Source organism: Tenrec ecaudatus, chromosome 14 (assembly GCF_050624435.1).
Source record: "Tenrec ecaudatus isolate mTenEca1 chromosome 14, mTenEca1.hap1, whole genome shotgun sequence".
Classification (NCBI taxonomy): Eukaryota; Metazoa; Chordata; class Mammalia; order Afrosoricida; family Tenrecidae; genus Tenrec; species Tenrec ecaudatus.
In genome coordinates this window covers 33,908,619-34,052,797 of record NC_134543.1, presented here as the reverse complement: position 1 = coordinate 34,052,797, position 144,179 = coordinate 33,908,619, and the positions used below count along the sequence as shown (strand labels likewise).

At 42.4% G+C, this 144,179-nt stretch overlaps 2 protein-coding genes, 2 non-coding genes and 2 pseudogenes across 4 annotated transcripts; 2 read left to right on the top strand and 4 right to left on the bottom strand.

The window, feature by feature from the left end:
- Window positions 1–3,519: 3,519 nt before the first annotated feature.
- On the bottom strand, window positions 3,520–4,633 carry LOC142425913 (mitochondrial fission regulator 1 pseudogene; annotated as a pseudogene).
- Window positions 4,634–39,968: 35,335 nt separating this feature from the next.
- LOC142427035 (U6 spliceosomal RNA) lies at window positions 39,969–40,070 on the bottom strand. Its single transcript, XR_012779874.1, has one exon. It is a non-coding gene; the product is annotated as a U6 spliceosomal RNA (small nuclear RNA).
- A 9,232-nt stretch (window positions 40,071–49,302) lies between these two features.
- LOC142426550 (disintegrin and metalloproteinase domain-containing protein 20-like) lies at window positions 49,303–89,762 on the top strand. Its single transcript, XM_075532190.1, has 4 exons — window positions 49,303–49,546; window positions 50,358–50,517; window positions 87,662–88,059; window positions 88,678–89,762. Exons 1-4 carry the CDS (start codon window positions 49,303–49,305, stop codon window positions 89,760–89,762), a joined length of 1,887 nt encoding a protein of 628 aa, XP_075388305.1.
- On the bottom strand, window positions 57,248–57,349 carry LOC142427034 (U6 spliceosomal RNA). Its single transcript, XR_012779873.1, has one exon. It is a non-coding gene; the product is annotated as a U6 spliceosomal RNA (small nuclear RNA).
- Window positions 89,763–99,442: 9,680 nt separating the features above from the next.
- LOC142425826 (mitochondrial fission regulator 1 pseudogene) lies at window positions 99,443–100,490 on the top strand (annotated as a pseudogene).
- Window positions 100,491–116,949: 16,459 nt separating this feature from the next.
- Window positions 116,950–124,354, bottom strand: ADAM21 (ADAM metallopeptidase domain 21). Its single transcript, XM_075532189.1, has 2 exons — window positions 124,303–124,354; window positions 116,950–119,225 (listed from the first exon to the last, which is right to left on the bottom strand). Exons 1-2 carry the CDS (start codon window positions 124,352–124,354, stop codon window positions 116,950–116,952), a joined length of 2,328 nt encoding a protein of 775 aa, XP_075388304.1.
- Window positions 124,355–144,179: the final 19,825 nt, after the last annotated feature.

Sequence of the window (144,179 nt, the reverse complement as noted above, 5' to 3'; positions counted from 1 at the left end):
CTTATTCGATTAGGCTCTGTGGACAACTATGTATGGGGATAGGTGACAGGAAGGGCCCCTCCTCAATCCATTCTTCCAAGTGCAGACCTGGGCTCAACTGATCACAACCTGTTGTGTCACTGCAACGTCCCTTTCCATCAGACACTCGCGAGGCCGGCGGGTCTCCAAAAGTCCAGTGACTGCCACTTGCACATTCCTTGGATGGCCACTCTTTCCATGCTCTCCCATCCAAGTACCCCAGCTCCCAGTACCAAGGTTCTTGCAGCTTCAAAGTGGGGTTCAGTTCATTCAGCAGGGCCTTTCTGCTGTAGTGCCTGCATTATGCCACACTGCCTGCCAGGTCAGCTTCCATGATCATCATGGTACTGAGACCACGGTGTGGTTCACCGAAAGCTGGGTAGAAACAAATCCATAGTGTTTACCCAGGAACCTAAAGTCTGGCCCATTTCCCCCCATAGGATCCCTACACTCATTAATTAGCATCCCTTCCAGCTATGTGATTAGAGCTCCCTGGTCACCTACCATACTCACCAACTGAACTACCAGCGGTTCCTCCACAATGTAGATGGTCCCCTCTCCCGGTCTTGGCTTGAATTTCCAGAAAGCTTCTTCCATTTCTTGTGGGGGTCCATTGGTTTTCCCCAGAGTTGTTTTGATATTGTATTGCCTCAAGTGGATGATCATTTCCCAATTCCCCCCTACAGAAGGAGTGGCCCAAGGCCCTGTAGGGTCTTGTCCATCACATCAGCTCTTGTGAAGCGCACAAAAGGGAAATGACGTATGGTTCATGGCCAGTGATAAATTTTTCTTAGTAAATTAAATTACATATGACAGAATGTGTTTCATCTTTAGATAAAGTTCTTTTAAATTAGTAGTTTTAGAATGCAAAGAAAAATGATTTTGAGAAGAGAAACATGAATTAAAGAGATGTCATTTTTTAAAAGATGAACAGAAAGTAGTTTTGTCGTACATGGAATGTCTGATTATGTCGGGGTGCAAAAGTTAATAAAAGGTAAACCTAGATGTATACTGTCAGCTGTTGAATGTCAGGGTACAGCTGAATAGGAGCCTACACTAATACACAGATAAAAAAGAATGTATGTTTGCATTTGGCTCTAGAGTGAATGTGCTCATGGATTTTATATTTTTATGAAGGATCATACTGTGAAATATATATAACACAAAGACAAGAACATTGGAAAGTTTTTTAAAGGTTTTTGCTTTGATGAGATCGAGGTTCTTTTATTTTTACTAAATTCTTAATATGTTAGTTTGTAGAAATCAATAACAGTGTCGATTTAAAATAGAAGGCAAACACAAGACAGGAGGTTCTTGCTGTTATTGTACAAAAAAGATTTCCTTGGTTACGGAGTTAAAGAGTTAATTTTACTCATGCGCAATCTGTCTGGAAGCCACGAGCTCAGACAAAATAATTACAAGGGGATAAAATTAATTCAAGAGTATAATCATCTCCTGAAATTTTGGAACTTCATGGAAAGAGAAAAAATGATTCTGTGTATAAATTATTTGTTAAGATCTTTTTAAAATGGAGACTGAGGACTGATTCTGTTGTGTTGAAAGATTCTTTTGTTCCCTAATACTGGTGTTTGTCCATTTGTGTACTGTGTTGGCTTGGGTGTTGCTGTGATGTTTAAATCTGTGTCACTGGTATTTCAAATACCAAGAGGGTCGTTCAAAGCTAGAGTTTTGAACACAACTTCAGATTTTTAAAAGACACAGAAGAGTAATAGGCCTGGAGCTTCATAGGAATTAGCCAGTAGATACCCTATGGAGAGCGTCTACAAATTGCCAGACACTGAAAACCTGATAGATAGATAGACGCAGAACATGACACGTAATTGTGCCCCATGAAGGTGATGGCCCTGAAGGTACTCAAATTCCGACTGAGGAAGAGCTGCCTTCTCCAAGAAGAGTCAGCCATGATGACACAGGTGGAGGGAACCCTGCAAGAGTAATGCCTTCGGGATCTTCATTTGTTGAAAAAACATGGAATCAAATGAGAAGAAACAGCTGTGATTATAAATTAATCATTGGAACTTGGCATGTACAAAGTGTGCATTGGGGGAACCAGAAATGGTTAAAGATGAAATGGAATGCACAGAGATTTTCACAAATTTTTATCTCCTGGAAAATAAGAGTTCACTTTATTTTAAAACAGTAACTTCCTTATATTGAAGAACTGGCTAAAATCCAATACTGATACAAACACAAACTTTAGAAAGTCAACATGTGCATGTCAGGTGAATTGTCTGAACGTTTCTTAAAGGCAGAAAATGTACATCGTATCCAACAAAAAAGACACAACGCACATGACCTACATGGGTAAAATACACCGATTCAAAGTTAAGCAAAATAACCAGAGCATGTGAATTACCCGGACTAATTTTTGTTAAACTTAAAAGAGAACATTGCACATATTTTCAGTAACTTAATTCCCCCAAGAGCAATATTTTTCTCTAGACTTAAATAATAAATACAAATATCTACCCATGGTAGGAGATTCTGGCATGAACTATAGCTGAATTCATTGGAAACAGAAAACCCTGACGACTGATCCAGCATTTACAAACAATCCAGAATTAACCCTTGGGCGTCTCCAACGAGAGAGGCAGTGGCCCGCTCCCCAGCAATATCTGCAGTTGATGCCGCGCGGGCAATCCGATGGAACTACATCCTGACCAAGGATCAATGATCTGCGGGGAATTACTTTGCCTATATGATAATGTTTCATTATAAACCGAATATTCTGGCCAATATTTAAAATGTAAACTGCATTATGCTGACATTTCTAGAAGTTATTAACTTAGAACAAGTTATTATGCCATTTATTGAACCCAAAGAAAAGATGGTACATTCTGGTTTTTCATTTAACAAGGGATTTAGTCCACTAAATTGATTCGTCACTATTCAACAACTTCATTTAATTCCCCGGCACAAAGGCATGGATGGACACGCGGCTCACATGGTTCTCCATCTCCCTTTATGAAAAAGCACTACGGAACTTTAGCAGCCAACATCATCTGGCTCCTCCTGAAACCCCTAGCTCTGAGAAAATGAGAGAATCTGAGATATCGAGCTCTGCTCAAGGCAAGGGATTCCCATCTCAAATTAAATATTTCATGGCAACAACTACAGTCACCCCAGCTGTTCCATCATTGTATGATAAATCACCACTGAAAACACGGGAAGACCACAGCGGCACCCTCTCAATGCCATTACTGCTCTTCACCTAAGATGCTTCGTATCCAAATATATGCATATAAAACATCAAAAAAGATAAATTAGTGTTTGCGAATTAAAAACCTCACAGTAACATCCAGAAATGTCCTATGGTCTGAACCCCTTAAGTTGGTTTCAAGATGAGTAACCTGAACATGGTGACATGTCTGAATACACCTAGATGATGGATAGTTCCAGAATTGACCATCTTATGAAAAGCAAACAAAAACCCAGTGCGCTTTTGTTACTACTCAGTCCTGTATTTAAATTTGGAAGGAGATCACTGAATGCCAAGGTCAGATATTTACTAGTGTTGATTTATACCACCAATTTAGCCCGAATACACCAACAGCGGAGCCCCAAGAGTCTTTCTCAGCTCACTGTCTATTAAGAACTGGAAACATTTTCAATTAAAGCCTTCATTTTTCCTGTAGACTTCAACATGTGTGGCCCGAACACCACGGTTTCTGAGGTGGTCTCTGATTCAGACTTTGGAATTATTGTGTCAACCTCGGTTTGATATCGACATGCAGATTTCTTTTTCAGAGCCTCAGCAAAGAGGGCAGCGGGGTCAGTCATGTCCACGGGCTTGGGCTTGACGTCTTGCTCTGACCTCTTCACGGAATGAAGTTTGACATTGTTCATATCTTTAAGAACTTCTAGCATGTTCGGCATGTCAGGTTTCTTTGGACAGTTGCTAACCAGAGTCTTCCCAGCACCGATCTTTTGCCCCCTTCGTTCTTTGATCAGATCGATGGCAGATCTACTTTGGTGGAGGCCTGCTACAGGGAGCGGGGGCAGGAGGTGGCGGCGGCCTTGGTGATGGTGGGACCATGGATGGTGCTGTGGTAACGGATGTGACAGCATCTAAGTCACCTGCACTGAGCGCCTGTTGCTCCTGCAGGGTCACGATATTGGCAGTCTGGGCCCGGAGGGCAGCAAGCTCACTCTCCAGAGCACAGATCTTCTGCATGGCTTCCTCGTTCGCCTGGGCCACAGTCGTCAGTGGAGGCTCTTCTTGAGGCAGGGGTGTTGAGGTCACCTGCCTGCTGGAGGGTTTCTCAAAGACAGGAAGGTCATTGTGAAGAGGAGGCCTTGACCTGACTTCGGTCCTTAGCCTTGTTGAACACTCTCCTTCTTCTTTGGCTACCCATCCAACATCAGCAAAAGACGCCACTGCATCCTCTCTTGGATGGTTGGGACTCCATTCTGTTTCATTGTTGGTAAGCTGAAACTGAACTCTTGGACACTGAATCAGAGATAAATTAGTACCAATTTTCCTTACGATACTTCTAGATGAACCATACGGCTTCCCAGACCAAAGTAGCGATTGCATGTTTACTCCAACTTGCTGAAGCACCATTCTAACTAGGCGCTTAATCAAGCCAAGCATTCAGATGGCTCAGTCTGTCCAAATTTGCATTTCAAACACTGAAGGCATGCATAGCAGCACATGGTCCACAGAGCACAGGGTAACCCGCGCCTTCCAGTGCCACTCGGGCCCCACTTTGTGAGTCCCGGTACGTGATTTTCATAATTTAAAGACATTTCAAGATCTTGCTTGAAGTAACAGTGCTCTCTGTGATAGGATAATGCCTGTCTGCATAGAAGGAAATACAATCAATACAACTTTTCAAATTTAAGCACCAACCACTAAAGCTAGTGACAAAGAATTGAAGTCTTCTACCAATGAGTTCACTTGCCAATTGATCAAACATGCAATCAAGATGCACTGATAATTTTTGGAGAAAGATTTCACAAGTTGGAGAGGGAAAAAGAAGAAACAGTATTTGGAATACATATTCTTGGTGATAGAAACGAAGCTGGAGATCGCATGGTAGCATTTTGCAAGACCAACTGCTTCATCACATATACCTTTTTTAAAACCACATTAAAGGCAAATATGTACATAGACTTCTCTGGATGGAAAAGCACAGAAATCCAATTGACTACATCTGTGGGAAGAGATGACAAAGAAGATCAATATCCGCAGTTAAAACCAGGCCGGAGCCAACTGTGCAACAGACCGTCAATTGCTCATATGTAAGCCAGGTCGAAGGTGAACAAAATTAAAACAATCGCAAGTTACAACGTTGAGGATATCGCACCCGAGTTTGAGATCATCTCAAGAACACATTGGGTGCATTAAACACCTCTGAGAGAAGACTTGATGAGCTATGGGATGACATCAAGAACATCATCTAAAACGGGAGGGAGCAGACAGTTATGTAAGTGGTGGCATGGAGAGATTCTGAACTTTGCTCTTAAATGTAGAGTAGCTAAGGAAAATTGAATAAAGTATGAAGTAAGAGAGCTGACCAGAATTTTTCAAGGGGCATTTGAGAAGAAAAAGTAAAATATTCGTAAGCAATCTGCAAACAGAGACTTATCAAACCAAAAAGCAGGATACGCTCAGCATATCTTAAACTGAAAGAACTCGAGCATTTTTTTCAAGCCTCAAGTCGCAACATTGAGAGAGTCTACCAGCAAAAGACAGAATCATTCAAGGATACAAAGATGGAAAGAATAAACAGTCACTGTACCCAAGAGAGCTAGTCCACATTCTACCATTTGAAGAGGAAGGGGAAGATCAAGAACCGATGGTACTGAAGGAAGAAGTCCAAGCTTCAATGAAAACATCGGACACAAACAAGCCAACTAGAATTGATGGAATACAAGTGAAATGTTTCAACAAGCTGATGAACCTCTGGAAGCAGTTACGCTTCTTTTTTTTTTTTTTTTTTTTAGCAGTTACGCTTCTAATGCGCTTCCTAGCGTGAAAATTTGGAACACAGCTACTTGGCCAACTGACAGGAAGGTGACCCAACAGAATGCCCAAACTATAGAACACAATCATTTTTATCACGTGCAAGTATGATTCTGCGAAGTGTCATCCAACAATGGTTGCAGGAGTCTATTGACAGTGTATTCCGGCAGTATGCAAAGAGGATGTAGAAGAAAGGGAATCATAGCTGATGTCAGAGGGATGTATGCTCAGAACAGAGACTATCAGGAAGGTGTTTGTGCTTCACTGACTATGCAAAAGCATTAGACAGTGTGGACCATAAAAAACAAAAACAAAACCCAAACTATGGATAACCTTGATAAGTGAGGACTCGGGTGCTCCTGGCACCAGCCATGGTATTTTCAATTGCCGGGTATGCATGTGAACGTTGTACATTGAGGTAAGAAGACTGAAGTGAAATAGATGCATTTGAACTATGATGTTGGTGAAGAACACTGAAAGTACCACTGTGTTAGGCCAGGTTGTCTAGAGAAAGAAATCCAGTGAGACTCATCTATGTGTAAGAAAGAGCTTTATATCAAGAAGCAATTGTAAAATCAAGAGGCAGCTCAGCCCAATCCAACTCAAGTCCATAAACCAGGACTAGTCCATCAATTGCTCTTCAGAACATTCAGGGACGTGGAATGCCGGAAGCCCCTGGCTGCTGGGTACGGAGTCGTGTGGATCCAAGGCCAGTTGAAACATGGCAGGGCAACGGCACCTCTCAGGGTCAGTGACACAGTGCCAGCAAGCTGGAAGGCAAAAGGCCAGAAAGAGAGAGGTTCCCAGTTTCCCCTGGTTCTAAGAAGGCCACGCACCCAAGGAGGCATCATCAGGCTGTCACCTGCTCGACAGCTTGGAATCCACCCTTATACTTTCACACATCTTGAAGTTGGCGTAAAACCATCTAACGTGGACTGCCAAAAGAACAAACAGATCGGTCTTGGAAGAGGTATGGCCAGAATGCTCCTTGGAGGAAAGGGTGGTGGGACTTCATCTCATGTAATTTGGACCTGCTATCGGGAGAGACCAGTCCTAGAACAGGACAGCATGTTTGGTAAGGTGGGAGAGCAGGGACAAAAAGAGGAAAGCCCTTGCGGAGCTGGATTTACAGTGTGACTGCCACAATGAACTTAAAAATCTACACAGTTGTGAGGATGGCACCAGACTGTGTGGCGTTGTTTTTTTATTCTCTTTCCAAAATGTTGATATGAATCAGAACCAACTTGATGACCCCTAACAACACCAACAATATTGACAAACAGGCACAAGGTATTATGAATGGTAACTTTTGGTTGCCGAAACGGGTCACTCACCCGCTTTTGTCAGTCTGTTGCACTGTGGTGGCTTGCATTTTGCTGTGATGCTATGTCACTGGTATTTCACTTGGCAGCTGGGTCACCGAGACGATCGTGTTTCAGCAGTGCTTCCAGGTTAAGAGCAGACTACAAAGAAGGAATCATGTGCCACTTCTGAGGTATTAGCTGATGAAAACCTTGTCAGTAGCAGCTGAGCACTGTCAGCGATAGTGAGGGGAGGGGAGCCCCTCAGGTTGAAAGGCACTCTAACTGTGTCTGAGAAAGAGTTGATCTCTCAAAAGATAATTGATCATAATTATGTGGATTTAGATGAAATGGACTCGCATTCCCCATTTAGAACCAGACAGTCTTATGGTCTACTCTGCTATGAAGGACAATTTTAAGGAGAATGGATTTGAATTCATTATGAAAAAGGACTTTTAAGATTTATCTTGAAATACAATGTTGTCTCAGATAGGATACCATCTACATGCATACGGGAAAATCCAACCAAGACAAGTACTAACCTTTTTTTTTTTAAATCATTTTATTTGTGGCTCCTACAATTCTTATCACAATCTATGTATCCATCCATTGTGTCTAGCACATCTGTGCATTTGTTGCCATCATTCGCAAAACATTTCCTTTCCACTTTAGCCCCTAATATTAGCTCCTCATTTCCCCCTCTCCCCTAGCTCCCCCTCCTTCATGAACCTGCCATAATCCATACATTATCATTTTTTCATATCTTACACTGTCCAACTTCTCCCTTCACCCACTTTTCTGTTGTCTATCCCTAATTGTTGCATCGAGCGCGAAAGCTAGTGAGGGAGAGATACAAAAATTCCACAAACCTCTTCCATGTGAAATTGATCAAACACATCCTCAAGATGCATTGATGATTATTGATGATCAGACTGCAAAAATTGGAAACCAAGAAGGGATAGTATTTGGAAATCATGGTGTTGGGGACAGAAATGGAGGTGGAGATCTCATCATAAAATTTTGCAAGACCAAAGACTTCTTCACTGCAAATATTTTTTTTCAACAATATGAAAGGTGGGCATCCACGTGGACTTCTTCAGATGACATAGTCAGAAATCAAAAAAACTATATCTGTGGAAGAGCTGATGGAGAAGCTCGGTATCAGCAGTCAAAAGGACATCAGGAGCTGATTGTGGAACCCAAGATCAGTTGCTCTTATGTAACATCACCTGAAGCTAAAGACAATGAAAACAGGGCCAGGCGAGCCAGAATACAAGCTGTGTATATGCCACATGAATTTTAAAACATCTCAAGAGTAAATTTGACTCAACGAACACCGGTAAGAGAAGATCTGATGAGCTGTGGGGTGACGTCAAGAACATCATACAAGAGGAAAGCAAAGGGTGATTGCGAAGACAGGAAAAAAAGGAAAGATCAAAGTGGATGTCAGAAGACAACCTGAAACTTGCTCTTAGAGGCAAATGGAAGAAATAATGAAATGAAAAATCTGAAAAGAACATTTCAAAGGGCAGCCAGAGAGGGGAAAAGGTTATACTGAAATGTGCAAAGACCTAAGGTTAGCCAATCAAAAGGGAAGAACACGCTCACCATATCTTAGGTGGAAAGAACGGAAGGAGAAAAATTCAAGACTTGAACTGCAATATTGAAAAACCTCTATTGGCAAAATCTTGAGCTATGCAGAGTGAAATCTTGAAAGTGGCATGAAGCATCAAAAGGGCACTCACTGAGGAATACAGAAAATCAACGTACTGAAAAGAATTAGTCAACATCGAGTGATTTCAGAAGTAGCGTATGATCAAGAACCAATGTTTCCTCTCTGGCTGCTTGAGTGTCTGACGAAGGAGGAATCATGAATGATGAATGACAAGTAACTATCCGGACCATAGGGAAACAAAGGCTGCAAACTTTGCTCTTCATCAGCAAGTGCTTCAAGTCCTTAGGGAAGAACGAACAATCCATGCTCATGGCAACAGCACTCAAGAAATCCAATGTTGCGTTGCATTGGGTAACTCTCCTTCACAGGGCCTCTTTAAAGTATCCAAGAGTAAGGATGTCTTCTTTAGGGCTCAGGCACATATGACCCAAGACATAGGATTTTAAGTCGCCTCATATGCATGTTAAGTTGGATAGTGAATAAGGAAGACCAAAATATGGATGCATTTGAATTAAGGTGTGGGTGAGGACTGTCAAATAGGTTATCGACTGCTGGAAGAACGCTTAAGTCTGTGGTCATATGCCCCTTGAGAGCAAGGATGATAAAATGTCACCTCACCTATGTCGGGTGTTATCAGGAGAGACCAGTCCTCAGGAAAGATAACATGTTTCATAAGGTAGGAGGGCGGTGGGGACAAGGACTAAGGTCAACAAGATGGACTGCCACAGTGGCTGCCACAGTGAACTAGAACATAACTACAGTAGAGCAGGACCAGGCGATGTTGTGTTCTGTTGGGCACAGTACTCAGAGCTGACTGCACAGCACCAAACAGCAACAACAACTACATGGGATCATTCACTGTCACATATAACGAAGATGTCCAAATAGCAGAAGGCAAAATAGGTGATTGAGGCCACTCAGTTGCATCACAACATTACATAAGAAGAGAAACACGCAATAGCGGGGTGTGGGGTGGCGGTGGTGATTGGCAGTGACTTAAAAGACTTGGGAATAAACTCTAAAATGAACAGAAATCTTGAACACTTCAACAATAACAAAACAAATAGTTTAATTAAAAGTTGGGCAGAGGACACTTGACTCATTACTAGGTAAATATTCCCACCAATTGTCTGTCAGTCTGTGGCGGCTTGTGTGTTGTTGAGATGCTGGAAGCTCTGTAACTGGTATTTCAAATGCCATCAAGGTCAACCTAAGTGACACTGGTTTCACAGAGCTTCCAGACTAAGAACAGCCAACAAAGTAGGGCTCGGATACCCAGTTCAGAGGACGGAGCCTCCACAAACCTTGTACATGGCTTTGAAGCATGGACACATACTGAAGTTTGAATGGATATACGCGTAGCATTCTCAGAGAATGCTGGAGGATGGGTCCCTCGGGTCAGAGGTGACTCAGTGTGCCAGAGGAGACATGATTTCTCAGAGTGGCATCGATTATGGTGAAATGAATTGGGTAAAGCCTGTGGGAGTGTAGCCCTCCGGATCTTCATTTGCGGATGAATCACGACTTGAGCTAAGGAGAAAAAGCTACAAAAATCTACTAAAGACTGGAACTTGGAATGTGCAAAAGTATGAACCTAGGAAAATTTGAAGTGATCAAAAGTAAATCAAAAGCACAGATGGAATGTATACAAATCAACACGCGGGTAATCAGTGGGCTGAAATGGACTTGTATTGGCCATTTTGAATCAGAAAATCATTTGACTCACTGTGGTAGTTCCTTAATCTCGTGTCAACTTTAGGATATTAAGAGTGGAATGGTGGAGACTAGTCTGTCAGTCAGATTACAGCCCGATGATGCCTCCCTGTGGCCTTCTCATGAGGATTCTGGCAACACCCTCTCTCTCGATTCTGCCATCCAAAGGAGCTGGGCTTGCTCTCAGTCTGCTTTCACCCTCCTTTGCCAAAGACATGCTGCAGGGACCTGGGAACCGAGCCCAGAGATGCTTCCGCTGCCATTGGATCCACAAGACTTTTCACCAACCAGCCTGTGTTCTTCCTGCATTCGGCATCATTGCGAGTAGGAATGTGAGTCCGAAGAGGAATGTATGGACTAGTTTCATACGCATGGTACTTTGGGAGTTGGGTACTAGAGAAATAAATCATAAAGAGGGAAAATTGGATGCTTGTTTGACGTCTGCCTCAGGGTAGTTTTTCTTCTTTGTCTAGTTGGGGGTCCTTTATGCCCATATCATTCTACTGGTTTATTTTCTCAACAGGACATGGGAAATTAAAAGTTTTTATTCATTTTCTTAGTCATTGCCCTTGGTCCATCCTGTTTGAATTGGCAAAAATGAACGCGGCAAATGTACATTTTGAGCTAAGGAGAGGAAATCGCCCCTGAAGTTTTCCTCTGCAACCATGATACTTGGGGGAATGGCTTACAGGAAGTCAAAATGGCTTACAAAAAGCCCGGCCCCGGCTTGGCACGGTGAGAGGGCTAATGCCATACTTCGTATCAATGGAATAGTTTAGGTAAGGATTAAGATGAGATAAATAAGGACTGAATTTGGTTGCTTTGAGAATTGAGTACAGCATCTGACTGGACTAGGTTTATACTGATTTCTTCAGCCTATTATTATTGATATTATGTGCAATAGAAATGATTATTGGGAAGTAGAGGGTTTGTAAGCTTACTTGCTTTCAGCCATTAAAATGGATCTTTAAATGGGTGTCAGACATGCCTGCAAAGAATGCTCTGAAGAGACTGCCCCCACCCAGTATCTTGAGTGCTTGGAACATGCATATTTGGGGACTCTTGTCTAGTGGTTCTGCTGACAGACTCAAAGAAGGAAATGGCAACTCTTTGACTTTTTGAATTTCAATGAGTAATTTTTAGCGAAAGCTGGGAAAAAAAATTGGAACCATGAAGGAACTCTCCTTTCTATTACTGAATTTTACTGGGAGTCTGTGTATAGACTGAAATGCTTATAGGCGACCAACTGGATCCACTTGTTGGGTGGAAGAGGGAGAAATGCAGCAATAAAGAGACAGGTTGAGCCTGGCCACTGACATCTGTGGACCTGGTTGTCATGGGGACCACAGAAGAAGATGAGAGTGAGTTGGCTGTCTGGAGTTCATGACCTAGCCCAAGGGGGTTACGGTTGTTGAGAATTTGAGACAGGCACAAAAGCGATTTCCCTATCAGTTTGGTAAAACATGGTGTATGGCTAAAGAGTCATATGAAAGTGTCAAGGCGACAAGGGGTAGTCTGTGGTAGTTACATAGTGTCCTGTCAACCTGAGGATATTAAGAGCGAAGGGGCGGAAACACAGCCTGATGATGCCTCCTTGTGAGCGTGCATGGTGCAACATCAGGAAAAGTGTGTGTCAGGGTTGTGCCCTATCACCATATTTATTCAAACTGTATGCTGAGCAAAGAAGCAGAGGAACTGGATTAATGGTAGCAGGGTCGGAGGAGGCTCATCATCAACCTGTGGTATGCAGGTGACATAATCTTGATTACCTAAGTGAGGGAGACTTGGGAGTACTTGCTGATGAAGTTCAATGATTACAAACTGCAATATGGATCACAATTCAAAGAAGACCCAAATCCTCACATCTGGACCAAAGCTAACGTAATGATAAACGGAGAGAAGGTTGCAGGGGTAAAGGATTTTGTTTTGCTTGGAACCACACACAAGTGTCTCAGAAGCAGGAATATTGAATTAGAATGCTAAATGTAAATATATTACTCAAGATTTAAATATATTATTTATTTATATAACTCGTTAACAGTCAACTCCAACTCAAGACAAAGTTGTGTGTATCAGAAGAGCACTCTCTTCCATACAGATTTCAATGCTGCCATTCCATTCTCCAGAGTTACATGTGGGCAAAACTCAAGCTTGCAGCCTCTCAGTTCTTTTTCACAGAATCTATGATTTTCTGCTGTCACCCATTTGAGTATAAAATATATGCTCAAATGGAAAATCAACTATATTTCAGCACACAAACACTCTGTGGTTGGCCACATCATTTTATTTAGGATAAAATTCTCAGAGTAGCCAGAGGATGATGGGATTGTCCCAGTGGTTTTAGGCCATTTTCATAATAATGCTGATGTTATTTTATCTAACTGCTTCTGTTACAAAGTTGCAGGATTTCACTGTTCTTGTGCTGTAGATTTTTCTTTGAGTCTTTTTTTTTCTATCAGTTTCTTTATTTGGAAAAGTCCACCAATGAGGATTGATAAAAGAAAAAGTATTGCACGACTGGACAGTACCACCAGCCACTGGTTTACATTCACAAGGATTCTGGCTCGCAATGCAGGATCCTTGTCAGGAGGAGGGCCACTATCGATGCTACCACCGGCTCCTTTCTCTAGACATGTGGGTGGTTTCCAACCTCGGAGACAGTGACAGTTTCTTTTATTGTTACACACACCTCTGTAATTGCAAGTTGACACGTTGCAGGTAAAATTCAGGTCTTCGAAATATGTACATGTCTGGTTACGACAGAATTTTCCTGGCCCACATGAGGCACCGTCAACTACAAGTCCCATGTATGGCTTCTCTGTCCCAAAGTGAGCATCATATCCAAAGCATGTTTCTTCTTTAATATCTTTAACGATTATTTGGCGAAATGTAGAGTGCTCCCCTCCACCAAAGATTTTTGTGACACCCTTGCAGTGTAGCATTCCACAGAGAACATTATCTGTATCACATTTAACAGATTTTCCGCCTCCTTTTGTCACCTGCACCCCACAGTTTCCTACTCGGTCACCCACTTTGTTTAATTTGCTATAGCATAATGGCGAACCATCTTTCGTTTGATAGCCAAAAAGGGCTTGGCATTGCATATCACGGTCACTACAATTTCCTGTCATACAAACAGCTTTTACCGAGCAAGGTGTTCCGTCCTGGACATAAGCGTCAGGTGGGCATTCAGCTGTATTACCGTCACAGTATTCTGGTAGATCACAAATACCAAGTATGTCTCTGCAAAGACTTCCAGGAGGAAGATATTTACATTTATGGCAGCAACTTCCTACATCACACAAACTACCAAGGATCAGGTCACAATTGGTCCCACAACACTTATCATGAGCACATTCTTTCAGGGAGCCACAGTCACATTCTTCCCTCTGATTTACAATCTTGTCTCCACAGCGAGGAGCTACATAAGGCATATTGTCGTATGAAGGCCGTCTTTCACTCAGACAAGTGTCCCAGTGGGTAAAGCGACGGTGGAATGTTACATATGAACAATTACTCATCATGTCTAAAAGGCCAGGCAAAGGAGCCATGACACAGTGTGTTCTTCGAAAACAGTAGCAACCTGACGTATCATGGGAAACCCCTATGCCATGAGCTACTGCGTGTGCTGCAATACATGCAGACAGAAACAGGTGGTTATCTCTTATATATACATATCCCGCTCCCCAGTTAGGATTGCATAGTGAATTGGGGAAGCAAAAATAGGTGATTGTTCCAACACGTTCTGCTGTAAGAAGCAATGACATAGAATGATGTCCAATTGGTTTAGTTATTAAGTTTTCCTTCCACAAGCCATACTTTTCAACTACTTGTGAAGCAGGCCCAGCACTATAATAGCTTGTATCCCTATCAGGCCATATGCAAAGGATCTGTACATAGGAACATAGATGCATAGTTCCATAAATGGTATCAATTATGCTGTTCATAATCATGATTGATTCTACTACACGCGTAGAATTTTTGTCATTTTTTTCATATAAACTTCTTGTCACTGAGATGTGAAAACCTAAATATCTCCTGTGGCCAACCCACAGATACACAGGCCCTGCTCTAGGAGTTTCAACAAGTTCCTGCTCTTCCAGTGCTTGCTTCATACGTTCTTCTTCAATCGTACACCTTTCAACCCTTTGCGATGCTTCCTCTAAAACAAGGTTGGAAACCACATGTTCAAATGTGGAGGAAGCCTCCAGCGGTTTGATTTCATAAGTGAGGTCATCCACCTGCAGCATACCTCGCAGGCCCCCATTGCAGGTGTCCAGTGTGGCCATGGATCCAGGAACGCCTTCGAGGTAGCTGAAGTAGTAACAGTCTCGCGGGACATAGGGGTGATCTTCCTGCATGGCGCCTTGGTCGTTGTTGGTAACAACCAGAAAATGTCTTGGCAGCAAGGTCCTTTTAACCTTCATATGAATCACATGCCTTCGGCCCTGGAAACGTATACTATAGGAGAGTTGGTCTCTCCTGTCAGCTCCACTCACCTTATGGTGCACCTTTCTGGGAATCACAATTTCAGAAGAAGTGAAGCGCCATCCTAGTGGGCCACGGGAGCTGTACACAGAGGATAGGCATGTCCAAAGTACCATCAGCAAGAGAGGACGTCTCCAGAGGACCAGGGCCCAGGCACACTCCATGAGGGAGGAACACTGGAACCACTGGAAATCGATCAAGTAGTATGCCAGCTAAACTGTCCCTGAGTAGGAAATGTCCCAGCAAAGCAGTGCTATGGAGAGAAGTGAGACTTGGGATACTGCCCTCTGAGAGAAGGGTGAGGGGCATGTTTATGACATAACAGTGAATACATGCCCATTAAAGGGCACTGGGATTATTGAGCTAGGCATTTGGGGAGAAGGTCCTAGAAATGGAAGAAGTAAGAAAATTGTGGAATATTGAATATGTATGTGAGCCAAAGGTCCCTCATGCTCTAGCTGATGTCACAAGGGAATAATAAATGTGTTTGTCATGACTTTAGAACAGATCAATCTGTTTTTCTCACAAACTATGCTGACTAGAGTTTACATCCTTTGGACATGTTGTCTGGAGAGATCAGCCCCTGGAGCAGCACAGCATGCTTGGAACTGAGAAGGACACAGAAAATGAGAACGGCCCTCGACAGGCTGGTCTGACACAATGGCATCAGTGATGGGCTGGGCCATGGGAACAGTCGGTGGATGGCTCAGGACTGGGCGGTATTTCATTCCGGTGGACATAGGTCATCACGGCTCGCATCCGCCTTGATGGCACCTGACAACAACGTGGTGTGTAAGTCCTCGTTCTACTCACCTGCTCTGATTTTTATGATACTGTGGAGGTGGCATGCTTTCATTTCCTCTAACAAACGGAAGTCCGGGGTTTCCTTTAGTACAGCAGTTTTTAAACTGTGGGTAGCGGTCCCTTTGCGGGTCAAATGACCCTTTCACAGTGGTTCACCTGATTCATAACATTAGCAAAATTACAGTTATGAAGTAGCAACAAAAATAATGTTACGGTTGGGGGGTCACTGCAACATGAGGAACTGTGTGAAAGGGTTGCAGCAATAGGAACATTGAGAGCCACTCATTTAGTGGGACTTCGTATGACATCAGACTTGGTCCATTCTCAAAAGGTACAAGAAATACATCCTCCTTTCTTCCCTTGATTTCTATCACTTTGTGAAATTCTTTATGTGTTCCCACCAATGGTCATCTCTACCCCACCGAGCTACAGGGTCAGCTACACTGTGAAATGCTAGTAATATCCATCCTGTTTGCACCTGTTCAGGAAATACAATCTGGAAACGCAGTGGCCCTGTAAGCCGCTTAGAGGGATGCCACAAACAATACACAAAGAAGCAAAGAAAGAATCTTGAGTCCCTTACACCAACCAGGTCAAAGACGAGATAGGTGGGGGGGGGGGTGAATCATCACATTCTAACCTTTCTAACCTTTTGAAAACAATTTCATTTTCTTAAATAAATTTTTATTTGCTTAGTTGGGGCCTTACATTTCAGATAACCTATTTGGTATTCAACACTTTTAACTATGTATCAACACCCCTCTCCCACACCTCTCTGGAAAAAAAAAGTAATAACTTACCCTACCCTCTTCCTGTGGTTTCTCGTCTCTCTCTTGTGGAGTACTAAGTTAATACCTGTCAACCCTCTAGCTGATTGCTTCACATTTCCTCCCCATTTCCCTCCTCTCCTTTGGTAACCATCGAAGTCCTTCTCTGGTAAGAAAATCTTTTTCTGTTTTTTTTTTAAATGTGTGTATATGTTTTTTTAAAAAAACATTTTATTAGAGGCTCATACAACTCTTATCACAATTCATACATATACATACATACATCAATTTTATAAAGCACATCCACACCTTCCCTGCCTCAATCATTCTCAAAGCATTTGCTATCCACTTAAGCCCTTTGCATCAGGTCATCTTTTTTTTCCCCTCCCTCCCTGCTTCCCCCTCCCTCATGTGCCCTTGGTACTTTATACATTGTTATTTTGTCATATCTTACCCTGTCTGGAATCTCCCTTCCCCTGTTTCTCTGCCTTCCATCTACCAGGGAGGAGGTCACATGTGGATCCTTGCAATCAGTTCCCCCTTTCGAACCCACTCACCCTCCATTCTCCCAGCATCGCCCCTCACTCCCTTGGTCCTGAAGGTATCATCCACCCTGAATTCCTTGTGCCTCCAGCCCCCATATGCACCAGTGTACAACCTCTGCCCTATCCAGTCCTACAAGGTAGAATTCAGATCATGGTAGTTGGGGGGAGGAAGCATCCAGGATCTAGGGGAAAGCTGTGTTCTTCATCGGTACTACCTCGCACGCTGACTGACCCATCTCCTCTCCTAAACCTCTCTATGAGGGGATCTTCAGTGGCCGACACTTGGGCCTTGGGTCTCCACTCTGCACTTCCCCCTTCATTCAATATGGTATATATTTATATATGTATACATACATATATACATACATATATACATATGCATATATAGATACATATATCTTTTTTTTTTTTTGCATGATGCCTTATACCTGGTCCCTTTGGCACCTCATGATCGCACTGGCTGGTGTGCTTCTTCCATGTGGGCTTTTTTTGCTTCTGAGCTAGATGGCCGCTTGTTCACCTTCAAGCCTTTAAGACCCCAGACACTATCTCTTTTGATAGCCGGGCACCATCAGCTTTCTTCGCCACATTTGCTTATGCACCCATTTGTCTTCAGCGATCCTATCATGGAGGTGTGCCCCAATGATATGATTTTTTGTTCTTTGATGCCTGATAACCGATCCCTTCGGGACCACTCGATCACACAGACTGGTGTGTTCTTCCATGTGGGCTTTGTTGCTTCTGAGCTAGATGGCTGCTTGTTTATCTTCAAGCCTTTAAGACCCCAGTCACTATCTCTTTTGATAGCCAGGCACCATCAGCTTTCTTCACCACATTTACTTGTTCACCCACTTTGGCTTTAGCAGTTGTGTCGGGAGAGTGAGCATCATAGAGTTCCAATTTAATAAAAGAAAGTATTCATGCACTGAGGGAGTGTTTGAGTAGAGGCCAAAGGTCCTTCCGCCACCTTAATACTTAACCTATAAATATAGACACATAGATCTATTTCCCCATAATATATATATATTTGCATGTACATGTCTTTGTCTAGACCTCCAGCAATGCCCTTTGACTCCTAGCTCTTTCCTCCATCTCCCTTGACTTTCCTCCTGCCCTACTACCACATCCGTCCCCACCTGGGCTACAGCTATACCTCTTCTCTACGCAACCTTACCCTTGATTATTCCCCACCAGGCCTGCCACTCCCCCCTCTCTACCATTTTGGGTCCCATGTTGTTCCCTTGTCCCTGTGTTTGTTGACACCCCTTCTTTACCCCCTTACCCCACCCCCACCCCAAATCCCGCCCGGAACTGTCAGTCCCATTGTTTTTCCTCCAGATAGTTCATCCAGCCTATCCTATTCAGACAGACCTGTGGAGACACTAACATGCACGAAAACAAGACAGAGGAAAACAAAGCAATATTATACAACCAGACAACAACAAAAATAAACCACTGACAAAGAATAAAACAAAACACTTCACAAAAGAAAAGCTTGTAGTTAGTTCAGTGATTGTTTGCTGGCTCTTAGGAGCGTTTTCCAGTCCAGTTTGTAGGGGCACTACGCCCTGGCCCCAAAGTCTACTTTCAGCATTCCCTAGGGACCTTGCCACTCCATTCCCTTGCTGTTCCGCTGCACTCCCCCAGTGCTTTGCCTCGGTGTGGTGGGATCAGGTCAGGTGCAATTCCCACACTGTGTCTCCGGTGCTGTCCCCTGTATCGCCCTTAGTCACTGAGGGGCATCATTTCTCATAGTGGGGCCAGCCATGTTGTTCTCTCTGTGGACTGGCTGCTCTACTCAGGAACATCATCCTCACAGCCTGCTTGGCCAGGCTGTGTTCCCCTCTCCTCCTGCCCCTTCATCTGCTCCCGTGTGCTCTGATCAGATATGTCCATCTCCCAGAGCTGCAGAGTCAATGTTGTCCTTTGGAACAAATTCTTTTCAGGGGAGGAGCAGGAATCCACTTAATTTATGGTGCTGGTGCCAGCCTCCCAGACCTCTCCACTGGTTCCCTACTCCACGCCAGGATATTGCATTCACACCTTGCGACACTGGGTCGAAGTCTGGTCCCACTTTCCCTGTGGAGATATAAACAATACCCTCCCCTTGGGTGGATTAGTGCCCCATGCCCCCACTCCCCTTTTCTTCCTTATATTCATCCTTTTGTTTTCCTTCCCCCCCCTCCTCCACCATTCTCTACCATGTGCATCCTTGCTTTTGGTCTGGTCTCTGCCATACTACACAGTCTTCACCCCAAAAATGTTTGTATACAGTAGCTTTTTCCCCTATGCTTTTTTTTTTTTTAATTCTTACCTCAGCGGGCTCGTGTTGTACTTGTCCTTTTGTGCCTGACTTACTTCGCTTAGCATGATTTCCTCCAGTTCTTCCCATGCCGCTATGTGCCTCATACGTTCATCACTGCTTTTTAGTGATGCGTATTACTCCGCTGTATGTATATACCACAGTTTTTTAATCCACTCATCAGTTGATGGAAATTTGGGTTGCTTCCAACTCCTTGCAATTGTGAACTGTGCCGCAATGAACATTGGAGCACAGATGTGTGGTCTTTTTTGTTTCTTGCCTCTTCTGGGTATATGCCCAGTAGGGGGATTGCTGGGTCATATGGTAACTCTATTTCCATCTGTTTTAGGTATCGCCAGATTGATTTCCATAGTGGCTGTACATACTTACAGGCCCACCAGCAGTGGATGAGAGTTCCTGTCTCCCCACAGCCCCTCCAACACTTGTTGCTTTCTGATTTTTTGAATTGGGCTACCTTTGAGGGTTTCAGGTGGTACCTCATTGTTGTTTTAATTTGCATTTCTCTTATGGCTAAAGATCGGGAACATTTTCTCATATGTTTGTTGGCCATTCGGATTTCTGTCGCTGTGAAATTTCTGTTCAAGTCCTTTGCCCACCTTTCAAGTGGGCTCTTGGTTTTTTTCTTTTTGGAAGCTAGCAGAGTATTGTAGATTTTAGTAATGAGGCCTTTGTCTGATGTGTCATTGCTAAAGGTGTTTTCCCAGTCTGTGGATTCTCTTATTACTCTCTTGGTGAATTCTTTAGATGTACACAAGTGTTTTATCTTCAGTATATCCCATTTGTCAATTTGTGCCTCCTCTATGTTTGTGTCCTTCCCTATTTCTGATAGCCTGTGCATTCCCTGTGCCAAAGTTCTCAAATTGGTCCCAATTCCCTCATTGATGGCCCTAATAGTTTGGTGTTTAACTTCAAGGTCTGTGATCCACCTTGAGTTTATTCTTGTGCATGGAGTGAGATAAGGGTCTTGCTTCATTTTTCTGCATGTTGATATCCATTTTTTCTAGCACCACTTGTTAAAGAGGGCATTGGCTTCCCATTTGATATATTTGGGGCCCTTATCAAAGATCAGCTGTGTGTATGCTGATGCTTTTATTTCTGGGTTTTCAGTTCTTTTCCATTGGTCTGAGTATCTGTCATTGTACCAATACCATGCAGTTTTGAGAACTGTGGCTGCATAGTATGTGCCAAAGTCAGGAAAAGCAAACCCTCCCACGGTGTCCTTCTTCTTGAGGAGTTCTCTGCTAATTCTGGGTTTCTTCCCTCTCCATATGAAGTTGGTAATCAGTTTTTCCATTTCTTTGAAGAAAGATTATGGTAATTGTATCAGATGGCATTAAACTTATATAGTGCTTTTGGCAGAGCTGACAACTATATTAAGTCTCCCAATCCAAGAACATGGAATATTCTTACATTTGTTGAGGTCACTCTTGGTTTCTTGTAATAGTGTTCTATAGTTTTCCTTACATAGATCTTTTGTTTTTTCAGTCAGGTGTATCCCTAGATATTTCAATTTGTGTTTGGCTATTGTGAAGGGTATCACCTTTTTGATCTCTTCTTCTGTGGTCTTATCTGATGTGTATAACAGTCCGATGGACTTCTGTTTGTTGATCTTGTATCCTGCCACTCTGCCAAACTCCTCTATTGCTTCCAGTACTCCCCTTGTGGAACTTTTGGGATTTTCCATATATAAAATCATATCATCTGCAGTTAACGATAATTTCACCTCTTCCTTCCCCAGATGAATACCTTTGATGTCACTCCTTTGCCTAATGCTGTTAGCTAAAACCTCCAGCATGATATTAAATAGGAGTGGGGACAAGGGGCATCCTTGTCTGGTCCCCTTTTTCAGTGGGATTGTGTTAGTCATTTCTCCATTGACTACCACTTTGGCTGTTGGTTTTTCATATATAGCTTGTATTGTCTTGAGGAACTTTCCTTCCATTCCTATCTTCGCTAGTGTCTTAAACAGGAATTGGTGTTGGATGTTGTTGAATGCTTTTTCTGCATCTATTAATATTATCATGTGATTCTTATACTTTTTCATGTCAATGTGACGAATAATACTAATGGTCTTTCGTATGTTGAACCATCCCTGCATCCCTGGGTGAATCCCACTTGGTCATGGTGAATTATTTGTTTTATATACTTTTGTATTCTGTTGGCTAGTATTTTGTTAAGGATTTTTGCATCAATGTTCATTAGGGATATTGGTCTGTAGTTCTCGATTCTTGTGGGATCCTTGCCCGGTTTGGGTATCAGAGTTAAACTAGCTTCATAGAAGGAGTTTGGGAGTTTGCCATCTTTTTCTATGTTCTGGAAAAGTTTGTGTAGGATTGGTATTAGTTCTTCCCTGAGTGCTTGGTAGAATTCTCCAGTGTAGCCATCTGGTCCAGGGGATTTTTTTATTGGTAATCCCTTGATAACCTTTTCTATTTCTTCTATTGCTATGGGTCTGTTGAGATTCTTGATGTCCACTGAGGATAGTCTAGGGAGGGATTGTTTTTCCAGGAATTTGTCCATGTCTTCCAAATTGTTGAATTCATTGGAGTACAATCCTTCATAGTACTGTGTAACTATCCTTTTGATTTCATTAGGGTCTGTTGTAATGACCCCTCTTTCATCCCTTATTCTTGCTATTGAGATTTGTTCCCTCCTTTCTTTGGTTAGGTTTGCCAATGGTCTATCGATCCTGTTTATCCTTTCAAAGAACCAACTTTTAGCGATATTAATTTTTTCCATAGTTTTTTTTATTTTCCCTCTCCTGAATCTCAGCCCTGATTTTTATCATTTCTTTTCTTTTGCTATTAGTAGGGTTGTCCTGCTGACTCTGCTCTAGTTTTTGTAAATTTTGTGTCAGCGTATCCGTCATGAGTCTCTCTTCCTTTCTTAGGTGTGCTTGTATTGCTATGAACCTTCCTCTGATGACTGCCTTTGCTGTGTCCCATAAGTTTTGGTATGTCGTGTGCTCATTTTCGTTGGTTTCTAGAAATTTCCTGATTTCATCTCTGATCTGCACCAGTATGCACTCCTTTTGCAGTAGAGAGTTATTCATTCTCCAATTATTTGCTCTTATTTTCTTTGTCTTCTTTTTGTTGATTTCCAGTCTTATGGCACAGTGGTCAGAGAGAGAGGTCTGTATTATTTCAATGTGCTTAAATTTATGTAGATTTGCCTTATGCCCCAGCATGTGGTCTATCTTCAAATACGTGCCATGGGGACTTGAAAAGAATGTGAAAATTTTTTATATTTGGATGAAAAGCTCTGTAAATATCTATTAGGTCAAATTGTCTAATTGTGGAGATTAGCTCCCTAGTCTCCTCGTTGAGTTTCTTTCCCTGTGATATATCTTTCTCAGTGAGTGGTGTGTTGAAGCCGCCCACTATAATTGTCGAGTCTGTGATTTCTTTCTTAATCTTTTGGAGTGTTTGGTTGACGTATTGAGCTGGTCTCTCATTTGGGGAATATATGTTTACAATGCTTAGTGGTTCATTGTCTATGATTCCCTTGAGCATTATATAGTGTCCCTCCTTATCTCTTTTTATGGTTTGCACTTTGAGGTCAATTTTATCCGAGATAAGGATTGCAACCCCTGCTTTTTTTGTATTGCTGTTTGCTTGGTAGGTCCTTCTCTAGCCTTTGATTCTCAGCCTATTTTTGTCTGTAGCCTTGAGATGTGTCTCCTGTAGGCAGCAAATTGATGGGTTGTGTTTTCTAAGCCATTCTGCTAGTCTCAGTCTTTTAATGCCTGAGTTCAGGCCATTGATATTCAGGGTTATTATCTCAATGTGCGGACTCTGTGATGCCATTTTATACCTTTTGTGTTGGGAGTTTTCCTACTTTCCTTTATCATTAGTATGTGTTTTGTGTGTGTTTCATTCTTGACTTCTTTCCATCCTTAAGCCATTGCTATCTTGGGGCCTGTTTTCTCTTTGTTGTGGTCTGGGTGAAGTTGTTCTATGTGTTGGTCTCTTTATGCTTGGTGAGTGTTGTTCTTCTGCCCATACTGAGTCAGCGAGGATCTTTTGTAAGGCTGGGTTTGTTGTAACGTATTTTTTGAGTTTTTCCTTGTCTGGCAAGACTTTTACTTCTCCATCGATCTTGATCGATAATTTGGCTGGGTAGAGTATTCTTGGATTTGCGTTGTTTTCCTTCAACTTTTGGAATATGTTACTCCACTCTCTCCTTTTTTTCATAGTTTCTGCTGATAGGTCTGAACATATCCTTATGTGGTGACCTTTATATGTGATTGCTTTTTTTGCCCTAGCTGCTCTCATGATTTTCAACTTTTCCTCAAAGTTGGATAGTTTAACTATTATGTGCCTTGGTGATTTCTTCTTGGAGTCCCGTCGTGCTGGTGTTCTTTCAGCCTCCTGGATGGTTGCTTGGTTTTCATTCATTAGGCTGGGGAAGTTTTCCTCCAAGAATTCTCTCGCTACTGTTGCAGATGGCTTCTTTGTTGTGTCTTCCTCCGGTAGGCCAATAATTCTAATGTTGTTCCTCTTCATAGCATCAGACATAGCTCTTAGGTTTTCTTCGGCTTCTCTGATGCTCTTATTAGATTTTTGTTCACGTTTATTAAAGTCTGCTTGGTTGTCCTCCAAGACACTGATGCGGTTCTCTGATTCCTCTAGTCAATTCTCAAGGAACATGATTTTGCTATTGTTTTTCGTTATTTCCTCCCTAAGCTCCTGTATTTCCCTTTGGTGTATAGCTTTTATCTCCTCTATCGTTTCATCCTTTTTCTGTATTGTTTCCTTCATATCCTGCATGACTCCAAGCAGCGTTCTGATAGTTTTTTTGTATGGCTTCTCAATGTCTGCTTCTTCTATATATGTTGCTATGTTCAGCACATCTTCTGCCTTTGTCTTTTGTTTCTCCTGTTTTTTTCATTGAGGTTGTTGGGGCTGATGGCTGTTTGCATTGAATTGTTTTTGAGGGACCAGGTGCCATTTTCTAGTCTCTCTCTGGGAGACTTATAGGATTGCTTCTTTGAATTGCCTACAGCTGATTTTGCTAGGTTATCAACCTACCACTTTATCTTCCTGTGGCTTCCCTATCAGGGGAGTGCCCCAGATGGCAGGTCGGCTGCCTGCCCCAGTGTTACAGGGGCTGGGCTGAAGTTCCTGCTATTGGTTTGAATATTGATAAGTGTTGGCTGAGCTGCCTTATGTCCCCAGGTACACAGGCAGGAACTCCCTGGTGAGGAGTCAGAGGAGTATCCCCTGGAGAGCAAGCAGGCCTTTCCCTAGCCTTGGGCTATCTATGCAGGGTGGAGCTCACCTAGCTGGGTGTGGCCCAGGCGCAAATGCCCTAGGGCAATGGGAGTGTCCCGTAAGTCTGCAATGGAGTGTGAGAGAGCAGTTCAGAAACAAGAGGGGGAGCAAAATTAAACAGTGAGACCGGACTGTGCTGGGGTACAGGGAAGCGAGGGAAGGAAAAGCAACTATGCAGCTGAGTCCCACTCCCTGCCTGTGGACCTGCAAGGGCCCACTCCCTGCCCCAAGCCCCAGCGGCAATCCGCAGCTGAGCCCCAAGAAGAGTCACAAGAAAGCTGCTGAGCAGCCCCCAGAGAAGTGGGGGTACAAAGAGCAGAGATGTTAACCAGCACCGCAGTGTAGCTGAAGCTTGATCCCTGCCTATGGAGCTGTGGGGGTTTGGGTTCAGTCCCTGCTCAGCCCACATGGCGTGGCAAGCTGTGGGTGTGCCCCGAAAAAGCCCCTGCGCAGCCCTCCAAGGCTGCGTGGGAATATAGAGCAGAGAAGCAAACAGAAGCAACAATGCAGCTGAACACCAATCTTTGCCGGTGGAGTCTCAAGGGCCCTGTCCCTGCCCTGAGGCAGGCAGGGGAAAACTGTGGCTGTGCCGAGGCCAAGCCCTGCTACAGGCTCCAAATGGTCCCAGCTTGGGCAGACACAGCGGCTAGGCTAGGGTCGAGCCCCAGCTGGCTTCCACTGAGGTAAGCCAAAAGCCCCCAGCCCCTCAAAACCCCGTGGATCTGAGCCTACTTATCTTTATGATGCGCCTCCTGCGATCCAGTGGCGTTGAATTTCCCTCTGAGCAACTCTACTGGGCTGGATTCTGCGGAGTCCCTCTGGTGTGTGTTACTCCGTCGCCATCTTCCCGGAAGTCGCTCATACAATTCTTTTCACAATCAATAACATCCATTGTGTCAAGCGCATTTGTACATGTTGTCTTGATAGTTCTTTTGGGCCTTTGCTTTTCGATGTTTTTTGGTACGTGAAAGCCAGGAATGGAGAATCTATAGAAAAAGTAACGGGATTAATGGTTCCTTGGGAGTATGGCAGGGTACTGGAGGGAAATATGGGGAGCCTAATAACATGGAGTACAAGGAGGAATAAAATGTTTTAAATGGATTATGATTATACAAGCTTTTTAATATAATTGCACTATTGAGTTTATGATGTATGGAGTATGTACCAAAAGAACTACATGTTGGGGTTTTTTAAATCATAGATAAAACACTTTGGTAAATAAAACACACACACACACGCACAATTGAATATTATGGGTTGTTGAAAACAAGGATGAAACCACAAAGCAGTGTAAGACACTCATGGACCTGGACAGCTTTATGCTGAGTGAAATTAATCAATCCCAAACAGACAAATATTGTATGAGACCAGTGTTATAAAACACACACAGAGACATATACACACATGAAAAAAAAAACAGAAAAAGATTTTCTTACCAGAGAAGGACTTTGATGGTTACCAAATCAGAGGAGGGCAATGGGAGGAAATGTGAAGCAATCAGCTAGAGGGTTGACAGGTATTAACTTAGTACTCCACAAGAGAGGGAAGAGAAACCACAGGAAGTGTGTAGGGTAAGTTACTACTTTTTCTTCAGAGAGGTGTGGATACATAGTTATAAGTGTTGAATACCAAATAGGTTATCTGAAATGAAAGCCCCCAACTAAGCCAATAAAAATTTAAGAAAGTGGAATTGTTTTCAACAGGTTAGAAAGGTAGGAATAAGATGATTTCTCCCCCTGCCTATCTCGTCTTTGACCTGGTTGGTGTAAGGTACTCAAGATTCTCTCTTTGCTTCTTTATGTATTGTTTGTGGCATCCCTCTAAGCGGCGTATTACAGGACCACTGCGTTTCCAGATTGTATTTCCTGAACGGGTGCAAATAGGATGGATATTACTAGCATTTCACAGTGTAGATGATCCTGTAGCTCAGTGGGGTACAGATGACCATTGGTTGGAACACATAAAGAATTTCACGTAGGGATAGAAATTAAGGGAAGAAACGAGGGTGGTTTTCCTGTACCTTTTGAGAATTGACCAAGTCTGATGTCATACGAAGTCCTACTGTTCCTCATGTTGCAGTAACCCCCCAACCGTAACATTATTTTTGTTGCTACTTCATAACTGTAATTTTGCTAATGTTATGAATCAGGTGAAGCACTGTGAGAGGGTCATTTGAACCTCAAAGTGACCACACCCACAGGTTAAGAACTGCTGCACTAAAGGAAACCCCAGACTTCCGTTTGTTAGAGGAAATGAAAGCATGCCACCTCCACAGTATGATAAAAATCAGAGCAGGTGAGTAGAACAAGGGCTTACACACCATGTTGTTGTCAGGTGCCATCAAGGCGGATGCGAGCCGTGATGACCTATGTCTATCGGAATGAAATACCGCCCAGTCCTGAGCCATCCACCGACTGTTCCCATGGCCCAGCCCATCACTGATGCCATTGTGTCAGACCAGCCTGTCGAGGGCCGTTCTCATTTTCTGTGTCCTTCTCAGTTCCAAGCATGCTGTGCTGCTCCAGGGGCTGATCTCTCCAGACAACATGTCCAAAGGATGTAAACTCTAGTCAGCATAGTTTGTGAGAAAAACAGATTGATCTGTTCTAAAGTCATGACAAACACATTTATTATTCCCTTGTGACATCAGCTAGAGCATGAGGGACCTTTGGCTCACATACATATTCAATATTCCACAATTTTCTTACTTCTTCCATTTCTAGGACCTTCTCCCCAAATGCCTAGCTCAATAATCCCAGTGCCCTTTAATGGGCATGTATTCACTGTTATGTCATAAACATGCCCCTCACCCTTCTCTCAGAGGGCAGTATCCCAAGTCTCACTTCTCTCCATAGCACTGCTTTGCTGGGACATTTCCTACTCAGGGACAGTTTAGCTGGCATACTACTTGATCGATTTCCAGTGGTTCCAGTGTTCCTCCCTCATGGAGTGTGCCTGGGCCCTGGTCCTCTGGAGACGTCCTCTCTTGCTGATGGTACTTTGGGCATGCCTATCCTCTGTGTACAGCTCCCGTGGCCCACTAGGATGGCGCTTCACTTCTTCTGAAATTGTGATTCCCAGAAAGGTGCACCATAAGGTGAGTGGAGCTGACAGGAGAGACCAACTCTCCTATAGTATACGTTTCCAGGGCCGAAGGCATGTGATTCATATGAAGGTTAAAAGGACCTTGCTGCCAAGACATTTTCTGGTTGTTACCAACAACGACCAAGGTGCCATGCAGGAAGATCACCCCTATGTCCCGCGAGACTGTTACTACTTCAGCTACCTCGAAGGCGTTCCTGGATCCATGGCCACACTGGACACCTGCAATGGGGGCCTGCGAGGTATGCTGCAGGTGGATGACCTCACTTATGAAATCAAACCGCTGGAGGCTTCCTCCACATTTGAACATGTGGTTTCCAACCTTGTTTTAGAGGAAGCATCGCAAAGGGTTGAAAGGTGTACGATTGAAGAAGAACGTATGAAGCAAGCACTGGAAGAGCAGGAACTTGTTGAAACTCCTAGAGCAGGGCCTGTGTATCTGTGGGTTGGCCACAGGAGATATTTAGGTTTTCACATCTCAGTGACAAGAAGTTTATATGAAAAAAATGACGAAAATTCAACGCGTGTAGTAGAATCAATCATGATTATGAACAGCATAATTGATACCATTTATGGAACTATGCATCTATGTTCCTATGTACAGATCCTTTGCATATGGAATAATAAGAATGCAGCCTACTTCAGTGGTGGGCATATTTCAAGTGTGCTTGAACAATATGGCTTGTGGAAGGACAAATCAATAAGTAAAATAATTGGAGACCATTCTATATCATTGCTTCTTACAGGAGAACCTGTTGGAGGCATCACCTATTATTGCTTCCAAAATTCACTATGCAATCCCAACTGGGGAGCGGGATATGTATATATAAGTGATAAACACCTGTTTCTGTCTGCATGCATTGCAGCACACGCAGTAGCTCATGGCGTAGGGGTTTCCCATGATACGTCAGGTTGCTACTGTTTTCGAAGAACACACTGTGTCATGGCTCCTTTGCCTGGCCTTCTAGACACGATGAGTAATTGTTCATATGTAGCATTCCACCACCGCTTTACCAACTGGGACACTTGTCTGAGTGATAGACGGCCTTCATACAACAATATGCCTTATGTAGCTCCTCGCTGTGGAGACAAGATTGTAAATCAGAGGGAAGAATGTGACTGTGGCTCCCTGAAAGAATGTGCTCAAGATAAGTGTTGTGGGACCAATTGCATCATGACCCTGGGCAGTTTGTGTGATGTAGGAAGTTGCTGCCATAAATGTAAATATCTTCCTCCTGGAAGTGTTTGCAGAGATATACTTGGTATTTGCGATCTACCAGAATACTGTGACGGGCATACACCTGAATGCCCACCTGACACTTATGTCCAGGACGGAACACCTTGCTCGGTAAAAGCTGTTTGTATGACAGGAAATTGTAGTGACCGTGATATGCAATGCCAAGCCCTTTTTGGCTATCAAACGCAAGATGGTTCGCCATTATGCTATAGCACATTAAACAAAGTGGGTGACCGAGTAGGAAACTGTGGGGTGCAGGTGACCAAAGGCGGCGGAAAACCTGTTAAATGTGAAGCAGATGATGTTTTCTGTGGAATGCTGCACTGCCAGGGTATCACCGAAATCTTTGGTGGAGGGGAGCACTCTACCTTTCGCCAAATAATCGTTAAAGATATCAAAGAAGAAACATGCTTTGGATATGATGCTCACTTTGGGACAGAGAAGCCATACATGGGACTTGTAGTTGACGGTGCCTCATGTGGGCCAGGAAGATTCTGTCATAACCAGACATGTACCTATTTCCAAGACCTGAATTTTACCTGCAACGTGTCAACTTGCAATTACAGAGGTGTGTGTAACAATAAAAGAAACTGTCACTGTCTCCGAGGTTGGAAACCACCCACATGTCTAGAGAAAGGAGGCGGTGGTAGCATCGATAGTGGCCCTCCTCCTGACAAGGATCCTGCATTGCGAGCCAGAATCCTTGTGAATGTAAACCAGTGGCTGGTGGTACTGTCCAGTCGTGCAATACTTTTGCTCTTATCAATCCTCTTTGGAGGACTTTCCCAGATCAAGAGAGTGATAGAAAAGAAGAGAGTCAAACAATAAGCTACAGCACAATAGCAGGGAAATCCTGCTAATTTGTAACAGAAGAACTGTTAGATAAAATAACATCAGCATTATTATGAAATTGGCCTCAAACCACTGGGACAATCCCATCATCCTCTGGCTACTCTGAGAATTTTATCCTAAATAAAATGATGTGGCCAACCACAGAGTGTTTGTGTGCTGAAATATAATTAATTTTCCGTTTGGGCATATATTTTATACTCATATTGGTGACAGCAGAAAATCATAGATTCTGTGAAAGAGAACTGAGAGGCTGCAAGCTTGAGTTTTGCCCACATGTAAATCTGAAGAATGGGATCCAGCATTGAAATCTCTATGGAAGACAGTGCTTTTCTGATACACACAACTTTGTCTTGATTCGGAATTGACTGTTAAGTGAGTTATATAAATAAAATATTTAAATAATGAATAATATATTGACATCTAGTATTCTAATTCAAGATTCCTACTTCTGAGACACTTGTGTGTGGTTCCAAGCAAAACAAAATCCTTTACCCCTGCAACCTTCTCTCCATTTATCATTACTTTAGCTTTTGTCCAGATGTGATGATTTGAGTCATATTTCAATTGTGAACCATATTGCAGTTTGCAACCATTGAACTTCATCAGCAAGTACTCCAAGTCTTCTTCACTTAGGAAGCAAGATTGTGACCTGCATACCACAGGTTGGTGATGAGCTTCCTAAGACCCTGCTACAACATAATCCACTCTCTCTGCTTCTTTGCTCAGCATACAGTTTGAATAAATATGGTGACAGGGTAGACCCGTGATACACTCTTTTCCTGATGTTACACCATGCACGCACACAAGGAGGCATCATCAGGCTGTGTATTCACCCCTTCGCTCTTAATATTCTCAGGTTGAAGGACACTATATAACTACCAGAGGCTACCCCTTGTTGCCTTGACACTCTCAGAATACTCTTTAACCATACACCATTTTTACCCAAACGACAGTAAGATCACATTTGTGCCTGTCTCAAATTCTCAACAACCCTAACCCCTTTGGGCTATGTCATGAACTCAGACAGCCAACTCACTCTCATCTTCTTCTGAGGTCCCCATGAACCAGGTCCACAGATGTCAGTGACCAGGCTCAACCTGTCTCTTTATTGCTGCATTTCTCCCTCTTCCACCCAACAAGTGACTCCAGCTAGTCGCCTAGCAAGCACTTCAGTCTACCCACAGGTTCCCAGTAATATTCAGTAATAGAAAGGAGAGTTCCTTCACGGTTCCAATTTACTTTCTAGCTTCAGCTAAAAATTACTCATTAAAATTCAAAAAGTCAAAGGGTTCCCTTTTCCTTCTTGAGTCTGTCAGCAGAACCCCTACGAATGTTCCAAGCGCTCAAGACACTGGGTGGGGGCAGTCTCCTCAGAACATTCTTTGCAGGCATGGCTGACACCCATTTAAAGATCCATTTGAATGGCTGAAAGCAAGTGAGCTTATAAACCCTCTACTTCCCAATAATCATTCCTATTACACATAATATCAATAATAATAGCAGAAGAATTCAGTATAAACCTAGTCCAGTCAGATGTTGTACTCAATTCTTAAAGCAGCCAAATTCAGTCCTTATTTATCTCATCTTAATCCTTACCTAAATTATTCCATTGATACGAAGTATGACCTTAGCCCTCTCACCGTGCCAAGCTCGGACCGGGCTTTGGTAAGCATTTTCACCTCCTGTAAGCCATTCTCACAAGTACCATGGTTGCAGAGGAAAATTTCAGGGGCGATTTCTCCTCCTTAGCTCATTTTTCGTGTTAATTTTTGCCATTTCAAACAGGATGGACCAAGGACAATGACCAAGGAAATGAATAAAAACTTTTAACTTACCATGTCCTTTTGAGAAAATAACGCAGTAGAATGATATGGGCAGTATTTCCTTCTGGTGGACATAGGTCATCACGGCTCGCATCCGCCTTGATGGCACCTGACAACAACATGGTGTGTAAGTCCTCGTTCTACTCACCTGCTCTGATTTTTATCATACTGTGGAGGTGGCATGCTTTCATTTCCTCTAACAAACCGAAGTCCGGGGTTTCCTTTAGTGCAGCAGTTCTTAACCTGTGGGTAGCGGTCCCTTTGCGGGTCAAATGACCCTTTCAAGTGCTTCACCTGATTCATAACAGTAGCAAAATTACAGTTATGAAGTAGCCACAAAATAATATTACTGTTGGGGGTGGGGGTGTCACTGCAACATGAGGAACTGTATGAAAGGGTCGCGGCAATAGTAACGTTGAGAACCACTCATTTAGTGGGACTTCGTATGACATCAGACTTGGTCAATTCTCAAAAGGTACAAGAAATACATCCTCCTTTCTTCCCTTGATTTCTATCACTATGTGAAATTCTTTATGTGTTCCAACCAATGGTCATCTCTACCCCACCAAGCTACAGGATCATCTACACTGTGAAATGCTAGTAATATCCATCCTATTTGCACCCGTTCAGGAAATACAATCTGGAAACGCAGTGGCCCTGTAAGCCGCTTAGAGGGATGCCACAAACAATACACAAAGAAGCAAAGAAAGAATCTTGAGTCCCTTACACCAACCAGGTCAAAGACGAGATAGGTGGGGGGGGGGGGGTGAATCATCACATTCTAACCTTTCTAACCTTTTGAAAACAATTTCACTTTCTTAAATAAATTTTTATTTGCTTAGTTGGGGCCTTACATTTCAGATAACCTATTTGGTATTCAACACTTTTAACTATGTATCAACACCCCTCTCCCACACCTCTCTGGAAAAAAAAAGTAATAACTTACCCTATCCTCTTCCTGTGGTTTCTCGTCTCTCTCTTGTGGAGTACTAAGTTAATACCTGTCAACCCTCTAGCTGATTGCTTCACATTTCCTCCCCTTGCCCTCCTCTGCTTTGGTAACCATCAAAGCCCTTCTCTGATAAGAAAATCTTTTTCTGTTTTTTTTTAAAGTGTGTATATGTCTGTGTGTGTGTTTTATAACACTGGTCTCATACAATATTTGTCCTTTTGTGATTGATTAATTTCACTCGGCATAAAGATCTCCAGGTCCATGAGTCCTATCCACTGCTTAGAAGTTTTATCCTTTTTTAAATAACAATTAATATTCAAGTGTGATGTGTTTTATTTACCAAAGTGTTTAATCCATGCTTTAAAATAAACCCCAACATCTAGTTCTTTTGATACATACTCCATACATCATAAGCTCAATGGTGCAATTATATCAAGAAGACTTGCATATTCATAATCCATTTAAAACATTTTATTCCTCCTTGTACTCTCTGTTATTAGTCCCCACCCACCCATTTCCACCCACGTTCCCTGCCATACTCCCAAGGAACCATTAATCCAGTTGCTTTTTCTATAGATTCTCCATACCTGGCTTTCATATACCAAAAAACATCCAAAAGCAAAGATTGAAAGAGCTAAAAAATAATAATAATAAAATAAAAGAGAAATACTTAAATCGAAAAGGAATTTTACATTCACTCAGATTTGAAGATAACCCTGAGAAACAGTTGTTGATCATGAACAAGCAAACAGAACATAAGGTTATTTAAGCCTTAGGCCAATCTCTGGGAGTCTCTTTTGACTACTAGATAGCAGAACCTAACCTGTTGGTCACTAAAAGTCAGCCAAATAAAAGAAGACTCTCAAATGTATCTGGTCCTTCCTGGTTACATCAGTATCCAACCACTATAAAAACTTCATGGGGACTACATTAAGTAAAATCACTTAGGCTAACTTCATTAAGTAAAATAACTTGTGCTACAGTCGTATTTTCTTTGAAAGTCTTAACGTGCCTGCACCTCCCTGATAAATTCATCCTTCTCATTATTGAAGAGTCAGGAAGAGTTCAGAAGATAATCATACAAAAATCACTAGGATTCCTGTATACCAATAAAGAGAGCTCGGAAATCAAAATCACAACACAATACCACTTACACTACCCACACAAAAGATGAAATAGTTAAGAATACAGCTAACCAGGGAAGCAAAACTCTTAAAGAGAACTCTAAAGCACCACTATAAGAAACTAAATGGGACCTACTTAAATGGAAGTGTATTTCATGTTCATAGATCTGAAGTCTTACAGTGTGAAAATATCAGCAGACCCGGCAAAACACCCGCTGCCATCAAGTCAATTATGACTCGCTGAACCTTGGGAAAACCTCGTCTTTATCATAAAGCAATCTATAAATACACCACAATGGTAATGTGTATCTTAGCTTTGACTTCAGAGAAGTAGACAAATGAATTACTAACTTGATATAGAGACAGAGAAACCCAGGGTAAGTGAAGAACTCCTTAAGTAGAACAAAGGAGGAGGCCTCTAATTTATCCACGCCAGATCCTCCTACACAGCTATAGCAGTTAAAATGTTCTGGAACTCGTACAATGATACATACATACACTAATGAAACAGAGAACCAGAAATAAATCCATCCACCTACACACAAGTAAACCTTTGAAAGAGGGCCCAAACAATTAAATATGAAAGAGGTAATCTCTTTAACAAATGATACTGGCAAAATTGGATCTCCGTTGGCAGAAGAGTCAACGAGGTACCATAATTCACCCCAATATAAAAACAAACTCAAGATGGAGCAGAAATTTAAATGCAATCTTAGAGCTATCAAAATGATCAATGAGAAAACAGAGACCAATGTAAGGCACTGTTTCAGGGCAGAGAACACTATCAAGTACAGCAAAGGAAGCACATGCAGTAGAAGATAAAAAAGATGCGCACAGCTTACCAAAATAAAACAATTGTGTAAGAAAAAGACATCATTACAGAATAAAAAGATAATCTGAAGAATGGGAAGGAAATGTTGTCAATGACTTAAAGGGCAAGGGACTTGTCTCTAAAAGCTGTAGAGAACTGTAATTCCTCAGTGAGAAAAAGATGAATAACCAAATTCTTAAAAATTCAAAAGACACGAAAAATTCACAAATGATGACTTTGTGATAGTTAAAAAAACGTGATAAAATGGGGGATTCCGGGAAGATGGCAAATGAGTAACCTATCAGAGAGACTCCTGTAGATATCAGCCCAGGAGAGTTACTAACAGGGTAATGCAACACTGCTGGATCACAGGAGGAGCATCATAAAGATAAGTAGGCACAGACCCACAAGGTTTTGAGGGGCTGGGGGCTTTTGGTTTATGGCACTGGAGGTCGGCCAGGGTCTGACTTTAGCCCAGTCATTGTGTTGGAAGGAGCCGGGACCATTTGGATCAAGCACAGGGGCTTTATATCAACACAGTCACTGTTTGCCGCTGCCTCAGAGCAGGGCTTAGGGCTCAGCTATAATGTTACTTTAGTTTCCCTTTCTTCTCTCCATCCCCCCACAGTGTCAGCGGGCTTAGTGTTTTCCCACTTTCCCCCCACTCTTTGTCTCCTCCCTGCTCCCTCACACACCACTGTGGACCTTCAGACCAATTCCACTAGCCTAGGGCATTTACGCCTGCTCTCCACCCACTTAGATGAGCTCCACCCTGTGCATTTTAGCCTGAGACTGGGCAAAGTTCACCCGCCCTCCACCAGCGGATATTCCGCCCAACTTCTTCCTGGGGAATTCCTGCCAGTGTGGCTGGGGGAGCTCCTATTTGTCCTCTGTGGACCCATGTGACTGAGGGAACTTCCTGCGGTCTACCTTAGTGCTTCACATGGCCTAAGGCAGCTCAGCCAACACTTGCCAAAGTTCCACGCTGCTGCAGAAACCTCTGCCCAACCTCTGCAATGAGCTAGCTAATCAGGGAAATTCTGCCTACCATTCACAGTGTTCTACACCAATGCTGGCAACCTACCAGCCTTCTGGGGCCCTCACCTTGAGAGTGAAGCCACAGGAGGGTAAAGTGGTAGGCTAATCCAATAGTGAAATTAGCTGCAGGCTGTTTGAAGAAGCACTCCTATGGGTCTCCCAGAGATAGCCAGTGCTCTTTGACTCCCTGGAAAGTGGCACCTGGCTCCTCTAAAACAATGGAATGCAAACAGCAATGAGCCTCAACGACGTCAACAACAACAACAGGAGAAACAAAAGGCAATGGCAGAAGATGTCCTGAACTTAATGACGAGCATAGAAAAGCAGACATTGATCTGTGACAGAAAGAAATATTCATAATGCTGCTTGGAGTCACACAGGTTATGAGGGAAACGATATAGAAAAAGGATGAAATGATGGAGGAGATAAAGTCCATATACTAAATGGAAATACAAGATCTTACAGAGGAGATAACAAAAACCAATAGCAGACTCATGGACCTCAAGAATCAACAGGAGGAAGCAAAGAACTGCACCAGTGACTTGGAGGACAGCCAAGGCGACTTTAGCAAACACGAACAAAAATCTAATAAGATCATCAGAGAAGCTGAAGAACACGTAAGAGTTATTTTTGATGCTGTGACAGGAACAACATCAGGATAATTTGATTATCAGAGGAAGACACAGCAAAGAAGTCATCTGCAACAATAGTGAGAGAATTCTTGGAGGAAAACTCCCCCAGCTTAATGAAAGAAAACCAGGCAACCATTTGGGAGGCTGAAAGAACGCCAGGTAGTCTGAATCCCAAGAAGAAGTCACCAAGCCATATAAGAGTTAAACTATCCAACTTTGAGGAAAAGGAGAAAATCATGAGAGCAGCTAGGGAAAAAAAAAGCAATCACATATAAAAGTTCCCAAATAAGAATATGCTGAGACCTATCAGCAGAAACTATGAAGAAGAGGAGAGAGTGCAGTAACATACTCCACAAATTGAAGGAAACTAGTGCAAACCCAAGAATCCTCTACCCAACCAAATTATCAATGGAGAAGTAAGAGTCTTCCAAGACAAGGAAAAACTCAGAGAATATGTTAGATGAAACCCAGCGCTACAAAAGATCCCTGCCGACCCCGTATGGGCAGAAGAACAACACTCACCAACGGTAAATAAGAGACCGCCACATAGAACAATCTCACCCAGAGGGCAATAAGGAGAAAACAGACCCCAAGATAACATTGGCTTAGGGGTGGAAAGAAGGCACACGCACGCAAGCACAACACACTAATAAGAAAGGCAGGTAGGAAATCACCCAACACAAAAGATATAAGATGACATCACAGAGTCCACAGATTGAGGTAATGACCCTGAATATCAATGGACTCAACTCAGGCATTAAAAGACTGAGGGGAGAAGACTGGCTTAGAAAACACAACCCATCAATCTACTGCCTGTAGGAGACACATCTCAAGACTACAGACAAAATTATGCCAAGAATCAAAGGATGGAGAAAGGCATACCAAGCAAACAGCAAAAGAGCAGGAGTTGCAATCCTAATCTCAGATAAAAGTGACCTCAAAGTGAAAACGATAGAAAGAGATAAGGAGGAGCAGGGCAGTGGTCATGGAAGTTGGAATCCACTGAAGAGTGTGTAGCAACTCACCTGCTGAATCAACTAGCCCTAAAAATGGATGACGCTGGATCATAGGCCCATGCCCAGCCATCTCCGACACTCAGGCTGTGTGTGAGAGGGAAGGGAGCTAGCCGAACTTTGAAGACGAAAACAGTTAACCCTTTGAAGAAGTGGGAAAAAGATCCGAAAAGAAGTTTGATTAGGCCAATAAACACATGAGAAAATGCTCCCGATCGCTAGCCATCAGAGAAATGCAAATCAAAACACCCATGAGTTACCAGGTAACACCTTTGAGGCTGGCCCAAATCAGAAAATCAGAGAGCAAAAGATGTTGGAGGGGATGTGATGAGATGGGAACTCTCCTACAAGCCTGGTGGTCCTGTAGATATATATGTATGACCGCTATGGAAGAAGCCTGGCAATACTTAAAGAAGATGGAAATTGAGCTACCTTATGACCCAGCTATCCCTCTACTGGGTATGTACCCAGAAGAGGTAAGAAATAAACCAAGAACAGTTGTATGCACTCCAGTGTTTATTGCAGTGCAACTCACAATTGCAAAGATTGGGAAACAATTTAAATTTCCATCGGTAGACAAGTGGATCAGTAAACTGGCACATACACACAATGGAGTACTATGCGTCACTAAAAAGCACTGATGAGCACATGAAGCACGTCTTTTCATGGGAAAAGTTGGAGGTAATTATGCTAAGCAAAGTCAGCAATCATGAAAGAAGTACACATGAGTCCACTGAGGTAAGTGGAATCAGCATGATAGGTATAGAAGAGTAGCCCCTTATATCATAACAATTGGGTTGAGATACAAGGAAGTTGGAGGAGCTTGAACCAAACCCAAGGTGGTACATGTTGTTCCAACACAGTAAAAGGAAAATGATGGAGGGTGGAGGGAGAAGAAGGTGGGGGGGGTGTTGAAAGTGAAATGATAATCGAGGGAGCAGGGCACTAATCCACCCAGGGGGAGAGTACTGGTCTTGTCTCCACAGAACTTGGAAGGGGCATGCAGACCCTACCATGAAGCACCAAACCGTGAGGACAGCATGGTCATAAGGAAGAATGCATGAAAAGAGAGGGCTACAGGGCTGGCCCCAACCAGAAACAAACTGACCCCCTCCATAGAAGTGGTTTTGGCGAACAGCAGGTTGGGGAGAGGGCCCAGCATGCCACACCCGCATGGAGGGAGGCTATCAGGGAGGAAGAGAAAGAGTCAGACTGGGCTCCACGCTGGCACACAATGCTCAGAGGATGAAGTCCCTTCTGGGGGCAAATGGGACAAAGACAGGACTGGGCAAATGACTAAAGCACGTGTCACGCTGTCCCTGTACTGGAGCGGAGTGCGACAGAGGACATCTCTGGAGTCACATGGTGGGGAAGCAGCACAGTCTGAACCCCCCAAAATGGAGTGAATCAAGAAGAGAGCATACCTGGATAAACAGTCTGGAGGAGAAAAGAACCATGCCGAGTGTTTTCAGATTGACAAGGGAGAGGGGGTATGGGGTGGGAGGAAGGAAGTGGTGTTAACAAACTCAAGTACAAGGGAATGAGTGGTCGAAAATCGGTGGCGAGGAGGGTGTAAAAGGTCTGGGAGGGCTTGAGCAAGGGTAGTGTAAGTTGGAGGAAATGCTGAAACCCAAATCAAGGCTAAGCATGATAGTGGTACAAGAAGAAAGTAAAAAGAAATAGAAAAGCATTAGAGGGTAAAGGTTATTTATAAAAGTCTAAATAGAGGCATATACATATGTAAATATATTTATTTATGAGGATGAGGAAACAAATCTATGTGCATATAATTATAAGTTTAATACTAAGCTACCAAATGGACACAGGGCCTCGATTCAAGTACTCCCTCAATGCAAGAACACTTTGTTCTATTAACCTGCATTCCGTGATGCTCACCTTCCTAACGATCGCTCAAGACAAATGGGTGCATAAGCAAATGTGAAGAACGCTGAGGGTGCCCAGCTATTAAAAGATATAGTGTCTGGAGTCTCGAAAGATTGAAGATAAACAATTGGCCATCTAGTTGAGAAGCAACAAAGCACACGCAGAAGATGGAGACCAGCCTGTTTAATCATGAGGTGTCAAAGGGATCAGGTTTCAGGTATCAAAGAAGGAATAATCATATGTGTGCTCAACTTCCCAATATGATTGCTAAGGATTAATGGGGGCATATGCAAGTTTGGTGAAGAAAGCTGATGGTGCCGGCTATCAAAAAATATAGTATCTGGGGTCTTAAAGGTTTGAGGGTAAACAAGCGGCCATCCAACACAGAAGTATTAAAGCCCACATAGAAGAAGCACACCAGCCAGTGTGTTCACGATGTGTCGCAGGGATTAGGTATCAAGCATCAAGAAACAAAAATTACAACATTATGAATGAGGGAGAGTGCAAAGTGGGGACCCAAAAGCCATTTGTGGGCAACTGGACATCCTCTTACAGAAAGGTCTCGGGAAGGAGTCAAGCCAGTCAAGGGCAATGTAGCAACGACTAACATACAACTTTCCTCTAGTTCTTACTTTTCCCACTAGGGGCCATGCTAATCTTCTCTAGACCCTTCCAATTTTAGCATATGTGCCGCCGAAGCAAGCACACTTCTAGTTCTTATATGCTTCCTCCCTCCAACTATCATGATCCCAACTCTCCCTCAGAAATCCAGCTGGACTGGAGGATGTATACTGGTACAGATGGGAACAGTAAACACAGGGAATACAGGACAGATGAACCCTTAAGGTTCAGTGGTTAGAGCAGTGATAGCAGGAGGGTGGAGGGAAGTTGGTGAAATGGGGAACCGAATACATGGATCTAGATATAACCTTCTCTCTTGAGGTCAGTCAACTGAAAAGTGGATGAAGAGAGACTTTGGACAGTGTAAGAAAAGACAAAATAATAATGACTTGTAAATTATCAAGGGTTCATGAGGGAGGGGTCCTCAGGGAGGGAGTGGAAAAATGAGGAGCTGATGCCAGGGGCTCAAGTGGAAAGCAGATGTTTTGAGAGAGATGATGGCAACAAATGTGCAAATGTGCTTGACACAATGGATGGATGGATGGATGGATAGTGGTAACCATTGTTTGAGACCCCAATAAAATGATTTTTTAAAAAGAGAGAGATAAGGTGGGACACTAAATACTACTCAAGGGAATGGTAGACAAAGAACCACTAAGCATTGTAAACATATATTTCCAGAATGAGAGACACGGTGAATATGTCAACCAAACACTCTGAAACATGAAAAAAGAAATCACAGTCTGAACAATTATAATGGGTAACTTCAATACAGGACTCTCTGAGAAAGATAGATCACAGGGAAAGAAATTCAACAGGGAGGCTAGAGATCTGAATACTACAATTAGACAATTTGACCTGATAGATATTTACAGAGCTTTTCATCCAAATACAAAATATTTTCATTCTTTTCAAGCCTGCATGGCCCATATTTGAAGATAGACAACATACTGGGGCATAAGGTGAATCTACATAAATTTAAGCACGTTGGTATCATACAGACCTCTTTGTCCACTGTGACATAAGGCTGGAAATCAACAAAAGGAAGACGAAGAAAACAAGAGCAAATAATCGGAGGATGAATAACTCTCTGATGCAAAAGGAGTGCGAACTGGCAGAGATCAGAGATGAAATCAGGAAATTTCAGAAACCAACGCAAATGAGAACACGATGTACCAAAAATTATGGGACACAGCAAAGACAGTTATCAGAGGAAGTTTTATAGCAATACATGGACACCTGAAAAAGGAAGTAAGACTCATGATTGATATGCTGGCACAAAATTATCAACAACTATAGTAGAGTCAGCAGGACAATCCGACACATATCAAAAGAAAAGAAATACTAAAAAGCAGGGCTGAGATTCAGTAGAGGGAAAATAAGAAAACTATGAATAAAATGAATGCTGCTAAATGTTCATTCCTGGAAAGGATTAACAGAATCGACAGACCGCAGGCAAACCTAACCAAAGAAAGGAGGGAACAACTTTCAATACCAAGAATGAGGGATGAAAGAGTGGACATTACAACAGACCCTAATGAAATCAAAAGGATAATTAAACAGTACTATGAAGGATTGTACTGCAATTAATTCAACAACTTGGAAGACATAGACAAATTCTTGGAAAAACAATCCCTCCCTAGACTATCCCAATGGATGTCAAGAATCTCAACAGAACCATAGCAATAGAAGAAATAGACAAGGTTATCAAGGGATTCCAAACAAAAATCCCCTGGAACAGTTGGCTTCACAAGAGAATTCTACCAAGCATTCAGGAAAGAACTAACACCAATCCTACGCAAAATCTTCCAGAACATAGAAAAAGATGGCAAACTCCTGATCTCCTTCTCTGAAGCTAGTATAACACCGGTACTAAAACCGGCAAGGATACCACAAAAATTGAGAACTACAGACCAGTGTCCCTAAAGAACATCGATGCAAAAATCCTTAACAAAATACTAGCCAATAGAATACAAAAGTATGTAAAACGAATAATTCACCATGACCAAGTGGAATTCATTCCAGAGATGCAGGGATGGTTCAACATATGAAAGCCCATTAGTATCGCTTGCCACATGGACATGAAAAACTATAAGAACCACATGATAATATCGATAGATACGGAGAGAGCATTCAGCAACATCTTACATCAATTCCTGTTTAAGACACTCAAAAAGATAGGAATGGAAGGAAACTTCCGCAAGACAATGCGAGCTATATTTTAAAAAAATCAAGAGTTAGCGTGGTAGTCAATGGAGAAGAGACGAACACAATCCCACTGAAAAGGGGGACCAGACAAGGATGCCCCTTGTCCCCAGTCTTATTTAACATGGTATTGGAGGTTTTAGCTAACAGCATTAGGCAAAGAAAGGACATAAAAGGTATTTGTCTGGGGAAGGAAGAGGTGAAACTCGTTATTTGCAGATGATATGATTTTATATGTGGAAAATCCCAAAAGCTCCACACGGGGAGGACTGGAAGCAATAGAGGAGCTTAGGAGAGTAGCAGGATACAAGATCAACAAACAGAAGACCATCGGACTGCAATACACATGGGATAAGACCACAGAAGAAATTTTAAAAAACAAAAAAAAAGGTGGTACACGTCACAACAACTAAACACAAATAGAAATATCTCGGGATATACCTGATGAAAAAAACCAAAAGAGTTATATGAGGAAAACTACAGAACACTGTTACAAGAAACCAAGAGTGACCTCAACAAATGGAAGACTATCTCATGCTCGTGAATTGGAAGATTCAATATAGTCAAGATGTCAGTTGTATCCAAGGCACTATGCCATATATACTTGTGTATAAGCCGAGTTTATCAGCACAAAAAAAACTGCTGAACAACTGGGGTTTGGCTTATCCACGGGACAGTGGTACCCCAGCGAGGTATAACATCTCACGGAGGACCCTCAGAGGCAAAGGGACGAGCGCCCGTTATCTCGTGGGTGAACCATTGCTCTGCTGTTCATTCAAAGCCCGCTGACGCTGCAGGGCTTTTGAATGTTTGTTTACTCACATCTAATCGATCAGAGCCGTCCTATGACGTGTATCTTTGAATACACGTGTGCGAAGGATGTGGAATGAACGGGTGTCATCTGGTCAAGCCCGACCAACAAAAGGAGGAAATCTCATGAAGCCTGACATAGAGTTAATAGCAAAGTGGGTTTGAGATGCATGGGAAGACATTCCAGAAGACAAGGTGCGACATGCCTTCCACAAATGGAGTATTAGTAATGCTAAGGATGGCAGTGAAGACTGCGCTTTGTATGAAAATGACAGCAGTAATGGTGATGACAGCGATCTCAGTGAGGACAGCGTCTATGATGACCTCACACCACCTGAAGCTCTGCATTGGGATACAGACGATGATGAGGAATCCAGTTTTGAAGGATTTTAACTCTTTACATTTTAGCTTGGTTGCTGATTGAACTCAGGGAATAGTACTCTTAAGATATCATTGTTGATACCTTATTGTTTTTGTTGAACCTATTTTCCACTTACTGTGCTGGTTTACTAATGTTAAATGACTTGTCCTTTTATTTATGTTTTTTATTTAAAATAAATATTTAAATACATTACCCCACTGATGTCTCAATTTTTAGTAACTTTATTTTCATTTGTTTTGATTATTGAAACTCACCATTAGCTTCTGCATTTTCCATCCTAGTATTATACTTGAGTCAGTCAGTTTCTCTGGTTCCTCAGGTAATTAGGTACCTCGGCGTATACTTGGGTCGGCTTATATTCGAGTATATATGGTAAATATAATACAATCCGATACACTTACCTTCGTCTTTCTTCAAAGAAATGGACAAGCTGATGATCAACTTCATATGGAGAGGGAAGTAGCACAGAATTAGCGGAGTACTCCTCAAGGAGAAGGACACAGTGGGAGGGTATGCTTTACCTGACCATAGCACATACTATATAGCCACAGTGGTCAAAATCACATGGTATTGGTATAAAGACAGCTACTCAGACCAATGGAAAAGACCCGAAAACCCAGAAATAAAATCATCAGCATATGAACAGCTGATCTTTGAAAAGGGCCCCCAAAATATCCAATGGGAATCAGATGCCCTCTTCAACAGGTGGTGCTGGAGAAAAAGGATAACTACCTGCATAAAAATGAATTAAAACCCTATCTCACTCCATGCACAAGAATAAACTCCAGGTGGATCTCAGACCTCAAGGTAAAAGCCCAAACTCTTAAGGCCATCAATGAGGAAATTGGGACCAACTTGAGAACTTTTGCACAGGGAATACATAGCTATCAGAAATAGGAAGGGACACAAAAACAAAGGAGGCACAAATTGACAAGTAGGATAAATTGAAGATAGAAAATCTATGTACATTGAAAGAATTCACCTAGAGAGTAACAAGAGAGCGAACGCACTGGGAAAAGAACTTTAGCAATGACACTCATGAGTCTAATACCTTCGGAAAAAAATACTAATTGCCCAAACTGCCTGCAGCTAATTTTACTATTGGATTAGCCTACCACTTTACCCTCCTGTGGCTTCACTCTCAAGGTGAGGGCCCCAGAAGGCTGGTAGGTTGCCTGCATTGGTGTAGAACACTGTGAATGGTAGGCAGAATTTCCCTGATTAGCTAGCTCATTGCAGAGGTTGGGCAGAGGTTTCTGCAGCAGCGTGGAACTTTGGCAAGTGTTGGCTGAGCTGCCTTAGGCCATGTGAAGCACTAAGGTAGACCGCAGGAAGTTCCCTCAGTCACATGGGTCCACAGAGGACAAATAGGAGCTCCCCCAGCCACACTGGCAGGAATTCCCCAGGAAGAAGTTGGGCGGAATATCCGCTGGTGGAGGGCGGGTGAACTTTGCCCAGTCTCAGGCTAAAATGCACAGGGTGGAGCTCATCTAAGTGGGTGGAGAGCAGGCGTAAATGCCCTAGGCTAGTGGAATTGGTCTGAAGGTCCACAGTGGTGTGTGAGGGAGCAGGGAGGAGACAAAGAGTGGGGGGAAAGTGGGAAAACACTAAGCCCGCTGACACTGTGGGGGGATGGAGAGAAGAAAGGGAAACTAAAGTAACATTATAGCTGAGCCCTAAGCCCTGCTCTGAGGCAGCGGCAAACAGTGACTGTGTTGATATAAAGCCCCTGTGCTTGATCCAAATGGTCCCGGCTCCTTCCAACACAATGACTGGGCTAAAGTCAGACCCTGGCCGACCTCCAGTGCCATAAACCAAAAGCCCCCAGCCCCTCAAAACCTTGTGGGTCTGTGCCTACTTATCTTTATGATGCTCCTCCTGTGATCCAGCAGTGTTGCATTACCCTGTTAGTAACTCTCCTGGGCTGATATCTACAGGAGTCTCTCTGATAGGTTACTCATTTGCCATCTTCCCGGAATCCCCCATTTTATCACGTTTTTTAACTATCACAAAGTCATCATTTGTGAATTTTTCGTGTCTTTTGAATTTTTAAGAATTTGGTTATTCATCTTTTTCTCACTGAGGAATTACAGTTCTCTACAGCTTTTAGAGACAAGTCCCTTGCCCTTTAAGTCATTGACAACATTTCCTTCCCATTCTTCAGATTATCTTTTTATTCTGTAATGATGTCTTTTTCTTACACAATTGTTTTATTTTGGTAAGCTGTGCGCATCTTTTTTATCTTCTACTGCATGTGCTTCCTTTGCTGTACTTGATAGTGTTCTCTGCCCTGAAACAGTGCCTTACATTGGTCTCTGTTTTCTCATTGATCATTTTGATAGCTCTAAGATTGCATTTAAATTTCTGCTCCATCTTGAGTTTGTTTTTATATTGGGGTGAATTATGGTACCTCGTTGACTCTTCTGCCAACGGAGATCCAATTTTGCCAGTATCATTTGTTAAAGAGATTACCTCTTTCATATTTAATTGTTTGGGCCCTCTTTCAAAGGTTTACTTGTGTGTAGGTGGATGGATTTATTTCTGGTTCTCTGTTTCATTAGTGTATGTATGTATCATTGTACGAGTTCCAGAACGTTTTAACTGCTATAGCTGTGTAGGAGGATCTGGCGTGGATAAATTAGAGGCCTCCTCCTTTGTTCTACTTAAGGAGTTCTTCACTTACCCTGGGTTTCTCTGTCTCTATATCAAGTTAGTAATTCATTTGTCTACTTCTCTGAAGTCAAAGCTAAGATACACATTACCATTGTGGTGTATTTATAGATTGCTTTATGATAAAGACGAGGTTTTCCCAAGGTTCAGCGAGTCATAATTGACTTGATGGCAGCGGGTGTTTTGCCGGGTCTGCTGATATTTTCACACTGTAAGACTTCAGATCTATGAACATGAAATACACTTCCATTTAAGTAGGTCCCATTTAGTTTCTTATAGTGGTGCTTTAGAGTTCTCTTTAAGAGTTTTGCGTCCCTGGTTAGCTGTACTCTTAACTATTTCATCTTTTGTGTGGGTAGTGTAAGTGGTATTGTGTTGTGATTTCGATTTCCGAGCTCTCTTTATTGGTATACAGGAATCCTAGTGATTTTTGTATGATTATCTTCTGAACTCTTCCTGACTCTTCAATAATGAGAAGGATGAATTTATCAGGGAGGTGCAGGCACGTTAAGACTTTCAAAGAAAATACGACTGTAGCACAAGTTATTTTACTTAATGAAGTTAGCCTAAGTGATTTTACTTAATGTAGTCCCCATGAAGTTTTTATAGTGGTTGGATACTGATGTAACCAGGAAGGACCAGATACATTTGAGAGTCTTCTTTTATTTGGCTGAGTTTTAGTGACCAACAGGTTAGGTTCTGCTATCTAGTAGTCAAAAGAGACTCCCAGAGATTGGCCTAAGGCTTAAATAACCTTATGTTCTGTTTGCTTGTTCATGATCAACAACTGTTTCTCAGGGTTACCTTCAAATCTGAGTGAATGTAAAATTCCTTTTCGATTTAAGTATTTCTCTTTTATTTTATTATTATTATTTTTTAGCTCTTTCAATCTTTGCTTTTGGATGTTTTTTGGTATATGAAAGCCAGGTATGGAGAATCTATAGAAAAAGCAACTGGATTAATGGTTCCTTGGGAGTATGGCAGGGAACGTGGGTGGAAATGGGTGGGTGGGGACTAATAACAGAGAGTACAAGGAGGAATAAAATGTTTTAAATGGATTATGAATATGCAAGTCTTCTTGATATAATTGCACCATTGAGCTTATGATGTATGGAGTATGTATCAAAAGAACTAGATGTTGGGGTTTATTTTAAAGCATGGATTAAACACATTGGTAAATAAAAAAACACATCACACTTGTATATTAATTATTATTTTAAAAAGGATAAAACTTCTAAGCAGTGGATAGGACTCATGGACCTGGAGATCTTTATGCCGAGTGAAATTAATCAATCACAAAAGGACAAATATTGTATGAGACCAGTGTTATAAAACACACAGAGAACATATACACACTTTAAAAAAAAGAAAAAAATTTTCTTACTAGAGAAGGACTTCGATGGTTACCAAAGGAGAGGAGGGAAATGGGGAGGAAATGTGAAGCAATCAGCTATAGGGTTGACAGGTATTAACTTAGTACTCCACAAGAGAGAGACGAGAAACCACAGGAAAAGGATAGGGTAAGTTATTACTTTTTTTTTCCAGAGAGGTGTGGGAGAGGGGTGTTGATACATAGTTAAAAGTGTTGAATACCAAATAGGTTATCTGAAATGTAAGGCCCCAACTAAGCAAATAAAAATTTATTTAAGAAAATGAAATTGTTTTCAACAGGTTAGAAAGGTTAGAATGTGATGATTCACCCCCCCCCCCCCACCTATCTCGTCTTTGACCTGGTTGGTGTAAGGGACTCAAGATTCTCTCTTTGCTTCTTTGTGTATTGTTTGTGGCATCCCTCTAAGCGGCTTACAGGGCCACTGCGTTTCCAGATTGTATTTCCTGAACGGGTGCAAATAGGATGGACATTGCTAGCATTTCACAGTGTAGATGATCCTGTAGCTCGGTGGGGTAGAGATGACCATTGGTGGGAACACATAAAGAATTTCACAAAGTGATAGAAATCAGGGGAAGAAAGGAGGATGTATTTCTTGTACCTTTTGAGAATAGACCAAGTCTGATGTCATACGAAGTCCCACTAAAGCAGTGGCTCTCAACGTTCCTATTGCTGCGACCCTTTCATACAGTCCCTCATGTTGCAGTGACCCCCCAACCGTAACATTATTTTTGTTGCTACTTCATAACTGTAATTTTGCTAATGTTATGAAGCAGGTGAAGCACTATGAAAGGGTCATTTGAACCTCAAAGTGCCACACCCACAGGTTAAGAACTGCTGCACTAAAGGAAACCCCGGACTTCCGTTTGTTAGAGGAAATGAAAGCATGCCACCTCCACAGTATGATAAAAATCAGAGCAGGTGAGTAGAACGAGGACTTACACACCACGTTGTTGTCAGGTGCCATCAAGGCGTTGTGAGCCGTGATGACCTATGTCCACCGGAAGGAAATACTGCCCAGTCCTGAGCCATCCACCGACTGTTCCCATGGCCCAGCCCATCACTGCTGCCACTGTGTCAGTCCAGCCTGTCGAGGGCCTTTCTCATTTTCTGTGTCCTTCTCCGTACCAAGCATGCTGTGCTGCTCCAGGGGCTGATCTCTCCAGATAACATGTCCAAAGGATGTAAACTCTAGTCAGCATAGTTTGTGAGAAAAACAGATTGATCTGTTCTAAAGTCATGACAAACACATTTATTATTCCCTTGTGACATCAGCTAGAGCATGAGGGACCTTTGGCTCACATACATATTCAATATTCCACAATTTTCTTACTTCTTCCATTTCTAGGACCTTCTCCCCAAATGCCTAGCTCAATAATCCCAGTGCCCTTTAATGGGCATGCATTCACTGTTATGTCATAAACATGCCCCTCACCCTTCTCTCAGAGGGCAGTATCCCAAGTCTCACTTCTCTCCATAGCACTGCTTTGCTGGGACATTTCCTACTCAGGGACAGTTTAGCTGGCATACTACTTGATCGATTTCCAGTGGTTCCAGTGTTCCTCCCTCATGGAGTGTGCCTGGGCCCTGGTCCTCTGGAGACGTCCTCTCTTGCTGATGGTACTTTGGGCATGCCTATCCTCTGTGTACAGCTCCCGTGGCCCACTAGGATGGCGCTTCACTTCTTCTGAAATTGTGATTCCCAGAAAGGTGCACCATAAGGTGAGTGGAGCTGACAGGAGAGACCAACTCTCCTATAGTATACGTTTCCAGGGCCGAAGGCATGTGATTCATATGAAGGTTAAAAGGACCTTGCTGCCAAGACATTTTCTGGTTGTTACCAACAACGACCAAGGTGCCATGCAGGAAGATCACCCCTATGTCCCGCGAGACTGTTACTACTTCAGCTACCTCGAAGGCGTTCCTGGATCCATGGCCACACTGGACACCTGCAATGGGGGCCTGCGAGGTATGCTGCAGGTGGATGACCTCACTTATGAAATCAAACCGCTGGAGGCTTCCTCCACATTTGAACATGTGGTTTCCAACCTTGTTTTAGAGGAAGCATCGCAAAGGGTTGAAAGGTGTACGATCGAAGAAGAAGGTATGAAGCAAGCACTGGAAGAGCAGGAACTTGTTGAAACTCCTAGAGCAGGGCCTGTGTATCTGTGGGTTGGCCACAGGAGATATTTAGGTTTTCACATCTCAGTGACAAAAAATTTATATGAAAAAAATGACGAAAATTCAACACGTGTAGTAGAATCAATCATGATTATGAACAGCATAATTGATACCATTTATGGAACTATGCATCTATGTTCTTATGTACAGATCCTTTGCATATGGACTGATAGGGATGCAAACTACTATAGTTATGGGGGTGCTTCAGACGTAGTTGAACAGTATGGCTTGTGGAAGGACACCTCAATAAGTAAAGTAATTGGAGACCATTCTATGTCATTGCTTCTTACAGGAGAACCCATTGGAGGCATCACCTATTTTTGCTTCCCCAATTCACTATGCAATCCCAACTGGGGAGCAGGATATGTATATATAAGAGATAAACACCTGTTTCTGTCTGCATGTATTGCAGCACACGCAGTAGCTCATGGCGTAGGGGTTTCCCATGATACGTCAGGTTGCTACTGTTTTCGAAGAACACACTGTGTCATGGCTCCTTTGCCTGGCCTTCTAGACACGATGAGTAATTGTTCATATGTAGCATTCCACCACCGCTTTACCCACTGGGACACTTGTCTGAGTGATAGACGGCCTTCATACAACAATATGCCTTATGTAGCTCCTCGCTGTGGAGACAAGATTGTAAATCAGAGGGAAGAATGTGACTGTGGCTCCCTGAAAGAATGTGCTCAAGATAAGTGTTGTGGGACCAATTGTGCCATGACCCTGGGCAGTTTGTGTGATGGAGGAAGTTGCTGCCATAAATGTAAATATCTTCCTCCTGGAAGTGTTTGCAGAGATATACTTGGTATTTGCGATCTACCAGAATACTGTGACGGGCATACACCTGAATGCCCACCTGACGCTTATGTCCAGGACGGAACACCTTGCTCGGTAAAAGCTGTTTGTATGGCAGGAAATTGTAGTGACCGTGATATGCAATGCCAAGCCCTTTTTGGCTATCAAACGAAAGATGGTTCGCCATTATGCTATAGCACATTAAACAAAGTGGGTGACCGAGTAGGAAACTGTGGGGTGCAGGTGACCAAAGGCGGCGGAAAACCTGTTAAATGTGAAGCAGATGATGTTTTCTGTGGAATGCTGCACTGCCAGGGTATCACCGAAATCTTTGGTGGAGGGGAGCACTCTACCTTTCGCCAAATAATCGTTAAAGATATTAAAGAAGAAACATGCTTTGGATATGATGCTCACTTTGGGACAGAGAAGCCATACATGGGACTTGTAGTTGACGGTGCCTCATGTGGGCCAGGAAGATTCTGTCATAACCAGACATGTACCTATTTCCAAGACCTGAATTTTACCTGCAACGTGTCAACTTGCAATTACAGAGGTGTGTGTAACAATAAAAGAAACTGTCACTGTCTCCGAGGTTGGAAACCACCCACATGTCTAGATAAAGGAGGCGGTGGTAGCATTGATAGTGGCCCTCCTCCTGACAAGGATCCTGCATTGCAAGTCAAAATCTTTGTGAAAGTAAACCAGTGGCTGGTGATAATGTTCAGTCGTGCAGTACTTTTGCTTTTATCAATTTTCATGGGAGCACTTTCCCAGATCAAGAGACTGATTGAAAAGAAAAGACTCAAACAAAAAGCTACAGCAGAAAAGCAGGGAAATCCTGCTAGTTTGTAACAGAAGGACTGTTAGATAAAATAACATCAGCATTATTATGAAATTGGCCTCAAACCACTGGGACAATCCCATCATCCTCTGGCTACTCTGAGAATTTTGTCCTAAATAAAAAGATGTAGCCAACCACAGAGTGTTTGTGTGCTGAAATATATTTAATTTTCCATTTGAGCACATATTTTATACTCAAATGGGTGACAACAGAAAATCATAGATGCTGTGAAAGAGAACTGAGAGGCTGCAAGCTTCAGTTTTGCCCACATGTAACTCTGGAGAATGGAATGGCAGCATTGAAATCTGTATGGAAGAGAGTGCTCTTCTGATACACACAACTTTGTCTTGAGTTGGAATTGACTGTTAATGAGTTATATAAATAAACAATATATTTAAATCTTGAGTAATATATTTACATTTAGCATTCTAATTCAATATTCCTGCTTCTGAGACACTTGTGTGTGGTTCCAAGCAAAACAAAATCCTTTACCCCTGCAACCTTCTCTCCATTTATCATTACGTTAGCTTTGGTCCAGATGTGAGGATTTGGGTCTTCTTTCTGTTGTGATCCATATTGCATATTGCAATCATTGAACTTCATCGGCAAGTACTCCAAGTCTTCTTCACTTAGGTAAGCAAGATTATGTCACCTGCATACTACTGGTTGATGATGAGCATCCTCAGACCCTGCTATGACATAACCCAGTTTCTCAGCTGCTTTGCTCAGCATACAGTTTGCATAAATATGGTGACAGGGTACAACCCTCACACACTCTTTTCCTGATGTTATACCATGCACGCTCACAAGGAGGCATCATCACCCCTTCACTCTTAACATCCTCAGGTTGCCAGGTCACTATGTAACTACGACAGACTACCCCTTGTTGCCTTGACACTCTCGTAAGACTCTTTAGCCATACACCATTTTTTACCAAAACGACAGTAAGATCACATTTGTGCCTTTCTCACATTCTCAACAACCCTAACTTCCTTGGGCTAGGTAATGAACTTCAGACAGCCAACTCACTCTCATCTTCTTCTCTGGTCTCCATGAACTAGGTCCACAGATGTCAGTGACCAGGCTCAACCTGTCTCTTTATTGCTGCATTTCTCCCTCTTCCACCCAACAAGTGGATCCAGCTTGTTGCCTAGCAAACACTTCAGCGTACCCACAGGTTCCCTGTAATATTCAGTACTAGAAAGGAGAGTTCCTTCACGGTTCCAATTTATTTTCTAGCTTCAGCTAAAAATTACTCATTGAAATTCAAAAAGTCAAAGGGTTCACTTTTCCTTCTTGAGTCTGTCAGCAGACCCCCTAGACAAGCCTCCCCAAATATGCATGTTCTAAGCACTCAAGACACAGGGCGGGGGCAGTCTCTTCAGAGCCTTCTTTACAGGCATGGCTGACACCCATTTAAAGATCCATTTTAATGGCTGAAAATAAGTAAGTTTACAAACCCTCTACTTCCTTATAATCATTTCTATTACACATAATATAAATAATAATAGGCAGAAGAAATCAGTATAAACCTAGTCCAGTCAGATGTTGTACTCAATTCTTAAAGCAGCCAAATTAAGTCCTTATTTATCTCATCTTAATCCTTACCTAAACTATTCCATTGATACGAAGTATGGCCTTAGCCCTCTCACCGTGCCAAGCCATGGCCGGGCTTTTTGTAAGCCATTTTCACCTTCTGTAAGCCATTCTCACAAGTACCATGGTTGCAGAGGAAAACTTCAGGGGCGATTTCTCCTCCTTAGCTCATTTTTCGTGTTCATTTTTGCCATTTCAAACAGGATGGACCAAGGACAATGACCAAGGAAATGAATAAAAACTTTTAACTTGCCATGTCCTTTTGAGAAAATAACGCAGTAGAATGATATGGGCAGTATTTCCTTCTGGTGGACATAGGTCATCACGGCTCGCATCCGCCTTGATGGCACCTGACAACAACATGGTGTGTAAGTCCTCGTTCTACTCACCTGCTCTGATTTTTATCATACTGTGGAGGTGGCATGCTTTCATTTCCTCTAACAAACCGAAGTCCGGGGTTTCCTTTAGTGCAGCAGTTCTTAACCTGTGGGTAGCGGTCCCTTTGCGGGTCAAATGACCCTTTCACAGTGCTTCACCTGCTTCATAACATTAGCAAAATTACAGTTAGGAAGTAGGAACAAAAATAATGTTACGGTTGGGGGTCACTGCAACATGAGGAACTGTATGAAAGGGTCAAGACATTAGGAACGTTGAGAGCCACTGCTTAATGGGACTTCGTATGACATCAGACTTGGTCAATTCTCAAAAGGTACAGGAAAACCATCCTCCTTTCTTCCCTTGATTTCTATCACTATGTGAAATTCTTCATGTGTTCCAACCAATGGTCATCTCTACCCCACCAAGCTACAGGATCATCTACACTGTGAAATGCTAGCAATGTCCATCCTATTTGCACCCGTTCAGGAAATACAATCTGGAAACGCAGTGGCCCTGTAAGCCGCTTAGAGGGATGCCACAAACAATACACAAAGAAGCAAAGAAAGAATCTTGAGCACCTTACACCAACCAGGTCAAAGACGAGATAGGGGGGGGGTAGGGGGTGAATCATCACATTCTAACCTTTCTAACCTGTTGAAAACAATTTCACTTTCTTAAATAAAATTTTATTTGCTTAGTTGGGGCCTTACATTTCAGATAACCTATTTGGTATTCAACACTTTTAACTATGTATCCACACCCCTCTAACACACCTCTCTGTAAAAAAAAGTAATTACTTACCCTATCCTTTTCCTGTGGTTTCTCTGCCCTCTCTTGTGGACTGCTAGTACCTGTCAACCTTTTAGCTGATTGCTTCACATTTCCTCCCCATTTCCCTCCTCTCCTTTGGTAAGCATCAAAGTCGTTCTCTGGTAAGAAAATATTTTTATTTTTCTTTTTTTAAAAATATGTGTATATGTCTGTGTGTGTGTTTTATAACACTGGTCTCATACACTATTTGTCCTTTTGGGATTGATTCATTTCACTCAGCATAAAGCTGTCCAGGTCCATGAGTGTCTTACACTGCTTTGTGGTTTCATCATTGTTTTTAACAACCCATAATATTCAATTGTGATTGTATATGTGTGTTATTTACCAAAGTGTTTTATCTATGATTTAAAAAACCCGAACATATAATTCTTTTGGTAAATACTCCATACATAATGAACTCAATAGTGCAATTATATTAAAAAGCTTGTATAATCATAATCCATTTAAAACAGTACGGGCAGAAGAACAACACTCAACAACTGTAAATAAGAGACCGCCACATAGAACAACTTCACACAGAGGGCAATAAAGAGAAATCAGACCCCAAGATAGCATTGGCTTAGGGGTGGAAAGAAGTCACACGCACGCAAGCACAACACACTAATAAGAAAGGCAGGTAGGAAAACACCCAACACAAAAGGTATAAGATGACATCACAGAGTCCACAGATGGAGGTAATGACCCTGAATATCAATGGACTCAACTCAGGCATTAAAAGACTGAGGGGAGAAGACGGGCTTAGAAAACACAACCCATCAATCTACTGCCTGTAGGAGACACATCTCAAGGCTACAGAAAAATTATGCCAAGAATCAAAGGATGGAGAAAGGCATACCAAGCAAACAGCAAAAAAGCAGGAGTTGCAATCCTAATCTCAGATAAAAGTGACCTCAAAGTGAAAACGATAGACAGAGATAAGGAGGAGCAGGGAAGTTGGAATCCACTGAAGAGTGTGAAACAACTCACCTGCTGAATCAACTAGCCCTAAAAATGGATGACGCTGGAGCATCAGGCACATACCCAGCTATCTCCGGCACTCAGGCTGTGTGTGAGAGGGACGGGAGCTAGCCGAACTTTAAAGATGAAAACAGTTAACCCTTTGAAGAAGTGGGGAAAATATCCAAAAAGAAGTTTGATTAGGCCAATAAACACATGAGAAAATGCTCCCGATCGCTAGCCATCAGAGAAATGCAAATCAAAACATCCATGAAATACCAGCTAACACCTTTGAGGCTGGCCCAAATCAGAAAATCAGAGAGCAACAGATGTTGGAGGGGATGTGATGAGATGGGAACTCTCCTACATTCCTGGTGGTCCTGTAGATATATATGTACAACCGCTATGGAAGAAGCCTGGCAATACTTAAAGAAGATGGAAATTGAGCTACCTTAAGTCAGCAATCATGAAAGAAGTCCACCATGAATCCACTGAGGTAAGTGGAATCAGCATGATAGGTATAGAAGAGAAGCCCCTTATATCATAATAATTGGGTTGAAATACAAGGAAGTTGGAGGAGCTTGAACCAAACCCAAGGTGGTACATGTTGTTCCAACACAGTAAAAGGAAAATGATGGAGGGTGGAGGGAGAAAAATGCGGGGAGGGTGTTGAAAGTGAAATGATAACGGAGGGAGCAGGGCACTAATCCACCCAGGGGGAGAGTACTGCTCTTATCTCCACAGAACCTGGAAGAGGCATGCAGACCCTACCAAGAAGCACCAAACGTGAGGACAGCGTGGTTATAAGGAAGAATGCATGAAAAGAGAGGGCTACAGGGCTGGCCCCAACCAGAAACAAACTGACCCCCTCCATAGAAGTGGTTTAGGCGAACAGCAGGTTGGGGAGAGGGCCCAGCATGCCACACCCGCATGGAGGGAGGCTATCAGGGAGGAAGAGAAAGAGTCAGACTGGGCCCCACGCTGGCACACAATGCTCAGAGGATGAAGTCCCTTCTGGGGGCAAATGGGACACAGACAGGACTGGGCAAATGACTAAAGCACGTGTCACGCTGTCCCTGTACTGGAGCGGAGTGCGACAGAGGACATCTCTGGAGTCACATGGTGGGGAAGCAGCACAGTCTGAACCCCCCAAAATGGAGTGAATCAAGAAGAGAGCATACCTGGATAAACAGTCTGGAGGAGAAAAGAACCATGCCGAGTGTTTTCAGATTGACAAGGGAGAGGGGGTATGGGGTGGGAGGAAGGAAGTGGTGTTAACAAACTCAAGTACAAGGGAATGAGTGGTCGAAAATCGGTGGCGAGGAGGGTGTAAAAGGTCTGGGAGGGCTTGAGCAAGGGTAGTGTAAGTTGGAGGAAATGCTGAAACCCAAGTCAAGGCTAAGCATGATAGTGGTACAAGAAGAAAGTAAAAAGAAATAGAAAAGCATTAGAGGGTAAAGGTTATTTATAAAAGTCTAAATAGAGGCATATACATATGTAAATATATTTATTTATGAGGATGAGGAAACAAATCTATGTGCATATAATTATAAGTTTAATACTAAGCTACCAAATGGACACAGGGCCTCGATTCAAGTACTCCCTCAATGCAAGAACACTTTGTTCTATTAACCTGCATTCCGTGATGCTCACCTTCCTAACGATCGCTCAAGACAAATGGGTGCATAAGCAAATGTGAAGAACGCTGAGGGTGCCCAGCTATTAAAAGATATAGTGTCTGGAGTCTCGAAAGATTGAAGATAAACAATTGGCCATCTAGTTGAGAAGCAACAAAGCACACGCAGAAGATGGAGACCAGCCTGTTTAATCATGAGGTGTCAAAGGGATCAGGTTTCAGGTATCAAAGAAGAAATAATCATATGTGTGCTCCCTTCCCGATATCATTGCTGAGGATTAATGGGGACATAATCAGGTGTGGTGAAGAAAGCTGATGGTGCCGGCTATGAAAAGATATAGTATCTGGGGTCTTAAAGGCTTGAGGCTAAACAAGCAGCCATCTAACACAGAAGTATCAAAGCCCACATAGAAGAAGCACACCAGCCAGTGTGTTCACGATGTGTCGCAGGGATTAGGTATCAAGCATCAAGAAACAAAAATTACATCATTATGAATGAGGGAGAGTGCAAAGTGGGGACCCAAAAGCCATTTGTGGGCAACTGGACATCCTCTTACAGAAAGGTCTCGGGAAGGAGTCAAGCCAGTCAAGGGCAATGTAGCAATGACTAACATGTAACTTTCCTCTAGTTCTTACTTTTCCCACTAGGGGCCATGCTAATCTTCTCTAGACCCTTCCAATTTTAGTATATGTGCCGCCGAAGCAAGCACACTTCTAGTTCTTATATGCTTCCTCCCTCCAACTATCTTGATCCCAACTCTCCCTCAGAAATCCAGCTGGACTAGAGGATGTATACTGGTACAGATGGGAACAGTAGACACAGGGAATACAGGACAGATGAATCCTAAAGGTTCAGTAGTCAGAGGGCTGATAGCAGGAGGGGGAGGGAAGGAGGGTGGAGGGAAGTTGGTGAAATGGGGAACCGAATACATGGATCTAGATATAACCGTCTCTCTTGAGGTCAGTCAACTGAAAAGTGGGTGAAGAGAGACTTTGGACAGTGTAAGAAAAGGCAAAATAATAATGACTTGTAAATTATCAAGAGTTCATGAGGGAAGGATCCTCGGGGAGGGAGTAAAAAAATGAGGAGCTGATGCCAGGGGCTCAAGTGGAAAGCAGATGTTTTGAGAGAGATGATGGCAACAAATGTGCAAATGTGCTTGACACAATGGATTGATGGATGGATAGTGCTAAGCATTGTTTGATACCCCAATAAAATGATTGTTTTTAAAGAGAGATATATGGTGGGACACTAAATACTACTCAAGGGAATGGTAGACAAAGAACCACTAAGCATTGTAAACATATATTTCCCGAATGAGAGACACGCTGAATATGTCAACCAAACACTCTGAAACATGAAAAAAAATCCCAGTCTCAACAATTATAGTGGGTAACTTCAATACAGGACTCTCTGAGAAAGATAGATCACAGGGAAAGAAATTCAACAGGGAGGCTAGAGATCTGAATACTACAATTAGACAAATTTGACCTGATAGATATTTACAGAGCTTTTCATCCAAATACAAAATATTTTCATTCTTTTCAAGCCTGCATGGCCCATATTTGAAGATAGACAACATACTGGGGCATAAGGTGAATCTACATAAATTTAAGCATGTTGGTATCATACAGACCTCTTTGTCCACTGTGACATAAGGCTGGAAATCAACAAAAGGAAGACGAAGAAAACAAGAGGAAACAATTGGAGGATGAATAACTCTCTGATGCAAAAGGAGTGCGAACTGGCAGAGATCAGAGATGAAATCAGGAAATTTCAGAAACCAACGCAAATGAGAACACGATGTACCAAAAATTATGGGACACAGCAAAGACAGTTATCAGAGGAAGTTTTATAGCAATACATGGACACCTGAAAAAGGAAGTAAGACTCATGATTGATATGCTGGCACAAAATTATCAACTATAGTAGAGTCAGCAGGACAATCCGACACATATCAAAAGAAAAGAAATACTAAAAATCAGGGCTGAGATTCAGTAGAGGGAAAATAAGAAAACTATGAAAAAAATGAATGCTGCTAAATGTTCATTCCTGGAAAGGATTAACAGAATCGACAGACCGCAGGCAAACCTAACCAAAGAAAGGAGGGAACAACTTTCAATACCAAGAATGAGGGATGAAAGAGTGGACATTACAACAGACCCTAATGAAATCAAAAGGATAATTAAACAGTACTATGAAGGATTGTACTGCAATTAATTCAACAACTTGGAAGACAGACAAATTCTTGGAAAAACAATCCCTCCCTAGACTATCCCAATGGATGTCAAGAATCTCAGCAGAACCATAGCAATAGAAGAAATAGACAAGGTTATCAAGGGATTCCAAACAAAAATTCCCTTGGACCAGTTGGCTTCACAGGAGAATTCTACCAAACATTCAGGAAAGAACTAACACCAATCCTACGCAAAATCTTCCAGAACATAGAAAAAGATGGCAAACTCCTGATCTCCTTCTCTGAAGCTAGTATAACACCGGTACTAAAACCGGCAAGGATACCACAAAAATTGAGAACTACAGACCAGTGTCCCTAAAGAACATCGATGCAAAAATCTTTAACAAAATACTAGCCAATAGAATACAAAAGTATGTAAAACGAATAATTCACCATGAGCAAGTGGAATTCATTCCAGAGATGCAGGGATGGTTCAACATATGAAAGCCCATTAGTATCGCTTGCCACATGGACATGAAAAAGTATAAGAACCACATGATAATATCGATAGATATGAAGGAAGTATTCAGCAACATCTTACATCAATTCCTTGTTAAGACACTCAAAAAGATGCGAATGGAAGGAAACTTCCGCAAGACAATGAAAGCTATATTTTAAAAAAATCAACAGCTGGCGTGGTAGTCATAGAAGAGACGAACACAATCCCACTGAAAAAAGGGACCAGACAAGGATGCCCCTTGTTCCCAGTCTTATTTAACATGGTATTGGAGGTTTTAGCTAACAGCATTAGGCAAAAAAAGGACATAAAAGATATTTTTCTGGGGGGAAGGAAGAGGTGAAACTAGTTATTTGCAGATGATATGATTTTATATGTGGAAAATCCCAAAAGCTCCACAAGGGGAGGACTGGAAGCAATAGAGGAGCTTAGGAGAGTGGTAGGATACAAGATCAACAAACAGAAGTTCATCGGACTGCTATATACATGGATAAGACCACAGAAGAGATTAAAAAAAACAAATATAGGTGGTACCCTTCACAATAGCTAAACACAAATAGAACTATCTAGGGACATACCTGATTAAAAAAACAAAAGAGGAGAGAGGGGGAAGATGGCCGACAGGGACACCCGCATACTCTGAGAGCTCCTCCAAACAAAGCGGGATTGGCGACCAGGTAGCTGAATAGTAAGAGTCTGGTGAGTGAAATATCCCCCTGGGACAGCACCCCAGTCCTACCCCACGTATTTGTCCGGAGCAGGGGTCTAGGTCAAAGAGGACCGGACTAGTGGGACATCTCTGGCCACTAAGCTGCCGTGAGCTCACTGGCGACCGGCTTAGGCTCCATCCCCAAACGGACGCCAGCCCAGAGCCACTTGCCTGCCCTGCCTACTCCAGCGGCCCACTCCCCACTCCCCATACGCGGATCTCCACTGGGAGAGAAGCTTTCCTCTCCCGCAGTTCCCCTCTCCCCGCAGGGCAGCGATCTGCCCTCGGGCCCACGTCCCTCCCTCCATTCATCCAAGCTCAGGGGAGCGGACCCGCGGGTTGTCTGGCGACCCCCACGGGGGACCATCCACCCGCACCGCTGCCACGGACCTCTCCACCTGCCCTCCGTGCGCTGGCCTCCCACCCCCGCCCGCCCCCGCCAGCCCCTGGCAGCCTAGCGCCAGCTCCACTCCTGGCGGGGACCCTGCGCTGAGCACTTCCCGCCAACAGGAGCCATAGCCCAACCCGCGCCTGTCCCGGACCCTGAGCTTCCGCGGAGCGCCGCGCCCCGCGCTGCTGAGTCTGCCCACCAAGGGCCCCCCCCTGCGCAAGGCACAAGAGTAGGTGCCCTCCCCAGGGTGCTGAGGGGACCCCGGCAGCCGCGACTCTGAGCCTGAGCAGAAGAAGGGCGCCATTGCCCCCTGCGGTTTCGCGCCAAGCCTCCTTTGCCGGCGCCATTACCCCCCGCGGTTTCGCGCCAAAAGGGCGGAGAGCGAACACCATTGTTCCCTGCAGTGTCCCGCAGCTGCCTGTGCAGCTATCCAAGGGGCCTCTCCGCGCCCCGCTCACAGCCCGGGAAGATCAAACACTGCACCTGCAGTGGAGCCTGGGTCTCGGCTTTGCAGTCCCTGAGGAGCCATCAGTGAGCTCCAGCCAGCTCTCACCACCTGGGGCCCTGTTGGGTCCCCAGTGCCAGCCCTAAGCCTGCCGCAGCCCGCCCCAGCCACCCCAGGAGACGGCACAGTGGCCTGAGCCTCCACACAATAAGGTTACTCCTGTCTCCCAGAAGCATGGGGCCTATTAAAGGATCAAGGAAAAATCAACAGACCACATCACTCCCAACAAAAAAATCAGAAAAACGAGGCACTTTAACAGACCTAACGTCACTCATAGAAGAAACAGATATAGATCAGCCACAAAAGGAAATCTTCAGAACTCTGCTTGCAGTAATACAGGAGCTAAGAGAAGCAAACCAAAATAAGGATGCAACGATAGAAGGGATGAAATGCACAATAGAGGGGATGAAGTCCACAATAGAGGGGATGAATACTATCCACCAAAAGGAACTGCAGAAACTAACAGAGGAGGTAGCAGAGGCCACACAAAAGGTCACAGAAGCTATATCTAGGCTTGAGGAGGCTGAGAACCGTATCAGTGAACTCGAGGACGCTCAAACCAAACGAAGCAAGCGAGAAAAACAATCAGATAGGAAAATTAAAGAAACAGAAGACAGCCTGAGATCAATGACAGATGCTATGAAGAGGAATAATATTCGAATAATCGGTCTACCGGAACACAACATAACACACAAATCGATCGCCAAGATAGCAAAGGAATTCCTGGAAGAAAATTTCCCCAACCTAACAAAGGAGAATCCGACTCTCATACAGGAAGCAGAGAGGACGCCGGCTAAGCTAAACACCAAGAAGAACACGCCAAGGCATATAATTGTAAAATTATCCAACTTAGAGGAAAAAGAGAAAATTCTTCGAGCATCAAGAGAAAGGAAGACAGTCACATACAAAGGAGCGCAGGTAAGGGTATGCTCAGACTTATCAGCTGAAACCATGAAGAGGAGGAGAGAATGGAGCAGCATCTTCCAAATTCTGAAAGATAAAAATGCCTCCCCCAGAATCCTATACCCTGCCAAGTTATCCATTAAGATAGAGGGTAAGATAAGGGTCTTCCAGGACAAGGAAGAACTCAAAAAATATACTGCAAGTCACCCGACCCTGCAGAACATACTGGCTGACTCACTATGGCCAGAAGATCAAGCTCCAACTAGAACCTCCAGGAGACCACCATATAGCCCATCTCCATCTAGAAGCCAACATGCCAGCAACACGTACCAGGACAACACGGTCTCAGATGGAAAAGAGGACAGGATAGAAACCCTCCACTCAAACGCAGTACACTGATATGAAGGAAGATAGGCAAAGACCCAAAACACAAAACAGAATATGGCAACCATGAAGCCAGAGATTGTAATAATCACTTTGAATACAAATGGGCTCAATTCATATGTTAAAAGAAAGAGGCTGGAGGATTGGATTAGAAAACATAACCCATCAATCTGCTGCCTGCAAGAGACACACCTTAAGCAAGCAGACAAGCATATGCTGAGAATAAAGGGCTGGAAGAAAGTTTACCAAGCAAATGGTAACTCCAGGAAGGCAGGAGTGGCTATCTTAATCTCCGACAAAATGGATCTCAAGATCCAAAACATAAAAAGAGACAAAGAGGGACATTACATAATGCTCAAAGGCTCAGTAAACCAGGAAGCAATACGCATACTGAATATTTACGCACCTAATAATGGTGCGGCAAATTTCGTCAAACAAACTATTAAAAAAATGACAGAAGAAATCACGGAAACAACAATAATAGTGGGGGACTTCAACACTCCACTATCAGAGAAAGACAGGTCACAGGGAAAGAAGCTCAGCAAAGAGGCCAGAGAGCTAAACAATGTAATTAGGCAACAGGGCCTGATAGACATCTATAGAGCCTTTCATCCAAAAGCAAAAGGTTTCACATTCTTCTCCAACCCACACGGATCTTTCTCAAGAATAGATCACATGCTGGGGCACAAGGCCAGCCTGAGTAAATTCAAACACATAGATATTATCCAGACGTCTTTCTCAGACCACCATGCCATAAAGCTGGAGATTAATAGGAGGGCACCCAGAAAAGCAAGGGTCACCAATTGGAGAATAAACAACGATCTCCTGCGACATGAATGGGTTAAGGTCCAGATCAGAGAGGATATCAGGAAATTTCTAGAAACTAATGAGAACGAGCATACAACATATCAAAACTTATGGGACACTGCAAAGGCAGTTATCAGAGGTAGCTTGATATCACTGAATGCATACATGAAAAAAGAAGAAAGGCGTATGACAGATATGTTAACACAAAACCTCCAACAACTAGAACAGAGTCAACAGAACTACCCCTACAATAGCAAGAGAAAAGAAATAATAAAAATCAGGGCGGAGTTAAACCAGTGGGAAGACAAAAGAACAATGCAAAGGATTAACGCAACTAGAAGCTGGTTTTATGAACGAATTAATAAAATTGACACTCCCCTGGCAAAGCTTACCAAAGATAGAAAGGAACAATCATCAATAGCCAGGATAAGAGATGAATCGGGGGCAATAACAACAGACCCCAATGAGATAAAAAGGATAATCACAAAGTACTATGAAGGTTTGTATTCTAATGAATTCAGAAACCTGGAAGACATGGATAAATATTTAGAAAAACAATCTATCCCTAGATTATCTGAGACAGAGATCAAGAACCTCAACAAACCCATAGCGAAGGAAGAAATAGAGAGTGTCATCAAAAACCTACCAAGGAAAAAGGCCCCAGGGCCAGATGGCTACACAGCAGAATTTTACCAAACATTCAGGGAAGAGCTGACACCGATCCTCCACAAAGTATTCCAGAACATAGAAAAGAACGGCAAGCTCCCAAACTCATTTTACGAAGCCAGCATTACTTTGATACCCAAACAGGGAAAAGACCCCACAAGTGTAGAGAATTATAGACCAATATCTCTAATGAACATAGATGCAAAAATCCTTAACAAAATATTGGCCAATAGAATACAAAGGAACATCAAACATATCATTCACCACGACCAAGTAGGATTCATCCCAGCGATGCAGGGATGGCTTAACACCCGAAAATCCATCAATATCATACACCACATCGAGAAGAAAAAGGATAAAAACCATATGATAATATCCATAGATGCAGAAAAAGCATTTGACAACATCCAGCATCCATTCCTAATCAAAACACTCATGAAGATAGGATTGGAAGGTAAGTTCCTCAAGCTCATACAAGCTATCTATGAAAGACCAACAGCCAACATCATAGTCAATGGAGAAAAGACAAGAACAATACCACTGAAAAAGGGTACAAGACAAGGATGCCCCCTGTCCCCTCTTCTATTCAATATCGTTTTGGAGGTTCTGGCTAACAACATAAGACAGCGGAAGGACATCAAAGGGATCCAGTTGGGAGAGGAGGAGGTGAAACTATCGTTATTTGCAGATGACATGATCCTATACATTGAAGACCCCCAAAACTCCACAGTTGGAATACTTACAGCAATAGAGGAATACGGAAGGGTAGCAGGATACAAGATCAATAAACAGAAGTCGGTAGGGTTTCTATACACATCGGACAGGGCCATGGAAGAGGCGATTAAGAGGGAAGTACCCTTCACAGTAGCCAAGAACAAACTGAAATACCTAGGAATATACTTAACAAAAAATACTAAAGACCTATATAAGCATAATTATAAAACCCTATTACAGGAAACCAAAAGTGACCTTCACAAATGGATGAAGCTCCCCTGCTCATGGTTAGGTAGGCTGAACATAGTAAAGATGACAGTTCTTCCTAAAGCACTCTACAAGTTCAATGCTATACCAATCCAATTACCATCAACCTTCTTCAAAGAATTGGAAAAACTGACCACCAACTTCATATGGAGAGGGAAGAAACCCAGAATTAGCAGAGAACTCCTCAAGAAGAAGGACACAATTGGAGGACTCGCCCGGCCTGATTTTAATGCCTACTACACAGCTACAGTGGTCAAAACAGCATGGTACTGGCACAATGATAGACACTCAGACCAGTGGAAAAGAATAGAAAGCCCAGGAGTAAAATCATCAGCATATAGACAACTGATCTTCGACAAGGGTCCCAAAAACGTCAAGTGGGAAGCAGATGCCCTCTTTAATAAGTGGTGCTGGAAACAATGGATATCCACATGTAGAAAGTTGAAACAAGACGTCTACCTCACCCCATGCACAAGAATACACTCAAGGTGGATCACAGATCTAGAAGTCAAACCCCAAACCATCAGGACCATTAAGGAAGGAATCGGGACTAATCTCAGAGCACTGGCCCAGGGAGCACATAGGCTCACTGCAACAGGGAAGGGGACACACACAGGTGATCTGGAAATCGACAAATGGGATCTAATAAGAATAAAACACCTGTGCACCTCGAAAGACTTTGCCAAGAGGGTGACAAGGCAACCCACAGACTGGGAGAAGATTTTTAGTAATGACACGTCAGACAAAGGGCTCATTACTAAAATCTACAACACCATCATGACCTGCAAAAAGAGGAAAACAGTTAACCCCCTAAGGAAGTGGGCAAAAGAAATGAGAAGAACTTTCACTAGAGAGGAGATCAATATGGCCAATAAATATATGAGAAAGTGCTCGAAGTCCCTTGCCATAAGAGAAATGCAAATCAAAACAACCATGAGATACCACCTAACACCCCTGAGGCTAGCCCAGATCAGTAAATCAGAGAGCAACAAGTGTTGGAGGGGCTGTGGTGAAATAGGAACCCTCCTCCACTGCTGGTGGTCGTGCAGATTTGTACAGACACTGTGGAAAGCAATCTGGCGATACCTAAAGAAAATGGAAATCGATCTACCTTACGACCCAGCCATCCCTCTACTGGGCATATACCCGGTTGAAGCAGCAAATAAAACACGACCAGTCATATGCGCTCCAATGTTTATTGCGGCACAATTCACAATAGCAAAGACTTGGAAACAGCCTAAGTTTCCATCGATAGACGAGTGGATTAGCAAACTTTGGCACATACACACAATGGAGTATTATGCAGCATTGAAAAGCACCGATGAGCACATGAAACACGTTATTTCATGGGAAGAGCTGGAAGGAATTATGCTAAGCGAGGTAAGCCAGTCCCAAAGGGACAGGTACAACATGAGTCCCCTGAGGTAAGTACAATCAGCATGACAGAAATGGGGCATTAATCCACCCAAGGGGAGGGTATTGTTTATATCTCCACAGGGAAAGTGGGACCAGACTTCAACCCAGTGTCGCAAGGTGTGAATGCATTATCCCGGCGTGGAGGACGGAACCGGTGGAGAGGTCTGGGAGGCAGGCCCCAGCACCATAAATTAAGTGGATTCCTGCCCCTCCCCCGAAAAGAACTTGTTCCAAAGGACGACATTGACCCTGCAGCTATGGGAGATGGTCATATTTGACCAGAGCACACGGGAGCAGATGAAGGGGCAGGAGGAGAGAGTGGAGCACAGCCTGGCCCACCAGGCCGTGATGATGATGTTCCTGAGTAGAGCAGCCAGTCCACAGAGAGAACAACATGGCTGGCCCTACTATGAGTCATGATGCCCCTCAGTGACTAAGGGCGATACAGGGGACAGCACCGGAAACACAGTGTGGGAATTGCACCTGACCTGATCCCACCACACCGAGGCAATGCACTGGGGGAGTGCAGCGGAACAGCAAGGGAATGGAGTGGCAAGGTCCCCAGGGAATGCTGAAAGTGGACTTTGGGGCCAGGGCGTGGTGCCCCAACAGACTGGACTGGAAAACGCTCCTAAGGGCCAGCAAAGATCCCTGAACTAACTACAAGCTTTTCTCTTGTGAACTGTTTTGTTCTGTTCTTTTTCAGTGGTTTGTTTTGGTTGTTTTGTTGTCCGGTTATATACTGTTGCTTTGTGTTCCTCTGTCTAGTTTTCGTGCATGTTAGTGACTCCACAGGTCTGTCTGAATAGGACAGGCTGGATGAACTATCTGGAGGAAAAACAACGGGACCGACAGTTCCGGGGGGACTTGGGGTGGGGGGTAGGGGGGGTAAGGAAGTGGTGTTAACAAACCCAGGGACAAGGGAAAAACATGGGACCCCAAAGGGTAGAGAAGGGGGAGTGGCAGGCCTGGTGGGAAATGATCAAGGGTAAGGTTGCTTAGAGAAGAGGTATACTCTAGCCCAGGTGGCAATGAAGCATGGTAGTAGGGCAGGAGGAAGGTCAAGGGAGATGGAGGAAAGAGCTAGGAGTCAAAGGGCATTCATGGAGGTCTAGACAAAGACATGTACATGCAAATATATATAGGAGGTTGGGGAAATAGATCTTTGTGTCTATATTTATAGGTCAAGTATTAAGGTGGCGGAAGGACCTTGGGCCTCTACTCAAACACTCCCTCTATGCATGAATACCTTCTTTTATTAAATTGGAACTCTATGATGCTCACTCTCCCGACACAACAGCTGGAGCCAACATGGGTGAACAAGTAAATGTGGTGAAGAAAGCTGATGGTGCCCGGCTATCAAAAGAGATAGTGACTGGGGTCTTAAAGGCTTGAAGATAAACAAGCGGCCATCTAGCTCAGAAGCAACAAAGTCCACATGGAAGAACACACCAGCCTGTGTGATCGAGTGGTCCCAAAGGGATCAGTTACCAGGCATCAAAGAACAAAAAATCATATCATTGACTGCACACCTCCATGATAGGATCGCTGAAGACAAATGGGTGCATAAGCAAATGTGGTGAAGAAAGCTGATGGTGCCCGGCTATCAAAAGAGATAGTGTCTGGGGTCTTAAAGGCTTGAAGGTGAACAAGCGGCCATCTCGCTCAGAAACAAATAAGCCCACATGGAAGAAGCACACCGGCCAGTGCGATCACGAGGTGCCCAAGGGACCAGGTATAAGGCATCATGCAAAAAAAAAAAAAAAGATATAAGTGTGTGTATGTATGTGTATTTATGTGTATATGTATATATGTATGTGTATATATATATTATATTAAATGAAGGGGGAAGTGCAGAGTGGAGACCCAAGGCCCAAGTGTCAGCCAATGGAGATCCCCTCATAGAGGGGCTTAGGAGAGGAGATGGGTTAATTAGGGTGTGAGGTAGTATCGATGAAGAACACAGCTTTCCCCCAGATCCTGGATGCTTCCTCCCCCCAACTACCATGATCCGAATTCTACCTTGCAGGGCTGGATAGGACAGAGGCTGTACACTGGTACATAGGAGGGTTGGAGATACAGGGAATCCAGGGTGGATGATACCTCCAGGACCAAGGGAGTGAGGGACGATGCTGGGAGAGTGGAGGGTGAGTGGGTTGGAAAGGGGGAACTGATTACAAGGAGCCACATGTGACCTCTTCCCTGGGAGAGGGACAGCAGAGAAGGGGGGAAGGGAGACCCCGAATAGGGCAAGATATGACAAAATAACGAGGTATAAATTACCAAGGGCATATGAGGGAGGGGGGAAAAGGGAGGGAGGGGGGGAAAAAAAGGAGGACCTGATGCAAGGGGCTTAGGTGAAGAGCAAATGCCTTGAGAGTGATTGGGACAGGGAGTGTATGGGTGTGCTTTGTACAATTGATGTATGTATATGTATGGATTGTGGTAAGAGTTGTTGGAGTCCCTAATAAAATGTAAAAGAAGAAAAAAAAAAAAAGAAAATGATTAGGGCAAAATATGTACAGATGTGCTTTATACAATTGATGTATGTCTATGTATGGATTGTGATAAGTGTTGTATGAGCCCCTAATAAAATGTTTAAAAAAAAAAAAGAGTTATATGAGGAAAACTACAGAACACTATTACAAGAAACCAAGAGTGACCTCAACAAATGGAAGACTATCTCATGCTCGTGAATTGGAAGATTCAATATAGTAAAGATGTCAGTTGTATCCAAGGCACTATGCCATATATACTTGTGTATAAGCCGAGTTTATCAGCACAAAAAAACTGCTGAACAACTGGGGTTTGGCTTATACACGGGACAGTGGTACCCCAGCAAGGTGTAACATCTCACTGAGGCCCCTCTGAGGCAATGGGACGAGCGCCCGTTATCTCGTGGGTGAACTGTTGCTCTGCTGTTCATTCAAAGCCCGCTGACACTGCAGGGCTTTTGAATGTTTGTTTACTCACATCTAAATGATCAGAGCCATTCTATGACGTGTGTCTTTGAATACACGTGTGCGAAGGAGGTGGCATGAATGGATGTCATCTGGCCAAGCCCACCTAACAAAAGGAGGAAATCTCATGAAGCCTGACATAGAGTTAATAGCAAAGTGGGTTTGAGATGCATGGGAAGACATTCCAGAAGACAAGGTGCGACGTGCCTTCCACAAATGGAGTAATAGTAATGCTATGGATGGCAGTGAAGACTGCGCTTTGTATGAAAATGACAGCAGTGATGGTGATGACGGCGATCTCAGTGAGGACAGCGTCTATGATGACCTCACACCACCTGAAGCTCTGCATTGGGATACAGACGATGATGAGGAATCCAGTTTTGAAGGATTTTAACTCTTTACATTTTAGCTTGGTTGCTGATTGAACTCAGGGAATAGTACTTTTAAGGTATCATTTTTGATACCTTATTATTTTTGTTGAACCTATTTTCCACTTACTGTGCTGGTTTACTAATGTTAAATGACTTGTCCTTTTATTTATGTTTTTTATTTAAAATAAATATTTAAACACATGACCCCACTGATGTCTCAATATTTAGTAATTTTATTTTCATTTGTTTTGATTATTGAAACTCACCAATAGCTTATGCATTTTCCACCGTAGTATTATACTTGAGTCAGTCAATTTCTCTGGTTTCCCAGGTAATAATTAGACACCTCGGCTTATACTCGGGTCGGCTTATATTCGAGTATATACAGTAAATTCAATGCAATCCCGATACACTTACCTTCGTCTTTCTTCAAAGAAATGGACAAACTGATGATCAACTTCATATGGAGAGGGAAGTAGCACAGAATTAGCAGAGAACTCCACAAGGAGAAGGACACAGTGGGAGGGTTTGCTTTACCTGACCATAGCACATACTATACAGCCACAGTGGTCAAAATCACATGGTATTGGTATAAAGACAGATACTCACACCAATGGAAAAGAACCAAAAACCCAGAAATAAAATCATCTGCATATGAACAGCTGATCTTTGAAAAGGGCCCCCAAAATATCCAATGGGAATCAGATGCCCTCTTCAACAGGTGGTGCTGGAGAAAAAGGATAACTACCTGCATAAAAATGAATTAAAATCCTATCTCACTCCATGCACAAGAATAAACTCCAGGTGGATCTCAGACCTCAAGGTAAAAGCCCAAACTCTTAAGGCCATCAATGAGGAAATTGGGACCAACTTGAGAACTTTTGCACAGGGAATACATAGACTATCAGAAATAGGAAGGGACACAAAAAATGAGGCACAAATTGACAAGTAGGATAAAGATTAAAAAATCTCTGTACATTTAAAGAATTCACCTAGACAGTAATAAGAGAGCCCATGCACTGGGAAAACATCTTTAGAAATGACACATCAGACAAAGACATTATTACTAAAATGTATAATACCCTGATACCTTTGAAAAAGAAAAAAACTAATTGCCCACTGAGGAGGTGGACAAAGGACCTGAATAGAAGTTTCACAGAGGCAGAAATCTGAATGACCAATAAACATATGAGAAAATGTTCCCAATCTTTAGCCATAAGGGAAATGCAAATTAAAACAACAATGAGATACCACCTGACACCCTCAAAGATAGCCCAATTAAAAAAAATCAGAAAGCAACAAGTGTTGGGAGGGACTGTGGGGAGACAGGAATTCTCACCCACTGCTGGCGGACCTGTAGGTATGTATAGCCACTATGCAGATCAATCTGGCAATATCTAAAACAGATGAAAATCGAGCTACCATATGACCCAGCACCCCCCTTCTGGGCATATATGAAGAAGAGGTAAGAAACAAACCAATACCAGACATATGTGCTCCAATGTTCATTGCCGCACAGTTCACAAATGAAAGGAGTTGGACTAACCCAAATTTCCATGAACTGTCGAATGGATTAAAAAGCAGTGTTACATATATACAACGGAGTACTACGCATTGCTAAAAAGCAGTGATGGACGTATGGAGGTTACCACTGCATAGAAAGACCTGGAGGAAATTATGCTAAGGAAAGTAAGCCAAGCACAAAAGTACAAGTACAACATGAGTCCACTGAGATAAACTTTAAAAAAAATGCAAAAAGGGCATAGGGAAAAAGGTACTACATACAAACATTCCTGGTGTTAGGTCCAGGTAATATAGCAGGGGGCAGACTCAATCCAGGGGTATATATGGTAGCCAACTAAAACGGAGGGGGTGGAAAAGGAGGGAAAAGAAAAAGAAATGTGTAGCGGGAGGACACGGTATTAACCCACCCAAGGGGAGCTTATTGTTTATATCTCCACGGGGAAAGAGGGACCAGACTTCAACCTAGTGCTCCAAGATGTGAATGCAACATACTGGCATGAAGTAGGGAACCAATAGAGAGGTCTGAGGGACCAGCCCCAATTCCAACTACGTGGACTCCTGACCCTCCCCCTGAGAATTTACTTCAGAGGACAAGCATTGAAGCTGCAACTCTGGGTGAGGGACATGTCTTATCAGAGCACATGGGAGCAAATGAGTGGGGAAGAAGAGAGAGTGTAACACATCCTGGTCCACCAAACCTGGAGGATGATATCCCCACCAAGAGCAGCCAATCCACAGAAAAGGCCATAGGGTCTGCTCCACTGTGAGACATGACATCCCTCAATGACCCATAGCCCTATAAGGGACAACACTGGAGACACAGTGGGAATTGAGCCCGATCTGACCCCACCACACTGAAGAAAAACACTAAGGAAATGAAAAAGAACAGCAAGGGAACAGAGCAAGGAAGTCCTGAGGGAGTACCAAAAATAGACTTAGAACCAGGATGTAGCACCTTATCAGACTTGACCAGAAAACACTCTTAAAGGCCAACAAACAGTACTTGAACTACTTACAGGCTTTTTTTGGGGGGGGGGGTCATTATTTTTGTTGTTGCTATGTTTTGCTCTGTCTTGTTTTTGTGCATGTTGTTATTTCTGCACTTTTATCTAGATAAGTTGGACAAACAATCTGGAGGAAAAAACAGCAGGACCAACGGTTCTGACAGGAAATGAGAAAGGAGGGGTGGGGGAAAGAAGTGGTGTTAACAAACTCAGGGACAAAGGAACAAGTGATCCAAGTGAGGAGGCTGTGGGAGGCCTGGTAGGTCTTGATCAAGGGTAATGTAACTGGAAGGTAAACAAGCAGCCATCTAGCTCAGAAGCAACAAAGTCCACATGGAATAAGCCCACCAGCCTGTGTGATCATGAGGTGTTGAAGGGATCAGGTATCAGGCATCATCACAACAAAAAATCAAATCATTGTGAATGAAGGGGAATGAAGACTGGGGACCCAAGAGCCATCTAGGGGCAAGTGAACATCTTCTTATGGAAGCGTGGCAGGAAGGAGGTGAAGCAGTCAGGATGCAGTGTAGCAACAATGAAACACACAACTTTCCTCTAGTTCCTAAAGGCTTCCTCTCGCCCCACGCCCCCACCCCACTATCATGATCCCAATTCTAATTTACAAATCTGGCTAGGCCAGAGGATGTACACTGGTACATATAGGGACTGGAAACACAGGGAATCCAGGGCAGATGATCCCTTCAGGACCAGTGGTGAGAGTGGTGATACTGGAAGGGTGGAGGGAAGGTGAGATAGAAAGGGGAAACTAATTACAAGGGCTACATATAACCTCCTCTGAGGGGGATGACAATAGAAAAATGGGTGAAGGGCGACGTCAGACAGTATAAGATATGATAAAATCATAATTTATAAATTATCAAGGGTTCATGAGGGAGGGAGTTACAGCAAGGGAGGGGGAAAATGAAGTGCTGATACAAGGGCTCAAGGAGAAAGCAAATGCTTTGAGAATGATGATGGCAACAAATGCACAAATGTCCTTGACACAATGGATTCATAAATTATAGATTGTGATAAGAGTTTTATGAACCCCCAATAAAATGATTTTTTTTAAAATTGTATGAGCCCCTAATAAAATTTCAAAAAAAGAAAAAAAAACAAAAAAGAAACAAATATTCACAGTCAGTAATCTAGGTCATGCAAATCAAAAACAATGGTGACAGCAACACCGACATAATGACAGCTAAATTAAAAACATAACAAATCAACAAATTCTGGCAAGACAGTGGGAACATTAGAACTGCTGTTGGAACTGCAAATACGTACAACCACTGTGGAAAGCAATATGGTGTCACCTGGGAATAGAAATTCCATATGATCCAGCAATCCCACTGCTGGGTATATATGCAAAAGGAGAACAAGTCTTATTGTGTTTGTTAGGCCGGGTTGTCTACAGAAACATTCATTTATGTATGTATGAGAAAGAGTCTTTCATACAGAATTAATTATATATCAAGAAGAAATCCCTGCCCAGTCTAACTCGAGTCCTTATGTCTGAGGCTCGTCGATAAATTCCTCTTCAGTCTCATGTAGCTGCAGGTCAGTGATTCTGAGAGGCAAATCAGGAAGCAGGTGGACCACAGGCTGGTGGGGGCTGAGTCGTATGGGTCCTACGTAGGTAGGAACATGGCAGAGTGCAAGTAGTTCTCAGGCAGATTCCCAGCAAGCAGGACGGTAGAGTGAGCAGAGAGAGAAAGAGAGAATTTCCCAGTTTCTTTGTATAAGTCACCTTCACCCCTAAGAGGCATCATCAGGTAGTAACCTGATGAACAGATTTTACTTTACTCCTACACTTCCATGAAAATTCAAGTTGATATAGATTCCTCTATCACAGGGTGAACAGACATGTGCATTCCTATGTTTATTGTAGCTCTGTGCATGAGAGCAAATGGAAGGAAACAATTTAAGTGTCCATCAGTATAAAACTGGACAGGTGGTTTGGAACAACCATATACTTACTATTTTAATGCCCTCCTTGCTTTATTAAGATGTGTATTAAAATGGTAGGTATGGCTCTGCCCTCACAATGAATATTATTCAGAGATTTGCATAATCACCAATCACCATTGCTTGTGCAAATAGTGCCAGTCACTTTAGCATGTAATTGGTACAAATAATTCATCTATTACAGTTCATAGTCAGTGTACACTTGTATAATCTCTTTTGTTAAACAGTGTTTTAAATTCTATTCGATTGGCTAAATTAACCACACTATCAATAGCATTATTTATGCCCCAGGGATGAGACTGTCATTTTATGTCTAACATAAAATGACAATGATGTCTAAGCCAACCAAGGGGAGGGTATGTTTATATCTCCACAGGGAGAGAGGGACCAGACTTCAACTCGGTGTTCCAAGATGTGAATGCAACATACTGGCATGAAGCAGGGGACCAGTAGAGAGGTCTAAGGGGCCAGCCCCATTCCCAACTATGTGGACAGCTGCCCCTCCCCCTAGAAGAATTTACTTCAGAGGACAGCACTGAAGCTACAGCTCAGGGAGAGGGACATGTCTGATCAGAGTACATGGGAGCAAAATATGGAGTAGGAATAGAGAGTGGAGCACATCCTGGCCCACCAAGCCTTGAGGACAATGTCCCTGCTCAGAGCAGCCAATGCATTGATAGGACCCTATGGCCAGCCCCACTATCAGACACAGCATCCTTCACTGACCCATAGCGCTATAAGGGACAATAGAGACATAGTGTGGGAATTGTGCCCAATCTGACTCCACCACACTGAGGCAAAACACTAAGGGCATGCAACAGACCAGCAAGGGGAGCAGAGCAAGGAAGTCCTGAGGGAATACCAAAAAATAGACTTAGGGGCCAGGGTGCCGCATCCCATCAGATTCGACTGGAAAACACTCCTGAAGGTCAACAAACAGACCTTGAACTATTTACAGGCTTTTTTTTTTTTTCTTGTCATTGGTCTTTTGTTGCTTGGTTTTGCTCTGTGTTGTTTTAGGGCATATTATTATTTCTGCAGGTCTATCTAGATAAGATTAGGTGGATAAACAATCTGGAGGAGAAAACAACTGAACCAACAGTTCCCAGAGGGACATGGATGAGGGGGGGGTGGGGGCAAGGAAGTGGTGTTAACAAACCCAAGGACAAAGAAACAACAAGTAATCCAAAATCAGTGGTGGGGAGGGTGTAAGAAGGTAGGGTCTGATTAAGGGCTGTGTAACCAAGAGCAATTACTGAAACCCAAATGAAGGCTCAGCAAGACAGTGAGACAAGAGGAAAGTAAAAGAAAATAGAGGAAAGAACTAGGAGGTAAAGGGCATTTATAGAGGTCTAAATAAGGCATGTACACATGTAAATATATTTATATGTGATGGGGAAATAGATCTATGTGCATATATTTATAGGTTTAGTATTAAGATAGCAGATGGACATTGGGCCTCCACTCAAGTACTCCCTCAATGCAAGCACATGTTGTCCTATTAAACTGGCATTCCATGATGCCCACCTTCCCAACACAATCGCTAAAAACAAATGAGTGCATAAGCAAATCTGGTGAAGAAAGCTGATGGTGCCTGGCTATCAAAAGGTATAGCATCTGGGGTCTTAAAGACTTGAAGATAAACAAGCGGCCATCTAGCTCAAGAGCAACAAAGCCCACATGGAAGAAGCATACCTGTCTGTGTGATCATGAGGTGTCGAAGGTATCAGGCATCAAAGAACAAAAAATCATCATTGTGAATGAGGGGGAGTGTGGAGTGGGGACCCAAAGCCCATCTGTAGGCAACTGAACATCCCCTTACAGAAGAGTTGCAGGGAGGAGATGAGCGAGTCAGGGTGCAGTGTAGCAATGATGAAACATACAACTTTCCTCTAGTTCCTAAATGCTTCCCCTGCTCACCCACTCCCACTATCATGATCCCAATTCTACCTTACAAATCTGGCTAGACCAGAGGATGTACACTGATATAGATAGGAACTGCAAACACAGGGAATCCAAGACAGATGAACCCCTTAGGACCATTGGTGACGGTGGTAATATTAGGAGGGTGGAATGAAGGTGGGGCAGAAAGGGGGAACCGATTACAAGGATGCACATACAACATCCTCCCTGGGGGATGGACTATGGAAGGATGTGTGGGGGGGAGTCGCAGGACAGTGGAAGACATGTCAAAATGGTAATAATTTATATATTATCAAGGGTTCATGAGGGAAGGGGTAGGGGAGGTTGGGGGAAAATGAGGAACTGATACCAGGGGCTTGGATGGAGGGCAAATGTTTTGAGAATGATGGTGGCAGCAGGTATGCAGTGTGCTTGACACAATGGATGGATGGATTGTGATATGAGTTTTATGAGACCCCAATAAAATTATTATTTTTAAATGACAATGATGTCTGTAAGGTGAACCAGAGCCATATATAAACCATAGATAAATGAATGGATTTGGGGCTCACATGTAATTTTAGTCCCAATGTAAAAGCAATTAACTGTTATGACATGACTCTTTGATACTTGCCCTCATGAAGAAATCACTGAATACATATGGGTGCGATAGCAAAGTATAGTGAAGAAAATAGATGGTCCCTGGGTATCTGAAGGAATGGCTTCTGGGGTCTTAAATGTTTGTCTTCAAACAAACAGCCATCAAAGTGAGGCATCAACTAAGCCCACTTAAAAGAATCACACCAGCCTCTGGTGATGCAAGGATGGTAAATAATATAATCCAAATAGGAAGGCGGGGACAGCATCAGAATTTAAATTGTGAACACCCGGTTTGCAGAAGGCTACGGGTAATGATGGAAGACCCATATGCTTGTGCAGGATCCACACCTAGTTTAAGCCTCTGGTGCATCCCTGTGACAATAGTCTACGGATGTAAACAGCATTGCAACCAGCCGGAGAGCATTGTAGACGTGATTATAGTACAGGTAGCTAGGTTAAAATGTAATGTAATATCTTATTTGAACTCTCTTTGGAGCAATTTAAAAGTCGTTTTGGTTAAAAAAAAAAGTGAAGGGAAGTACACAAAGATTTGGCAACCAGTGAGTCCTCCTGGACTATGGACTAGGGACGTCACACAGAGTGCCTTTGAAAGTGAATCCTAGCAGACATAGTTCGGCTAAAATATAACAACAGATCATTTGATCTCTCCTTTGACCCATTTTAATGTTGCCTAGTTTTTTTGAGGGGGGGGATATTAATCCAATGGGGGGTACAAATGTATTTGCAGTCTGAAAGAAAAGGTTAATCCATATAAATTGTTAAGCTAGTACAAAAGAAGATAGGTGGAATATGGGAAAGTTGGATTTAAAAAAAAAAAACCAGTGAGGAAAGAGGAGAGAAACAAATCCAGGGAGACTCATATGTGTATAAGAGAGAGTTTTATATAAAGGGTAATTGTGCATTAAGAAAGTACCCCAACCCGGTCCAGTCCAAACCTGTAACTGATGTTAGCCCCTATATCTGATACCAATCTATAAAGTCCTCTTCAGTCTCATGAAACACATGCAATGACTCCGAATGCAAGACAATCACAGGCCAGTGGGTAGAAAGTCTTTGGATCCAGTGGTGTTGTAAGCATCTCAGCGCTGGCAGGGCTGTCTACGTGGCTTCTGCGGCTTTAGAGGTCTAGTTACATCAGGGTAGGTCCATGCAGCTTCTCAAGCTGGGGGCATAGTTCCATGAGTCTAGTCAACTGCAATGTCACCCAGGGAGTGAGCAGAGAGTCTCTCCTACCTCCAAGGAGGAAAACCATGTTGCCTGGTTTTTAATGTTTGCTGCTATCTTTTCTATTGAAATTTTTCTCTATTGTATTTGGTTACTTTTGATAGCTTTCCCCCCCCTAATTCATTTTATTGGGCGCTCATACAATTCTTATCACAATCAATAACATCCATGGTGTCAAGCGCATTGTACATGTTGTCTTGATAGTTCTTTTGGGCCTTTGCTTTTCGTTGTTTTTTGGTACGTGAAAGCCAGGAATGGAGAATCTATAGAAAAAGTAACGGGATTAATGGTTCCTTGGGAGTATGGCAGGGTACTGGAGGGAAATATGGGGAGCCTAATAACATGGAGTACAAGGAGGAATAAAATGTTTTAAATGGATTATGATTATACAAGCTTTTTAATATAATTGCACTATTGAGTTTATGATGTATGGAGTATGTACCAAAAGAACTACATGTTGGGGTTTTTTAAATCATAGATAAAACACTTTGGTAAATAAAACACACACACTCACAAACACAATAGAATATTATGGGTTGTTCAAAACAAGGATGGAAAACCTGAGCCGGTTTCCGACGGGGGCCGAACCCCAGCTCTGCCTGGGCGTGGTGTGCTCGGTGCTGCTGCCGCCTCCGGGGGCGGCGCGGCAGGGACTTCGCGGCGCTTCGAGCCGCTGCGCCGGGGAACCCTCCGCTCTCCACCCCTCAAGCCGGGCCACAGCCGGGAGACTTGCCCCTCAGCTCAGGGAAAAGGCAAGGGTGGGGGTGGGGGGGCTTGGATCCCCTCGTACTTTCGGGGAGACACATTTTTCTGAGCCTGCAGCAGCGAGGCGTCAAGCCTCGACGGCCCACCTGTAGCGTCTCCTCGGTTGGCCCGGCCGCCGTGCATCTAGGGAACCGTTCTGGACGAGGCAATGCAGGGTGTGCGTCGCGGTGGCGAGAAGGATGGAGCCCGTGTGAGACAATCGCTAGAAAATTGGGAGCATAAGCTTATAGATTTTACTAGTTACCAAGCCGGGGCGGGGTGGTGGTGATGTGAGTGTGATAAAATGGTAGCTTTTGGGAAGACTGGGTGCATCTTCCTTAAGGAAACGGGCGAGCTGCTTACATTGCACTCGAGGGTTCGGTTCTTAACCTTTTGGGGCTCACGGACCCCTGAAAGTTTGCAGTAAGCCAAGGATGACTCTTTTAAAAATGACCACAGGCACAGTTTGCCAGACAGCTTGGAGAGTTGTGGATTCTGAAGTCGTGGCCCATCTGTGGACCCCTAGGTGTCTGTGAACCGTAGGTTAAGAACCCTTCCCGGGATACTGCACTTGACACTTTTGTTTATGTTGCATCCTTTGACCTTCACAGTAAATGAGTGAGGTAAGTACCCGCATTTTACATACGGGAAGCTGAGGCTCAGACCTTATTCAGTCTTTTGATGGGTTGTCGCGAGGGGTGCCACTGCTCACTGCTCACTGCTCTGTGCCATCCTTGGAATCCAAAACAGCTGTCAGGTTTTTAAAAAGTGCATGCACACCCCTTCCTGTGAAACAGCATCCCGGATCAACATGAACTAGGGGCCAGACTTGTATTGCCAGGTGCTGTCTGACTCGCCACATGTGTGCAGAGTAGAGTGCTCCGTTGAGTTTGCAAGACTGATCTTTTAGAAATAGACGGTCAGGCCTTTCTTTCACTATACCAGAGGTTCTCAACCTTCCTCATGTTGTGACCCTTTCACACAGTTCCTCATGTTGTGGTGACCCCCCAGCCATAAAACTATTTTCATTGCTACTTCATAATTGTAATTTTGCTACTGTTCTGAATTGGCCGGCCCCTGTGAAAGGGTCATTCGGCCCCTAAAGGGGTTGCGACCCACAGGTTGAGAACCGCTGTTCTATACCTTTTGCTTAGCCATTCACTTACAGACCAGACCAACAGCCAGACTGTTGTCGAGTCCGTTCCAACTCAGTGACCCTGTGTGTAGCAAGGAAACACTGCCCAGTCGTGTGCCAGCCTCACCATTGTTGTTGCATTTGAGCCAATCTTGAGGAGCTAGGTGACTAGGTTAAACTCCCTGCCCTTTTTCTTCGTTGATGTGTCTATTTGGGTGGATTCAATTATCTAGGCCTCTTTTGGTTTTTTTCATCCGTAAAATGGAGGAAAATAATAATGGCCTTTGACTCACCACCGTGATAGCAGGCCTAGGTGGGTTCTGATGGGAAAGCTCCAGAAGAGTGCCCGTCACAAAGTGGACCTCCTACCTGTTTTATGTTTATTGCATACATTCCGACCCAGAGTTAGTGGTCGTGGTAGAATGTCATGCTGACGGTTGTGTTTTAATAGAATTGCTTTAATTTGGAACGTGAATGTGTTGATAACCTCAGAAACCTCATTCAGGTCTTTGGCTTCTCAGAGCTCAATCGCAGGGTGATTTTTTTACACACAATTTTCTGTGTACTTCCCCTTTCTGTTGTAGACATTTGTGCATTTCCATAACTTTGTAGTTCACATATCTGACTCTTCTAGGCTTTGACTTTTTAATGTTGAAGCCACGTTCTTAATGAAGCTTCTACAAGTGCTGTATGTGGCTCCTACCACATTTGAGAGTATTTGATGGAGATCCTAATCATTTCAGGACAACCTGTCCTGTCATGTCAGGGAGAACTAGCAGGGAAAGTTTTTTGGGTGAAGGTTTTTTTCTGTGTGTGTGAAGGTTTTTTGATATGTAGAACTTTCAACCCTTTTAGTGATTAGACAAGTTGTTTTTGTTTTTTAAGTAAACTTGATTTTTTTTGGTTTGTTTTTAAAGCATTTTGTGACTGATTTACATAAGGGAAGAACTTGCTCACAATGAAATAGTGATTTTTCATTTAAATTAAGGTGCTGACAGAAGGACACCCTTCTGATAGAGCGTGTCATGGATTTTGGAACCGCAATAGAATAATGCATTAAACAAACAGGTCATTTTGTATTCTGAGAATTTTCCCATTTCCTGGATGGGTCATTCTGGATAGAGAATTCAATCAGTGTAGGAACACAGTGGAAGATGTGGACATATTTAGAAAGAGCTGTTTCGCTGCACTGTCTTTTTATAAAAGGAGCCCTGGTGGCGCAGTGGTTGCACATTAGGCTGTGATTGTCAAGGTCAGCAGTTTGAAACCCCAGCAGCTCTGGAAGAAAGCCGGCTCTCCACAGTTGCAGTCAGTTACAGCCTTGGAAACCCACAGGGGGTTGCTACAGGTCAGCCTGGACTGGGTGGCGGTGAGGTTTCCGCTTTTTGTTTTGGCCCTTTTATTGTATCGGGAGTCCTTAGTGAAAGTGCTCGTCCCCTGTCATTCTTTGATGGGAGTCGACTGGAGAAGAAGGTGGGAGGGCTTTGTGGGGGTGGGAGTAGAAAGGAATTACTTTGGGGTACATGCTTGTGAGAACAAGAAATGGTTTTCAGCCTTCTCCGCGGTGCAGAGGGTTGCTTGGTTCTTTTCTGCGGTCTCAAGGAGAAACTTGCTAACGGCATTTGCCCCACAGTTTGAGCACGCATAACTGGGTGTGGGCTTCATTCCATTTGGTGATTGGTCTAATTTATTAATTGTGTGGATAGTTAATTTCTTGATTAAATTGTTAGCCTAATGAAAGATTCCTCAGTGACTGTCTTGGATTTTGTCTTAAGAAAGTTCTAGGAAAAATTTTTTAAAAAGAAAAAGTTGTTGGTAGAGTTCTCTTTGTAGTCATCAGAGACAAAAAAAAAAAAAAAAAGCCAAACAAACCCAAAAACCCTTGGGGATATTTTTCTCTATGTTCAAGCTGCAGTTTTTAAGCTTTTGGTTTGTATGACCCATATGATAGGTAGCTTCTGCTTTCCTACAGATGTTATGTCTGTTCCATGCTGTGTATCAGTGTGGATGCTGGCAACCAGTACGGACTGAGAAGTCCCCCAAGAGTTTCCGGGTTTGCAATCCCCATGGGAGCAGGTTGCTGGCCATTTCCCGCAGGGTCACTGTTGTGCTACAGCACTGACATTTCAGTTGGTAACTCAGCGCACAGCCATCACATCACTGTGACTTCTTCTGCAAACATTAGTTGCTGCTAATTATTTTTTTTAATCAGCTTGTCTGCTGCTTAAATGTATTGGCATGATATAGACACAGCATACTAAGGCCTTACTAATTGGTTTGTTAGGGGACCCTTGAGGCAGATGACAGCTGCAAAGTCATTCATTCAGCTTGCACTTATGGGGGACTACCCTGCCCTAAGAAGGAGCCCTGGTGGCAGAGTGGGTTACACATTGGACTGTTAACTGCGGGCTCGGCAGTTTGAAACCATCAGCTGCTCTGCTTGAGAAAGATGAGGCTTTGACTCTCATTGAGTTGCAGTCTCAGAAACCACCAGGGGCACTTCGACCTTGTCCTATAGGCTCACTGTGAGTCAGAACTGACCCAATGACAGCGAGCTTGGCTTGTCTTGGGCAATGTGCTTGTTACTCTTAAAGAGCTCAGTTGTTTATTGGGAAAAGATCGATGAACAGATAGATTACGGCAAGTGGTATAGTCCAAAACAAAACAATCCCAACCCCAAACCTACTGTGCCACGGAGTTGTTTGTCAGTTTGTTGTGACTTGTGTGTTGCTGTAATGCTAGACGTTGTGTCACCAGTGTTTCAATGCTAGCAGTCATTCAAAGTGAACAGTTTTCAGTGGAGATCCTAGACCAAGCACGGAGAAGGAATTGGCTGCCTGCCCACTTTGGAGGAAGTAACTGCAGAAAACCTTCTGCACCGTGACCCTGTGGGATAGGAGAGTTGCCCCTGTGGGTGTCTGAGGCTGTCCGTCTTGATGGGAGCAGAAAGCCTCATCTTTGGTGATTTTGAATTGCTGGCCTTGCGATTAGCAGCCCAACTTGATCCCACTATGCCAACAGGCTCTTTGGTGATATAGTAAATATAGGCTACTTGAAGTGATATTTTAGAAGAGTTATTTTACCTTTTCATATTTCCAGACATGGACTGGGGCAGAGTCCTGTTGTGTAATAACTATTTCATCCTATCATCGTACCATATAACAGACCAGAGTTTAAAGGAGGCTAGCCTGTCATTTTACATTTTAAATGGCATTAGCCATTAACTCGTTTAGGTATAAGTCTCACTGAACTTTCTTTGGTAGGACAATAGATACTTCGCCTTCACTAATACCCTTTTGTATTATAGTTTCAAACTTGAGGTCATTGAACGTTATTGTAGTTCATCTATCTGTACGCACATGTGTGCACTCGTGTGTTCGCGCTCCTAGTATAATATATGTTTCCATGATTATATTTTCCTGATAGGATTCTTGAATCCTAGTTTATAAGACAAAGTTTTTAAAAAGAAAGAGTGATTAGTATTCAGGTAGATTACCTTAGAAATGAAAAAGTCATGTTTTGTCCCTTAGCTCTAATTTACCAGTACCATAAGTTTTTTTTAATGAAATATTGCTGTCTTAACAGTTGAGGAAGCTTGCATTGGATTTGTCAGAATTTATAATGGGACCACCCATTTTAGTGCAGATTTCCTGTTGGTGTTGACAGGCGAATAGTTATTGTCTGTTACTAGTATTTTCTATTCATTATATTTTGTGGTTACTGGCAAATTAAACAAAATCAACTTCACCGTCATCAAGTCAAAAAGTCATCAAGTAGAAACCCTCACCAAGTAGAAAGCCTCATCTTCCTCCCACGGAGCGGCTGGTTGTTTCAAACTGCAGCTCAACATGTAACCCCCACTGCACCACCAGAAACCCAGACTCCACACTCACTGCCATCAAGTCTGTTCCGACTTGTGTCGACCTACAGGACAGAGGAGAACTGCCCCTGGGGGTTTCTGAGCCAGTAACTCCCTGTGGACACAGGAAGCCTCATCTCTCTCCCGCTGTACCATCAGGGATTCCTTTTTTATGACTACAGATCAGGAAAAGGTAATCTAATCATGTGTTGTTATTGTTTTGTGCTGCTGAGTTGATTCCGTCTCATAGCAACCCTGTATGACAGGGTGGAACTGCCTCCTAGCATTTCCGGGGCTGAAGTCCTCGGAGCAGTTTGAGAAGTGTCCTCCGGAGGCGCTGTGGGTGAGCTTGCCCTGCAGGTCTCTGGGCTAACAACCAAGTGTGTAGCCACGGTGCCACCAGGGCTCCTCTGTCGAATTATGTATAACCTACTTCTTCTTGCAGTGTGTCTCTGTGCTGGTTTCTAGAGAGCCAGCCCAGGGGATTTTGTAAGTCCTCCCTGTCTGCTTTGAGAATTCATCTCTCTCTGATGTAGATGGTGAAGCTATTAAGACAGTGGTTTTCAACCTTCTCAATACTGCGACCCTTTAAGACAGTTCCTCATGTGGTGGTGACCCCCAACCATAAAATTATTTTCGTTGCTACTTCATAACTGTAATTTTGCTACTGTTCTGAATTGTAAATATCTGATATACATATTTTCATTGTTACAAATTGAACATGATTAAAACATAGTGATTAATCACAAAACAATATGTAATTATATATTGTGAAATATGTGTTTTCTGATGGTCTAAGGCGACCCCTGTGAAAGGGTCGTTTGACCCCCCAAAGGGCTCACACCACAGGTTGAGAACCACAGGAAGCGAAAACGATTGACGCCTTACTAGGGTGGTCTAGTTTTTATGTTGTGGTGGGAGGAATCCAGCTGGGCTGCGTAAGTGATGTGGAAAGGGGCTGAAGAGGCTTGAGGAACCCGAATTGGAGGGATGGAGTGACTGGGGAGATCTGATCAGAACCTGAAAGGGGGCGTGAGAATGTGAAGTGGGGAACTATATACAGTTAAAAATATATATGTATATATATTTTATGATTAAATTGCACATATAGTGCAGCGTGATTGTGTGCTTATTATCTTACTCAACTGCACCAATCACTTCTTTTCGAAGGCTCAGCACACAGCTGGCCCCTATGAAGTAGAGAATAAAGACTCCCAAGTCTCCACCTTTCTCCGAATGCTGTACCATGTCACCTATGAGACCACCTCCCCTCAGGATTCCCCCTCCTGTCTCAAGGCTCCATAATTCACTGCCATGCGTTACAGAACTCACTAACTGTCTCAGAAGCGACACAAGTGAAAAGTTATTTGTTCAAAATCCTTACTTCCATATCAGTCTGGAGGCTTCTCTGAACCCACGTGGTTGCTGTCTGAAGAATGCAAATTGGCAGGTGAGGCAGCAGGCTGCTGACTCATAGGGCGAGGAAGCTGACAAATCAAGTTGAGTGATAAGTCACTGGCTCAAGTCCTAAGAACCAGAGGGCAGATAAAGCCGAGCCAGATGCAGCATCCAGAGCAAGAGAGCAAACTTGGCCAGGGTATCTCTGAGGTCTCCCAGGCCACACTTGGCCTGGCTACAGACACAAAATGGCTGAGCAAAGTCAGGCTTCAGGACTCACATCGCCCAGATGGCTCTCACCATTGCCCAGATCTTCCTTAGTGGCTAGAAAAGTAGTGTGCAGTTCAGCACATGCAGTGAACATATTCTTATCCCATAGGGACCAGCCTCGGGCTACACCTTCTAAAGACAAGTATTCCAGCACCACTTTGGTGCATCTGTTCCCTCTAAGGAAGTAGCATTGGTCTAACACTATTAAGTAAATGCTACACTTTATATGGACTTCACAACCCTCCCCCTCACGTACTTTTTCTGTTCCAGGATCCAACCCAGAATACCTCCCTGCAGTTAGAGCATATATGACTTGGATAACTAACTGGAGATCTCTGGCTTTTCTGTGCTGGGTATGGGTTCAAGTCCCCTCCGACCAATCCTGAATGAGTGGAAGTCACTGACTGGGAGAATAAAGATTATTGTATAGGTAGTGTTTTGTACTCCGGATTCAAAGCACTGCTAACTCTGTGCATGACTTGGCCATGTCCCCAGGAGGCTGGTGGAAGTTTCCTGAGAATTAAGAGTTGACTCTAATTGAGATCCCTGTCCTGTGCTCTAATGCACCCTATGTTCACCTCACGCATAACGTTTCCTACCTAGAACTCTAACCATTTGTTTACCCATCGGACTTTCATTAAACTGTGGATGGTTTATTGGTTGAAAAATAAATAAATAAATAAATAAATAAATAAATGAAAATATAAACAAGGATGAAACCACAAAGCAGTGTAAGACACTCATGGACCTGGACAGCTTTATGCTGAGTGAAATTAATAAATCCCAAACAGACAAATATTGTATGAGACCAGTGTTGTAAAACACACACACACAGACATATACACATATTAAGAAAAAGAAAAATATTTTCTTACCAGAGAAGGACTTTGATGGTTACCAAAGGAGAGGAGGGCAAGGGGAGGAAATGTGAAGCAATCAGCTAGAGGGTTGACAGGTATTAACTTAGTACTCCACAAGAGAGGGCAGAGAAACCACAGGAAGAGGATAGGGTAAGTTATTCCTTTTTTTCCAGAGAGGTGTGGGAGAGGGGTGTTGATACATAGTTAAAACTGTTGAATACCAAATAGGTTATCTGAAATGTAAGGCCCCAACTAAGCCAATAAAAATTTATTTAAGAAAGTGAAATTGTTTTCAACAGGTTAGAAAGGTTAGAATGTGATGATTCACCCCCCCCCCCCCCGCACCTATCTCGTCTTTGACCTGGTTGGTGTAAGGGACTCAAGATTCTCTCTTTGCTTCTTTATGTATTGTTTGTGGCATCCCTCTAAGCGGCTTACAGGGCCACTGCGTTTCCAGATTGTATTTCCTGAACGGGTGCAAATAGGATGGACATTGCTAGCATTTCACAGTGTAGCTGACCCTGTAGCTCGGTGGGGTAGAGATGACCATTGGAGGGAACACATAAAGAATTTCACATAGTGATAGAAATCAAGGGAAGAAAGGAGGATGTATTTCTTGTACCTTTTGAGAATGGACCAAGTCTGATGTCATACGAAGTCCCACTAAATGAGTGGCTCTCAACGTTCCTATTGCTGCGACCCTTTCATACAGTCCCTCATGTTGCAGTGACCCCCCAACCGTAACATTATTTTTGTTGCTACTTCATAGCTGTAATTTTGCTAATGTTATGAAGCAGGTGAAGCACTATGAAAGGGTCATTTGAACCTCAAAGTGACCACACCCACAGGTTAAGAACTGCTGCACTAAAGGAAACCCCGGACTTCCGTTTGTTAGAGGAAATGAAAGCATGCCACATCCACAGTATGATAAAAATCAGAGCAGGTGAGTAGAACGAGGACTTACACACCATGTTGTTGTCAGGTGCCATCAAGGCGGATGCGAGCCGTGATGACCTATGTCTATCGGAAGGAAATACTGCCCAGTCCTGAGCCATCCACCGACTGTTCCCATGGCCCAGCCCATCACTGATGCCAGTGTGTCAGACCAGCCTGTCGAGGGCCGTTCTCATTTTCTGTGTCCTTCTTAGTTCCAAGCATGCTGTGCTGCTCCAGGGGCTGATCTCTCCAGACAACATGTCCAAAGGATGTAAACTCTAGTCAGCATAGTTTGTGAGAAAAACAGATTGATCTGTTCTAAAGTCATGACAAACACATTTATTATTCCCTTGTGACATCAGCTAGAGCATGAGGGACCTTTGGCTCACATACATATTCAATATTCCACAATTTTCTTACTTCTTCCATTTCTAGGACCTTCTCCCCAAATGCCTAGCTCAATAATCCCAGTGCCCTTTAATGGGCATGTATTCACTGTTATGTCATAAACATGCCCCTCACCCTTCTCTCAGAGGGCAGTATCCCAAGTCTCACTTCTCTCCATAGCACTGCTTTGCTGGGACATTTCCTACTCAGGGACAGTTTAGCTGGCATACTACTTGATCGATTTCCAGTGGTTCCAGTGTTCCTCCCTCATGGAGTGTGCCTGGGCCCTGGTCCTCTGGAGACGTCCTCTCTTGCTGATGGTACTTTGGGCATGCCTATCCTCTGTGTACAGCTCCCGTGGCCCACTAGGATGGCGCTTCACTTCTTCTGAAATTGTGATTCCCAGAAAGGTGCACCATAAGGTGAGTGGAGCTGACAGGAGAGACCAACTCTCCTATAGTATACGTTTCCAGGGCCGAAGGCATGTGATTCATATGAAGGTTAAAAGGACCTTGCTGCCAAGACATTTTCTGGTTGTTACCAACAACGACCAAGGTGCCATGCAGGAAGATCACCCCTATGTCCCGCGAGACTGTTACTACTTCAGCTACCTCGAAGGCGTTCCTGGATCCATGGCCACACTGGACACCTGCAATGGGGGCCTGCGAGGTATGCTGCAGGTGGATGACCTCACTTATGAAATCAAACCGCTGGAGGCTTCCTCCACATTTGAACATGTGGTTTCCAACCTTGTTTTAGAGGAAGCATCGCAAAGGGTTGAAAGGTGTACGATCGAAGAAGAAGGTATGAAGCAAGCACTGGAAGAGCAGGAACTTGTTGAAACTCCTAGAGCAGGGCCTGTGTATCTGTGGGTTGGCCACAGGAGATATTTAGGTTTTCACATCTCAGTGACAAGAAGTTTATATGAAAAAAATGACAAAAATTCTACGCGTGTAGTAGAATCAATCATGATTATGAACAGCATAATTGATACCATTTATGAAACTATGCATCTATGTTCCTATGTACAGATCCTTTGCATATGGACTGATAGGGGAGCAGAACACTTTAGCAAAAGGGGTGCTTCACATGTGCTTGAAAAGTATGGCTTGTGGAAGGACAAAGCGATAAGTAAATTAATTGGAGACCATTCTATGTCATTGCTTCTTACAGGAGCACCTATTGGAGGCATCACCTATTATTGCTTCCACAATTCACTATGCAATCCCAACTGGGGAGCGGGATATGTATATATAAGTGATAAACACCTGTTTCTGTCTGCATGTATTGCAGCACACGCAGTAGCTCATGGCGTAGGGGTTTCCCATGATACGTCAGGTTGCTACTGTTTTCGAAGAACACACTGTGTCATGGCTCCTTGGCCTGGCCTTCTAGACACGATGAGTAATTGTTCATATGTAGCATTCCACCATCGCTTTACCAACTGGGACACTTGTCTGAGTGATAGACGGCCTTCATACAACAATATGCCTTATGTAGCTCCTCGCTGTGGAGACAAGATTGTAAATCAGAGGGAAGAATGTGACTGTGGCTCCCTGAAAGAATGTGCTCAAGATAAGTGTTGTGGGACCAATTGCATCATGACCCTGGGCAGTTTGTGTGATGGAGGAAGTTGCTGCCATAATTGTAAATATCTTCCTCCTGGAATTCTTTGCAGAGACATACTTGGTATTTGCGATCTACCAGAATACTGTGACGGGCATACACCTGAATGCCCACCTGACACTTATGTCCAGGACGGAACACCTTGCTCGGTAAAAGCTGTTTGTATGGCAGGAAATTGTAGTGACCGTGATATGCAATGCCAAGCCCTTTTTGGCTATCAAACGAAAGATGGTTCGCCATTATGCTATAGCAAATTAAACAAAGTGGGTGACCGAGTAGGAAACTGTGGGGTGCAGGTGACCAAAGGCGGCGGAAAACCTGTTAAATGTGAAGCAGATGATGTTTTCTGTGGAATGCTGCACTGCCAGGGTATCACCGAAATCTTTGGTGGAGGGGAGCACTCTACCTTTCGCCAAATAATCGTTAAAGATATTAAAGAAGAAACATGCTTTGGATATGATGCTCACTTTGGGACAGAGAAGCCATACATGGGACTTGTAGTTGACGGTGCCTCATGTGGGCCAGGAAGATTCTGTCATAACCAGACATGTACCTATTTCCAAGACCTGAATTTTACCTGCAACGTGTCAACTTGCAATTACAGAGGTGTGTGTAACAATAAAAGAAACTGTCACTGTCTCCGAGGTTGGAAACCACCCACATGTCTAGAGAAAGGAGGCGGTGGTAGCATCGATAGTGGCCCTCCTCCTGACAAGGATCCTGCATTGCGAGCCAGAATCCTTGTGAATGTAAACCAGTGGCTGGTGGTACTGTCCAGTCGTGCAGTACTTTTGCTTTTATCAATCCTCATTGGAGCACTTTCCCAGATCAAGAGAATGATAGAAAAGAAGAGAGTCAAACAACAAGCTACAGCACAATAGCAGGGAAATCCTGCTAATTTGTAACAGAAGGACTGTTAGATAAAATAACATCAGCATTATTATGAAAATGGCCTAAAACCACTGGGACAATCCCATCATCCACTGGCTACTTTGAGAATTTTATCCTAAATAAAATGATCTGGTCAATCACAGAGTGTTTGTGTGCTGAAATATAGTTAATTTTCTGTTTGGGCACATATTTTATACTCAAATGGGTGACAACAGAAAATCATAGATGCTGTAAAAGAGAATTGAGAGGCTGCAAGCTTGAGTTTTGCCCACATGTAACTCTGAACAATGGGGTGGCAGCATTGAAATCTGTATGGAAGAGAGTGCTCTTCTGATACACACAACTTTGTCTTGAGTTGGAGTTGACTGTTAACGAGTTATATAAATAAATAATATATTTAAATCTTGAGTAATATATTTACATTTAGCATTCTAATTCAATATTCCTGCTTCTGAGACACTTGTGTGTGGTTCCAAGCAAAACAAAATCCTTTACCCCTGCAACCTTCTCTCCATTTATCATCACGTTAACTTTGGTCCAGATGTGAGGATTTGGGTCTTCTTTCAATTGTGATCCATATTGCAGTTTGTAATCATTGAACTTCATCAGCAAGTACTCCCAAGTCTTCCTCACTTAGGTAATCAAGATTATGTCACCTGCATACCACAGGTTGATGATGAGCCTCCTCCGACCCTGCTACCACATAATCCAGTTTCTCTGCTTCTTTGCTCAGCATACAGTTTGAATAAATATGGTGATAGGGCACAACCCTGACACACTCTTTTCCTGATGTTACACCATGCACACTCACAAGGAGGCATCATTAGGCTGTGTTTCCGCCCCTTCGCTCTTAATATCCTCAGGTTGACAGGACACTATGTAACTACCACAGACTACCCCTTGTCGCCTTGACACTTTCATATGACTCTTTAGCCATACACCATGTTTTACCAAACTGATAGGGAAATCGCTTTTGTGCCTGTCTCAAATTCTCAACAACCCTAACCCCCTTGGGCTAGGTCATGAACTCCAGACAGCCAACTCACTCTCATATTCTTCTGTGGTCCCCATGAACCAGGTCCACAGATGTCAGTGGCCAGGCTCAACCTGTCTCTTTATTGCTGCATTTCTCCCTCTTCCACCCAACAAGTGGATCCAGTTGGTCGCCTACAAGCATTGCAGTCTACACACAGGCTCCCAGTAAAATTCAGTAATAGAAAGGAGAGTTCCTTAATGGTTCCAATTTTTTTTCCCCCAGCTTTTGATAAAAATTGCTCATTGAAATTCAAAAAGTCAAAGAGTTGCCATTTCCTTCTTTGAGTCTGTCAGCAGAACCACTAGACAAGACTCCCCAAATATGCATGTTCCAAGCACTCAAGATACTGGGTGGGGGCAGTCTCTTCAGAGCATTCTTTGCAGGCATGTCTGACACCCATTTAAAGATCCATTTTAATGGCTGAAAGCAAGTAAGCTCACAAACCCTCTACTTCCCAATAATCATTTCTATTGCACATAATATCAATAATAATAGGCAGAAGAAATCAGTATAAACCTAGTCCAGTCAGATGCTGTACTCAATTCTTAAAGCAACCAAATTCAGTCCTTATTTATCTCATCTTAATCCTTACCTAAACTATTCCATTGATACGAAGTATGGCATTAGCCCTCTCACCGTGCCAAGCCGGGGCCGGGCTTTTTGTAAGCCATTTTGACTTCCTGTAAGCCATTCCCCCAAGTATCATGGTTGCAGAGGAAAACTTCAGGGGCGATTTCCTCTCCTTAGCTCAAAATGTACATTTACCGCGTTCATTTTTGCCAATTCAAACAGGATGGACCAAGGGCAACGACAAAGAAAATGAATAAAAACTTTTAATTTCCCATGTCCTGTTGAGAAAATAAACCAGTAGAATGATATGGGCATAAATAACCCCCAACTAGACAAAGTAGAAAATCTACCCTGAGGCAGACGTCAAACAAGCATCCAATTTTCCCTCTTTATGATTTATTTCTCTAGTACCCAACTCCCAAAGTACCATGCGTATGAAACTAGTCCATACATTCCTCTTCGGACTCACATTCCTACTCGCAATGATGCCGAATGCAGGAAGAACACAGGCTGGTTGGTGAAAAGTCTTGTGGATCCAATGGCAGCGGAAGCATCTCTGGGCTCGGTTCCCAGGTCCCTGCAGCATGTCTTTGGCAAAGGAGGGTGAAAGCAGACTGAGGGCAAGCCCAGCTCCTTTGGATGGCAGAATCGAGACAGAGGGTGTTGCCAGAATCCTCATGAGAAGGCCACAGGGAGGCATCATCGGGCTGTAATCTGACTGACAGACTAGTCTCCACCATTCCACTCTTAATATCCTAAAGTTGACACGAGATTAAGGAACTACCACAGTGAGTCAAATGATTTTCTGATTCAAAATGGCCAATACAAGTCCATTTCAGCCCACTGATTACCCGCGTGTTGATTTGTATACATTCCATCTGTGCTTTTGATTTACTTTTGATCACTTCAAATTTTCCTAGGTTCATACTTTTGCACATTCCAAGTTCCAGTCTTCAGCAGATTTTTGTAGCTTTTTCTCCTTAGCTCAAGTCGTGATTCATCAGCAAATGAAGATCCGGAGGGCTACACTCCCACAGACTTTACCCAATTCATTTCACCATAATCGATGCCACTCTGAGAAATCATGTCTCCTCTGGCACACTGAGTCACCTCTGACCCGAGAGACCCATCCTCCAGCATTCTCTGAGAATGCTACGCGTGTATCCATTCAAACTTCAGTATGTGTCCATGCTTCAAAGCCATGTACAAGGTTTGTGGAGGCTCCGTCCTCTGAACTGGGTATCCGAGCCCTACTTTGTTGGCTGTTCTTAGTCTGGAAGCTCTGTGAAACCAGTGTCACTTAGGTTGACCTTGATGGCATTTGAAATACCAGTTACAGAGCTTCCAGCATCTCAACAACACACAAGCCGCCACAGACTGACAGACAATTGGTGGGAATATTTACCTAGTAATGAGTCAAGTGTCCTCTGCCCAACTTTTAATTAAACTATTTGTTTTGTTATTGTTGAAGTGTTCAAGATTTCTGTTCATTTTAGAGTTTATTCCCAAGTCTTTTAAGTCACTGCCAATCACCACCGCCACCCCACACGCCGCTATTGCGTTTTTCTCTTCTTATGTAATGTTGTGATGCAACTGAGTGGCCTCAATCACCTATTTTGCCTTCTGCTATTTGGACATCTTCGTTATATGTGACAGTGCATGATCCCATGTAGTTGTTGTTGCTGTTTGGTGCTGTGCAGTCAGCTCTGAGTACTGTGCCCAACGGAACACAACATCGCCTGGTCCTGCTCTACTGTAGTTATGTTCTAGTTCACTGTGGCAGCCACTGTGGCAGTCCATCTTGTTGACCTTAGTCCTTGTCCCCACCGCCCTCCTACCTTATGAAACATGTTATCTTTCCTGAGGACTGGTCTCTCCTGATAACACCCGACATAGGTGAGGTGACATTTTATCATCCTTGCTCTCAAGGGGCATATGACCACAGACCTAAGCGTTCTTCCAGCAGTCGATAACCTATTTGACAGTCCTCACCCACACCTTAATTCAAATGCATCCATATTTTGGTCTTCCTTATTCACTATCCAACTTAACATGCATATGAGGCGACTTAAAATCCTATGTCTTGGGTCATATGTGCCTGAGCCCTAAAGAAGACATCCTTACTCTTGGATACTTTAAAGAGGCCCTGTGAAGGAGAGTTACCCAATGCAACGCAACATTGGATTTCTTGAGTGCTGTTGCCATGAGCATGGATTGTTCGTTCTTCCCTAAGGACTTGAAGCACTTGCTGATGAAGAGCAAAGTTTGCAGCCTTTGTTTCCCTATGGTCCGGATAGTTACTTGTCATTCATCATTCATGATTCCTCCTTCGTCAGACACTCAAGCAGCCAGAGAGGAAACATTGGTTCTTGATCATACGCTACTTCTGAAATCACTCGCTGTTGACTAATTCTTTTCAGTACGTTGATTTTCTGTATTCCTCAGTGAGTGCCCTTTTGATGCTTCATGCCACTTTCAAGATTTCACTCTGCATAGCTCAAGATTTTGCCAATAGAGGTTTTTCAATATTGCAGCTCAAGTCTTGAATTTTTCTCCTTCCGTTCTTTCCACCTAAGATATGGTGAGCGTGTTCTTCCCTTTTGATTGGCTAACCTTAGGTCTTTGCACATTTCAGTATAACCTTTTCCTCTCTCTGGCTGCCCTTTGAAATGTTCTTTTCAGCTTTTTCATTTCATTATTTCTTCCATTTGCCTCTAAGAGCAAGTTTCAGGTTGTCTTCTGACATCCACTTTGATCTTTCCTTTTTTTCCTGTCTTCGCAATCACCCTTTGCTTTCCTCTTGTATGATGTTCTTGACGTCACCCCACAGCTCATCAGATCTTCTCTTACCGGTGTTCGTTGAGTCAAATTTACTCTTGAGATGTTTTTAAAATTCATGTGGCATATACACAGCTTGTATTCTGGCTCGCCTGGCCCTGTTTTCATTGGCTTTAGCTCCAGGTGACGTTACATAAGAGCAACTGATCTTGGGTTCCACAATCAGCTCCTGATGTCCTTTTGACTGCTGATACCGAGCTTCTCCATCAGCTCTTCCACAGATATAGTCTCTTTGATTTCTGACTATGTCATCTGAAGAAGTCCACGTGGATGCCCACCTTTCATATTGCTAAAAAAAAATATTTGCAGTGAAGAAGTCTTTGGTCTTGCAAAATTTTATGATGAGATCTCCACCTCCATTTCTGTCCCCAAGACCATGATTTCCAAATACTGTCCCTTCTTGGTTTCCAATTTTTGCAGTCTGATCATCAATAATCATCAATGCATCTTGAGGATGTGTTTGATCAATTTCACATGGAAGAGGTTTGTGGAATTTTTGTATCTCTCCCTCACTAGCTTTCGCGCTCGATGCAACAATTAGGGATAGACAACAGAAAAGTGGGTGAAGGGAGAAGTTGGACAGTGTAAGATATGAAAAAATGATAATGTATGGATTATGGCAGGTTCATGAAGGAGGGGGAGCTGGGGAAGAGGGGGAAATGAGGAGCTAATATTAGGGGCTAAAGTGGAAAGCAAATGTTTTGCGAATGGTGGCAACAAATGCACAGATGTGCTAGACACAATGGATGGATACATAGATTGTGATAAGAATTGTAGGAGCCACAAATAAAATGATTTAAAAAAAAAAAAAGGTTAGTACTTGTCTTGGTTGGATTTTCCCGTATGCATGTAGATGGTATCCTATCTGAGACAACATTGTATTTCAAGATAAATCTTAAAATATCCTTTTTCATAATGAATTCGAATCCATCCTCCTTAAAATTGTCCTTCATAGCAGAGTAGACCATAAGACTGTCTGGTTCTAAATGGGGAATGCGAGTCCATTTCATCTAAATCCACATAATTATGATCAATTATCTTTTGAGAGGTCAACTCTTTCTCAGACACAGTTAGAGTGCCTTTCAACCTGAGGGGCTCCCCTCCCCCCACTATCGCTGACAGTGCTCTGCTGCTACTGACAAGGTTTTCATCAGCTAATACCTCAGAAGTGGCACACGATTCCTTCTTTGTAGTCTGCTCTTAACCTGGAAGCACTGCTGAAACACGATCGTCTCGGTGACCCAGCTGCCAAGTGAAATACCAGTGACATAGCATCACAGCAAAATGCAAGCCACCACAGTGCAACAGACTGACAAAAGCGGGTGAGTGACCCGTTTCGGCAACCAAAAGTTACCATTCATAATACTTTGTGCCTGTTTGTCAATATTGTTGGTGTTGTTAGGGGTCATCAAGTTGGTTCTGATTCATATCAACATTTTGGAAAGAGAATAAAAAAACAACGCCACACAGTCTGGTGCCATCCTCACAACTGTGTAGATTTTTAAGTTCATTGTGGCAGTCACACTGTAAATCCAGCTCCGCAAGGGCTTTCCTCTTTTTGTCCCTGCTCTCCCACCTTACCAAACATGCTGTCCTGTTCTAGGACTGGTCTCTCCCGATAGCAGGTCCAAATTACATGAGATGAAGTCCCACCACCCTTTCCTCCAAGGAGCATTCTGGCCATACCTCTTCCAAGACCGATCTGTTTGTTCTTTTGGCAGTCCACGTTAGATGGTTTTACGCCAACTTCAAGATGTGTGAAAGTGTAAGGGTGGATTCCAAGCTGTCGAGAAGGTGACAGCCTGATGATGCCTCCTTGGGTGCGTGGCCTTCTTAGAACCAGGGGAAACTGGGAACCTCTCTCTTTCTGGCCTTTTGCCTTCCAGCTTGCTGGCACTGTGTCACTGACCCTGAGAGGTGCCGTTGCCCTGCCATGTTTCCACTGGCCTTGGATCCACACGACTCCGTACCCAGCAGCCAGGGGCTTCCTGCATTCCACGTCCCTAAATGTTCTGAAGAGCAATTGATGGACTAGTCCTGGTTTATGGACTTGAGTTGGATTGGGCTGAGCTGCCTCTTGATTTTACAATTGCTTCTTGATATAAAGCTCTTTCTTACACATAGATGAGTCTCACTGGATTTCTTTCTCTAGACAACCTGGCCTAACACAGTGGTACTTTCAGTGTTCTTCACCAACATCATAGTTCAAATGCATCTATTTCACTTCAGTCTTCTTACCTCAATGTACAACGTTCACATGCATACCCGGCAATTGAAAATACCATGGCTGGTGCCAGGAGCACCCGAGTCCTCACTTATCAAGGTTATCCATAGTTTGGGGTTTTGTTTTTTATGGTCCACACTGTCTAATGCTTTTGCACAGTCAGTGAAGCACAAACACCTTCCTGATAGTCTCTGTTCTGAGCATACATTCCTCTGACCTCAGCTATGATTCCCTTTCTTCTACATCTTCTTTGCATACTGCCGGAATACACTGTCAATAGACTCCTGCAACCATTGTTGGATGACACTTCGCAGAATCATACTTGCACGTGATAAAAATGATTGTGTTCTATAGTTTGGGCATTCTGTTGGGTCACCTTCCTGTCAGTTGGCCAAGTAGCTGTCTTCCAAATTTTAACGCTAGGAAGCGCACTAGAAGCGTAACTGCTTCCAGAGTTTCATCAGCTTGTTGAAACATTTCACTTGTATTCCATCAATTCTAGTTGGCTTGTTTGTGTCCGATGTTTTCATTGAAGCTTGGACTTCTTCCTTCAGTACCATCGGTTCTTGATCTTCCCCTTCCTCTTCAAATGGTAGAATGTGGACTAGCTCTCTTGGGTACAGTGACTGTTTATTCTTTCCATCTTTGTATCCTTGAATGATTCTGTCTTTTGCTGGTAGACTCTCTCAATGTTGCGACTTGAGGCTTGAAAAAAAATGCTCGAGTTCTTTCAGTTTAAGATATGCTGAGCGTATCCTGCTTTTTGGTTTGATAAGTCTCTGTGTTTGCAGATTGCTTACGAATATTTTACTTTTTCTTCTCAAATGCCCCTTGAAAAATTCTGGGCAGCTCTCTTACTGCATACTATTCAATTTTCCTTAGCTACTCTACATTTAAGAGCAAAGTTCAGAATCTCTCCATGCATCCACTTACATAACTGTCTGCTCCCTCCCGTTTTATTTTTTTTTCTCTTTTCTTCTTTTACATTTTATTAGGGACTCATACAACTCTTACCACAATCCATACATATACATACATCAATTGTATAAAGCACATCCATACATTCCCTGCCCCAATCATTCTCAAGGCATTTGCTCTCCACTTAAGCCCCTTGCATCAGGTCCTCTTTTTTTTCCCCTCTTCCCTCCCCATTCTCCCCTCCCTCATATGCCCTTGGTAATTTATACATCGTTGTTTTGTCATATCTTGCCCTATCCGGAGTCTCCCTTCCCCCCTTCTCTGCTGTCCCTCTCCCAGGGAAGAGGTCACATGTGGATCCTTGTAATCAGTTCCCCCTTTCCAACCCACTCACCCTCCACTCTCCCAGCATCGTCCCTCACACCCTTGGTCCTGAAGGTATCATCCACCCTGGATTCCCTGTACCTCCAACCCTCATGTGCACCAGTGTTCAGCCTCTGTCCTTTCCAGCCCTGCAAGGTAGAATTCGGATCATGGTAGTTGGGGGGAGGAAGCATCCAGGATCCGGGGGAAAGCTGTGTTCTTCATCGATACTACCTCACACCCTAATTAACCCATCTCCTCTCCTAAACCCCTCTATGAGGGGATCTCCATTGGTCGACACTTGGGCCTTGGGTCTCCACTCTGCACTTCCCCCTTCATTTAATATGATATATATATACATATATATACATACATATATACATATACACATATATACACATACATACACACACTTACATCTTTTTTTTTTTTTTGCATGATGCCTTATACCTGGTCCCTTGGGCACCTCGTGATCGCACTGGCCGGTGTGCTTCTTCCATGTGGGCTTATTTGCTTCTGAGCTAGATGGCCGCTTGTTCACCTTCAAGCCTTTAAGACCCCAGACACTATCTCTTTTGATAGCCGGGCACCATCAGCTTTCTTCACCACATTTGCTTATGCACCCATTTGTCTTCAGCGATCCTATCATGGAGGTGTGCAGTCAATGATATGATTTTTTGTTCTTTGATGCCTGGTAACTGATCCCTTTGGGACCACTCGCTCACTCAGGCTGGTGTGTTCTTCCATGTGGACTTTGTTGCTTCTGAGCTAGATGGCCGCTTGTTTATCTTCAAGCCTTTAAGACCCCAGTCACTATCTCTTTTGATAGCCGGGCACCATCAGCTTTCTTCACCACATTTACTTGTTCACACACTTTGGCTCCAGCCGTTGTGTCGGCTCCCTCCCGTTTTAGATGATGTTCTTGATGTCATCCCATAGCTCATCAAGTCTTCTCTCAGAGGTGTTTAATGCACCCAATGTGTTCTTGAGATGATCTCAAACTCGGGTGCGATATCCTCAACGTTGTAACTTGCGATTGTTTTAATTTTGTTCACCTTCGACCTGGCTTACATATGAGCAATTGACGGTCTGTTGCACAGTTGGCTCCGGCCTGGTTTTAACTGCGGATATTGATCTTCTTTGTCATCTCTTCCCACAGATGTAGTCAATTGGATTTCTGTGCTTTTCCATCCAGAGAAGTCTATGTACATATTTGCCTTTAATGTGGTTTTAAAAAAGGTATATGTGATGAAGCAGTTGGTCTTGCAAAATGCTACCATGCGATCTCCAGCTTCGTTTCTATCACCAAGAATATGTTTTCCAAATACTGTTTCTTCTTTTTCCCTCTCCAACTTGTGAAATCTTTCTCCAAAAATTATCAGTGCATCTTGATTGCATGTTTGATCAATTGGCAAGTGAACTCATTGGTAGAAGACTTCAATTCTTTGTCACTAGCTTTAGTGGTTGGTGCTTAAATTTGAAAAGTTGTATTGATTGTTTTTCCTTCTATGCAGACAGGCATTATCCTATCACAGAGAGCACTGTTACTTCAAGCAAGATCTTGAAATGTCTTTAAATTATGAAAATCACGTACCGGGACTCACAAAGTGGGGCCCGAGTGGCACTGGAAGGCGCGGGTTACCCTGTGCTCTGTGGACCATGTGCTGCTATGCATGCCTTCAGTGTTTGAAATGCAAATTTGGACAGACTGAGCCATCTGAATGCTTGGCTTGATTAAGCGCCTAGTTAGAATGGTGCTTCAGCAAGTTGGAGTAAACATGCAATCGCTACTTTGGTCTGGGAAGCCGTATGGTTCATCTAGAAGTATCGTAAGGAAAATTGGTACTAATTTATCTCTGATTCAGTGTCCAAGAGTTCAGTTTCAGCTTACCAACAATGAAACAGAATGGAGTCCCAACCATCCAGGAGAGGATGCAGTGGCGTCTTTTGCTGATGTTGGATGGGTAGCCAAAGAAGAAGGAGAGTGTTCAACAAGGCTAAGGACCGAAGTCAGGTCAAGGCCTCCTCTTCACAATGACCTTCCTGTCTTTGAGAAACCCCCCAGCAGGCAGGTGACCTCAACACCCCTGCCTCAAGAAGAGCCTCCACTGACGACTGTGGCCCAGGCGAACGAGGAAGCCATGCAGAAGATCTGTGCTCTGGAGAGTGAGCTTGCTGCCCTCCGGGCCCACATTGCCAATATCGTGACCCTGCAGGAGCAACAGGCGCTCAGTGCAGGTGACTTAGATGCTGTCACATCCGTTACCACAGCACCATCCATGGTCCCACCATCACCAAGGCCGCCGCCACCTCCTGCCCCCGCTCCCTGTAGCAGGCCTCCACCAAAGTAGATCTGCCATCGATCTGATCAAAGAACGAAGGGGGCAAAAGATCGGTGCTGGGAAGACTCTGGTTAGCAACTGTCCAAAGAAACCTGACATGCCGAACATGCTAGAAGTTCTTAAAGATATGAACAATGTCAAACTTCGTTCCGTGAAGAGGTCAGAGCAAGACGTCAAGCCCAAGCCAGTGGACATGACTGACCCCGCTACCCTCTTTGCTGAGGCTCTGAAAAAGAAATCTGCATGTCGATATCAAACCGAGGTTGACACAATAATTCCAAAGTCTGAATCAGAGACCACCTCAGAAACCGTGGTGTTCGGGCCACACATGTTGAAGTCTACAGGAAAAATGAAGGCTTTAATTGAAAATGTTTCCAGTTCTTAATAGACAGTGAGCTGAGAAAGACTCTTGGGGCTCCGCTGTTGGTGTATTTGGGCTAATTTGGTGGTATAAATCAACACTAGTAAATATCTGACCTTGGCATTCAGCGATCTCCTTCCAAATATAAATAGAGGACTGAGTAGTAACAAAAGCGCACTGGGTTTTTGTTTGCTTTTCATAAGATGGTCAATTCTGGAACTATCCATCATCTAGGTGTATTCAGACATGTCACCATGTTCAGGTTACTCATCTTGAAACCAACTTAAGGGGTTCAGACCATAGGACATTTCTGGATGTTACTGTGAGGTGTTTAATTCGCAAACACTAATTTATCTTTTTTGATGTTTTATATGCATATATTTGGATACGAAGCATCTTAGGTGAAGAGCAGTAATGGCATTGAGAGGGTGCCGCTGTGGTCTTCCCGTGTTTTCAGTGGTGATTTGTCATACAATGATGGAACAGCTGGGGTGACTGTAGTTGTTGCCATGAAATATTTAATTTGAGATGGGAATCCCTTGCCTTGAGCAGAGCTCGATATCTCAGATTCTCTTATTTTCTCAGAGCTAGGGGTTTCAGGAGGAGCCAGATGATGTTGGCTGCTAAAGTATACATCTAGGTTTACCTTTTATTAACTTTTGCACCCCGACATAATCAGACATTCCATGTACGACAAAACTACTTTCTGTTCATCTTTTAAAAAATGACATCTCTTTAACTCATGTTTCTCTTCTCAAAATCATTTTTTCTTTGCATTCTAAAACTACTAATTTAAAAGAACTTTATCTAAAGATGAAACACATTCTGTCATATGTAATTTAATTTACTAAGAAAAATTTATCACTGGCCATGAACCATACGTCATTTCCCTTTTGTGCGCTTCACAAGAGCTGATGTGATGGACAAGACCCTACAGGGCCTTGGGCCACTCCTTCTGTAGGGGGGAATTGGGAAATGATCATCCACTTGAGGCAATACAATATCAAAACAACTCTGGGGAAAATCAATGGACCCCCACAAGAAATGGAAGAAGCTTTCTGGAAATTCAAGCCAAGACCGGGAGAGGGGACCATCTACATTGTGGAGGAACCGCTGGTAGTTCAGTTGGTGAGTATGGTAGGTGACCGGGGAGCTCTAATCACATAGCTGGAAGGGATGCTAATTAATGAGTGTAGGGATCCTATGGGGGGAAATGGGCCAGATTTTAGGTTCCTGGATAAACACTATGGATTTGTTTCTACCCAGCTTTCGGTGAACCACACCGTGGTCTCAGTACCATGATGATCATGGAAGCTGACCTGGCAGGCAGCGTGGCATAATGCAGGCACTACAGCAGAAAGGCCCTGCTGAATGAACTGAACCCCACTTCGAAGCTGCAAGAACCTTGGTACTGGGAGCTGGGGTACTTGGATGGGAGAGCATGGAAAGAGTGGCCATCCAAGGAATGTGCAAGTGGCAGTCACTGGACTTTTGGAGACCCGCCAGCCTCGCGAGTGTCTGATGGAAAGGGACGTTGCAGTGACACAACAGGTTGTGATCAGTTGAGCCCGGGTCTGCACTTGGAAGAATGGATTGAGGAGGGGCCCTTCCTGTCACCTATCCCCATACATAGTTGTCCACAGAGCCTAATCGAATAAGAGATTGGACTGTGTAGGGACAAAACCCAAGGGTTGCAGCTTGAAGGTGCAACTTTACTCCCATAGATTCCTCATTGTGACAGTGTCTGGAGTGCTGGGTCGTTGGGAAAATTGGTGATGACAAAAGTGCAATCGACTTATACTCCAAGGGGGTGATTGACAATGAAGTACTACTTTGTGTATATGGGTTCTTCCTTTCCTGCTTGTAGCTCATTTTCACCCACCCCCTTTCTTTCTTTTTCCTTTTGGATGTGTGTGCATTGTGTTTGTTTCATTGCTCGTTGGCTTATGGCTGCGATTGATGCAATTGGACATATAGCGTTGTGATTTCATCATATTATGACTGCCAGTGTAAACCTGAGATGGGCAAACTCCATGGACAAGCAGATGGAGTCTGGACTCCTACTTAACTCTTCTAGACCCAATTCAAGACGAGTTAATCCTGATCACGTGGACCTGCTTGATACTCACCTACATGAAATGATCACTGAACCTGAGGGTGCTACAGCAAAGTGTGGTGAAGAAAATAGATGGTGCCCGACTATCAATTGGAATAGTGTCTGGGGTTTTAAAGGCTTACATTCAACAAGTAGCCATCAAAGCAAGGAGTCAACTCCGTTCACACGGAGGAAGCACAACAGCCCATGTGATCTAAGGATGACAACTTCAAAATTCAAATATGGGAAAGGCAAAAGTATCAGAGCTAAATTATAAACACCCTATTTGCAGAAGGCTATAGAGGACATGGGATCCCCAAACCCATCTGTAGAGTATCTAGTCAGATTGAGCTGCTAGCGGATCTGCTGTAGCCACAGGCAAGTGTCTTGAAAAGCCTTAATATCAGACAGAGACTATTGTCATCTTGATTATGCTGAACGCCATACTCAGCTAGTTGACCTCCTGAATTTGGTCTGGGTGCACTTATCTCTTACTTGTTGCATGACAGAAATTTCTTCCTTGGCTTTTCCAATATTGATGGGGGTCTTTTCTTTCTTACTCGTTATCTGTAGTTCTTGTCTTTATATTATTATCATTTTAACCTTACCGCTTTATTTTGATTTTGTTTTTGATGGTTTCTGTTGTGTTTTCCAGTTTGTGAACATAGAAGGAGTGGATGCACAGTGATAATAACGGATACATGTGTTGATAGTGCATCCTGGGATGTGGGTGGGTCTGTGATAGGGAGGGAAAGGGATTTCAGGACTTAAAAAAATATGTCAGGGCGGGTTAGGGACTCCTAGAACCTCTTTTGATTGCACAACTCTTTTAGAAGTGCTTAACCACAGGGCGGGCGGTGGGGGCAGATTATTCTAAAATTGATTTCGTAATGATAGTACAAGTCTCCTTGATATGACTGAATAATTGAATTGTATGTGTAAATTATGTAGCAATAAATCTGTTTAAAAATGAAAAGCTTTCATTTTAAAGTTATTGTAGACTTCTCTGCTCAAATCCATTCACTTAAAAAAATCATTCGGGGGACTCTTACAGATCTTATACCATCCATACATCAATTGTGTCAAGTATATTTGTACATATGTTGCTATCACCATATTCTAAACATTTGCTTTCTATTTGAGCCCTTGGTATCAGCTCCTTGTTTCATTCCCTCCCTTCCCCGTTGATCTCGTGACCCCTTGTTAAATTATAAATTATTATTGTTTTTATATCTTACACTGGCCACAGTCTGCTTTGACCCATGTTTCTGTTGTTCATCCCCTGAGGGGCAGGGGATTATGCACCAGTCACTGGAATCAGTTCCCCCAAATCAATTCACTTTCTCAACTCTCTGAAATATCAAGGCAGTCTAACTCACAAATACTTTCCTGTTTTCAAACCAAATCACAGTGAGGGATTACAATCCAGAAATAGGAAACTGGTTTTTTTTTAAGAAGAGAGTAAGAACTGAGATCTTTACATAGCTGTATGAGAAAAAAAAATAGCCGCTATGGCCTTTAACCTAGTACACACCCAGAAACTTTCGAATGTGCTTAGATAAGACCTAGTATGGTCTCCCAGACATAGCACTGCCCGTTACCCCATTCTCATACTTTGAGCACCTCCTGCATTCTCACCTGTCCCTCATGAGTGCAAGTCTCCTCCCCTTGGTTCTGTGGGATTTAGGGAGCGCAGCACCACATGAGCTACCGTGTACGTAAAGAGAGGTACACAGGTTTCACTGTGTACCCCAAACTTACACTGACAGAAAGAGATATTTTCTACTCACCCATTTCATCTCTTCTCTAAAGTTCGGCATACCCTGCCCTTGAGCCTCTGCCCTTCACTGACTGTCCAGGCTGCCTATTTGAGAAAGCCCCAGAACCAGAGAAGGAGTGTGCCATTTCTCCAAGAGTCTCCCAGAGGTCGGTCTTCTGGAGAGGGGGAGGAGCAGAACCATAGCAAGTGCCCAGAGAGAAGTGCGGAGCCCCACATTGTATGCCCAAATCTGTTACCCCAAACCAAGACCATGAGCAGGAGCGATGTGGTCAATGAACACACTGAAATGACTAACTTAAACTCTCCTCTCCTCTGAGTAGGGTAGACAAGAGAGTGTCTGAGACAGGGTTCTCCAGAGAAGCAAAACCAGGCCACTTATGAGGACTTATGAGTAGAGAAGTTGACATAGTCATGAAGAATTGTAACAGCAAAGCAGTGCACACAGCAGTACAGCGAGCCCAGTTCGACTCACTTTCACGGGTCAGTTAACATACTGAAGGTCTTTCCAATTTACTCAGCACTAGGCACAGAGGCCAAAGAAGCAAAGAGTAGAAACAGATGGTGAAGTGTTGTGGTGGTCAGGAGCTCATTGTGGTGAAGCAAGTCTGGTTTGGACCTCCCAGCCATTACAGAATGGCTGGCTAGTGATGAGGCATGTCCAGGAGTGGTGACATGATTTTAATCGGGCCTCGGGCAGCACTGCAGTGCAAGGTGGAACAGAACCCCGTTGAAGAACAGCAGAGCCAATGTGATGTGGAAGATCAGCTGGATCAGGCAACTTACACCTCTGACCAATATAGAATAGAGAGGCCAGCCTCTACGGGAGCAGTTCTCCACCTTCATAATGCTGCGACCCTTTAAGACAGTTCCCCATGTTGTGGTGACCCCCAACCATTAAATGATTTTTGTTGCTATTTCATAACTGTAATTTTGCTAATGTTATGAATTGTAATGTAAATATCTGATATGCAAGATGTATTTTCATTGTTACAAATTGAACATAATTAAATCATAGTGATTCATCACAAAAATAATGTGCAATTACATATTGTGAAATATTTATTCCTAGTGACAAATAAATGAAAGTTTGTCTTGGAGCATGGTGTGGCATAGGTAACAGTCTTCACGCAGGGTACTAGCATGTGGGTGTATCCACATATGCCGGGTCTGCCTGGAGATAGATAGGGGAGTGGTGTTTCAGTTCCTAAGATCATCGGAAATATGTGTTTTCCGATGGTCTTAGGCAACCCCTGTGAAAGGGTCATTCGACACACCCCCACCAAAGGGGTTGCCACCTACAGGTTGTGAATCACTGCTCTGCAGAGCCACTATATTTTTAAACCACACCTCCAAGGGATGTCACTAGGCAGCAACCTGATCAACAGGCTAAACTCCTCCCATATCTTCTTCCAGGTACTATATCGGCACACAAAACAACTATCACAGGAGTTAACTCCAAAAATTAATCTACCAGAGTCTATGTCTGCTAACAGATTCCTGGAGAGAGCTTCGAATACAGGGATTTTATATGTTTTGTAAAAGGCAGCAGTCTCACCTAGATATTCCATTTCTAAGCGCAGCAGGTTTTTGATGTATTAGAAAAATCAGGAAACCTTGTGTGAAGAAGTCTACATTTTATATGAAAAAGTTCTTCCTGAAATGTCAGGGTTTTTAAAATTAAAAGATCATTTTATTGGGGGCTCTCTTACAACTCTTACCACAATCCATACATCAGTTTTATCAAGCACATTCACACATATGTTGCCATCATCCTTTTCTAGACAGTTACTTTCTTAGTTATTGAACTCCTTGGTATCAGCTCCTCTTTTTTCTCCCTCCCCCTTCCTCCGGCCCTCATCACCTCTTGAAAATTATAAATTATTATTATTTTCAAGGTTTCAGTTGTATCTAAAAGTTAGAGGAAGGGTTGGCAGTCCAAGAGATTTCAGTTCTTCACGACTCAACTCTTGGAATGTTACATGTTCAAACCGACTATCCTCAGGTCTTAGGCCTAGAGATTCTATTTCATTAACATTTTAATTCATTGAGCCACTTCTCAATATTAGTTTATCTCATTTAGGAAAATATATATTCATACTGATTTATTCTATTTTGGTGAAGCACCTGTTTGTCATTAGGTGGTGGCTCGTGTGTTGCTGTGAATTTGAAAGCTGTCACTGGTATTGCAAACACCTACAGGGTCACTGTTAGGAACATATCAACTTAAAATATGGACTCAGTAATGTTCAGCATTCAAGATATCACTCCAAGTCGCCTCACAAGAAGTGCAACCAAGATATCGAACCATCACCACAGGACCGTCAATGACAGTGGGCTTCTTTGGAAAACATCTGGACTAAACCCCTCGTACTGAGAACTATAAAAAACCTAGAGCAACGAGAGCACAGCAGCATACCCATATGCTTGAAGCTTTATGCCACTGCTCTGGGCAAGTGTTCCCCTTTTTTCTTACTATATTGTGATTTGCTGTGTTAATTAACATTTGTGTGACAGAATATAGATCAACAGCAATCTACACCTGTCTCATGTGTATTCTTACCTGCATTGAACTCAATCCCTTGACACAGTCACCCAAATAAACAGGCTTCAACAGTTTCCAGATGAACAACAGACTCAAAAGGAGGGATAGACTTGTTCACTTCAGAGGTATTAGTCACTGAAAACTTTATGGAGCGCAGTGGGACACTGTCATGAACTGAAAACCTCATGAATAGCAGCAGAACATCCTCAAAGTACCAGAAAAAGAGCCTCTCTCTCAGATCGAAGGCACACAAAACTCGACTGAGGAAAAACTGCTTTCTTGTAGTAGAATCAGCCTCAATAATGTGGAGAGAGAAAAGTCTTCCGGAGAAAAGCCTTTGGGTCCTTCTTTTGCTGATGTCCATGGCTAAAAATGAGAAGACACAGCTGTACGCACTTATACATAATTGGAAATTGGAACGTATGAAGTATGAGTCTTGGAAAACAAAGTGGTCAAAAATGAAATGGAACACATAAGAGCAATATCCTAGAACTTAGTGAGCTGGAATGGCCTGCCGTTGGCCATCTTGAATCAGGTTATCATATGGTGTGCTCTGCTACAAATGACAGATTCAAGTTGAATGGCATCATATTCATCATAAAAAAAGACCTATCTTGAAGTACAAAGACCTATCTGTGATAGAATAATATCTGTCTGTATACAAGGAAATCTCACAGTTGAATTTTGCAATAACAACTTCTTCATCAAAAGTACCTTTTTTATGACAATATATAATGCGACTATACGCATGAACTTTTCCAGATGGAATACACAGAAATCTGATTGACAACATCTGTGGGAATAGACTGAGGGGAAGCTCAATATCAGTACCTAATACCATACCAGAGACTGTGGAAAAAGACCATCTATCACTCATATGCAAATTCAGATTCAAGCAAAGAAAATTAAAACAAGGCCACAATTCCACAAGAGCCAAAATACATTCTTGATTCTATCACATATAAATATTGAGAAAATATTAAGAGCGGATTGGATGCATTGACTACCCATGGCAAAGAACTAATGAACTGTGGAATGACATCAAGAATATCATCCTTTGAAGAAAGCAAAAGGTCATTAAAAATACAAATAAGAGTGAAAAGATCAAAGTGGATGTCAGAAGAGACTCAAACTTGCTCTTAATTGTAAAGAAGAAGCTAAGGCAACTGGGAAAAATGACGAAGTAAACAGCAATTTTTTAACTGAAAAGGGGTTTTATAAACTGAAGGCTTGAATTGCAACGCTGAGAGATTCTGTGGACAAAATATTGGCTGATGCAGAAAGCATCCAAAGAAGATGGGAAGATACACAGTTTCTTTAACAAAACAGTTATTCGACATTTGATCACTTCAAGAGGTAGCATATACTTTCTATCTTTTGGCAGTATATGTAGGGAAGAAAGAAATCCAAGTTGCAGTGAAGGTATTAGTCGAAACACAAGGCTTCAAGAATTGATATAATACCAACTGAAATTTTTCAACAAGTTGATCAAACACTGTAAGCACTTGCTTGACTATGCCAAGAAAATTGGAGGCAGTTTTCTGACCAACTAACTGGAAGAGATCCCTACTTTTACTCATTCCAAACAAAAGTGACACAATTGAATGATCAAATTATAGACACATTCACGTTAATACCACATGCAAGTAAAATTTATCGAAGGACATACAAGAATGGTTACAGCAGTACATTGACAGGAAGCTGCCAAAAATTCGGGACTGGCTGAGAAGAAGATATGGAACAATGGATATCTTTGCTGATGTCAGATAGATCTTGGCTCAAAGCAGAACATACCAGGAAGATGATAACTTGTATTTTATTTACTACTATACTGAGGCATTTGCCTGTGTGGAGGATAACAAGCAAGGGTACCCTTGAGAAGAACGATATCTCCAGAACACTTCATTGTGCTCATAGGGAACTTGTACATGGGTCAAGAGGCAGTTGGGTAAGTGCAAAAAGGGATTGCGACATGCTTTAAAACCAGAAAAGATGTACGTCAGGGTCATGTCCTTTTTCAATCATCAGAGAAACTGGATGATATGAAAAAGAATGCAACATCGGGATTGGAAGTGGTTTTATTAACAACCTGTCATATGCAGGTGACCAAACCTTGCTTGTTGAAAGTGAAAAGGACTTGAAATGTTTGCTGATGAAGATCAAAGATAGCAGCCTTGGGTATGGATTACCACTCAATAGAAAGAAGACCAAACTCCTCACAAGGGAACCAAAAGACAACATCGTGATAAATGTAGAAAAGATTGAAGTTGTCTGTGATTTTGTCTTGCTTGCATCCACTGTCAGTGCTAAAGGAAGTGGCACTTAGGGAATCAAAAGATGGGTTGCATTGAGTCAATCTGCTGCACAGACCTCGTCAAAGTATTGGAAAGCAAGGATGTCACTTGGAGGACTAAGGTGCTCCTGACTGAAGTGATAGTATTTTCAATTGCCTCTTATACATGGGCCACCACTTTTCTCTGTTTGTCTGACTGTGGTGACTGGTGTATTGCTGTGGTGCTGGAAGACAGCTGGACCAAACAAAGTGAACAGATTTCAGAGGCGCTTCCAGATTAAAAGCAGGCAATGAGGAAGGAATCTGCTTCCCACTTCTGAGAAAGGAGCAGCTTGTGCAAAGCTTATGCATAGCTGCAAACCACAGTCAGATCCTGAGTGCCTGAAGTGGAAGCAGAACACTGTCAGAGATACTGTCAGCGGATGGGGCCCTCAGGCTGCAAGGCAATCAAAATGTGACTGAGGAGAAGATACTTTCTCAGACTGGAGTCGACCATGATGACATGAGTTGGGTAAAGCCTTTGGGAGTGCATCCTTCAGGATCTTCATTTGGTGATGAGTCATGACTCAAGGTAAAATATCTGCTAATGATTGGAATTTGAAATGTGCGACATGTGAATCTAGGAAAATTGGAAGTGGTCAAATGAAATCGAATGAGTAGAGAACAATATTCTAGGCACTAGTGAGCTGAAATAGACTGATATTGACCATTTAAAATCAGAAATAATATGATTTTCAATTCTGGGAATAAAACAATAAAAAGGAATGTCATTGCCTTCATTGTCAGAAAGTATCTGGCTAAATCCGCCATGAAGTGGAATTCTATCTGTGATAGGATTCTATCTGATTTCAAGGAAATCTAATCAATACAACTATTATTTAAGTTTATACACCAACTACTAAAGCTAGTGATGAAGAAATTGAATAATTCTACGGAAACTTCTGTTGAAAATCGATCAAATGTGCAATCAAGATGCACTGCTAATTATTGGAGATTAGAATGCAAAAACTGAAAACAAAGAGGAAGGAATGGTGGTTGGAAAATATGGACTTGGTGACAGAAAACAAAGCTGGAGATCCCATGATAGAATTTTGCAATATCAACCACTAATTGTTCTTAGAAAATACTTATTTTCATCAACACCAAAGGACTTCTCCTGATGGAATATACAGAAATCAACTTGACTACAACTGTGGGAAGATACAATAAACTCAATGTCAGCAGTTAAAACCAGGCCAGGGACTGACTTTAGAAAAGATCTTCAATTGCTTGTATGTAAGTTCAAGATAAAACTGAAGAAAATTAAAAACAAGTCCACTAGAGCTAAAATACAACATTGAGCCTATCCCACCTGAATTTAAAAAAAAAATCATTTTACTGGGGGCTCGTACAACGCTTATCCATACATGCATTCATGTGTCGAACACATCTGTGCATCTGTTGCCCTCATCATTCTCAAAACATTTGCTTTCTACTTGAGCCCTTGGTATCAGCTCATTTTCCCCCTCACTCCCTGCTCCCCCCTCCCTTATGAACCCTTGATAATTTATAAATTATTATTATTTTGTCATATCTTACTGACATCTCCCTTCACCTACTTCTCTGTTTTCCATCCCCCAGAGAGGAGGCAATACGTAGATCCTTGTAATCAGTTCCCCCCTTCTACCCCACCTTTGCTCCACCCTCCTGGTATCACCACTCTCGACACTGGTCCAGAGGGGTTTATCTGTTCTGGATTTCCTGTTTCCAGTTCCTATCTGTACCAATGTATATCCTCTGGTCTAGCCAGATTTGTAAGGTAGAATTGGGATCATGATAATGGGGGGGGGGGGTAAGAAAGCATTTATGAACTAGAGGAAAGTTGTATGTTTCACCGTTGCTACTATGTACCCTGACTGGCTCATCTCCTCCCTGTGGCCCTTCTGCATGGGGCTGTCCAGTTCCCCACAGGTGGGCTTTGGGTCCCCAAATCTGTACTCCCCCTTGTTCACAATGATATGATTTTTTCCCCTTGATACCTGATACCTGATCCCTTCGACACCTCATGATCACACAGTCTAGTTGTTTCGTCCATGTGGGCTTTGTTGCTTCTCAGCTAGATGCCCGCTTGTATACCTTCAAACCTTTAAGATCCCAGACATTATATCTTTTGATAGCCGGGCACCATCAGCTTTCTTCACCACATTTGCTTATGCACCTGCTTTGTCTTCAGTGATCCTGTTGGGAAGGTGAGCATTATGGAATGCCAGTTTAATAGAAGAAAGTATTCTTTCATTGAGGGAGTACTTGAGTGGAGGTCCAATGTCCAGCTGCTACTTTAATACTAAACCTATAAATATATGCACATAGATCTATTTCCCTGCCATCATAAATAAGTATATTTACGTATGTGCACACCTGTATTTAGAACTCTATAAATGCCCTTTACCTCCTAGTTCTTTCCTCTATTTTCTTTTATTTTCCTCTTATCCCACTATCTTGCTCAGCTTTTATTTGGGTTACAGTGTTTCCTTTTGGTTACATTACCCTTGATCAAGCCCTACCAGGCCTCCCATGCCTCCCTCACCACCGATCTTGGATCACTTGTTGTTCTCTTGTCCCTGATTTTGTTAACACCACTTCCTTTCCCCCACCTCCCCCTCTCCTATGCCACCCCCACCCCCACCCCCAGAACCGTCGGTCCCATTGTTTTCTCCCGAGGATTGTATATCCAGGTATGTACCCTTCTTGATTTGATCCATTTTGGGGGGGTTCAACCCGTACTTCTCCCCCCCCCATGTGACCCCAGAAATGTCCTCTGTCGCAGTCTGCTCCAATAAGGGGACAGTGTGATAGAAGCTGTTGTTGTTTTCCCCATCCCCTCTGTGTCCTATTAGCTCCCCTCAGGGACGTCATCCTCTGAGCCTGGTATACTACTTAAATAGATGTCAGGCCCTTGCCTAGAGTACTCGGATGTCACGCAGAAAGGAGAGAGAAAAGAGGAAAGGGAGGGGAGGGGAGTAGAGTTTGGCTACCCTTGCCCACTAAGGAGCACTTTGACCTTACTTCTTTTAAGACAGATCAGTTTGTCCTTTTGGCAGTCCATGCTACTTGTAATATCCTTCTCCAGCACCACAATTCAAATGCATCTATTCTTCAGTCTTTCCTATTCATTGTCAAACTTTCACATGCATATGAAGTGATTCAAAATACCATGGCTTGGGTGAGGTATGCCTTAGTCTTCAAAGTAACATTCTTGCTTTGAAATACTCTAAAGAGGTCTTGTGCAGATTTATTCAGGACAAGTCATTTGATCTCTTGATCTCTTTCATGAGCATGGATTATCACTCAAAGCAAAACAAAATCCTTGACAATTTCAACCTTGTCTTCATTTATCATGATGTTGCCTACAGTTGTGAGGATTTTGGTCGTCTAGACTGAGTTGTAATCTATACTGAAGGCTGTAATCCTTGATCTTCATCGGCAAGGGCTTCAAGTCCTCCTCACTTGCAGCAAGCAAGGTTGTGTAATCAGCATACCGCCGGTTTTTAATGCCTTCCTCCAAAATTATGTCGCACTCTTCATATAATCCAGCTTCTCTGATGATTTGCTCAGCATGGAGATTGAACAATTATGGTGAGAGGATAGAATGATATTAATATCACACAAGTGAGGAGGAATTGAAGCACTTACTAACGAGGAGCAAGGATTGTAGCCTTCAGTAGGGATTACAATCAATGTAAGGAAGATCAAAATCCTCACAACTGGACCAATAGGTAATATCATGATAAATGAAGAAAGTGTTGAAGTTGTCAAGGATTTTGTCTTGCTTGGATGCACAATCAATGCTCATGGAAGCAGCAGTCTAAAGATATATATATATATATATATACTGCATTACATAAAAATGCTGCTTAAGACCTCTCTTGAATATTGAAGAGCAAGGATGTGACGTGAAGACTAAGATATACTTGACTCAAGCCATGGTGGTCTCCATTGCATTATATCCATGTGAAAGTTAGACATTGAACTGTAGAAGAATAGGTGCATTTGATCTTCATCTGACATCAGCAATGATATCCCATGTTCTGCATTATCTACTGAATCTGGCCTGAGCTTCTGGCAGTTCCCTGTCAATGTATTATTGCAGTCATTAGTGGATGATCTTAAATAAAATTTAACTTGTGTGTGATATTAATGATATCGTTCTATAGTTTGAACCTTCTGTTGGGTCACATTTCTTTGGAATGGGCATAAATATTGATCCCTTCCAGTTACACATTAGAGCAGAAATAAAGGAAATAAAAAATAGAATCAACAAAAATGTTACTATGTAAAAATTAATAAAATCAACAAACCACTAGCAAATTTAACCAAAAAATAAGAAAATGTCCATATGTGACAGTGGCCCACACATTTGTACATTCCGTGGTGGTAGACACTGAGATCACCCATGTGGCCCTGACACATGACTCTGACCTCCTCAGATCTCCTTGAGTATCCTGAGGATAAAGCAGCAAAGAAGATTGACTAGGATTTTTTCTTTTGTTTTTCTTCTTTACCAATACCTCATGATGACGCCAAAAGTCAAAATGGGACTAAAGTCCTGAGAAAAATCAGAGCCATTTCACGCTTTGTGTTTTGATTCTCTTGTTGTTTTGAGGGACACCAGGGTAGAGAAACAGGACACTCAGGGGGAAATACTCCCTAATCAATCCAACACCTCTTTACCGTTTGGCAGTTATATTTTATGTCAACCCACCACCTATGTGAAAGTTAGGGGTGGAGTCCAACTTGTCAGTTGGTTCACAGCCTGATGATGGCCTCCTTAGGGGTGTAGCCTTTTAATAAGAGAGACATTGAAGACTTCTCCATTCTTTTTGCTCCTTTGCCTTCCTACTTCCTGGGACTCTGTGCCTGCCTCTAGGGGCAACCCCATGTGGTCCACCTGACCCTGACAGCTGTCTACGCCCTGCCACGTATCCACCAATTTGGGATCCACATGACTCTGAACCTACTGGCCTGTAATCTCTCGGCTTCTCACTTCATCTTTTGGCACCATTGACCTGCAGCTATGTGAGTCAAAAAGGGTTAGCACTGGACCTGTCGACTTGCATTGGACATATCTGGGATGCCTTCTTAGTATGAAATTACTTCTGGATATAAAGTTCTTTCTTATACGTATACGTGTTACTGGTTTTGTTTCGATAGACAATCTGGTCTCACACAATCAGGAAACTCACCACCACCACCCACGTCCACCCCTGGCAATCCTCGTACTGCGTGCACCTTGAAGGGGAACTTATCAAACAAGCATGGCACCGTGGAAAAGGCAACATTTTGTTCTTACTGTCATAGGCACTAACTCAGGATACATCTTTGCCTTCCCTGCGTGAACTGCTTCTGACAAAACTACCATTCAGGGACTTCCAGAATGTCGTATCCACCTGCATGGTATCACACACAACATTGCTTCCTATCAGGGAACTCACTGCACAGCAACTGAAGTGCACCAATGGGCCTGTCCTCAGGGAATCGACCAATCATACCATGTTCTTCATTATCTTGAAGCAATTAGTTAATCGAATTATGGAATGGCCTTCTAAAGATGTAATGACTCAGTTCCAGCTAGTCAGCAGCACCTTGTAGGGTTGGGGCAAAGTTCCCCAGAAGCCTGTACATATTCTAAATCAGTAGCCAATATGTGGTGCAGAGTCCCCAATAGCCAGGCTTCGGGCGTCCAAGAACTAAGGAGTGGAAACAGGAGTGGCACCACTCACTGTTACTCCTAGGGACCCATTTGCAGCATTTTTGCTGCCTGTCCCAGTGACCCTATGCTCTTTAGGTCTGTAGGTCCTAGTTCCAAAGGGAGGAATATTCCCATCTGGAAACACAGCTCTGATTTCATTGAACTGGCAGTTACAAATGCCCACTGGGCATTTGAGGATCCTTGTGCCTCTGGATCAATAGGTAAATAAGGGTGTCATTGTACTGAGTGGTGTGATTAATCCTGATTACCAAGGGGGAAATTAGATTGGTGTTACATAATGGAAGTAAAGAAGAATCCAGGAGAATCTGGAATCCAGGATTCCTTGTTGGTGCCGTTGTTGTTGTTAGGTGCCATCGAGTCACTCCAACTCATATTGACTTTATGCACAACAGAACCAAACACTGAACAGCCCTGCACCATCCTTACAATGGCTCCTATGCCCAAGCCACTGTTGCAGCCACTGCGTCATTCATCTCATTGGGAGTTTTCCTCTTTTTCACTGTCCCTCCACTTTACCAAGCATGATGTCCTTCTCCAGGGATTGATCTCTCCTGACAAGAGGTCCCAAGTACGTGAGAGGTAATTTCCCCATCCGTGTCTCTAAGGAGCACTCTAGCTGTACTACTTCTAAGACAGATAAATTTGTCCTTTTATGGTACTTTCAATATTTTCACCAGCACCACAATTAAAATGTATAATTCTTCAGTCTTCTTTATTCCATGTCTAATTGAATTAGTCATCTCTAAGTACTATCATTTCCTGTTATTAAAATCAATGATAAAGTATAGCACCCCAATTCTGACACCACTAATAATAGCCCAGACTCTAAGAATGAAGGTTTGGGTCACCCCACCAGTCAAAGAATCATGACCAGCTGTGGTATTCACTGAGAGAAAAGGAAATGTGGAATGAGTGGAGGAAGAAGGGAGTTCTAAATACCAGCTATGGTCATGTGACCAGCTGCCAAAATGACACCTTTAATTGTTGTGAGTGATTCCCATTTGTACATATGCACTAAATATCTTTGTTTTGTTCATTTATAAAATATAATTGAAAAATAAGGCTAGTGCTTTTTCATAAGTAGGCATTTTAGTTGTGTCATGTTAGGCACAAATATGGTTTTATTATTATCTTTGATGATTATGTATGATTAAAGAGTTATGCGCGGGTGTCAAGTTGACAAGAGGGTGTGTGTGTCTGTGATGGTTGGAGATTCAGTTAACTAGAAGTTCCTGGGTAAGGGGAGGGGCAGAGTTCAACCTATCGATTGTCTTGCAGCCTGGTAACACTCCTTGTTAAGTCTTTTTGTATAAGAAAGAGAGACCTAAGAGAACTGAACCGTCTTTGGTCCTTTACCTGCTGCTGGAGCTGGATCTTGTGTCTGGTTCCTCATTCTCCTGTTGTGTCACTTTCTGATCACAGGAGCCACCAGCACACTTCCCTGACTTGAACTGGACTTACCTACTTTAACCTCTGTGTAAGTCATCTCTCAATAGACATCCCTTCCCACATACAACATGTACCAGCATCACTGGTTTTGTTTCTCTGGAGAACCCAACCGAACACACTTGACTAGAAAGGACACAGGCCACCAAGTCCAGAGTAAGTATGGAAATCAAGTACCATTCATTTTTCTCTTTTGATTACCAAATAATCCCAAACTTCATTATCACCATTTCTTTTACATTTTAAAGCAGACACTCAAAAAACGGTAGTGTTCTTATTCTTGGGTCCTGTGATGTCTGTCCCCCTGCCGTTCCCATCGATCATATCTCTCTTCAAGAAACACAAAGAAGATTAACAGAGAGAAAAGATAGGATTTTATTTCCTCTTAAGAACAATGAGTAGTATTTTAAATCATTGTGGGAAGTACCTTTACTGATGGCGATGCTTCTGGCACTGAAAGAAAAGAAGATCTGCACTTTCCTTACGTTGTCTCACTAGATATTTCCTAATCTTGCTATTTATATGAGACTGTAACTGAATAATAGACAAAGTGTTGAATTAGAGATATTGTCTTAACCTGAAGAGTGAGTCATATGCTCCTCCCATGGTACTAAAATGTTTTAAACATACTTCTGAAGCCCAATAGCTAACAATAGAAACACAACAGACAAAACAAGAATCACAATCAGTGGCAAGAAAACTCTTCCATTTGCAGATGCTGGGCCACTGTCAATGCTTCCCCCAGAGCCTCTGTGCTTACAGTAGGGTGGGGACCAGCCATAACTGCAGTGGCAGTGATGTTTATTGTTACAGACACCCTTCATGTTGCAGGTCTCTGGTAGGCAAACTTGTGACAGGAGAGACAGACTGACACAATTTTTGTCTATACATATCTTTCCTGGGCCACACATTGTGCCATCTCTCACTTCTCCAACATCAGGTGTATCCATCCCTAAATGATAGCCAATACTCCAGCAAGTGTCACCACTCACGAGAAGATGCCGAAAAGCAGAATGTTTATGCAGGTAGGGAATTTCTTTCACATTTTCACAGTGAACTCTTCCACAAAAGATATTAGAGATATTACATTTCAGGTAGGCTGTTCCATTTATACCACAGTGGCCAAAGGAATTCCCCTGGGAGTTGATTTCTTTGTAACAACTCTGAGATGCACTCTTTGCACCTTGGCCAAAAATCTCCCTACACTGTTTGTCATGATCATTACATCTCTTCTGATAACAGTAGGCATTTCCACTACAGCGCATTCCATCCTGCACATACTCATCTTCTGGACACTCATGGGATGTCCCATTGCACCACTCTGGAAGATCACATTCACTGACCTGTTGTCGACAGAGTTCCCCTGATGGCATGAACTTGCAGTCTTTGCAACAAAGCCCAAATGCACAAGCAGCTCCAGGACTCAGTGTGCAGTTTGACAGGCAACAGGGATCTTGATCACACTGTCGCACAGATCCACAATCACACTCCTCTTCTCCTTCAACCACAATGTTCCCACAACGCTTCATCATAAAGAATTCCCCTGGACTTGGAGCATTGTGCAGACATGATCCCTGATTTAAACTCGTCTTTCTAAACTGAGCAGAGCTGCAATTAGAGAACCTCTTTGCTATCACCCGGATAGCATTCATGATGCAGCCACCTTGCTCACACGAACAGAATTCCTCATCATGTTTCATACCTAAAGTATGGCCTAATTCATGAGCCACAGTTAGGGCAAAAAGAAACCAAGGGTCTCCTTGGAAACAATCAACTCCACAATCAACAGGAGGATGACATATTCCTGCAACATACGCCAAACCAAGCACATTTTTAAATGAGTATTTTATAAAAAGATGTGCAGCATCATGCTGAAGCTGGGAAAGACTGACTTGTTTCCAGTGAGAGAAATCCTCCAGAACCTGTTCTATGCTTATTATTGGAAAAACATTTTCTTGATTCCAAATAGCAATTCCCATCAACATCACATAAATACCCAACTGCTGGTAAATAGAATCTACTATACTGACAACAAGGATTACATTCTCCTGTACCTTTGAGAAATTTCTTTCAGAGTAAATGAAGAAATCATGATCTACCACCACAGCCAGCTCCAGAAACAATGCATGGGTCCCCCAACCATCAATAGAATTTTGTTTCCAGGTTGAGTTTTCAGTTTCTAGATAGTCCAACAGTTGGTGTGCTATTCTTTCCTCTGTTAAGCCACAGCTCATAGGGGGGAAGTAGGTATCATTTCTGTTTATCTTGTAAAGTAGGTGCTCAAATGTGGTAGAGTACCTTAGTGGTTTGATTTCATAAGTAAAATCATTTATTTGTAACACTCCGTGAAAGCCCCCAAAACAAGCACTAAAAACAACCAATGACTCAGAGACCCCCTCTACATAGCCATGATAGTAGCAATCATCCTGGACAAAGGGCTGATCCTTAAGGACAGCATTTTGATCGGTGTAGGTGAACACTTGGAAGTGTCTAGAAATTAAGAGCTTCTTGACTTTCATGTGGACAATGTGCTTCTGGCCCCCAAAGTGCAGACTATAGGACAGCCAGCCCAGAACTTTTGTGCCCCTACCCTTGTTAGTCACCTTCAAGGGGATCACAATTTCTGGGGAGCTGAGGTATTGGTAGGGCCCATCCTGGGAGTTATCAGAAAGTGGAAGAGACACCCCGAGCCAGAGTAACAGAACTACTCTCAAGTGTGCTCTGGCTTCACAGATAACCATTATGTAGCTTTCATTATAGAGCCATCTGTCCAAACAAATTGAGGGCAAGGTGGGACGCACTGGTGATTTGGCTCCTCCCTCTGAGCTGTTCAGTGTATAGGACTGGTCTTTAAGGATCTGTATCCTCACAGAAATGGACAGTTGGAGATGCTGGGCTGAAAGTGAAAAGAAAAAGAAAAATTAGGATGGTGGTAGGATTTAGCAAGAAATGTGTTGTTAGAGAGAAGGAATCAAGTGAGGTGAAATGATTGAAGAAACAAAGGAAAGTCTTGAATTTACTTTCAATAAATTAGAGTGGGGAATTAGTGAGGGTATAAATGAGACAATATCAGCCATACTATGATAACTATTGAAGCTTGATGAGAAATACTTTGGTATTGATTATATACTTATCTCAATTCTTTATGTGATATAAAAATGTCAATAGTTAAAAGTTTAAACAAAACTGAAGAGAATGAAGAGTAGGGTGAATCTGTATCAAGAATTTTCTGAGATAATACTGGTCGATGTCTAATGCCCTGACATAACTACTGACAGTGCCTTTTCTTACTGTCAAAATGGAAGACATCAAGAACTACAACATTTCTTATATCAGTTTACATTGGTCTTAAGATTTATGTTAGATTTTCTTTCTCTCATTATATACTTGTTTCAGTCCTGTATTTGCTTTAATTCTTAATACCTTTATCTGTAAGTTTCTTGCTTTTAACTTTTACTAATTTTTCTTCCCATTGTAATAAGTCCGTTTTAACTCATAGTGACCCCATATGTTTCGAATTAGAACTCTCACACATAGGTTTTTCAATGGCAGTAATATTATGGAACTTGATCACCAGGATTTTCTATCATGGCACAAATTCATGGACTCCAATGTCAAACCTTTTGGTTAATAAGAGAATATAAATTGTTTATGCCGCCCAGGGACCTTAACTTACGATATTATCCTCTGTAATGCCTACTTCATGGATTATACAAGAATATAATACACTGGGCTGCTTCCCTAAAGGTTAGTCATTCTATACAGAAACACCTTTAAAAACAAACCTAGAAGTTAACTTCCCCAAAATATCAGCCATTGGGAACCCTGTGGAGTGCAGTTCAATTGTGACATACATGGGTTGCCATGAGTTAGAATCAACTCAACAGCCATGGAAAAATAATGCCTAGTATACAGGAGTCCTAGTGACATAAAGCTTATATGTTGGGCTGCTAACCACAAGATTAGCAGTCCAAAGCTACCAACCACTCTACTGGAGAAAGACAAGCTTTTCTACTTCTGTAAAGAGTTACAGTCTTGGAAATCCACAAGGGCAGTTCTACCCTGTCCTGTAGGTCACTATGAGTGGGAATTGACTTGATGGCAGCGAGGTGTGTTTTACTCTCTCATTTTTTTGGTGTAACTATAGGAAGGAGGTCTGGTGGGACAGCGGGCTATATAGAGGGCTGCTAAGCACAAATTCAGTGGTTGAAACCCCAAGTTCATCTCTGCAGGAGAAAGATGACGGTATCTGCTTTTGTAAAGATTTAATCTCAAACCTATATGGAAGCCATTCAACTCTGTCCAACATAGTCTCTATGAGCCATAATCAACCTGATTGTAGTGGGTTGTTGTTGTTGTTGTTGTTAGTGCCCTTGAGTTGGTTCTGACTTACAGCAACCCTAGGTACAACAAGATGAAACACTGCCTGGTCCTGCACAATCCTCATGACTGATCCTATTGTTGCAGGCATGGGATCAATCCATCAAAACGGGAGTCTTCCTCTTTTTCACTGCCCTTCTCCTTTAACCAGCATAATGTCCAGGGACTGGCCCCTTTTTATCACGTGTCCAAAGTACATGAAACAAAATCTCAAAATATTTTCATCTAAGGAACATTCTGATAGTATTTCATCTGATACAAATTGTGTACAGTAAAATATGAAAAAAATTAGACGAGTGATAAAGTGTCTTGGATTGTTTTTGAAGTATAGACTAATGGTACTTAAAGTACATTTATACTTTAGTGCAGTGGTGCTCAACCTTCCTAACGCCGCAACCCTTTAATACAGTTCTGCATGTTGTGGTGACCCCCAACCATAACATTATTTTCGTTGCCACTTCATAACTATAATTTTGCTACTGTTATGAAATGTAAGGTGAATATCTGATATGCAGGATGTATTTTCATTGTTACAAATTGAACACAATTAAAGCATAGTGATTAATCACAAAAACAACATGTAATTATATATAGTGAAATATTTATTTCTAATTACAAGTAAATGAAATTTTGTCTTGAAGCATGGTGTAGCATGGGTAACAGTCTTAATATAACAACAGTAAACTACACTGCTACATTTTGCGACAGTATGCATAAAAACCCAACATCAGTGCGAAGGTAGAGATAGCTTCTTTCTCACCAGATCAGAAATTCTCCGGGCAGTCTTTGCAAAAGCACAACGAAGATCATCTTCCACAACAAGTCTACTTCTGTATTTAGACTTGATAACCAACAAGCTGGAAAACCCTGTTTCACAAAGATGTTGTTGGAAATGGAAGAAGAAGGTGCAACACAGTCTCAGAACAGGATATGACTGCAAACACTTGATCCAGAATTTTGTAACAGGAATTGTAGAGAAATCAGTTTTTGCTGTATCGCTGTTAAAAGTTCAGTGATTGAGAATGATGATGGCAACAAATGTACATATCTGCTTGACACAATGGATGAATGCATGGATTGTGATAAGAATTGTACGAGCCCCCAGTAAAATGATTTGTTTTTAAGTTCAGTGAACTCCCCTTGTGCTGTCTCAGGAACATCTTCAACATTGACTGTGAATGGACTTCTGGCAAGTGCAAACGGGGTGTCAGGTAGATGTGGAAAGTACGATGAAATTTTGCCTGCAAGCACGTGCAAGCGTTCTTTCACATAAATTATCATCATAATCCTTTTGTCTGGTTCCATGTCATGCTCCTCAAAGAAAGCAGATAAGGTAGGCAACATGTAAATTTTATTTTCATACATTTTTTTTTTGCCAAAGATGAAGTTTCCTTTGGAAAGATCGGATCTTTAAAGACAAATCGAATTATTTTATGCTGATTAACTAAGCTGTCCTCAATACTGTGGTCCCAAACCTCTGGGAAATAGTAGGCCAATCTTGTGACTTGTTTGTTGATGCCTAGGAAACCTCCATAACTGTGTCCCCTATGTGGTTTTGTATATATGTGGCTCTATATGTAGCACACACAAATGGGTGTGTACATATGCCTGTGGACATAACCATGTAAGCATGTGCATTTATTCATATGTGCTTTCCTACACATACATGTATGCAGAATATATACTGAGTGGTGGGATTACTCTCATAATATTTCTATTTCTACCCTTTCAAGTAAACATATGCTATTTTCCATTAAAAAATAAATAAATAAGTACAAATCGAGACACGTTGCATTTGGTCCTGGCAATGATAAATTTAACTCATTCAAGATGGCAAAAAATGTCAACCAAATGAGCTATTTTCTGAAATTCACTTTTATCGCTAAAATGTGCATCGAACTGCGGTCTTACTTTCTGATTAAAAACGTTTTGAGTTCATCACAAAGCTCAAAAACATGTTTTAAAACTTTTCCTTAAAACAACCATCTCACTTCAATGTGAAACAGCAGAGCTTTATTGGGTGCATCCAACTCGTACAGTTGCGAAAACAGCCAACTGTTGAAAGTGCTTGCCTTTACAAAACTGACAGAACTTATGACTCTTTTCATTATTTCTTGTAACTCTTTAGCAACATTTTCATTGCTAATATGTGCCGATGAATCATACAGTGAGATCCGATGACATTTGTACCATGACTCATGACTCATGAATGATGACTCATTCAGTACCAAATGTTGAAATCCAGATCGACATCCTAGCATAGCTGGAGCATTATCTGTGCAAACACCACAAACCTTTTCCCAAGAGATCTTATGCTCTTTCAGAAATGAACCAACTGTGTCAAATATATCATGTGCAGTAGTTGTTATTTCCAGAGGTTTGCTTGCATAAAAGAAATTCATCTTTAAAGTTGCCATCATCAATATACCACACGTAAATCAGTAACTGAACAGTTTTCAACATCTGTAGATTCATCAGGCTGGATGCTAAATATTGGAAGTGGAGCAGATTTAATTTCCTGGATTACCTGATCAAGAATATCAGCAGATATGTCATCTATTCTTCTGTGGACAGTGTCGTTAGATAAGGAAATTGCACTCAATTTTGTAACAAATTCATCTCCGATCATAACTTGAACAATGTCTTTGGCTGCTGGCAACAGTAAATCCTCAGCAACGGTGTGAGGTTTCATAGCTCTGGTGATTCTGAGTGCCACTGAATATGAAGCTTCAATGGCTGCTACATTCTGTTTGTGGTACTTGCCATGTGTCAAGTCTGGCTTTCTTGAGTCCATCAGCTTTGCTTCTAAAATAGTTGGTATCTTTGCTGACAAAGCTTGTTTGCTTGCTATCAAAATAGCATTTTTGTTTGTTCGGCTTCATAGATTCAGCTGATAGAACTTAACAACAAATAACACATTGTGGTTTCTCAGTTCCTGATGTAATTATTTAGGTAAGACCATACTGTAAAAAAATCCTCACAATATTTTCTTTTCTTAACGTTCTTCTCTACACGATCCATTATCATGGGATAGTTTGCTAATGAAAATAATGTATAACAATAGCTTTAATAATACAAAAGATGATACATGGCATAGTTCAATCAATACAGTTCATTAAAGTTTCCTGTGATTTACCATTCTGTTTTGTTTTTTTACATACCTGTTACTATCACAAGGGAGCAGTATTCAATCAACCACAGCTGAACACAAAAAGACCGATCAGCATCCAGATTAAGTTCCCATGGTACAGATATATATATATTGGTACAAATATATAGATATAGATATATTGCAGTAGTTGATGATTTTACAGTACATGATTTTACATTTACCCAGTAATTATAATTCACGAAGTGTTATTTTACCTCCAATACTGCAGCTTTCAACACAGCAGCTGCTTTTTAATACAGTAGCTTCTTTTTAACAGAGTAGCTGCTCTCTACACATGTGTGACGGGTCCGCTTAAGTACATTATGGTGCCAGCCCTGTCACATAGACCAGTATTTGTATGGGTGTATGTGATGGGGTTGGTGTGATGATGTCATCATGCTGGGTACTCATATGAGGCATATCTGCATGTGGGCAGACCCACCTGGAGACAAAGAAGTACTGTCTTGGTTCCGAAGACTATTGGAAATATGCATTTTTCGATGGTTTTAGGTGACCTCTATGAAAGGGTCATTTGACCCCCAAAGGGGTTGCGACCCACAGGTTGAGAACTACTGCTTTAGTGTAATTTTAGAGAAGAAAAAAATATTGTTAAAAATCTGATGTTGTTTTTATGTACATCCAAAGATTTCACCAAAAGAGTAAGAAGGAAGCAAATAAGCCCACATGGAAGAAGCACACCGGCCAGTGCGATCACGAGGTGCCCAAGGGACCAGGTATAAGGCATCATGCAAAAAAAAAAAAAGATATAAGTGTGTGTATGTATGTGTATATATGTGTATATGTATATATGTATGTATATATATGTATATATATATCATATTAAATGAAGGGGGAAGTGCAGAGTGGAGACCCAAGGCCCAAGTGTCGACCAATGGAGATCCCCTCATAGAGGGGTTTAGGAGAGGAGATGGGTTAATTAGGGTGTGAGGTAGTATCGATGAAGAACACAGCTTTCCCCCAGATCCTGGATGCTTCCTCCCCCCAACTACCATGATCCGAATTCTACCTTGCAGGGCTGGATAGGACAGAGGCTGTACACTGGTGCATATGAGGGTTGGAGGTACAGGGAATCCAGGGTGGATGATACCTTCAGGACCAAGGGTGTGAGGGACGATGCTGGGAGAGTGGAGGGTGAGTGGGTTGGAAAGGGGGAACTGATTACAAGGATCCACATGTGACCTCTTCCCTGGGAGAGGGACAGCAGAGAAGGGGGGAAGGGAGACTCCGGATAGGGCAAGATATGACAAAACAACGATGTATAAATTACCAAGGGCATATGAGGGAGGGGGGAATGGGGAGGGAGGAGGGGAAAAAAAAGAGGACCTGATGCAAGGGGCTTAAGTGGAGAGCAAATGCCTTGAGAATGATTGGGGCAGGGAATGTATGGATGTGCTTTATACAATTGACGTATGTATATGTATGGATTGTGGTAAGAGTTGTATGAGTCCCTAATAAAATGTAAAAGAAGAAAAGAGAAAAAAATGATTAGGGCAAAGACTGTACAGATGTGCTTTATACAATTGATGTATGTATATATATGAACTGTGAAAAGAATTGTATGAGCCCCAATAAATTGTTAAAAAATAAATAAATAAATAAATATTCAGAAAAACCTCTCTGTACATACAAAAAAAAAGAGTAAGAAGGGACTTCTCTCTAAATTTTATAGAAAATTTCAGCACCTTGACAAGAAAAATATAAATAATCCAATGAAGAATTTGACAGAAGAAAAAAACATACACTTCACCAAAGAAAACATTCAGAGTATACAAACATATGAAGAAATATTCGCAATTGTTGACTATTTGAGAGCTGCAAATCAAAGCATCAGTAAGATATCAATTTACCCCAGCATTAATAGCAGATTGATAAAAAAGACAGAAACAACACATGCTGGGATTATAAAATGGCACAACCACCATGGGAAACGATAAGGTGCAAGCTTCCTCAAAATGTTGAGAATCCATGTAACCCAGAAAGATCTCTGTTGGGTATAGACTCCAAAGAGGTAAGAAACACATGTTCTTCACAGCACAGTTCATAATAGTAAGGAGCTGGAAACAGCCCAAGTGCTCTTCAGTACAAGAGTGGATAAGGAAACTCTGGTATAGACACACAATAGAATACAACATATTCCTACAAAAGTCAGGATGAAACTATGAAACAACTCATGATATTGATGGACCTAGAAACCATTATGCTGTGTGAAGTTGGTTGATCGCAAAAGGGCAAATAGTGTATGAAACCACTGCTATAAGGATAAACACTGAGGATGCGAAAAGACATCTGCCAAATAACAGGCACTGGAAAATCTCCTCAGAAACTCCTAGAGAAAGTCCACTAGGAGGGATGCCCTACACTTCCTGGCAGTGAGAATCAAATCATAAATCTAAGTAGACCAATTTTCTTAAAGTAGGAGAGCAGCATGGCCTGCTGAGAGACTCCCCCTTTACCATTGATCAGAGCAGTGGTTCTGAACCTGTGGGTCTCGACCCCTTTGCTGCCTCTTAGAGATTGCTCTGAGTTGGCAGCTTGGTGCAGACATACTCAGTATCTACACTTAACTTTTAGCTTTTATTTTTTCCTTCTCCTTTCTTTCTGGTTTTGGTCTGTGGTGCCCCCCTACATCCACTAGTCCCACCCCCCCTACACAACACATATGTTCACAAAATAACAAAATCAAAGAGTAGGTTTCCTATACACAAGGTGAATTTAGCTTCTACTTTATATTATTTCTTTAGTTTGTATACTTTTGTTCTATGACAATACTCTCAAAATATGTTTGGAGATCTCTTTCACTTTCTCTTCCGGTGCCCTCTTCAGGAGCAGCTCCACCTACTTGAGAATATCCATTCCTCCCAGGAAATAACAGGCACTTCTTTAGATCCTAACATATCCACCCAAACAAAGGCTGGCTTTTTCCTCTCCCTTTGTTCCCCATTCTGAGTGCACTAACACACTCACTTTCACATTGCCATAGTCACATAAGTTAGTAGCCACACCCAGATTTTTTGTCTCTTTTCCCCCTCATCTCCCTGTAATTCCGCCCATTATCTCTTTCTGGTATTTCTTTTTCTTTTTTTCATGAAATATATTGCAGTAGAACTTATTAATTGTGATTATCCTTCTTACTGTGCATTTCCACATTATTTATACAAATTTGCCAGCATTTACAGACACGTATTATTACTATTATTACTTTCATTGTATTCTTGCTCTTCTCTCCCCGTACATCTCTCACTTACCAACCTCTCTCTCTTTTACCTCCATTTCACCATTGTATATTTTACAGCACCTATTAAACTTCTACCACATCACTAAACAGAGTCAATCACCCCTACACAACCCAGAAACTCACATACTACTAATAGTTGTACCACAATGCTGAGGAAACAGCATTCAGCTAGAGTAAACCAAGAAAAAAATCAAGAAAAAGAAACATTAACAACAAAATATTAACCAACCTTAATGCAGTACTCTGAAGAAGAGGTCATAAAACAACAAATACAGAATCAGAAGAATTATGTTCAGGTCCTATCAAGAGATGTGGAGAGCACCCAAGAGAATAATGGGGAAAATTGAAAGAATAAAATCCTAAACCAAAATAAATCGCTGAAAACAAACAATGAGATGAAAGAAGCAGAAAATTGAATCAGTGATCTTGAAAACAATCAAACTGACTACACGTAATGAGAGAAATAATTAACAAAAACTAAAAAAAAAAAAAGCCCTCAAAGAATCAGAAGAAAGGTTGAAAATTATGTGGGACATTATCAAAAGAAAGGAGCTTCATCTCATTAGAATCCCACAACAATAAGTAACAACAACAACAACAACAAATAACAAACAAAATACAGTGAAAATAGTACAAGAAATCATAGGGGGGGGGAATCCCCCAATATCACAAAGGAGGACAAAATAACTATTAAAGAAACTGAGATGATTCCAAATAGGATAGATCCCAAAGGAAAACATCATGAAATATTACCATCAAGATATACAATTTCAAGGAAAAAATAACTGGGAGGGCAACTAGAGAAAAAAGAACAATCACCTACAAATAAAAATTAATAAGGATAAGCTCAGATTTCTCAACAGAAACTATGAAGGAAAGAAGACAACAGAGTGGCATATATAAGGCTGGGGGGTGTGTGTGGAATTCTAGCCAAGAATTGTCTATCCAACAAAACTATTCCTTAAACACAAGGAAGAATAAAGATATTTCCGGACAAAGAACAATTATAGGAAATCGCAAAAACAAGACCAGCATTGCAAAAAATATTAACCAGATCACTATGGACAGATAATCAACAACAGTAGACAAACCTGAGATCATCAGAGAGGACAACACCACTCAGAAACCAATATGATGAAAGCAGCACTCAAAGCAACACAGAAATAAAGGAGGAACAAAGACATCACCAAAAACTTTTAAAAGTCTACCTTAAAGTAGACTTCAGGTGAATGACATAAGGAGAGACAAGAATAGACACTACATAATGATTAAAGAAACAATCAATCTAGAGGCGATAACCTTAATATACATTTACATACCCAATGAAAGACACAATATTTCAATAAAATTCTCACCGAGTTTAAAACATAAACACTCAACCATAATAGTAGGACATTTCAATTAGCTCTTCTCAAGGAGGAACAGATTGTGATGAAAGGAACAATAAAAGCAACACAATTGCTAAACAGCACAATCAACCAGCTTGACCTCATAGGCATATACAAAACACTCCACCCAACAGCAACACAGTATACATTCTTCTTCAGTACACACGGTACATACTCTAGAAGAGATCACATCTTAGGCCACAAGGCAAGCATCAACAAATTCAAAAACATTGAGATTCTACAATCCATTTTCTCAGGTCATAATACTATAAAACTGGAAATGAACAACAGAAAGAACAGGAACATAAACAAACACATGGAGAATGAACTACATACTATTTTTAAACAACTGGATAATAGTTCAAATAAGGGATGAAATTAAGAATGTCCTCGAAACAAATGATAATAAAAACACATCATAGCAGAAACATTGGGATGCTACAAAAACAGTTATTAGAGGGCAACTTATAGCAATCAACATTCACATGAAAAAAAGAAAAGAACACTGACCCATAGCCCTACAGGGGACAAAACCGGAGACACAGTGTGGGAATTGCGCCCAATCTGATCCCGCCACACCGAGGCAAAACATTGAGGAGGTTGCAACAGAACAGCAAGGGAACAGAGCAGTGAGGTCCCCAGGGGATGCTGAAGGTAGACTTTGGGTCCAGGGCATGGTGCCCCAACAGACTGGACTGGAAAACACTCCTAAAGGCCAACAACAGTCTTTGAACTAACTACAAGCTTTTCTTTCTTGTGTTTTGTTTTGTTGTCATTGGTTTGTTGTTGTTGTTTTGTTGCTTGGTTTTGTCTGTCTTGTTTTTGTTCATGCTATTCCCTCCGCAAGTCTGTCTAAATAAGATAGGCTAGAGGAACAATCTGGAGGACAAAACAACGGGACCGATAGTTCCGGGGGGGAATGGGAGAGGGGGAGGTGGGGGGAAAGGTAGTGGCATTAACAAACCCAGAGACAAGGGCACAACAAGTGATCCAAATCTGTGGTGAGGAGGATATAGGAGGCCTGGTAGGGCGTGATCAAAGGCAATGTAACCAAGAGGAATTACTGAAACCCAAATGAAGACTGTGCATACTAGTGGGACAAAGGAAAGTCAAAGGAAATAGAGGAGAGAGCTAGGAGGCAAAGGGCATTTATAGAGGTTTAAATAAAGGCATGTACATATGCAAACCTATTTATATATGAGGATGGGGAAAATAGATCTATGTGCATATATTTATAGTTTAAGTATTAAGGTAGCAGAAGGACATTGGGTCTCCACTCAAGTACTCCCTCAATGCAAGAATACTTTCTTCTATTAAATTGGCATTCTATGATGTTCACCTTCCTGACACAACCACTGAAGACAAAGCGGGTGTATAAGCAAATATGGAGAAGAAAGCTAATGATGCCCGGCTATCAAAAGAGATAGCATCTGGGGTATTGACGGCTTGAAGGTAAACAAGTGGCCATCTAGCTTAGAACACCAAAGCCCATATGGAAGAAGCACACCAGCCTGTGTGATCATGAGGTGCTGAAGGGATCAGTTATCAGGCATCAAAGAACAAAAAATCATATCATTGTGGCTCACCTCCCTGATAGGATCGCTGAAGACAAATGGGTGCATAAGGAAATGTGGCAAAGAAAGCTGATGGTGCCTGGCTATCAAAGATATAGCATCTGGGGTCATAAAGGCTTGAAGGTAAACAAGCAGCCATCTAGCTCAGAAGCAACAAAACCCACATGGAAGAATCACACCAGTCTGTGCAATCACGAAATGTCTAAGGGATGAGGTATCAGACATCATCAGAACAAAATATCATATTATAGTGAGTGAGGTGGGGAGTGCGGAGTGGAGACCCAAAACTCATTTGTAGGCCACTGGACATCCCCTCACAGAAGGGTCTCAGGGAGGAAACGAGCCAGTCAGGGTGTGATGTAGCAACAATGAAACCTACAACTTTCTTCTAGTTCCTAAATGCTTCCTTCTCCCCCCTGCCCCCTACACACACACAAACTACCATGATCCCAATTCTACCTTACAAATCTGGCTACTCAGAGGATGTACACTGGTACAGATCAGAACTGGAAACACAGGGAATCCAGGACACATGATCTCTTCAGGACCAGTGGTGTGAGCAGCGATGCTGGGAGGGTGGGGGTGGATAGGGGGAACCGATTACAAGGATCTACATGTGACCTCCCTGGGGTATGGACAACAGAAAAGTGGGTGAAGGGAAACGTCAGACAGGGCAAGATATGACAAAATAATAATTTATAAATTATCGTGGTTTCATGAGGGAGGATGGAGTGGAGAGGGAGGGGAAAAATGAGGAGCTGATGCCAGGGGCTTAGGTGGAGAGCAAATGTTTTGAGAATGATGAGGGCAATGAATGTACAAATGTACTTTATGCAATTAACGTATGTATGGATTGTGGTAAGAGTTATATGAGCCCCTAATAAAATGATAAAAAAGAAAATAAATTCAAAATCAACACATTAATACAACACATCCAACAATGAGAACAAGGAAAACACAAACCCTCCAACAACAGAAGGAAGAAAAAAAAAAGATTAGACGAGAAATAAATGAATAGAAAACATAAAATAATGGGGAAAATAAACAAAACTACAAGTTGGTTTTTTGAAAAGATTAACAAAATTGGCAAACTGCCATCAAACTTAACAAAGGAGAAAAAGAGGTGAAAATATCTAGAATTATAGATGTAAAGGGTGACATCATAATAGATCCAAGTGAAGTACAAGGATAATAGTAGACAGTACTATGAAAGACTGTACTCTAACAAGTGTGATAACCCAGAAGAAATTGGCAGATATCTAGAAATACACCATCTGCCCAAATTTATGCAGATGGGTATAGAAAACGCAAATAGACCCACGACAAAAACAGAAATAGAGGTCATCAAGAAATTGCAAACCAAGAAAAACCCGGACCTATTTGCTTCATAGGGGAACTCTACAATTCTGCCAAATATATAGGGAAGAGCTGTCACTAAGTCTACAATAAGTATTCCAGAATATAGAAAAGGACAGCAAATTCCTGAACTCATTAAATAAAGCCAGCACAGCACTGTTTCCAAAAACAAGCAAAGATACCACAAAGACAGAAAACTGTAGACCAATAGTCCTCATGACCGGAGATACAAAAATTTCCCCCCCAAAATCATGGTCAATAGAATCCAATAGCATATGAAAAAAAATTTCATTATGATCAAGTGGAATTCATACCAGGTTAGCAAGGATGGATCAACACCAACATAATCCACCATATAAACAAGGTAAAGAATAAGAATACATGATCATATCAGTGGACGCATTAAAAGCATTCGACAAAATCCAACACTGATTCCTAATAAAAAACACTCAAGAAAATAGGAATAGAAGGGAAACACCTCAACATAATAAAAGCCATATGTGAAAAACCAATGGCCAATATTATACTAAATGGGGGAAAACTGAAAACATTTCCCCTGTAAATGGGAACTAGTCAAGGATGCCCTTTATCACCACTTTTATTCAACATGATACTGGAAGTCATAGCCAGAAACATCAGACAATAAAAAGAAATCAAGGCATTACAATTGGGTAAAGAAGAGAAGCTCTCACTATTTGCAGACAGTGTGATTTTATAGAGAGAACCCCAAGGACTCTACAAAAAGTGTTGTAAACAATTGATGGATTTGTTAAACTAGCAGGATATAAGATTAATTAGCAGAAAATATTAGGATTCCTGTATATCAGTGAAGATTGCTCCACAAAAGACATCAAGAAAACAATACAATTTAAAATAACCACACATAAGAAGAAATATCTCTGAATAAACCAAACCAAAAAACAAAAGACCTGTAAAAGAAAACGATAGAACATTATTACAAGAAACCAAAAGACACCCACAACAAATGGAAGACGATGCCATGTGCATGGAAAGGAAGGCTTAATATTGGGAAAACGTCAATATTTACTAAAGCAGTCTACAAGTACAACACAATCTTAATCCAAGTCCCAACATCATTCTTTTTTTCCCCCTCCTTTGCCCCTCCCACCCCTTAAGAAATAGAAAAACTAATTACCAACTTCATATGGAGAGGGAAGGGAGCCAGGTCTAGAGAAGAGACCCAGGTCTAAGCAAAGAACTTCTCAAAAAGAAGAAAACTGTAGGAGGCTTACACTACCAAACCTCAAGACCTATTACACAACCATAGTAGTCAAAACAGACTGGTATAATGATAGATATACAGACCAACAAAACAGGATCGAAACCTCAGAAATGAAAGCATTCATCTACAATAACTGATTTCAACAAACAACTGAAAAACATTAAATGAAGAAGGGGAGCCCTCTTCAACAAATGATCCTGGAAAAATTGGATGTTCACTTTCAGAAGAATGAAAAAGGATCCATGCACAAAAATGAACTGAAGATGGATCAAAGACCTAAATATAAATCCCAGAGCTATCAGAATCATCAATGAGAAAATTGGGGCAAACTTAAGGGCCTATTGCAGGGCATACATGGACTACCAGATATAATAAAGGAAGTATACACAGTGGAAGATAAAATAGATGACTGGGACCTATTAAAAATGAAACAAAGAAAAAAAAAGAGCCCATTGATTTGGGCAAAAAATCATTAGCAATGACATAATGGACAAAGGACTAATTACAAAAATCTACAGAATTCTGCAACACTTTAATAAGAGAAAACCTAATTAAAAGGTGGGTGTGATAGGTAAGTTTATTGTGCCAACCTGGCCAATAGGAACATATGGGATTAATAGGTCACAGTTTGATGGGAGGGCAAAGAAATAAATGGCTTGGCAAACCCCACCCCTTTCTCACTTGCTCTCTGGTGATTGGACCAGAATGCAGCTGCTTTAGCTAGTTCTCTGCCTCAACTTGTGAGCTACACTACCTGTTGGACAGTCAACCAGTGGATCGTGTAGCTAGAGCTTGAGGCTCCTTCAAGACCTGCTTCGCCACGCTGCTGGTGTACACATCACTTGAGCTTGAGGCTGTCAGATCCTGTTTTCTTGCATTGCTTGAGTTTGATATTCCATCCCAGCCTGCTTTGTTAAGTTCCAGAGCTGCTGACTGTTGGTGACCCACCCTGATTTTTGCTGCCTGTGGTCCGACTGCCTGTATTGCCCTAGGGAACTCAGCTGTCTGCTTCCTTGATTTTGGACCCATCCCTCATGAGATGAAGGACTTCCTGCATATGAACTGTTCCATGGAAGTGAGTTGAACTGAGCCCTCTGTACTGTTGTGTGGACTAATTAGCTGTTTATATTCCTTCATGCTGTATATATCTGTATAGAGATACCTAAACATAAGTGTCCTGGTTTTCTTTCTCTAGAGACCCCTGTCTCACACAGAGGACTAAGGACATGAATAGGCAATTCACAAAAGATGACACTCACATGGCTAACAAACACATGAGGTAATGCTTACGTTTCCTAGACATCAGGGAGATGCAAATGAAAACAGCGATGAAATACCAGTGTACACCTACAAATATTGCCCAGAGAACAACAAATACAGGAGAGGGTGTGGAGAGATTGGAACCCTTGTATACTACTGGTGGGCTTGTAAATATGTACAGACAGTACGGAAAGCACTTTGATGATACCTAAAAGAACTGGCAGTAGAAATACCATTAGACCCAGAAATACCTTTGCTAGCATATACCCTAAAGACATAAGAGACAGAAGACAAACGGAGGTATGTTATCCCATCTTCATTCCAACACAGTTCACAACAGCAAGAAGCTGGAAATAGCTCAAATTCCCATCTGTAGAAGAATTTTTTTTTTCAAAAAGAACTCTAGTATAGGAGTGATGAAGAAATCTTACTGGAAATTTCAATCAACATGGGGGAAGGGGCATATATGTCTCAGAGAAGGCAATTACATCTCTGCTGGTAGGAAAATAGGGAGGAGCAACCTCCCCCCAATTGGACTGGGGTGTGGGGGAGAGACATGAAAAACAATAATACTTAATGTGGAAGCCAGGGGAGAAAATGCTCAATACTAGGTTCCTAATTGGGCATTTTTAAAACAAGGTTTTGGAGTCCTTGGTGACCCAGTCTGTTTCCTATCGACCACTTGGCATATAGACTCTGCTCTTTCAAGACACATATCCTTAAGAGGCCACACCAGAAGGGCATGATATGAAAACCCCACTAAGTGAAATAACTGGGCTTTACTTCAAACTCACCTTGCTTTTACCTTGAGGAAGTGTGGTAGTTACATAATCTTGTGTCAATTTGGAACTTGAGAGGATTAAGAATGAAGGGGTGGAGTCTAGTCTTTCAATCAGGTCATAGCCAATATAATTTCCTCCTTGGAGGCAGGAGACAGACACTCTCTCTCTTGGCTCACTTCCTTGGAGACTCTACTGACAAGGCTAACTCCCTGTGAGACATCTCTGAGGAGAAGCCACATAAACCTACCCTGATGCAGCCCCGGGAACTGGAGAAGCCACATAAAGACCCCTGTCAGTGCTGAGATGCTTATGCTGCCACTGGATCCAAAGACTTTCTACCCACTGGCCTGTGATCGTCCTGCATTTGGCATCATTTCATGTGTTTTGTGAGTCTGAAGTGGACTTTATAAATCAGTATCAGACATATGGGCTAATATCAGACTTATGAGCTTGGACTAGTCTGGGTCCGGATACTTTCCTTTCTTAATGTACTATTACCCTTTATATGAAACTCTCTCTTATATACATATGTATCCATGAATTTGTTTCTCTAGTCTACCCACACTAACACACCATGCTTTTTTAATGATGTCTTAGTCCAACAAGCCAGTTCTGTCTTTGTAACTGAGCATTACTGAAAGCTTTGTCGTATCTCCAACTCTCATTGTTTGTATAGTACCCATTCAGTTAAGGTTTTAAACTGTACAAATAAAAAAATACACATATTTTAGATTTAAAAGCTGTCTTATACATGTATAATTTTCTTTTCTCAACATTATTTTTAATTCTATGTCACTGGATAAATTAGTGATACTATCAGTAGGATTGTCATATACTCCATGGGGAAGATGTATAATGTTCCCCAACAAAATGATAATGAAATCTCTAATGAGGCCATGAACATATATAAACCATAGATATAGGAATGTATTTTGAGCTTTCACTTAGTTGTAACCCGAATCTAAGAAAAAATTAATTCTTATGATGAGGCCCTATTGAATATTTGATCTCATGGAGAAAACACTGGAGATATGGATACTATAGCAAAGAGTGGTAAAGAAGTCAGATAGTGCCTATCTGTCAGAAAGAACAGTATCCGGGGTATTAAAGTCATAGGAGTCATAGTATAGAAGGTAGACAAGTGGTAACTACAGTGAAGGGGAAAGTAATGTTGCATTAGTTAGTTTATTGTGCCAACCTGGCCACTAAACTCATGTGGGGTTAACTAAAGGGTGGAGGGATAAATGGCTCGGTGAGCCTAGCCTTTCTAGTTCTCGGGTCTCTTGCTTTCTGATGGTCAGACCAGGGTGCTGCTGCCTTAGCCAGTTCCCTGCTTCCGCTGGCAAGGCTCACTTCCTGGGAGATATCCCTGAGGAGAAGCTACATGAACCTACCCCAGTGAAGCCCTGGGTGCTGGAGCACCCTTGTGGAGACCCCTGCTAGCACTGAGATGTTTATACATTCACTGATTCGGCTTTCCTCCTGCAGTCGGCATCATTGTGTCTGTTTTGTGAGATGGAGGAGGACTTTGTGGATTGGTGTTGGACATATGGGTTAATGTTGGACTTGTGGGCTTGGGCAGCACTGGGCTGGGATGTTTTCTTGATGTGCACTTATCCTTTATATAAAATTCTATCTTATACATATGTTTCTGTGGATTTGTTTCTCTAAAGTACCCAGGCTAACACAATGTAAAATAAGAAGAGTGTGAGTGAAAAAATGGTGGAGGTAGGGGAAGATACTGGGAAGTTTGAAAGAGTTAACAGAAAAAGAGGCAAATATATACACAATCCTGCAATGATAGTGATCTGTAAGTAGGTGCTCAGATAGATTTGCAGGCTGAACAGTGACTGGGAAAGTGAGAGTATACCCATGAATATATGTCTTTGACAGAGGTCATTTTATATGTGCATTTACCTCTGCTGCAATTATATCTGTATTAAGCCAGTTGACTAGAGAAACGAATCAAGATACACTTATTATGTACAAGAAAGAGCTTTATATCAGGAAGTAATTATTTATCAAGAAACCATGTCAGCCCAGTCCCACTCATAAGTCTATAAGTCCAAAACAAGACCATAGTCAGACTCACGCAGCCACATGTGATGATGCAGAATGCAAGATCACAGACCTGTGGTTGCAGAGCTCTGTAGAGCTGGACAAAGATGACAGGTCTCCAGCAGCTCTCAGGGTCAGTGGCAGGGAATCCCAGCAAGCAGAAAGACGAAGGGGCAGGGAGGGAGGGGAGAAGTCCACAACCCAAGAAGACATCATCAGGCTGTGGCTTGATTAATAGGTTGGATTCCACCCCTACACTATTGTATATCTTTTACTTGGCATAAAAACATCTAACTATCACAATATCCATGGATGTGGTGTTTAGAGCAGGCAACATTATGAAAACTTCCTAGGCATAACTAAGCATCTTAAGGTAATCATAGGACTTGGTAAATCAGGAACATAGTCTTAGGGGACACCAAGGTCAACTGGCATAATACAGGTCACAAAGACAATGTTGTATATCCTACTTGTAGGAATTGTGGTTTTTAAATATGAGCAGCCATCTAACGTGTAACTATTAGTCTCTTCCAATCTGTAGGAAAGAAAAGCAATGAAAATAGAAAAACGCATAGAAATAATTAGTCCAACAGAGTAGTGGACCACACAAACATAAGTCTCTACCACTCTGAAACCAGAGCTAGATGGTACTCAGCAACCACTACCAACAGCTTTGAAAATGATCACATTAGAGGGGGGATAAAAATATGGAACACAAGTCAATAGTATAAAATATGCCATGCTGATTGATTGGATAAAGACTGTTGGGGCCCCCAAGACTATAACCTTTAGCTGTTCTTCAATTCTGGCATTCATTCCTGTATTTGCATATTCAATCATTTAAGTTATTTTTGAAGGCAGTATTAATCCAAGGACAGAGAGAGTTTAGAGTGCTAAGAAAGGAGGAGGAATGGATACTGGGAATACAGGGAGATAGTAGTATAATCAATGGTGCATTGAGGGGCTTGCAATGAATGAGTTGAAACAAAACATACATGAGTGGTTGAATGTGAAATTTATAGTCTGCTCTGTAAAACGTCAACAAATTCTCAATAAAAGGTATAACTAATACAAAACAAAAATCTTACATCTTCTATATCGGTATCGAGAGAACAAAGTTGTTGGGAAATTTACTGTAAAGCTGGAGACATCAAAAACAACTACAGCAATTCTTATGTCAATTTTCATTGGTCTTATGGTTTTTCTTTCATGTAAATTAGTCAAATAATTTTGCTAACAGTTTATAAACATGGGAAATTTCTACACCTGGTACTCAGTCTGCCTGGCAGTCCTTATTCATGTTTTTCTTTATTCATTAAACAAACCTCTATGCATACAGAGCATATAAAATGCAGTGATTATGTTAGATACTAGGGAAAGAAAACGAAGACAGAGGACATTAATAAATTATAAACTTAGGATATAATACACTTAGTGAGGAGATCTGTGATAGGAGTAAGAAAATTATGGGACTTATAAAATTGTATACACTATTTTACATATGAAGTAAGCTTTTTCTTTTGCTGGCCACATGGCCATACTGAAACCAAACCTATTGCCATTGAGTTGATTCCAAATCATAGCGATCCTATAGAAACTCTACAGGACAGAGTAGAACTTCCCATAAGGTTTCCAAGATTCTACATCTTTACAGGAGCATATCGCCACATCTTTATCCTACAGAACAGTTGTTGGGTTCCAACTGCTGGCCTTCCAGTTAGCAGTCAAGTCCTTAAACACTGTGCCAGTGGGATTCCAGACAATGAATGGCCCATGCTGGTGTTAGGTGATGGTGTCGCTTCCAACTCATAGCAACCCTGTGCACAACAGAACAAAACACCACCTTGTCCTGTACCATCTTCACAATTGTTCTTACGTTTGAGCTCATTGTTGCAGCCACTGTGGCAATCCATCTTATCAAAGGCCTGCCTCTTTTTCACTGCCCTTCTCCTCTACCAAGCGTGATGTATTCCGGGACTATCTAACATAGGTGAGATGAAATCTCATAATCCTTGCCTCTAAGTCCATATATTACATCACATTCTCAACAAAATTTTAAAAAATGAGGCTAAGGCCAGTAAGCCTATTGAAAACAAGATGAGTATATAAACGTGCAATATTGAAGGTAATTGAGCAGAAATGTCACAGAAAGCAGCCTAGCAGATCCTAAGAAACTTTTGCCCACCTGGTTCAAAAAGTGTTGGTGTGTTTTGTGTGTGTGTATACTGGGACACTGTCTAAAATGAATTTCATACTCTGTTATACAGTTATGTATATTCCTAACTCTATCTTTTTCTCTCCCCCACTCTCATCTCAAGTATCAGTTGAAAAGTTGATTCTCTTCCAGATCAAATCTCTGTACCTAGTTGATTTTATCAACTTGCCCTACTTTCAACTGTATCTTTATCTCCCCTATTATTTTACCTGTCCTATCCTGGACTAATGTATAATATTATATATGGAGGGAAAAATGGAACATGTCACAGATTTCATCTTACTTCGTTCATGGAAGCAGCAGTCAAGATATCAGATGACAGGACTTCCAGTAAAAGACATTGATAGAGACTGACGTGGCACTCATTCTTTGTACCAAAAAGATGTTATAGAGTGGATGTTGAAGAGACACTTGGAGTCTTAGATTTCTGAGACAAGGGTAGCTGAGTGGGTTGAACATACCTATGGGGAAAGCAGGGAGTAGAGTCCACGGGCAATCACTGGCAAATTCTCCGCTGGCTAGCTGCAACGAACCGAACTTCTCCACCTGTGGTGCTGGGCAAGTCTGGTGCTCAACAACCAGAGAAAACAACAGTAAATTATCTCCAGGCCAAGTACGAGTAGAACCCCTGCTCCTACACTGACGAGCCCATGAGGTGGGCACCTCTTGGTTCCCTATACCACCCAGGTGAAGAGAACAATTACACAGCCACACCTGCTGTACCGAGCCTGGTTGTGTTCCTCCTTTCGCATACACAAAGCAGGAGTATAGTCTAGCAAGGGAATGTCACACAGAATGGGAGGCACAGAAAACTAACAGAAAAGGATGAACTATATTGAGCTCCCCAAGCTCCCCAGTGCCCAAACAATCACACTCCCCAAACAACAGAGGCTGGGGCCACCCAAATGGCTCCAGCACTGGGCTTTAGCCAAAGCCTGGATCTCCGGAACGATCCTAGGTCAAGAAGTAGCCGTGTGGCTGGGTTTTTGCTTTATTTTCCCATTTCCTTTGTACTGATAAACCACCACCACAAGAGAGGAGCCAGCCAGTTTTGTTTTGTTTCTCTCTCTCTTTTTTTTTATCTTGTGTTGTTTTTTTCCACAACAGTTGTCTTGGCACATAATTTACATATAATATAAATGAATGGTTCAATCGTTTGATCATATTAAGGGGAATTGTACAATCAGCATCACATCTATCTTAGAGCATTACCCGTTTTGATGTTTTGATAAATGACCAGTGGAGAGACACAGGACACAAGAGGTGGGGAATAATCTTCAACTCTGTACAACCCATGCTGCCCCCCAAAACTGCCAGATTCCACCCTCACGCACTGATAGCTACATGTCAATATTGTGTAATCTGGGTGGAATCTAGGTAAACACACACTGTGACTCAGTAACAGAAGCAGCTGCTGTTTCCAGTTTGGCTGTTTTGAGCACAGTTACTGGTATGTATGTGTGGGGTTCCTATTTGTGGAGATGTGTGCAATGTTTTCTTTTTGTTTTATTTCTTCTTACTGTTGGTGGTGGTGTTTGATCTTGTTTTTCTTTTTTCTTTCTGGGACCACTTAGGGGAGTCAGTTGCCCCCATAGCACCCAGCACCCATACTCCTCTAACAGATCACGATGTCACAGAGAAAACAGACCATCTAAGTTTACATGAAGAAGCAAGGGAGCACAAACAAGAGATCAATATAAAGAGCCAAAAGACCTTCATGAAAAAGAAAAGGTATGGGAACTACCAGAAAAAGGAATTTAGAAGAATAATTCTCAATAGATGGAGAAAAAGATCAAGAGAGCAATGTAAAAAGTAAATGATAATTAGAAACCATACAAAAACACCAAAGAGAAATCCAGAAGATAAATACTAAGGTAATATAATTAGATAAATTTTTGAAAGAGCAAAGCAGTAGAACTGAAGAAATGTACAGCCAAATTCGTGAGCGTGAAGATAAAACTCTCAATATAAACATTGAGAAGAACAGTCAATAAAAAGAGTAAAAATATTGGAAGAAAGTTTAATAATTATATAGGATATTCTCAAGAGCAGTAACTTGTTTCTGGCAGACATTCTAGAACAGGAAGAAACCAAAAAATGCACAGAGAAAACAGTCCAAGAACTTCTGGAAGAAGTCTTCCCTAATACCATAAATGAGAATACAGAAGCTGAAAGAACCCTAAACAGGATAGACCCCAAAAAGAAATCATTACAACATATCAAATTAATTTTTCAATATTAAGGCCAAGAAAAGACTACTTGAAAACAGCTCACAGGGGAAAGAAAAGTTGCCTACAAAGAATAACCAAGAAGAATAAGCTAGGGTATTTCAGCAGAAACTATGTAGACAAGAAATCAATGGAGTGACATAAATAAATCTCTGAAAGAAAAAAATTTCTAACCAAGAATCTTATATCCAGAAAGACATGAGGGAGATTTCCAGATAAGGATAAATTAAAGGAATCTGTGAAAACAATATCAATCTTACAAAAAACACTAGGGGAAGTTCTTTGGATAGATAACAACACAGCAGACATCAATCTGAAAGTGACCATCTAGCAGAGAAGCAAAAAGCTCACCTGAAAGAAGCACACCAGCCTGTGTGATCATGAAGAGTTGACGGGATCAGTTAACAGGCATCAGAAAACCCCAAACAAACAAAAGAACATATTGTTAAGAATGAGGGTGTATGAGGTGAGAATGTCACTGTAGACCATGGGACATCCCTCACAGAAGGGTCACAAGGAAGGGATGAGTCAACCAGGGAGCAGTAGAGCACCGATGAAGCACACAATATTCCTCTGGTTCCTTGAGGCTTCCTCACCTCCACTATCACGACCCAATTCTGCCTTTCACTGAAGGCTAGACCGTAGCATGTATAAAGGTATCAATAAGAGCTCACAACACACGGAATCCGGGTTACAAAAACTCCTCAGGAACAGAAATGATACCAGGAGGGTAGGGGAAGGTGGGGAGAGTAGGGGAAAGAAATCATGGGGGAAGGGAGAAAGGGGTCAGTGTAAAATATGAAGATAATACTTTGTAATTTATCCAGGGGGCACAAAGGTGGGAGACGGGGAGGGAAGGAAAAAGGAGGAGCTGATATTAAGGACTCAAATAGAAAATAAATGTTTAGAAAATAATGATGGCAACATATGTACAAATATGCTTGATACAAAGCGTCCTCCTGGCACCGTGGTTTCAGTATTGGGCTGCTTACCTCCAGGCAGGCAGTTCAAATCCACCAGCTGCTCTGAGGGAGACGTTATGAGGCTGTGTGCACTGGGAAAGACTGACAGCCTCCACAACCCTGTGGCTGTTCTATGCTGGCCTATTAGGTCACTGTGGGTCGGAATCAAGCCCAGGGCGGGGGTAAGCCAGAAGCATGTCATTTATCCATAGCAGAAATATGCTTGATACAATTGACGTATGGATGTTATAAGAGCTGTAAGAACCCCTAATAAAATGATCTCTTAAAAAAAAGGAAAGAAACTGTCAAAGGGCAGTTCGGGAAGACGGAGCCAAATATTATAATGAGATGTGCCAAGATCTAGAGCTGGAAAATCAAAAAATCTAGAGTTGGAACATGCTCAGCATATCTTAAACTGAAAGAACTCAAGGGAAAAAAAATCAAGTCGAGAGTTGCAATCCTGAAATACACTGGTGCATATGGGGGCTGGAGGCACAGGGAATCCAGGGTGGATGATACCTTCAGGACCAGGGGTGTGAGGGGCGATGCTAGGAGAGTGGAGGGTGAGTGGGTTGGAAAGGGGGAACTGATTACAAGGATCCACATGTGACCTCCTCCCTGGGAGATGGACGGCAGAGAAGAGGGGGAAGGGAGACTCCGGATACAGCAAGATATGACAAAGTAACAATGTATAAATTACCAAGGGCAGGAGGTAGGAGGGAGGAGGGGGGGAAAAGAGGACCTGATGCAAAGGGCTTAAGTGGAGAGCAAATGCTTTGAGAATGATTGGGGCAGGGAATGTGCAGATGTGCTTTATACAATTGATGTATGTATATGTATGGATTGTGATAAGAGTTGTATAAGCCCCTAATAAAATGTAAAAAAAGAAAAGAGGAGAAAATGATGAGGGCAAAGAATGTATAGATGTGCTTTATACAATTGATGTATGTATATTATGAACTGTGATAAGAGTTGTATAAGTCCCTAATAAAATGTTTAAAAATAATAATTATTATTTTATTGGGGTTCTTACAGCTCTTATCCCAATCCACACATATGTGCATCGTGTCAAGCACATCTGTACATATGTTGCCATCATTATTTTCAAATCATTTTCTTCCTACTTGAGCCCTTGGTATCAGCTCATTTCCCCCCACCAATTCTCCCTCCCTCATGAACCCTTGATAATTTATCAATTATTATTTTTTCATGTCTTACATCAACTGCTCTCTCCCTTCACATACTTCTGTTGTCCGTCCATCTGGGAGGGGGTTATATGTCAATCACTGTGATCGATTCCCCCCTTTCTCCCTTCACCTTCCCCTCCCCCTCCTGGTACCACTACTCTGTATTAGTCCTGAGGGGATTATCTGTCCTGGATTCCCTGTGTTTCAAGCTCCTTTCTGTACCAGTGTACATGCTGTGGTCTAGCCAGATTTGTAAGGTCAGATTGGGGTCATGATAGTGGTGGTGGTTGGGGGAAGCATTAAAGAACTAGAGGAAAGTTATATGTTTTATCAGTTCTATACTGCACCCTGACTGGCTCTTTTCTTCTTTGTGACCCTTCTGTACCGGGATGTCCAATTGTTTACAGATGGGATTTGGGTCTCCACTCTGCACTCCCCCTCATTCACATTGATATGATTTTTTTGTTCTGGGCCTTTGATGCCTGATACCTGATCCCCTTGACACCTCGTGATTACACAGGCTGGTGTGCTTCTTCGATGTGGGCTTTGTTGCTTTTCAGCCTTTAAGATCCCAGATGCTACATCTTTTGATAGCCAGGCACCATCAGCTTTCTTCACCATATTTGCTTATGCACCCATTTTGTCTTCAGTGATCGTGTAGGGAAGGGGTTAGGTTATTAGAACAAAGTGATCTCTTTTTTTAAATCATTTTATTGGGGGGGTCATACAACTCATTACAATTCATACATATATCCATTGTGTCAATCAAATTTGTATATTTGTTGCCATCTTCATTCTCAAAGCATTTAC

Bases quoted from the DNA above. Each gene is read 5' to 3' on its own strand.
- ADAM21 (XM_075532189.1), bottom strand. From the start codon at position 124,354: ATGCATATTTCCAATAGTCTTCGGAACCAAGACAGTACTTCTTTGTCT. The intron at 119,226-124,302 runs GTGGGTCTGCCC...TTTCACTTTCAG, and splicing joins CAGTACTTCTTTGTCTCCAG to CCCAGCATCTCCAACTGTCC.
- LOC142426550 (XM_075532190.1), top strand. From the start codon at position 49,303: ATGCAGGAAGATCACCCCTATGTCCCGCGAGACTGTTACTACTTCAGC. The intron at 50,518-87,661 runs GTAAAAGCTGTT...TGTGATTCCCAG, and splicing joins AGGACGGAACACCTTGCTCG to AAAGGTGCACCATAAGGTGA. The intron at 88,060-88,677 runs GTATGAAGCAAG...GTTCATATGTAG, and splicing joins GTGTACGATCGAAGAAGAAG to CATTCCACCATCGCTTTACC.